This window comes from Hoplias malabaricus, chromosome 8 (assembly GCF_029633855.1).
Source record: "Hoplias malabaricus isolate fHopMal1 chromosome 8, fHopMal1.hap1, whole genome shotgun sequence".
Taxonomy (NCBI): Eukaryota; Metazoa; Chordata; class Actinopteri; order Characiformes; family Erythrinidae; genus Hoplias; species Hoplias malabaricus.
The window spans coordinates 30,875,869-31,002,927 of record NC_089807.1 but is presented as its reverse complement, the minus strand read 5'-3'; the positions used below and the strand labels follow the sequence as shown (position 1 = coordinate 31,002,927).

At 38.7% G+C, this 127,059-nt stretch overlaps 3 protein-coding genes across 3 annotated transcripts; 2 read left to right on the top strand and 1 right to left on the bottom strand.

Annotated features, from left to right (window-relative positions):
- Nucleotides 1–39,548: 39,548 nt before the first annotated feature.
- phf10 (PHD finger protein 10) lies at nt 39,549–47,283 on the bottom strand. Its single transcript, XM_066678920.1, has 12 exons — nt 47,088–47,283; nt 45,678–45,784; nt 45,451–45,581; nt 45,267–45,350; nt 44,972–45,114; nt 44,558–44,707; nt 44,138–44,247; nt 43,718–43,871; nt 43,479–43,607; nt 40,713–40,821; nt 39,942–40,130; nt 39,549–39,821 (listed from the first exon to the last, which is right to left on the bottom strand). Exons 1-12 carry the CDS (start codon nt 47,154–47,156, stop codon nt 39,736–39,738), a joined length of 1,461 nt encoding a protein of 486 aa, XP_066535017.1. The 5' UTR covers nt 47,157–47,283; the 3' UTR covers nt 39,549–39,735.
- Nucleotides 47,284–49,686: 2,403 nt separating this feature from the next.
- actr2b (actin related protein 2b) lies at nt 49,687–62,539 on the top strand. Its single transcript, XM_066678640.1, has 9 exons — nt 49,687–49,824; nt 52,241–52,351; nt 54,744–54,959; nt 56,943–57,015; nt 57,172–57,308; nt 57,465–57,614; nt 58,769–58,914; nt 59,360–59,492; nt 60,886–62,539. Exons 1-9 carry the CDS (start codon nt 49,777–49,779, stop codon nt 61,054–61,056), a joined length of 1,185 nt encoding a protein of 394 aa, XP_066534737.1. The 5' UTR covers nt 49,687–49,776; the 3' UTR covers nt 61,057–62,539.
- A 1,968-nt stretch (nt 62,540–64,507) lies between these two features.
- Nucleotides 64,508–102,450, top strand: spred2b (sprouty related EVH1 domain containing 2b). Its single transcript, XM_066679759.1, has 6 exons — nt 64,508–64,966; nt 85,790–85,967; nt 86,602–86,770; nt 88,312–88,376; nt 97,702–97,857; nt 98,574–102,450. Exons 1-6 carry the CDS (start codon nt 64,941–64,943, stop codon nt 99,246–99,248), a joined length of 1,269 nt encoding a protein of 422 aa, XP_066535856.1. The 5' UTR covers nt 64,508–64,940; the 3' UTR covers nt 99,249–102,450.
- Nucleotides 102,451–127,059: the final 24,609 nt, after the last annotated feature.

The following is a 127,059-nucleotide window of genomic DNA, read 5'->3' as shown; positions in this document are numbered from 1 at the left end:
AAAAAGTTAATGTTAAAAAAGTTCTTATCTAATTATAAATTCAATTTTTAATGCTAATCGTAAAGAGCTTTTAAAAAAGTACGTTTTAATCAGTCTGAGAACAGTCTGTTCGGTGGGAAAAACTGAAACTTCAGAAACTGGAGAGATTCCCAGGATCAAACCATGTAACAGTGGATTTGACCATATGGTAAAGACTACAAATCTAAAAATCTATTAACTATAAATATATCTATAAGTATCATGTGAATGTCAATAAGAATAACACCATATCTTAATCAAGGTCAACAGAGATTATTGTGCTGCTTCTGCAGATTTATACAGTCAAGCTGTGAATAAAAGCTTATTTTCCTCTGTTAGTAAATCTAGATCATGGTGCAGTAATTAAACCATCCCTGACTGTGTTGAGATATGCTGAGGAGAAATAATGATCTGAACTTGATACAGCTTGGTACAGCTAAAAGCACACAGTGGCTTCAGTTGGGTGCAGTGAAAAGTATTTGCTGGTATTACACAACTGGTGGACAGTTGTTTTCACATACCATGCTAAGCTTTTAACTTAACTTTTTTTTCACTCACACAATGGCTTTTCGCTGAGTTGGAAAATATCAGGAGACAGGCCTGAAGCAGTTCTTTTGTTTCTTCATTCAGTACAGGCTTGTGGCACTGCTCAGTAACCAATGCTGTATATCTTCTGTTTGATCTTTTTCAGTTATGTGTCAGTAACTGAACAATAGTAATTGGCAGTATGTCTATCTCTGTGTGCAAACCTCTCTGAAACAATCAAATCATTTGATGGGGATTCATTGCAAGCTGTTTGGTTTGTTACCCTATTTACAGAAAACAAATACAATATTATAGGCACTGTGCCAAAATCTCACTAACCTTTGCTAAATTTAAGTAAAACTGGTAGTATGGAACATGTATTTGAGAACAAGTCAAAAGTAAAAAAAGGGTTTACATATATAACATATTTATACTTAACATATTTCACACTAAAGTTAATGCTGTTCACTCACTTATTGACCCTGGTAATGCTCCTTGTACAAATGAACAAAGTTTTGGGCAGTTTCAATTTAAATGAAACATGCTTTCATGAAAAACAAATGTGTGAATGTTTTTTGGAGAACAGCAGACAAAATCCATCTGAAGGTCAAAGTTAAAAATGGAGTAAAATGCACTTTCCAAGCCTCAAAAATCAGGTCATTAATAACTGAAAAAGCAAAACAAAGTTCATGATATTCTCACTGATACTGATTTTTTTAAACTGTGATTATTTTAGTGTCAAATCTTAAAGTAGGCATGCCAACTGAAAACACAGTTCATACAGTATATTTTATGTGAACCTTGATTAGTTAACTTCATTCAACTCATTATTATCATCATCTTTTCTGCTTAATCCATTTCAGCATCGCAGTGGCTTCATACAACTGCAAAAGGAAATTATATTTACATTTTAGTGATCATTAAAATATCAACCAAGATCTACAGTTAAAATTTCAAATGTAACAGCTAAATTTAACATTTTAGACATAAATGCATTATATTTTACAGTTAATTTTTAACAGCACCACCATAAATTACATAATTTCAGATTAATTGATCACTGCCAAGTTCAATGCATACAGAGTTTTATGTGTACAAAAATAATTTAAATAGTATTTACAGTGAAAATTGACTAGCAATTCACTCCACAAAACCTCTGATGTCCTGAGGTATCTTACACCAAAATGTTATAACAGCAGATTCCAAAAGTCCTGTAAGTTGCAATGTGGAGCCTCCATGGATTAGCCTTGTTTTTCCAGCACATCCCACAGATACTCAATCGAACTCTGATCTGTGGAATTTAGAGGTGAATGGGGTGTGCCAGGAACCCAATATTCCCGACAAAATTTTACATGGAGCATCTGGCCGCCTTGGCCTGCTTGCCTTCTTCCCATATTGCATCCTTTTATTATCAGTTTCCCAGGCAAGCGATGCACCATCGCCAGGACCATGACATACTGTGATTTCATCAGACCAGGCTGCCTTCTTCCATTGCTCTGTGGTCCAGTTTTGATGGTCATGTACCCAGCATAGGCACTTTTGGCAATGGACAAAGGTCAGCCTGGGCATTCTGACTTGTCTATGAATATGCAGCCCCATACACAACAAACTGCAATGCATTGTGCAATTCTATGGCATATGACCAAATGGAGTATCCGTCACTACTAGGGATCTTTGTTGTTTCTCTGCCATGAGCAGACAGAGAGGAAACCTACACTGGGAACCCTTCAAAGTAATCAACTGAATTGAGTGATTCTAAATTAAAATATATACAGTATAAAAATTTAAACTATTACATTATTTTCAACAATTTCTTCTTTTTGAGTTTGTGAAACTGTAAAATTTAATGTAGCAGAGTTCTGTTGATTTAGCAGAGGCCAGTGCAGCAGTTTTCAACCAATATGGCAGATGGTCTGGCGTTCACAGCTTTTAGTGAATTTGGAGATGTTAGTGTGTTTATGTCCATGCAAGGGGTGGTGATGCAACAGGTGCAATCATTGTCACATAGCTCCAGAGTCCTGGGGTTATGGGTTCGAGACCCACATCGGGTCACTGCTCTGAAGAGTTTGGTGTGTTCCCCCACAGTGCAAAAACACACGAGGTGGACTGGCCATGCAAGTCCATAGGTGTGAGTGTTACAGATAATGAATTAATTTATTGTTAAATTAGTTAATAAAACTTAATAGTATTTTTTGAGTTGTAGAAAGCATTAAATAAAGTTGTAGACACTTAAAGTAAGTGTGTATGCATACTTCTGACATTTGAGTTTATGAGCTTAAAGAAGTTATGGCAACAGATTGCCTTAATGTATTTGAGTTCTGCTAACGTATTCAGGTTTACAGTGTAGCAAATTTGATAGAGCCCCTTTGTTTTTTTAGACACCAGAGATTCTTTAAAAAATTTAGACTGGTTTCTAGCATGCAAACAGACTGGAGAGCTAGCAAATGGTGAGACAACATCTTCAGAATTATTTATAATCGTGAACGTCACCTTTGAATTAAGGCTGTGCCATTAATAGTCCAGTGTAATAGTACCATGTAATAACTTAACTAGGAGATAAGATTGATAATAACCATATTTGTCAAGTTCAGGGAGTAAGTAAAGCTGTTTTGAAATATACCATAATTTAAAAAAACACACACACAGAAATTGTAACTGACTATTAAATATGAGTCAAATTTTGTGGAACAGAAACCTGATGGATTAAACTCAGGCATCCTCAGAAAGAGTGAGAATGATTTTCACATGGATGCTATAGGGACGCACCTGGCTCTGAGCCTGCATTCATTGGGGTAGATACAACTATTATCAATATGTTTTCTGAAATTACCTCTACTTTTTACCAGAGTTAGTTGCCTATATGGTCTGGTGCTTTTTGGAAACAGGTAGTTCCTAAGCTTAGTGCTGGACATGTGTCGGTAAGATATTCTGACTTCTGGGGAGATTTATCTGAGGTCTGATTATAGTAGCCTTTCCCTTTGTTCATCTTGTCTCTTTTAAGATAGAAGTGTTGAGTGGTGTGTTGCTCAGCTTGCTGCTGCTCTGTACGTTGACTCTTACTTCTGCTTGGATTAGCTCCTATAAAGCTGTTTTCTGCTGCCAAGGCTTTCAATGGCAAATTAAATTTTGACAGATTGCAGAGAGAGAGGAACATGAGCGAAAGAAAAGAAATCTGGCTCCAGCAATGACCCACCCTTTGTCCAGGCATAGTGGTCACCTGTCAGGCTATACAATGCAGAGCCACCCCCCTTTCAACTGCTGCAACCTGGGCCCTTAGATCTCATTAGCTGCTGTATGGAAGCGATTCAGATTCAACAAACAGAACTGTTTCATCCAAATCTGAGGGTGAAACAGCAAAAGTGTTGTTACAAACCAGTCCAACGGTACACACTACTTCGTTATGCATTACAGGAGAAACGTTCACACCCATTTAGGGTTTCGGTTTAACGCAGGTGTGTGTGAATAAACATGGATTTGACAAAAACAGATGCATTCCATAAGAAATGCAACCTGATGGTGGTAAAATGTAAGGAAAATAAATCCTCAGGAATGCATCTGCCTCAAACATGTGGATCTCTCGTTTACCACACAGTGAGATTCCTAGCCTCAACATATGACTTAACCATAGACACATTTTTCAGCCAAATGGACCACAGTCTTATGCTAGAGCAATCAGAAGCCTTCCATCTCAACCAGTTTCAGGTTTGCATACTAAACAGTGTTTTTGTTTGTTGTACATGCGAGTTATACAACAACTCAACAGTAAAATAAACAGAAGTGACAAATAAGACACAGGTAGGAGAAAGGACAGTGTGTGACCTTCTACATTATGTCCCACAAGTGCCCCTTGACACTGCTCCTAGGAGAGACCACCCAGCCAGAAGGTGTCAGTGCACCTCAGGACCTGGAGATCATCAATCACTTTCTCAGTCTTGGAGCATGACCTCAAGACCCCTGTGCTGAAGGAAGTCCTGTTCCAAAATAAACCCACAGACACGAGAGGGTGGCCGTTTTCCCCTTTGTTTTCTAAACACTCGTAAGGGCTGACACTTGCCACTCTTGGGTAAAAGAAAAAAGTATAACAGCACCCTTCAGTGAGGCTACTGCACTCAAAGGTCTATCCAATTGTTTGTCCTCACTCCCTAGTCTCAGAAAACTGACAGTAAATGCTTTCTGTCTGCCCAATGCTGCTGCCATGTTGGACAAGTTTGGCATGCACATTAATACTTTTCTAGCAGGGATTAAAGCCACATGCCAAACTGGTTATAAAAAAAAACAAAAAAAAACCAGACAAAATATGAAAGGGTAAAAAGTGTTACCGGACAAGACCTTTTGGGTCAATGAAAAAAATAGATTTTGAGAAAAAATAATAGATTTTGAGAATAAAGTCAGAATAATTCTGAGATAAAGTTTAAAATATATTGGACACAATGTGTCCAGCATCTGTATCGCAACCAAGGCTCCAGCACCTTGTGAATTTGTACAATAAACAAAAGCCATATGCATCGGAGTAACTAGTCAGTTGTTGCAATGATGGGTTTAGTTGTCATGGTTCGTAGGATACAATAAATAATTCTGTTCACTGACTCTTCACTTGACTGCTTCTTTCACAACTATAACTGTAAATTGGTGCATAGACTGGGAGTCTAATGCTCTCTAAATATTTAGGTTAATTTCATAATCCAAAACAGTGTTTCTTAAAATATTCTGACTTTAATCTCACAATCTTTCTTACTTTGCTCTCACAATTAAATTAAAAAAAAAGAAAAAATAGAAGGGTGCAATAAATGAAATTTACGGTGAATTATGTAATTCAAAATGATTAAAAAAAAAATTATAAGGAATGCTATACTTGAGTCTGGAGCTTTTCCTGAACCATAAGTAAGGAGGAGTGCCTTTAAATTGTTAATTAATTCTTGGGAGAGAATTTGTGCATAAATCTTATAGTTTTAACTTGTTAAATTTTCATACCATTCTCAGTCTTTACATCATGAAATATTATAAAGAATTTCAAACTTTGGAGGAACTTGTTTTTGTACAGACAACAATGCATTATTCTTTAAGACAAATTTTTCATCCTACCATAAGCCAGGTTTCACTGATATGCTGATTTTGGTTTACTGTATGTTTTTGTACAAAACAACAGGGAAACAACAACCAAAAAAGGATTTATGCCATGTTTCTTCCCCCTGCTGCCCACTGGATCACACAGAGTTGTATCAGAGAGCCAGAAGTAGGCCTTTCATTTCTGCTCACACCAAACAGAGGGTAAATCATGACCACTTTGTTTAAATTCACAGACCACAGCTTTACTGCAATGGCTCTATTTTATGACACCAAGAATTAAGACATGACATGTCATTTTAAATTTACAAAAATGTTTAGCTTCAGCATAATAAAATAAACTTTCTTTTATAGTATCCATGTATTTATTTCTGGAACATAAGTCCTAATTCCTTGGTTATCACTACCAGCTATTTTGTAAGCGCAACAAAAATAATCAACCTATATTTGTGGTTATTCTATATTGTGTTGCAGTTATTGTCCAGTGGTTTTATTTATATACTGCACTCTGCCAGCATTCTCTCACAGAGGGCCTAAAGGTAGAGGAGAAGAGAACAGTGGGTAGTTTATTATTAACAGCTGTTGTGGCTTCACTACCAACCCCATGGTGGGCTATTCTCCTATGACATTTTGGACATCGTCAAAGTATCTCACTAGTGTACAACTCCTTTTAAATTTACAGGGCTCTTCTGCTTCATGAAGCACTCAGCAAAGGGTTGAAAATCTAAGCTCAATATTGGGAATAAACTCAAATTTGAGGTACACATAACAGGTTTATATTGCTCTCAATGGAATTATGCATCATTGCATTATACTATTAAATGAAAACAGCTTACAAGAGCTCATTTACATAGCTCCACATTTATTAATGAATTCATCACTCTGTAAAAACAAAGATCATATTTAAGCGCTGTTTACACATTCCAAACCTATTTACACAAAGCTCACTCCTTATTCTGTCTTAGAACAGCTCACACAACGTTTCTGTAAAGCAACTGGCTCTTTAATAGAAGACGATCACCTCTGACAGATAGAAGAGTGTGGCAGCATGTCTCTAAGCATGGCAATAACTTCCTCTGCATCGTGGGAACTGCCTGTGGCAGACAATGATTGAATTCACAATGGCGCATACAAAGGCCACCTTTGGGAGAAACCATATCCCACAGCATGCTGGGAAAGGGGAGCAATAGCAGCAGATGTTGTGAAGACCATAAGCAACAGATGCCCCCAAAGCAAGTATTCAACCGCTTTGGGCCGAGAGCACATCTCCAAGTCCAGCTTGAAAGAGTAGCAGAATGTGGAGAAGAATGGGAGCATGCCCAGATAATAGCTGAGAACTTGTTACTTAAAAAGAAAGGGAGCAGTAAATTATGAGGAGATTGATGTTTCTGTACTTACAACAGTGTCCTATTGTGGACATTCTCTGTGAACATATCACAGCAAAGAACTTTGTTGGGCTTCTGCTGTTGCCACAATTGAGTTAAACACATATTTGTTGTTGGGTGTTATATAGAAGCTTAACACCTATATATATATATATATATATATATATATATATATATATATATATATATATATATTCACACATGATGTATAAACAAAGATGAACAAAAAACAATCTGTTAAAAAGTTAAACAAAGAAAAAAGCATTCAGACATAACATGTTAAATTTGCAATAAATGTCTAGATATTTACATAAAAAATAGTTTCTTTTGCAAATTGAACATTGTATCATTATAAAATCATACTGTCAAAGTGTCACACATCAATATATCTAGATTTATAACAACAAAAGTAAACTGTTATCAAAGGTAAAATTAGAAAGACAAATCAGTTGTACTTTGCAGGAAGGAAAGTCACACAGAAAACAATATGCAATAAACTGCACAGCAATCATCTGTGCTCATCAATCCATGCAGACCCCTACACTGTTAAAAAATAAGCACAGAGATGTGTCTGAAATTTGCACAAAATCAGATAAGATTTGATAATATTTAAGCTTATCACATTTAAAAAAGAAAGGCTGCTCTCTTAGAATATTATACCCAAGGTACATATGAAGTGTGGGGGTGGGAGCATCATTATATGAGGCTGCTGCTATGTAAATTACACTGGTGCATGTCATCAAAAGAAATATGCAAGATTTAGTAGATGGACATTTTAACAATATAAAAACTACTAACACATAGCAAAAACAACTCAAGACTAGTCCCTAAAAGAGAAATTTCTCTAAAAGAGAAAGTTCTTGGTGTGGCCATAGCCAATCTCAGTGAAACAGAGGATTGGGAAACTGTGCATAAAACAAGGAGACACCCATAACCTTGGGGACATAAGGCCATGAAGCCAAAGTCAAAAGATATTATGTGTAATAATTTGACAGGCCCACAGGCCTTGGAGTATATTAAATAATATACAAAAATTTCCTGTTATGATACTTGAATAGCAGGCACTTTCCCACAAAGCAATTAAGAAATTTTCTTCAATAGAAGGGTACTGGTGCCATCTAATATTAAAGAAACACCAGCTACAATTCAATCAATATCAATTCATTAAAAAAAATGTCCTGGGTCATATTCAATTGGTTTCCGTGACTTTTCTGTACAAATAATTAGTCATGGATTGAACAGAAATAGTACAGGGAAATTCACACAACAATGACATCAATGAAGACCACATCAATCAGCCCACCATTTCACAAAATGTAAATATGTGGACACTACGCTCGTTTACATTTTCAAAGGCTCTCAATTTACTCTCGGATGGCTATGAGGTACCCAAGAATAGTGCACGCTTTAAAAAAAGAACACTGTAAATGAAGTTGTCACACAGTGATAAATGCAGTTTATTGTTTCTAGGTTGTATTATGGTGGCCTGTGTGAACTAAGCTCACCCAGGGCACTGCATGCAGCTGCTGGCCGTAATGCGAGTGGTCGGTGTGGGTCACGCCCTGAATATGAAGGACCATTGGTGACCTGTGAAGGTCATAGCACAGAGCATGCAGATCTAAGAGTCCCAAATCAGAGCTGCACCCAAAACGACCCAATTCTATATAAATAGGTTGCTTGTGTGAACATATCCATAGATGTAAAGCACATGGACTCTTCCATAAAAAAAGGGGAAAGCCGGATGTCTTGCAATTGGCCACAGAGAGGGGAGTGGGGCGTGGGCCTTTTAAGACGGCATCTAGTGTGATGTGTGGGAATGAGCGAGTGGACTGACGCCTGATTAATGACCACAAACACTGAAAGCACCATTCTCTTCACATGATAATCATTTTCAATGGCAGACGGGAAAAAGTTGAGCTTTGCTGCTATCACTACAATGAACGGCAATCCTTCAGTGCTGAGGACAAAAGAAGGAAGCTTATAGCCTTGTGCTGAGTTTGGGAGAAACAGGGGTGATGCTAGCTAGTCTTTTATGTTTATAAAATGTCGAGCTGCTGTGATCCTCTTTACACAAACCACGCTGAATGTATTTCTTGAAAGCTGTGGGAGCTTTCCTTTGTTTTAATTCCTTTGTGCTTATGAATAAATATTTGAGTTGCATAAAGCCATAATAAGAGAAGTGTAACAAAGAGTCTGAACACTCCTTAAACAAGTTAAATCAGGAGTGGTACCACTTTACAATAAAAATGACTGCAAAATGCCATTTATGTGTTGTAAAAAATCAAATAACAAAAATAATACATTAAAAAAATTATAGGATGAGTACACAAATTTGATAATGCTGACAATTATATTGCAGGATGGGGAAGTAGACAGACAGAGCAGGCTGAGATTTTATAGTATAGATGAAAACAGGTTCACTATATGACAACAGGTCCTTGTTGCTCTTTATGTTTTATATATAGTGTTTGTTTATGTGTTTATTGCGTTCATGACCTAACTAACAACCATTAACAATTTCAATGTAAAGCTTTTAGATACATTCATGTGGGTGTTTATGGCAGAGTGGTGCCACAAGGATTTACCGTGTTATAGAACAGGAGGCATGCATTCAGTAGAGCTCACAGTACATGAAGCTCTATCAAAGAGAACTGATCATGGTGATGGTGCATCATCTTAGTCTCTAGATAATTTGTCACCCATCCCCCTTAGTGCAGTGTTTGTGACCAGGGCCAGAAGCTGTGGGGACCTCTGGCTCTGGCTCCAGACTGCCCGCTCTACAGAGAAACCCACAGGTCCACAGGCTGCTTCGCCACTGCAGTAGACAGATGGTGAGCACCGCCCATTAATGGGATGACTAGCATTGCTCCATACTTGCCCTGGTAACTGCTGGCCTGTGCTGGCATTCTCATCCGCATCCCCCAGCAGACATGGCAGTCCCTAGCCCAGCACTTCTCCAGTATGTAAATAACCAGACAGAGAAGGCCTGCTTTAATCTGAATATGAATAGAATGAGAGGAGGTGGCCCAGAGGGAAAGAAAAAGAGAAAAAAAGGAGGGGGCCATGGCCCAACCCTCACCCCTCCCAACAGACTTCATTATGAAAACAAAACTCAGACGAGACGCAATCAAACCCATTAAAACAATGTCATCTTTTCAATTGTTTCTCATGGACATTTTGTCTTATACCCTAATGTTATTACAATCATAAATATCTCAGTGACCAAACTCTCTACAATACACCTGGGAGGTTATGACATATGATACACTAAAAACCTAAATTAAAGTTCAACGATAAAGAAGCTAACTGTTTCATTCTAGGTCTACATATCAATGGTGTACAAGCAATCCCACCAGCAAAAATGATAATTTATTGTAGCATGTGCTTCTGCAACATCAGCCCACCCATACCCAGAGAATAACAAGGTCTTAGAAAAAAATATATTCAATATGCACTAGTAGGAAAAATGTGAAATATTAATTAAAAGAATTTCAGCTTTCTGGCTTTTTTTTTATCACTATTAGACAGATAATGGGGTATTAAATGATAACATATATAATATAATGCTTAGGCTGTGCTGGAGCTTACTGAGCTGGTTAGATCACATTTATTTTTTGTCTGTAATCCTATAGAAATTAATATATAACACTTATTAGGTGAATTTTTGACCCACAAATTCAGTCCATCTGATGCTGTACATACATTCCATTGCAGTTCTAGGGCAGTACTCAGTGCTTATATTGAAAACACCTTTAATTTTCAAGAGGTCCGTATCTTATTCAAGAAACAATTATTATCCTTGATCATGAGTCAAGGCTACTCTAACTATGGAAGCATCAGTACCAGCATTAAAATGAAAATATCATATGCAAAATGGCAATGTAATTCAACATTTGAATTTAAATTTTCCACAAATATATTCAAGCCTGAGCTCAAAATTCTAATTCAATAATTGAATTTTAATTTGCAGTTTAGCTTTTATTGATATTCCATTTAAAACTAGATTTAAATTTTTCATTTGTATCATTATTGGAATGAAAACTTACTTCCCAATTTGAATGAACATGTTTCAGATCATGCAACAATGTTGTTCACTTAATATGCATTTGCACTCAACTGACAATTTATATGAAATGTGTTTTTCAAAAACACAATGCTAGAAAAATGGCAAAATCCAAATGTTAAAGAGGATACATCACTTCTCTGATTTGCAATAACATTATCACCCCTACTGCGCTCTGAGTCTCTGTCAATATCTCTGTGAAAAATGCAGTCTTTTCAAACATTGATAAATTCATTAAACATTCATCCCCCACCTGTTAATAATTCCATCAGTGCATGATCAATGGCTCAGCTTCATTTCTGTCTTCTATTCTCAATATACTGAGCCAGAGTCTTGAGTGGCAAGTACAAAGACTAAATGAACATTTTGCTGAAATGATTTAGAAAAATCACAAAACAGAGGAGCCATATATAGATCAAGCAGATTGGTAATGTAAGTGGGAGTCTTGCAGGCAAGAGCTTCTTTAAAAAAACAGTCAAACCTTGTACGGGATCCCCTAATCTAGAAGAAGCCAAGGTTCCAGTACAAGATTTGACTGTTTTTTAAAGAAGCTCTAGATTGGGTAAGATTGGATCTCTTTTCATACCACAGTGAGCATGCAGCATGTTGAGCTATCTGCAGCAGTGTCTTGGAAGACAGACACTGATGCACTGAATTACTGTAATCCAAGCAAGAGGCAGATATAAACATATGATTCATTTTTTCCAATGGTTTGATTTCATGGATGACTCTAAAATGAAAGAAGCTGCTACTAAATTTGATTTGTATTAAATTACAGCTTAATATATAGGTTAACTGCAAATTTTACGTACAGAATTAGCTTGCAACCAACGTATAGAGACCATTTCTGCAATGTGTCATACTGGGCTGATCAAATAACAGCATCTTATTTACTGAATGACAAACAAGTCCCAAGAGTCACTGTGCCTCCATAAAGGGTTTTCTTGCTAGGATTCCAGGAGTGATAACTCCACAAATTGTTCCTGTGGAACTGATATAAGAAGTTAACTATTTAAGTAAGTGTTGGGCACTAATGAAAAGATTAAATGTTGAAATAATTTCTATATTACAGCATCAGACATAATTTATAGTAAAAATATTGTTGATATTGCTTCACTATTTCTAGCTCATCCAAAATTCTGCTTTCAATGTTTGGGACCCACCAAGAAATCTGCTTATATCACCCCATACTTCACCAAGAACACTGGCAACTATATGTCTCACAAAATCAGGTCTAGCTGTACCCTGATTCAGGCTGCCCACCATGAGTGGCAGGTCATTCAGTGTTGAGTGTTGCTGCCTCTTCTCTCTGGAATTCAGTCCTGTACATTTCATCCTTCAAAGATCAGCTCAAAACTATATTTTTACAGAATATTTCCACTCTCTCACAATTACCACTCTTGATCCGACCCACCTCCCCTCCCCCCCTTGTAGTAAAGCAACTTTGGGTATGTGAAAAATGCTATAAAATATCATGTTATTGTCATTATAATTATTATATAAAAATTAAAAATGTATGTCATGCCACGTGTTTATTCACAGATCCCGAAAGATTTACATGTACAAAACAAGCATTCCTTTTCTTTTTCTTTTTTTTTCTAATTTCTCCAAAATATTATGAATGGCATTTTATAACATTCTGCTTAAAGTAAAAAGTCTGCAGAATTATTTTCTGTGACACTCTCTTCAAATCCTTCCTTGAATCTGAATCATATTCAATCCAAAGCACATTGGATCATGTTGGGTGATGGAACAACCTTAAAGGCAAACAGCAACACTTCCTCTTGAGGTAGAATAACAGAGAGTTGCTGATTAAGATGGCTATGCTGAAGAGGGACTACAGCCTACCAATATTGCTCCAGCAGGAAACTCTGCCTGCTTCCTCCCCTGAGTCCCAGAAAGAAGTCCAAACAGAGACAGATTTGTATTTGGCTTAAAAGAAAACTTTCAGTAGTGTCGTTTGACATTCTAACACAGTATTTGATTTTTCTTCCATTAGTCACTTGACCTGGCAGGTGGTTGCTCACAACTTGAACTGGGAAATTGGCTTTTGTTTCATATACACATATACTTAAATAAAATCAAAACTTGGTTGTGTGAAAAAAGCCAAGCAAAAGCATCAAAACAACTCTCCCTAGTCGTGGAGAGGGCTTTAAGGCATTAATCAATCTCTCTGCACTGACATTCTCCATGGGGCCAAAAACAAACAGAGCGCACTTGCTCTAAGACCCGTTACAAAGCAACAGTGTCAGAGCAGATCAGGCAGCCACGTTCCCCGATGCAAGCATTTGTTCGCCTGGACCTCTACTCGCTGTCAAGAGGGATGAACATTAAAGCACTCCCAGGTCTAACGAGTGCCACTGAAAGGCCTTTCTGCCTGCCTAATGGGCACCATGGCTGGAGCAAGCGTGCTGCACAGGGAGTGCTGCATGCCCGGATTTGTCGTTTATGAGATTTAATTTGTCCAAGAATGAGCTGGAGTCAGAGGTCAGTCGGTTGGAGAGCCGACCTGCTGACAGGTTGACCATTCACGGGGGGCTAATGAGAGCGCTCGGCCAAGTGAACGGAACAAAGGCAGACGGATTACATGGACTCATTTGTTGACTGGAATCAATAACACCGGTCACTCTGACTCACATTTCCTCCTATGTGCTTGCAGAGGACTCTATTCACTAATCGTCTCGCCCATGCTTTTTCAGCGCACGTCAGACACACTCGCTTTTTTTTGTCTTTCCCCTCTGCACGCATGGCAGCTCACACTGCAGCAGGTGTCATCGATTTTGTGTCTCTTTCCACTCGGCTTGCAGCATTGTCAGTAGCGAGGTGAAGCAGGGTTCCACGTCGTGTTTTTTGGGAGGCCTGGAATTTCCACTTGTCTTCTCACAATTTCAGCTTGGCTCATTTTCTTTGGCAGCTTACCATAAAGAGTGAGGTGCAACATTAATGAAAACTAATGAAAAGTATCTCCTTTTTTTGTTGATTTTTACTTTACTACATCATTTGAACACAGCAGCTGTTCTTCACTTTATGTGAACATTTCACAATGAAGTGACCAATAGAAATGCTCCAAAATTACTTTGAATAAAATCATTTTACACTGACTTCCACGGATAGTTAAGGTTTTTCCATCTCCTGTAAAGCTGCTATTTTGCATGCCTGCATGCATGTCACTATCTGAGTGTATTTGTGTGTGTGTGTGTGTATGTGTGTGTGTGCTCACTCGTTCCAGTGGAATGCCTCTGATTTTGTTCACGTTGATGAGGTCTGGGCAAAAGTTTTACTGAGGAAGTGCATCAAGACCTAGAGGAAGCCCTTGCCAGTATCCGCCCTCTATCTAGTGAACAGGGAAGGGGAAAAAGAAACGCTAATGTAAACAGAGCCATTGCCATAAAGCGTCTGATTGAGCATGACACAATGTAGAGAGTGTTTATTTTCCTCTCCTGTATGCTGATTGATTGTTATTTTCTTTAATGACATCATATTGTTTTTGTCTACTGAGTGCTCTCTGCATGAAAAAGCATCTTGGATATATAAGCATCTTAGAGGTACAGTGTGTGAATAAGTACAAATTTATCAGGGCCTTTCAGCTCCCTTTTGCTGGTACTGTACCATACAGTTGGCAGATCCCCCTTTGGACCACAGCAGGGAGGGCTCCAGCCATGTGAGCAGTGTATGCCAGAAGTGTCAGCAATGAAAAAAGAATAGCTCTGTCAGGTCCAGTTGTATAGGCATTTTTCATTTCACCCTCTGGAAAGAAGTAAGGTTTTAAAAACAAGAGAAAAAATGATCAACACTCTTGAAAGGCATTGTGTTTTCACAGTAGATTAGATTTGAAACACTGGACATTTATAAATACTTTAAAACATCGATCAGCTTAACAGTCCCTAAAGCTAACTAAAGTAACAAAAGCTAAAGTAAACTGTAAACAGTCATCAGACACTTTACAGACAATCAACATGACAGTGGATATTACACAATTTACTTTCATATATCACTTGAAATTCCTCTTAAGGTATTAGTTTTACCATAACCTTTATACATACATACAATGCAAAACATGCTAAGTTTAGCCTGTTTAGCTGCATAGCTCTGTCAGAGATTTTTCAGCAGTCCCTGATGTCCAATGTTGTAATTAGGAACAGCCTGATGTACTTTTAGTGCAGTTATTTATCAAGAGAGCAGGCAGAGAGATACAAGGCTGGAACAGCTGGCCTGTTGGGGTTAGGCTTTAGCCAAAGATGGACATTAGCCTGTGTGCTGCACTTGTTTATCAATAGTTATAGATGTAACCATGACTTTGTAGGAGGCATATATATACATGTGCTTTGAGAAATTCAGACTTGTATTAATATTTACACACACACACAGAATTTATTTATATATTTTTAAAATCTCTTTTCACTTCAGTTGATAAATATGAGTCTTGTTGCTGAACTGCCAAGTGGGACAGAAAAAGAGAGCTGCTCTCTTTTTCTGAGTCACTGACAGAGTGACTGAAAAAAACAAAACAGCAGGTAGCACTATATATAATTTTCAACCTAATTTCTAATTAACATTACTAATATAAAGCTAAAATCTATTATGGAACAGCAAGAACCTTATTTACAAAAAAAGCCATGGAGCTTATGATAATGTGTAAAATAACACACAAAAAAAGTCTTTGCATTTCAATACCCATTTGTAATTCTTCCTTTATCCTGTCATTAAAGCAGCCTTATGTAGCTATTTTAACGATTCCAGGTGAGGATACAGTCAATAGCGTAAACAATAACAAACTCTCGTTATAATTAATACTTCACTGAAGAGGTAAATAAATGAGTCTTCAGGAATTCACTCAAGACATTCTTTGTAGGCACACAATATAAAAATTTTGAAATTATATATTACACAGATCCACAGAAAACAAAGATTATCTTGTTTTATCTCATAGAGATGCAAAAAAAAAACTCATTTCTATTAAAAATTTGGATTTAGTTGGATCGAGGAATGTCATATGATCTCCCTTTATTCAGCATGGGTTTCCTCACATAGTCCAGGTAGATTGTTCGACTAGTGTGAGTGTGTGTGTGTGTGTGTGTGTGTGTGTGTGTGTGTGTGTAACTGATTGTGGTGCCCTGTGACCGACTAGCACCCTGTCTAGGGTGTGTTCCTGCCTTGCATGCAATGATTCCAGGTGCACTCACCATGTCCCTGAACATGATGAAGCAGTTACAGAAGATGAACAAATTAATTTCCTTAAAATGGCACCTGTCAAATATCGAGATATATTAGCCAACATATGAACAGTCTGTTCTTGATGTGTTGGGGAAAAAAACCTGAGCCATTTTGACAAGAGCCAAATTTTGATGACTTCATAGATAAGTGCATCTTCTAGGGTGTTCATGGTTTTCAGTGGTAAATATCGACCAAAAGTGCTCTAAATGTTAATGCTGGCTATAGAAGAGTGTCAGAACGAACATACAGTTCATCATATCTTTCTGCATATGGGGTTCAGCCAAACAGTTTCAGACACCATCTGAAACTGTAAAAATATATTGATATCACCCACCTATGGATCAGGTGTAGAGCAACATCCTAAAGCCTTTTCATGCTCATTAACGAGGTATCTCTACCATCCACTATCCTAGCCACTTCCTACAGAGTGATCATTGAGAGCATCCTGAGCAGCTGCATTCATCACTGCCTGGTATTGGAACTGCACCGCCTCAAATTGCAATTACCTGCAGCAGATGAGGACAGCTGAGAAGATCTTCTGTGTTGTGCTCCCTTCCATCACTAACATTTATATCAGACGCTGCATCTGCAAAGCAACCAGCATTGTGGATGATCACGCACACCCCTCACACACTCTTCACTCTCCTACTGTCTGAAAAACAAGGTACGTGCACTTTATTTCCTCTTACATTATGCCCAACATGTACTATCTGGTCTACTTCATTGCCTCCCATCCCTAAAATGTAAGGTTTATTGTTATTGTATTGCATTTTGTTGTGTTACATGTCATGCTTTGTTTCACATTGTTTGCACTCATGCTCTTTAGTCCTATGTGAGTTGCTTATGTAGCATTTTGGTACTGTAGAAGAAGTGTTACATTTCACTGCATACTATGCACATGGTCTTTAGTTTAAATGTAATGCCAGAAAGAGAGAATGCCTCAACCATTACGGACTGAGATACTTGGTTTGCTTCTCATTTACTGAGCCAGGGCTGTGTACGAACACCTGACAGTTTTCCAGAGTGAAAACAAACAGGAGAGCTAACAAATGGTGAAGAAATATTCTCTGAAATTAAACAAAAATGTATAGAATTAAAAACACCATTAACTCAATCCTTGATGCAATGATACTTTATAGCCAGGCCCCTTTTGTAGATGAGAATATTATCGTGACCCCCTTTCACCCTCCAACTCTGGGAACCACTGCTTTAAAGCATATGGTTGCCTAGGACTGATATTAGGAGTCATCATATGCACTCTTGTTCCAAGATAAAGAGGATGTGTATAGTGATACGGGTGGTGAGACAGCCCAGGTGAGGGGCACCGGAAAAGTTCCATTCTTTTCAAACCCCAATGTTGACAGGTATATTTTGACACATACCACCTACCTAAACGGTGCTGCAGACTAAATATACTCCTTCATGGGAACAGTATCTCTTAATGGCAGATGCCTCTTTCAGCAGGACAATGCAACATGCTACACTACAAAAACTGTTCTGGAATGATTTGCGTGTTTTGTTTTGCACCCCAAACTCCCCAGATCTTAGTCTGATCAAGTATTTGTAGAATGTACTAGAAAAACAAGTGCGACCCATGGAGGCCCCACCTCACAGGTTACAGGACTTAAAGAATCTGCTGCTGACATCTTGGTGTAAAATTCTACAGGACACCTTCAAGGGCCTTGTGAAGTGCATGCCTCAACAGGTCAGAACTGTTTTGGCAACACAAAGTAGTCTAAATGTTTTGACTGATCAATGTACACCCATCAGCCATAGCATTATGACCACCACCTTGTTTTGACACTCACTGTCCATTCTCTCTCAGCTCCAATGACCATACAGGAGCACTTACAGACTGCAGTCTATCTGTTGCTCTGCATTCATTGTCCCCATTCCGTGGCCAGGACCACAACAGAGCAGGTACAATTTGGCTGACGGATCATTCTCATTGCTGTGGTGACACCGATGTGGTGTGTTAGTCTGTGTTGCCTTGATATGACACAGCATTGCTGCTGGAGATTTTAAACATTGTCCACATTTTAGACACACCTACCTTGTTGGTTCACCTTGTAGACAGAAAGTCAGAGACCGTAGCTCATCTGGGGCTGCGAAGTGTTTGTTGATCGTCCTTCATCAGTGGTCAACAAGATGTTGTTGGCTGAATATTTTTATTGTTGGTGGGCTATTCCCAGTTCAACTGTAACAACTGTAAATAATACCTACTGTCTGGTGGTTCTGTGGGGGTCTTGACCATTACAGAACAGGGTGAAAGGAGGCTAAAAATTTAAGCAGTGCAACAGATGGACTACAGTCTGCAAATGAACTGCAAAGTGTTCAGTGTCAGTGGAGCTGAGATAATGGACAGTGAATTTTGAAACAAGGAGGTGGTAATACAATTATGTATTACTGTGCTGTAAATTGTCTTTACTTCCCACTACAACCCACAATAAAAATCAATCCTGTTCATAAGTGTAATGAAAATACATCCTAAACCCTACATCACAATTTCACACTTCAGAAAAACAGGGGTGATTAAGAATGAGGAAAATGTTATTGTAAATGAATGCGGACAGAATAAATATATAAAATTTACTGTTCAACTGTAATTCTTCTTCTTCTTCAATTGTAGAATTGTAAAGTGTCCTTCGATATGTGAAAGGCAACATATAAATGTAACTATATATTCATAGCATTTATGATATATATTTCATTTGTTTTGTCTGTATCCACATTTACAATAAATCTGATGCGTGGTCTGGACGTAGGAGGTTACTGTAAATGGAAGACAAAATAAGTTCTAGCTGAATTTGCAACAGAAAAGAGGAACTGCCCTTTGCAATTTTCTTCCAAGAAGCACCATGAAAGATCTCTGAAAAACCAATGTACAAACCCCATTTTCAGAAAAGGTTGGGACATTTTGTAAAATCCAATAAAAACAAGAATCATTCATGTATAAATTCTACTGAAATTGTATTTAACTGATAAACATACAACAAAACATTTTTCACTGGCTAATATTTATTTTGTAAACAATATATAAACAATTTTGGAATGTAATGTCTGCAAAACACTCCAATAAAGTTGGTATGGGGCAAAATAAGAGACAAAATGTTTTAAAAACATCTTCAGATCATAGCTTATCTCATTTGGTCACCCACCAACTTAAGAAAACCTCAAAAAGAACAACATCACTAAAAATTTAGGTCAATGAAACAGTGACAAAGTGAAAGACTCTGGAAATGTGCTGTGGCCAGATGAATCAAGATGTGCCTTGAAAAACTATTTTTGAACAAAACTAAGGCAAAATGAGACACTCAAATTAGAGAAATCAAATTCAGGTTAGTCAAATATATATATATATATATATATATTAATCATTGTACTTCAGTAACAAGTTTTTATTCTGTTCATGTTTAGTAGGGGTGCAAGTACTGTGGAGAGCACTATATACATATATATGGTTTTCTTTTGTTAAAATCAAAAACTTTTGTGGTAAGGAATATAACATGTATGTCCATTGTATGTCTACATTTGTTCATGTTTTAGCAATGTCTTAAGATCTCAATTTGTCAAGTGTTATTGTCACTTTCTGTTGATGTTAAACAAAGGAATAATCTTTTACATATGATGAACTAGTGTTGGAGACTGCGTGTGTAGAAACATACATGCATAACTTTGGCCTTGTCTTCAGTATGTGGTGGCAGAAAGAATTAGGAAAAAAACACTGAAAACTTACTTTGGGGTCCTGGGTGGCTTCTGAATTGTGCTACAAGACTTGACCCCTTTTTTCATGAATGGGTTGAAGCTGACAGACAGAACTGAAGAACAGGGAGATGGGGTGGTGTTGGAGTGTGAAAACAAAAGGAAGAGATGGAAAATTTATAGAACATCAGATTGAAGGGTGAGGGGCTTTCATGGTTCATCTCCTCCAAACTTCATTTCATTTTAATATAAACGATAACCCAGAGGTTTTGTGGTTTAAAAACAGCTTGTATACATGTAACATGGCAGTTCCAATTTACCTTCTCAATGCCATTCTTCACAGGACTAAATTATAATTGTACATGCAGCAAATACAACATCTCATCCATGGCATTTGTACCAAATCTGATGACTTAAATCTATCCCAGTGACACAACACACATGATCAAATGATGCTGGTAAATAAACTTTGTTCTATAAATACGTTCAAGGACACACTCTCCTTTTAATACAAATGTATTGGACAGACAGACAGACAGCATAGTTGGAAATGAATTATTTGACCACAGGAGAGTCTGTGTAAATTATTAGTCAGGAACAAGACAGTTTCCTTGGAATCTGTGCCCATTTCCTATTTGACAGAGCAAAGAATGAGCCCTTCCTTACTCTGGCCATTTCCCTCCCATATCCTGAGCCCACCCTTTCCATAGGAGTGTATTATCAACTTAACTGTTTCAGCGCCCAAAAGGAAACAATGAGGAAACAGCAGCTTACTCACAAGAGTCCAATTGTCTCTGTCCACCTCTGAATTCTGTCCACTCATCACTTTTAAATCTTTGCAAACAATTAACTGCTAGCCAGTGATTACAGATTAATGTTTCTGCTGCTGTTTATAAATTAGCTACCCGACTTGTAAATCATCAAAAGTGTTAACACAAAAAATGTGTCTTTTTGGTTGGTTTTTGTTTTGTTTATTTGTTTTTACATTTCAAGCAGACGGTTCTATGCACCTTCATAATGTTGACAACAAAACAAAAAAACTTTGTATGTAGAAGAGAAAATTTTGAACAAAGAACTCAACAAAATATCCCAATTAACATGGTTTCATTCCATTATCCAAGTTGAAAATACAAGGCAATGTGTGGAAAAAAAAAGTGTATAGCTGGCAAAGTGGGGCACACTGGGGAAAGGGCTTTTGGAGTGTGTCCCACACCCTGGTCAGTGTGAGAGAGCCTGGTCAGTGTGAGAGAGCCAGCTCAGTGGGTTTATAAAGTGGAAAGTTTAATGAAGTAGCAAGCGAGGGAATGGTGGGGACAGTTCTCTGTGCACAGATGGCCCTTTGTAACTCCTGACACCTGCCAGCTGCCCAGCCTTCAAAATGATGGCGCTGGGGGGAGTGAGGACACCCTCTCTTCTAAGCTGCCTACAGTGGCTAAGGTTGACCCCTTGACCCCTGGTGTCAGACAAGGCCAGCGAATGTTTTCTCTCATCCCAGTGGGTCTCCAACTCTTGTCTATGGTCCTTTACAATCCCTGCAGTGGCCTGGGAGTCTGCCTCTATTGGCCATCCTTTCTAATTCTGCTGGAGATTAGATGGCCAACACTCCTCTGTTCACCATGAACTTGTTTAAAGACAAAAATAATATTAAGCATAGCTAATAATTCAGACATTGTATAGAAATCTTTAGACAACTGTCATATGGCAACCAAAAACCTGCCAAAACAACAAACAACAAAAATCCATAAATTAATGAACAAATGTGACATAAAACCTTAAGTGGAAAAAAACCCAGGTTGTATTATATATATATATATATATATATATATATATATATATATATATATTCCTCCATAACTCTAATGAGGAAAAATAATCCTACATGCTGCCTTTTAATGGTAGAGAAAGCAGTGTGTCCCATCACTCTAGGCATGCTGTGGTGAACAAACACAGAATGGAGCTCGGGCACAGTTTAAGGTGGAAGAGAAAATGCAAATAAAAGGTCAAATTCAGGCTTGTTCAGCTGCCTTCACTATTTGAGTCAATGCAAAGTTTCACTTTGAAGTTGAGAAGTGATGCATTACCTTCTATTTCAGTGCTCTGCTCTCTAAGTCTGCAATCAACCTCTCAAACATAGTATATGTCCAGTTGTCCAGGGTCAAACGTGTTCACCGATAGGCATAACTAAACAAAAACTCATCTGAGATCCACCATCAACCTTCCTGCCACCAGTGCAAGGCAACTGTTACATACACTGCTTTCTCTATGAATAATCAATTGTGTGTTTAGTAGCATACCAGAGGAACAAATGTAAAAATAAATAAATGCATAAATATATGTTTATTATATTTATATATTTTATTTACAGAATCATGGTTACACGTATTTATTCATTCATTTTTTACTCTTCATTATTCTCATTTGAGGAACATTTTAAATAATTAGATTTAAGATGCAATTGTATTTCACACTGCACATAGTGATTGTGTAAGCACACATTTTATCCAGATTTCTTACAGAAACAACTGTAGTTTGTTGATCTAAGCATTATGAAACAAAGTTATCATGATAAACGACAAAATGTAGAATTATAATCATATAAAATGTAACCACATAGGCTATTGGTTAAACTGTTAGGCTGCTACTGTATTGCAGAAAGAAGTTCTTTAGTAACTTACACAGCAGAACATATTAAGGATTTTGATAATAGCTAATGAATTGAACTAGGGTAGTGGCATACATGAAACTGTGCTGCGGCCCACTAAGCTTTAACTTGGTTATCTTGATATAGAAAAATGTATCTCTACAAAACCCTAGAGATGAAAAAGTAAGGAGTTGAGTTTCCCCATGTCTCACATGGTATAAAGCATGATATGATAACTAAATCCTTTGTTTGACAGCATTCCCCATAGTTTTCTTGAGGTTTCTAAATGTTTCCAAAATTCATGTTACATTTGTTTGGTTTCTCCCAACACACCAAATCAAAAACGTGATATCTCTTGAAAACCGAGACACAATTTATCAAGACTACGTTTGACATGTATAAGCTATGTCTGCCAACTGAGGCTGAAGAAGATGGATTGCTCTTTCTTCAGAAAATTGGATAATTGGAGGGGTAAAGTAACTGCTCTGCCAATGGCCACTTTTTTTCTTCTTCAGAAAATGAGCTGAGGGAAGCATTTAGTTAAATAAAGTGATTTTGAAGTGTTGAATTGAACTGCATACAAAAAGGAAAAGGTAGAAAGTGCAATGTTAAAGGCAAGAACAGCTTCTAAAGCTAGGCAATTCAGTGTACATAAATTATAAGCATACTTCAGGACTTTGCAGTAAGTTGTCTTGCTGAAGAGCAACATGTTTTTTTCATAAACTGAACAAGGCAACAAAAACAACATCCTGAACTTAACTGAATCTGAAATTAGCGCAAGTTTTAACAATGTTTAAACAATATAATTGTTTAAATTAAATTGTGGCTGAAACTGGAGTACAAAATTCTAAGAAACTGACCTATAAGATAAGGCTAGTTGGTTGTAAGGGTTTGTCATTCAGGTGTGGGTTTTCACCTGCCTCCCAGGAACAACAAAACAAACCCCACAAAATTTTGCTTACCAAACCTTTGCAATGCAATTCTCTGAAGTACAATATGATAACAAGGTAGCTGTGTCATAAGCTGCTTTTCCACTGCAAGCTACTGGGTTGGCTCAGCATGGCTCTACACACTTTTCCTATTTTGTGTAGGGCGGCACGGTGGCACAGCCAGTAGTGTCGCAGTCACACAGCTCCAGGGTGTGTTCCTGCCTTGCGCCCAGTGATTCCGGATAGGCTCCAACAGCGACCCTGAACTGGATAAGCGGTTACCGACAATGAATAAATGAATCAATGCATTTTGTTTTCAAATGTACTAGTTCAACCTGTATTAATGTCACAGTCAACACAGTCAATTAATGTCATAGTTCAACAAGAATTCATTCATTCAACCGTTTATCCGGTTCAGGGTCGTAGTGGGTCCCTGAATCACTGGGTGCAAGGCAGGAATACACCTTGGAGGGGAGCCAGTCCTTTGCAGGCGACACACTCGTACATTCACACCTTTGTACACCTGAGCGGCCAATCCAGCTACCAATGCATTTTTTAGACCATGGAAGAAAACCGGAGCACCTGGAGGAATACTTTCTAAATTTAAAATATTTTAAATTACCAATTCTGAGATTCCAGCTCCACAGTTTGCCAGTCAATTTCAGGTAAGAAGATTTGTATTTATTTAAACAAACAAACAAATAAACAAAAACAAGTTAACAGATAAATCTTTTGTTAAGAATTGATTTTGGCTGAATGGAATTTTAAATAAAAATGTTACTAACTGGCCAGAGGAAACTTAATATCTGTGCTTTTAAATGTTACTTGATGATCAGGAAATTCTCTCATCTAAGTTATGAAACAAATACAGAACAAATTCACACTCTTTCTGATTACATCAACTAAGTCCTTACTGTTCTTTAGTCAGTGTATTTGAACAATGACTGAGGAAATACCACTAGTACTAGACTTCAAGTCCTGTGCCTGTTTTAGGTAAATTGATAGAATTGATTAAATATCTTCATCATTTAACATATCTTCTATTTCCACCTGAAGCAAATTTCAGTTATTTATCCATAATTATAATCATACGCAAGATAAGATGTAAAATATCCTATGCCAATCCATTACATCTTCACATAGAGCCCACCCACCCACCCTCTTCCTACTGGCAGCCACATAATTTCTATTGTTCCAATACTACAGCTACACCCTAAGGTTGCCGTGGCCGTTTATGATCCGATCAGCAACCAGCTACCCTTAACATCTACGGTTACTCATTGAGACCATCACATGAGTGCCAAAATCACCCACTGCATCACTAGCTCTTCACAGGGGTCATCAGGCAGGCACCTCCCCTCATCAGTGTTTCGTTGAATTAAGCCAACAGAAGATGAAATTTGGTATCCCAGACCCACATCCCCTTCAAGCTAGATTTACAGCCCTACCTTACCCTTAACCATCAACAACCATAAATCCATACTTGCCTCCCAGGTGACTAAGGCTGTACCTAGCCCCACTGGCAGCATACTCATCGTTAACGCATACTCAGTGCCACCAGTTCCATGTGAACTTTACATGCTACGTCACCAACAATCCCAATATCACCTCTATAGTGCATTTCCCCAAATAATCTGTGCTCTCCTTATCCACAACCACCGACCAGACCTTTCAGCTGTTTCTGATAACTCCTTCACAGCTGCCCCTAATTTTTGGCCCCTAATGCCGAACTGCACAAGCAGGGATGTGGCAGACTTGGTTACAAACCCCCTAACACCCATCTCTATCAGTCTAACATGTGCCTGCCACCCATGTTCCCTCACCTCAGCTGCCAAGTTCACTTACTTCAGTTTCTTCCTTTCAAATTCCTCGTCTACTGCATCCTCAAATGGAACTGTTAACTATCCATTTACTTTCAGGGTACAGTTAATGCAATGCACTCTGGGACCTGCATTTTTTACTTATATCCACCAGCATTTCCAATCTTGTGCTTCACCCCATCTACCAGTATTTATAAGCTGTGCACGCTCTCAAATATGTTCATCCTCACGCACAAACCTAATCACTTTATTACTACAACCACTCATTAATGTTTATGTTAAGTGTTTGCTGTCCAACAAACATGCTTCAGCATGCCAACCCCTGTACATAATCTACAACTAGAGTCCTCATCTACGCACTGTCCAAGATTTTGTGGAGTTGGAAGGACATCATAAGTTGCTCCAATCAAAAACGACTTGCCTCCATCACCCAAAAAAAATTGCCAAGTTATCTTCCGCTTCTCTAGATTTTCCCAGCAAAGCCACTGGCCTTGTTTTGCTTATGATACTGCTGTTGCACACTGTGCCTCCTCTTCCTAATCATAAATAAACCTGGTCATCATTTGCCTTCTCTCTGGTGATGTGGCCTTACTAAACGCCTGCTCTTCCACATTGCACTTGGCAAATCACAACCCTTAGCTCTGATGAGCTCCTGGCTACCTGCACTGCCACTCGTGGGTTCCACTTCCTTTCTGCTTTTGAGACTGGCACTTCTGCTTTAACCACTGCATCCTCACATCCTGACAAAATCATCTTGCGACTCACCTTTGCACATTTGAATTCCTCAACTAAACTTGTGAGTGGAAGCTCCAGTACCCTTCTCCCATACTATGCCACACTACTTAAACACTGTGGCACCCCTAGCCACTTCCTTTTAGCCTTGTTTATAACCCTTTCGATCCTCTCTACATCTTTGATCAAAATGTCATAAACTGTCAACGGCCATCTAATACGAGGCAGTAAGCCAAACTATAGACACCACAATTTCAACTTCCCTGGCAGACTATATGGATCTATAACAATGCTATTAATAGCCTTCACAAATTCAGCCATTATTCCCACAGCTTGGTCAATAGCGCTGCACTATACCATCTACTTAAACTCTTCACTGGTCTCTCCAGTACTGTAGGAATCATTTCTTCTTCCATCCAAAAATTTTCCTGTAAATGTTTTCCTTTGAAAATTGACAGACTTCTAGACTTGCTCAGTTTAACTTTCAGTCTAGCCAACCTTAGATTATCATTTAACTTACCCAGCAACCACTGTGTGCAAGGCACAGTAGTGGTCAAGGTCATCACGTCGTCCATGTAAGCCCTGACTGGGGGAAGCAGAGTACCAACATCACCTACGACCCACTTAGAGGCCCACTTAGACCTCCCTCGCCATCGTAAATGCTAATAGTGCAATCGTACATCCAGCCATTATACCTATTTGTAACCACTGCTATCATGTAACAAATTCTCCTGTACAAAAGCAAAATTGAATGTCCTCAGAATATGTTTCAACAATCCTAGTAATCTGGAAAAATTCAAAGGCTTTCCACATGAGTTTGTGGCACTGAGCCAAATGCATTCGCTAAATCTAGAAAAACGACATGTAGATCTCTACCCTCTTTCTTTGCTGTCTGAATCTGATAACAGATAATGTTATGTTCCAAACATCCTGCAAATCCAGAAACCTCTGATACGTCTTATACTGACATATCAATTAATGTTTGCTTTCAAATAAGCCACAAATCTCCATGCTATCACACTAAAGAAAATCTTACCCTCCACATTTGCCACTCTATTTCACATAGTGGTGGAATATCTTGTGGCAACTCTAGCTCCTTTGCTTTATCCTTATCAGTGTACACGTTATTGAAACACTCCTCTAATACCCTCTTTCCAACTTTTAAACTCCCAGATTTCTCCTTACCAAATATGGTCTTCACAAAATGAAAAGGATTCCTAAAGAAAGCTGCCCTAGCATGTTCCTTCTTTTTCCTGAAGTTCTCTGCTCTTCTCAACACTGCCTTAAGCTCTTCCTGTAGTACCTTAATGCCCTCTCTTTCTATACTATATCCACACACACTGATGTTAACAGTTTGCTCAGTAAAATCACAAATATAAAAAGTATTATAGTACAAGATTAATAGTGGTTAGCTAGCATTAATTTTTATCATGTGATTTACAATAAATGGTTGTACAGTCTTATTAAATAATCATCAAAATATAAGGGTTAATTCATTTCCTTTCCAGTTTAAATTGAAGCCAATCAAATCATGATGCAGTTAAAGCAAAGGCACTGGGCATCACTGCTCTGTAGAGCCACAATATATCATCACCAAAAGCTGTATATTCAGGACTTAATATCTGTCATGTTAACAAATCACACAGGTTAGGATTCAAAATCCAAATTTGTGAACCCACCAGAAAACTGACTAAAGTCAAAGCAGAACAGATGAATATTATTATGAATAACATATAACAGAAAAATAAGGAGTTTACCCAGAATACCAATAAAACAAAGCTCCCTATAAAAACTGAAAATGAGTTCATAAAATAGTCACAGAGACCACAGAGTAAATTGAACCCAATTCCCCAATAGTCCCAAAAGTATCCAAGACACAAATAATAGGCTAAATCCCATGTCCAAGATCTTTCCGAAGAGCTGATTTAAACCTATCATTCTGTGACTTACAAGTACATATTCATTTGCAATTTATTAGTGCGACTAAACATACCAGAGTTCTGAAACACTTCGGCAAATGCAAGAAATTAACTGTCACATCTGACTTGCACAAACAAACTTTAGAACAAGTCAGAAATGATCAAAGCAGCACTACAACAGTCCCCAAGGAGACAGAACCATCTACAGAACCTATTTTGTAAAGCTGAGCAGCACAACTCTTTCAGCAGCTACAAAGGAGAAGTGCCAGGGCACAGACAAATGCAGGAAAGCAGCTGCCACACCTGATCAACACAACCTGATTTCAGAAAAATCTCACATCAAAGGCTTTCATGGCTGTACCATGAAGCTTCCTGGGAAGAAATAAGTCTGTGGAAATGACAGACTACAGTTTGAGGAAGTCAGAATAATGGATGCTCAGGAGTTTCAGGATCATGAAACATAAACATGGTTCAGCTTTAACACACAAACACACAGTGTTATCAGCTTTTTTTTTTTTAAATTCCGGAATACGTGGTTGCTTTGAAAAGACGCATGGTATGATTCACATTCTTAATTATTTGTGTCTAAAAGCTAAGTTTTAGTTTTCTGTGATTTTTTTACCCCCACGTGCTCATTTTTAGATTGGGTTTAAGACATTCTTCAATATTTTTCCAAAGTCAAACAAAGACATGAAGAATACATCTCCTATTTTGGTTTTCAAACAAGAAGACATATAAGGCTATGTCCAGGGGGAAGTATTCGAGGCATCGTGGCAATGGGTATATATTACAGCAGACAATTTTTTGGCATGTTTTCAGTGAAACATTATGTTCACTGAGTTTTACTTACCCCTGAAAACCAATGACCTCTCTTCTTTGGGGGAAAAAAGGAAATTCTGTATGGAGTATATAAAACGATGGATGACAAATAATTGTCTCATACCAAGTGAAAACAAATGTGAGGTCATTTTATTTGGCCCTGGAGAATCCATTGACTCTCCTTTAATTTATGCCATTTATATTCACTTGTAAAATCCCAGGTAAAAACCAGGGTTGCAATTTTCTATGCTGACATAAGATTCGATAAGCAGGTGAGTTCTGTTCCTAAAAGCAGTTTGTTCCAGCTAAGAGAAATTGGCAACACGAAACCACTCCTTTTTAAAAGCATTCATGCTAGTTTTTTTTTTTAGATTACTTTAACTCGCTCCTTGTTGAAGTGAACCGGTCCTCTCTGAGACGTATACAGCTTGCTCAAAATGTGGTTGCTAGGATCCTGACGAACACTAAAAAGAGAGAACATATCACCCCTATCGTAGCTTCCCTCCACTGACTCCCCATAGAACTCAATTCACTTCAAGGTCTTTTTATTTGTTTTTAAAGCTCTAAATGTTCTGGCCCCCTCTTGTTCTCCCTCTCTTCCAACAGATTAACAAATCAAATGTTCTTAGATGTTCCAAGGTCCCGGCTAAAGCTGATGAACACACCTTCATTGTTGCTTCCCAAAGACTGTGGAACCACCTTCCCTTCAAATTTACCACTATTTAATCCCAACATAAAAGCTACTGTTAGTCTTAAACTTTTGAAGGTACTTAAAATGTCTGTGACATTTTTCTTTCCTTGTTGACATTCTGTTTAACTCTATCACACACTAATTATACATATGTTGCTTTCCAGTTCATTGCTTAACTTATTCCTATGTTGAATTTAATTCTCTGTTGCTGGTTTGATTTTATCTTCTGAATAAAATTTCCACTTTATTATGTTGTAAACAATTATATGCTATTCTATTGCTAGTTTTTTCCCTCTTCCTTCCATTCCTAATTATATTTGTATTATCCTTCTTCACTATAAAACACTTTGGGTAAATGCAGCTGATTTTAAACATGCTCTATAAGTAAACATTACTTTTTAATTGAACATAAACTGATATTCTTTAACAGGACAGCTATCAAAAGCTTTTATCATCAGATAGTCTTATTCCTTCCATTCAGTGTTTGGTACTAAACAATAACAAGAACAAATCAAATGGCATACATCTTGTCCGTTCCAGACAGTTTAAGATCATTAAAAGCCTGTTAAAATAAAACGCTAAATCACTGTTATATTCAGCAAGTGTTTTACACCAGAAAACCCCTGTTCATCCAAAGGGGCGCAAAGTGAAGTGTGTCTCAATTAATTTCTCCAACTCCTTACAACTCCATATTCAACAGCGTGCACACTGTGAGGAAGGCCTAGGGATCTACAGCAAGATTCGGAACAGGTAACACTGCAGATAAACATTTTAAAAAACTTTTTGGTAAAGGATATTCTTTGACAATTTAGAAGTTTGTCGCTATTTGCTTATATTATGGATTCACTTGTATGACTGCATCACGACCGGACCGGGAGCAGACACGCGGAAAGCGATAAAGATGTGTATTCAAGCACAAGTCCATAAGACTAATCAAATACAAGCAGGAGTCAGTAACAGCGAGCAGAAACAGAACTAGGGGTACGTACAGAAACCAAGAATCAAAAACAGGTAGAGTCCAAAACAAGAGAAGCATAAATACCAAAGGGGCAAGGCGATAGACGGAAATAGGAAAGCAAGCTAAAGGTCGGCAACAGAATCAATAACTCAGACAAAGATGGAACGCGTTATATATGGGAATGAACCCACGGCAACGCTCGGCGAGGAATGAGACTGTGAACAGTGAATATATAGGGAGTAAACAGGTGTGTTAGAATTCAGGTGAATTAGACCGGGTAGTGTCATGTGAGCATTCTGGCATATGGAGTCCAGAGATGAGAGTCCTTCCTGTAGAGCAGAATTAGGCAAGGCCGTATTGATAGGAGTAGTGGGCGTGACAGGCTGTTAAACGCCTCCTGCCCCTCTTAAATTTCCTTAAGTTGATTTTGGCTAGGGCGGCATGGTGGTGCAGCAGGTAGTGTCGCAGTCACACAGCTCCAGGGACCTGGAGGTTGTGGGTTTGATTCCCGCTCTGGGTGACTGTCTGTGAGGAGTTGGTGTGTTCTCCCCGTGTCCCCACCCCGTGTGGGTTTCCTCCGGGTGCTCCGGTTTCCTCCCACAGTCCAAAAACACACGTTGGTAGGTGGATTGGCAACTCAAAAAGTGTCCGTAGGTGTGAATGTGTATGTGTTGCCCTGTGAAGGACTGGCGCCCCCTCCCCCTCCCCTGGCGGGTGTATTCCCGCCTTGCGCCCAATGATTCCAGGTAGGCTCTGGACCCACCGCGACCCTGAATTGGATAAGTGGTTACAGATAATGAATGAATGAATGAATGATTTCGGCTAGCAAATACATAAATAAAAAATGATTTCCCAGACAGTGAGCATATATCGGCCCACTGGCATAAAAAGGCTGGCACACCACAGAGCACTACTGGTCCATCATCGGACCACTCAGATTACTGTCCTGTACAGGATATAACTAATTTTTTATCTCCTCACAGATTTTAAATCCACAGAGACTTTTATTTTGAAAAACAAACTAATACAAAAATTACCAACAACTACGAGAGAAATAATCTGTATAATAATCTGAGTATAAGCCTGATATAAAATGATTATGCTAAAAATGTTAACACTGTGCTGGATTAAAATTATTTACTAATCATATTTATAAAGAATAACAAAAAAAAAACTAATGAAGGAAATAAAATGTAAATTGGACTGTGAATGGAAAAGTGCTAATATGTGGCATTTTGTCTAAAAATCTGTTTAATCACCAGTGGTCTGCCCAGAAAATGCTGTGCAAAACACTAGTGGACCTCCAACTTTGCCCTCAGTGGGCCAACAGTCGTCCGCCATCTCCTTGCTATCAGGGTTCAGAAATATATGTAAAAAATAAAAAGAGTTTATGACTTACTTTTATTATGGGTACTCATTTCAAAACGTCCAAAACCCCAAAATTTGTCCTATAAAAAATCTAACTTCCAGGAATCTAGCACAAGAGTCTCCATTCAGGGTGAAGATTTACCTCTCTGGTCACTCTGTAGCCCTGTCCAAACTGCTCAGTCACAGTCATGTGCATGTGAGGACAGCAAGTCTGTTTGGTGTAACATTTTTCATTTTGTCAACAAATCTATGCCCCCTTACTGGAGCCTTCGTTGAGGTCCAAAAGGATGAGCATTATTACCTAAAGTTCATTATACAGGTATGGGTGACGACCAATCACAATGGACAGATTTGTTTCTGGCTGTCTGACCATCATAGAAGAAAAAGGTAAAACCTTGTCCCAAATGGAACCCTAAACACTACAGTGCTCCTCAAAGTCTACACTTTCGTGACATCAACAACAGACATATAAAACAAAAAACCTCAAAGTGTGCTCAATCTCATGAATTTGGGTAAGACATGCAATTGGCGACTCAAAAGTGTCCATAGGGAGTGTGAGTGAATGTGTGTGTCACCCTGTGAAGGACTGGCGTCCCCTCCAGGCTGTGTTCCTGCGTTGAACCCAGTGATTCCCGGGTAGGCTGCAGAGACACCGTGACCCTGAACTGGATAAGCGGTTACAGACAATGAATGAATGAATGTTCCACCTTAAATGACACAGAAGTTAACATGACACATACAAGTTATTTTCTCAATGTTATCATGAATAATGAATCGAGTACACATTTACTGAGATCCATCACGGACGATGAAACTGATGTTACTCACTATCTTCTCATTAGAACTTTCTGTTCCATTTTAAATTAAGTAGCACTTATGTAAACTCCTTCATTTCCAAAGAAAAGAAATGTGAATCATATATAATTAAGGTGAAATGGAGAATTCAAAGAAGAAATTAACAAGAGAAATTATATCTTTTAAAAAAGAAAAAAGGATCTCTTTGTAGCTCAATTTGTAGCATTGTAGGTCTTTGTTCATAGCAAACTAGAAAAAAACTTTGTATTGAATTTGTATAAATTCACAAAAAAAAAAAAAAAAAAAGATGCATGACAATGCTAGGGGTGCTGCGGTAAGTTAGTATTTACATCCATCATTTTGGCATATACTCATGCTGGCCCTCTTTAAACTGGATAACTCAATCTAGGCCAACACACTTTTAACAAAGTGCATGCTGTAACCTGATAGGTGTGATTACACTCTTCTTTTGTTTGTAGTGGAGTAAAAAAGTAAGATATTTGACTTTGAAATGTAGAGGAGTTCATGTAAAAAGTCCCCCAAAATAAAAATAATCCAGTAAAGTACAGAAACACAAGCTACTTAAGTACCGTAACAAATTACATATAGTCTGTAACTGTCCACCACTGGATGTCAGTTCCAAACATTGACGGTATATATAAACTGTACCCACTGTTTTCAATGGGGAAACCTGAGGTCAATTGTGTCACTTCCTGATCGGCTTCTTGTGGAATGAATACCAGGAAAGTGAGAGACTGCGCAGGCGCCCACATGACACAAATCTGTACCGTACTGTCTGTAGGAATTTTTCTGTTCTGTATAAAATGCATTCTGAAACACTATAATTATATGCAAGAATGTACGTTATATTTTAAATCATAAATTATGATTCTCCTCACATAATTCGGACATATTCAATATTTTAATAATAATAATAATAATAATATTCAATAATTTCCTCATACTCACTACATTATACATTTCTTATATCGCATTCTTAAGCCAGACATTGTCCTCTTTTACAAATAAATAGTGGGTATGATCATTTAAAACAAGCATTAATCGAAATATTCATTACAATTTTATTATTAAAAAGAAAAACTTCAGTGAAGTACCAGATGGAGTTGTACATTTGAATGTCACACAAGAAGTCATGAATGCAAGTCAATCAAAGAAATCATAAAATGAAAAGCAGCAGATGTCATATAATCAATGTTATTTCTTCATGAACAGCTGTTTTACAGGTGTGAAATATATATATATATATATATATATATATATATATATATATATATATATATATACACTTTTCACCGAGATCAAGAGAATACACTTTTCATTGTCACAAGCCTGTCAAAAAGTTTTGAGACGCGCTGTGCAAATCTCAGTGCTTCTTCATTATACTGAGCATTGTCTTCAAACATTACAGCACCGTGGTTTGGGTCACAGCTTTATCACATCATCTTTAGCATTGTGTGAAAGTCTCTGTAGAAGAGAACCTGGGTTGTGTTGTACTCACTTACTGTGGCATGCTTTGGAAGGTAAATCCAGGGGGCCTGTTTCCCAATCAGTTCATTCTGGCATGAGTATGCAAAGTTAAATAAAATCTTGTTAAAAAGTAAAAGTGTTGTTGTGTCTGCTGACTCTAATTTCAGAACAATGCCACTCAGTGCTGATGGGTCATGTGACATAAATATGGACCAAAGCCTACAGAGACATTGGATCTCATAGATCTCATGTCAGTTTATGTGACTGAAGTAACGCAAACACGATGGGTAAATATTTTTATATAAATCTTTTGGTATATTTTGTTCCTAAAATGACTGTTCCCTTAAATTTTATTCCAGTGACAAATTGTTCAATTCTGGGAAAGTACCAATTTGTGTTACATAAAGAGATGCTTACCAGGAACTGTCAGTTTCTCTATAGTAGTAGTTTGTTGCAGTAAGATGGTGTTGTTTTTGTTACTCAGACAGAAATTTACCTATTTTTTTCACTGCAGACTAACTTTTAATTTATAGTTTTCAGAGTTTTATTTAATGAGATCTTCTTCAATAACGTAATGTTACTGAGTTAAGAAATTAATACTGAATACCGTACAGCCCTCTGTTGTACCTTGTTTGTTTTATTTAAAATAAGAAATGAAAACATATAAAAGAAAAATCCTTGAGCCTGTGCAGATTGGAACTCAATTTCCATTAACTATTAACTATTTTTTTTTCTTTTTGAGCCAAAGAGGTACATGCTGTAACAAAGTGATAAATCACATTGTATTTTACTTAACATGTGCTCTACCACATGTTGACACTGGTTTTAGGCCATCTGGCAGAGAATTTAGAAACAAATAGGATGCTAACTAGGCCTCATGAAGATCTTATAACAATATTACATCTCACTTGGGCGTTTAAATACTGGCTACTTGATTCACACATTGAGTGCCAGCTAAAGGTCTGGCAGCTTTTATGCATGAACAGAGGAGGTATGGGTTAACACATTTAAAGGTAAAATCTAAAACCTAAACTTTGAAGCATTTATTTCACAGACCATGTCATTGTATACTTCCAAACATGAACACACAGAGAAAAGAAAAGGAAGTAAATAATCAACTACCCTCTCAGGACCTTTGAGTCAAAGATGAGGTTATAAGCTACAAAACAAATGACCAAAATAATGAGCATCTTTAAAGATCCTCAGGCTTAAAACGATGGGAACCAATTGTGACCTCAGTGAGTAATGGTTGTAGCTGTCAGGCTGTTGTTGCTGTGCTTAAAAAGAGGGAGCCTTTCCTCATAGGTGTCCAGAGCACTGCAGCGTGTTGCCTGAGACAGCTGGCCGGCTGCATCCCTTCCTGCAGATCCCATCATCTTTTCACTGTGGGCCAGAGTAAATGAGTTCTCCCAGAGGTCAAAGGTAGCGCTCCTCTTCCCAGGAGTTCACCCTGCCAGAAAAACACTGCCTTGAAACAGGAAGCCAGGGCATTGTCCATATGTTGTCTTCACTCACAGGGGTGCGGTGAGTTTTACAGCAGACCCACGAGGCTACTGGCAAAACCAGGAACTGTGAAGAACCTCTGCACATCCATTCAAAGAGGCTGAAACAAGGTAAAATATACTCATCTAGGTCTCTGGATTGTCACATTTAAAAACTGCTAAAGCCACACAGCCTGTTGAGCTCCACCCAGGGCCCCTACATTTGGTACACCAGCAAAGCCAGTGGAACCAAAAACAGCCAAGACTGGGAGCTTGGGGAAGCTAGTCATGCAGGAATGAGCATCTGTGCACACTTTTTCCTGATGTAGTGAAGCATCTGCAGGTCATTTCTTTGGACCACAAGCCAGCTGTATAGCTCACACAGTTCCATGGCCCAGCAGCAGGGGCCTAACTAACAAAGTGTGTATGCATCCGTAGAAGAACTGCAGCCAGCTGTTAGCTTAAGCTGTGCCTGTTTACGCTGTGATTCATTTACCTCAGTTTGGATATTGAAGCTGGGAATGACGTCTCAACTGGGCTGACCACATTCCAGTTAAACTTTCAGAAAACCCTATGCCCTAGGTTTTCTTTGTTGGCGCTTCTCAGTTAGCATTTTTAGCAATACCAGTTGATATCAGTGCATCAAGTTGATATTTTACACATCCAATCTCCAAACATGTCCACATATAGCACTTGGACAGTGCTGTGTAGAGATATTCATACGCAAACAGATGTAATACTAAACTGTATAGAACTACACTCTTGATATGGAGGTGGCCATCTTGGATTCTGAACTCTGGGTTAGTGAATCTCCCTGTGACTTTTTGAGTAGGAAATCTTATTTGCATTCCAGTTGAAATGTCCTACTTGGAACTTCAACAACCGAGTACCAGTGGAAGACATACAGTTCCAATGTTGATGGTGAGTGATACAGATGTAAAATTATAGTGTTATAGTGCTATTGTTAATGCAGGGTTTTTAATTATTAATTTGACCAAATTTGGCCACAATGCCCTCCCATAATTCACTGTTTTTACAGTCTATTGATATAGAAGTTTTGCCTAGCAATAATCACATCATTGCCATTTTTGAATTTAGAAGGTAGAATATATTGTATTTATGCTGAAATATAAACATCCTAATCATTGTCTCTCTCTCTCTCCCCCTCTCACAGATGCAGACAAACACACACACACACACACACACACACACTTCCTGTTTTGTCTCCTATCTTGCTAATTCCTCCAGATTTGAGATACGAGCTGCGCTGTAGCATTTTCTTTATTAAAGTTTTTTTAATAAAGCTTCAGTGTCTGTGGCTAAAGCTCTCTACTCAGGAAATTAAGAGACCAAAACTCAAAATCACCAAAAATACGCAGAGATATTATATATTTATAATATATAATATTAAAATGTTAATAAAATAGTATTTTAACAAACGGCCACTAATAATATATAAAATAAATATAAATGTGATTCCATTGAGTGGATTTTGCATTAATATTCTATTAAACATTTAAATATCCAATATTAATAAAAGCTTTAAACCTAAAAAGGACAATGTATTTAATTAAGATTCGTTTCAACAAATTGAGTGATTAATTCGTTATTTGTTTTTAACTGATCGATAACACTAATACTTTATTCATAAATTCATTGTCTGTAATCGCTTATCCAATTCAGGGTCGCGGTGGGTCCGGAGCCTATTCAGAATCACTGGGCGCAAGGTGGGAACACACCCTGCAGGGGGCGCCAGTCCCACCAGGATGAAGCACTATTTCATTTTATAATTCAACTCTCATAATTTTGTCATGTCCATGTTCGCACCAGCTACCCAAGTCTAAGACTATCACACAGGGATGGTGAGATCTAGTTTCCTCCAAATCATGTGAACAGTTCAGTGTTCTTGGAGGGTATCCATCATGCTGATTTATCTTAGGCTTTCAATTAAGCTTCCTTGACTAATCAAACTCCACAAAGAAATGAGCATATTACAGCAAATATTCGGATGATAAATTAAATGTAAATATGAAGGGGGCAGCCTTGGCCTAATGGTTAGAGGCAGGCTTGGTACCGGAAGGTTGCCGGTTCGATCCTCAGGACTGGCAGGAACATCCATGGCTGAAATGCCCTTGAGCAAGGCACTGACCTCCCAAACACTCCCTGGGTGCCAGGGGTGGCTACCTCCCACTCTGGGTGTGTGTTCACAACTCCTAGTGCATTAGTGTGTGTGTGTGTTCACTGCCACAGATGGGTTAAATGCGGAAGACACATTTCGTCGTATGTTGCACCTATATAAGTGATTATATTAAATAAAAAAGTAACAACAAAAACCTTCATTTATATCAGTCTCAGGTCATGTTGTCTAAAATTATACATTCCTAACATCCTCAGAGAGCTGAATGCTTCATGTGCATCAATGAAATACATAAAAATTTATTAAAATTTGGAACAGTGATAAAATGTATTTAAACACATAAAGCATGTTCCATTATAATGTTGTTAGTGAAGAGGCTGGGGAATTCTCATTGTGTTGCAGCAACAGGTGTGAGGCAGGTGCCTGAGCATAGAACCCACTGCTCAAATATGCATGAGCGCCATCATTGCCTAACTGCTGTCTGCTGCCACATTTTTAACAGCATGAAAACAGAACAGAGGGGTGTGGGGGAGGTGGGTACCTGGGTGTTGGCTGTTATACAATCCTTCACTTGACATGCGGGGAAAAGGGAAACCTTTCATTTCAACCTTGAAATGGGCTTTTATATTCCCTGAACTTTACTGTTTAATAAATTATCTACAATGGAGCAGGTCACATTGCGCTCCAGGGACAGATACTTCTGGAGATTTTGGAAGAAGTTGATGAAATAGTTAAATCCAACATATAAAAATATTTGTTAACAGATGAAAATAGATCATGGCACTGGTTCTAATTGAGTTGCAAAATATTAGATATTAAAACGTTGCTAGCTTAAAAAGAAGTGGGTCGTAATTAAATATTTTTATCCTCTGATTTTTTTTAAAAATTTCCTTGTCATTTTTGTCATTGTTACATAGAAATAATTATTTTATCTGAATATGGGTTTAGGCTACTTCACCTGCATCTTTAATTTATTTTTTTTTCAAAATCTTACATTTACTGAAGCTCATAAACATTTACAATTATGGACTGTGTTTTGTAGTAATAATAATAATAATAATAATAATAATAAACTCCTTTGTAACATCTAAGGCAAGTTAATGTGAGCCTAGAAAAAATATTTTGGAAATGTAGTATTCATTCAGAAATGTTAATAAAAACATTTTACAAGTGATCTAGGCTGAGATCTAAACAAAAACGAGAACCCTCATTCGACAAGTGCTGTGTCTCCATCTAGTGGAATTTCAGTAAAACAAAGCTTATAAACACAAAACATAAGAATTGACAGAAAACAAATAATTATATTTCAGGGTACCACCAATAAAGTACATGTGCTTTGAGTGTTTTCACATGTGCAAGCCTTTTGCTTTTTCCAAATACAGGCTTTCAAATGTAATCTGTAGATGAGCATCTCAGGTTACACAACACAGACTGACAGGTGCGTGTATGGAGGTCACCCTTGACTTGAACGAGACAAACACCACCTGCAGAATGGAAAGCTGTGGACGATAGAAAGGATGAATAAAAGCATAGCTGTCCTAAGGAGCACTCTTTTGTGGCAATTACAGACTGGCTATCAAGTGGTAACAACAAGCAGACTTATGTTACCTTCTGTATCCTGCAGGCTTGTTACATGGCGTCTGTTCTATGGAATTGTGAAAAGGCATCATTCATAATTTGCAGGAGAATAGAGCATTGACTAGAGGGTGTCTATAGTTTTAGTTGACAGAAAATGCAGTGTAAAAAAAAAAAAAGACAAATTTATGGTGGTATTTTGCACTTTATTTTACAAAGAATAGAAAAACATTAACATAATTTTCATTACGGTTAACACCTGTACAGAAAAAGCTACAGTGAACAATAAAATTATTGGTTGATTGCATGTCTAACCTTTAAAAAGTAAATTATACAATTAAAATAGAGATAATTAAAAAAAAGTGTCACACTAACAGCACCGCTGAATAAGCAAAATTATTACTTATACATTTATTTAGATTTTTTGGGTGTTTTTGCTGTTCCTTTTTTCTTAGGTGAGGAGGAATCTTTGTTGCAGCAATCACAAACCCAGAGGCCTGTAACAAAAAAACACAAATAGCTTTAAGCAACATACATAACGACATTCAACCTTAAGCCCGTACTTCTGTAGGAAAGCACTGACAGAAGACAACGATGGCTGACAGAATTGGGTTTACCAAGAGGAATGGAGTCCATGCCCACGCAGAATGTGTGGAAGCCACGGTCACACTTGTCACAGAACATCATCTCCTCCTCATGGTGGGGCTGCTCACACACGGTGCACGTCTTACATTCCATGCACTGCCAGGGGTAAGTCTTTATCAGAGCCACCAGCTCAGCACTCATATCCAAGCAGGATGGATGACCTGAACACAAAATCAGGCCTCTCTCAACAACAAAAAGCAGCATAAACAAGATTCAGTGCTAGAATGACCATTTACAATGGACTGTAACTTAGCTACTGCATAAAAGAACAAGCAAAGAAGAAATAACATCATGAAGGCCAGTCTACTCACAATGTCATCTATGACTGACCTTAAGTGTGCATCTATGTTGTCATGTTTAAAGCCTGTTATTATTGTCAGAGTATAAAGGCAGGTGCAGAGGAGTTTATGCTGCATTACTATATTACAAGAGTTAATAGGATCAAAATTAGTCCACCAGGTGGTGATAGTAGCATTACAATTCTCTTAACAACAAGCCATTTCATATGTATAGGTACATAGCGCCGTCTTCGAAAAAACATATGTAGATCAATATGCATTAACTATATGCAATTGTGCATTAACTGGTCAGAAAATATGCTCTAGCACCACTTTCAGGAGAACTTGTGAATAACACTGACATCACCAACTAATGTAGAGGTGATACATAACTGCCCTCTGCTGGACAACTCTAAGCATTGAATAATAAACTTCAGTTTAAACGTTTCTGAGATGTTCACTTACCGCTGTTTTGGCACTGGGAGCAGTGGATGAGTGTCTCTGGTTTTCCCTTCTTGTTGGACTCCTTACCCTTCTGGCATATGCCACATATAGCATTGGGAATGACCTTAGGCTGCAAGGGCAAAGCAATGCTATAAAAGCCATGGCAACCAAAGGTCATACAATACCCAGACAACTGTGTTCACAAATTAATTAATGCTCAAAATGCAGAGGAACCTTAGCAAGAAAAATATAAATCACCCTACTAATCAGAGGTTTCATTAAAGCACATTTCAGTCAGTTACCTATGAGTTTATAAGAGTTCATGCCTGCAGGAGAAAAGAAAGCTTTCTAGAACCTTGACAGTTAATTACAACTACAAGAACTTAAAACATATTACTTTTCAGGCAGCAATACACTCTCCACTCATTAGGTGGAATTCAGTGAATGAACAAGTTTATAACAAAATCATCTCACAGCATTGTTCTACACAAACTCTCATGGAGATCTGTTGTAGAACATCCACAAATAAACATTACTGTTTATATACCATGCTATAGGAGCATATGGCATGAAACACACTTTACCTGAAAACAGGTTGAATACTTTCATTCAGTGCTCACACCAATAAAAAAAACAATTGATATTCAATCTAATTTCATTAAAACCTTTTTATTCAAATTCTTAACTGTGATATTGGCTCTATATACTGACATGTCAAAGGGCTCTACTATAAAACTGCTTGAAATGGTAGTGATATCATTTTGATAAACAAAGAGTAAATGGAAAGTGGGGTACAAGCTATGGGTCAGACAAATTATGGTTAAGTCAATAAGATAATGTAAGCATTCATTTTATCACAGTAAGAGGAGTTCTAACTAAATCAACGCCCATACAATTGCATTTAAAAAAGGGGAACTAATATATATATATATATATATATATATATATATATTTTAGTGTGTGTGTGCGTGTGTGTGTTTATATGCAAATAACATTATAGTTACACTATAACAACACATTTAACAAGACAAGAAATTCTCAATATCCTCTATGGAAAATGGATCAACAGAAGCTGTACCTACTGTGTTTCAAACAAGCACATTGTAACATATATTTATGGTAATGAAGTGTTTTAATACATGCAAGACTAAACTGCAAACATTCACTAGCAATTCTTAAGACTTCAAAGATTACACTACAAAATCTCCTTGTGGCAAACTGCAGAACTGCTGTGGCATATTTAAAAAGGGCCAAAATCCAATGTTCCACAACATTTTGATTTTTATCAAACAGAAATAACTGGCTTTGAAAAAAAGATGAAATAACAAATACCCCCAATTGCGTCTGTGCAGCCTAAACCACAAGCTGTTTTGATGTTATTGTTACAGGGACATTTATTCAGTACTAACATTCTGGTAATAAACAGGTATGTGTAAAATGGGGTAAATATGATTTCCAAATAGAACAGTTTTTAAGTATAGTTCTTTATCCTATGGTTTCTTCCTAGAGGTAGACAAATAAAAAAAGGACCTAAAAAAGAGCACTCCTAAACAGTACAAATATGTTCCATCTGAATTTGGAACAAGGTTTCTACTTAAGAACTAAGCTTTTGAAATTATACACTGTACTCTTTCAATTTGTAGATATAAGCAGATTCATACTGTTAACCAACAAAGTAAAATGGATAATTATTGCAATATGCAAAGCATATTTGTGAGACACCTATGTTACTTTTGTAAAGCTGTAGTCTACTTTTTAAAAATAGTGTTCTTCTAGATAATGTTTGTAAAGGTATACCTTTTGTTGATCCAAAGTGCATAAACAACAAAAAAATAACACAAAGAATCTATCCATAAACAACTAAAACAGTCAAGCATGAACTGCCCAACTGCCCAAATGCTCAAAAAGTTAAAAATCGCTGGCAGTTTAATAACAATTGCATGCTAGAACAAGTTATTTTACTAAAGGTAAATTCCACCCAACACCATTTTACATCATTCCAAGATGTTTGTGGCCTACAGTCAAGGAAATAAAGTGCTTTCTACTACTGCAACGTCTTCCAAGGCAGAAGTTCAGTTACTGGACTTGTCTATCCAATCACAAAACAAAAAAAAAACAAAAACTTATTTCAAAACAAAGTAATAAAAGAAAAGCTTGAAAATGTATTCTGTTTTAAGATAAAAAAAAAATATGATTAAAAAAACCCCCAAAAAAACAAGCAACTAAAGCAAAGGTGGAAATACATTTCTTGGGTGGAATTCCCTTTTAAAAGTAAAAACCTATTCAAATACATAACTTTGTTTTCAATGGTTTAGCATTTTACATCTATAAATTAGCAGCCTAACATATCTGCACATTTGCCTTTTAGCTTATCTGACAGGCAGGCAGTCAAGAGGTATTTTTTTTATCTGTGTAATGTTCATATGGTAAAGATAAATTAAAAAACTGTGCAACTCAGCAATAAAGCCTTAAAGTAATGGCAGTGCCACGCAAAAACATTATTGCTCCAGAACGTTTGAAAACATGAACCTTCAAAAGGGTTGAGTAGCACTGGACAGTACCAGAATCAAAAAATAAAAACAAAGTTCCGCCGATGAGTGCAGTCCCAGCACAGAGCTGTAACCTTTAGAAGTGTGTGCACATACCATGTGTGTGTTGGCTGTGGAGGAGTACAATCAGGTCAGATGAAAAGAGGGTTTCTCTGGCAAAAGTGCTGGAAAAAACTGAGAGGGCAAAACAGGGGGAAAGGGGAAGAAAAAAAATATATCAGGGGCTTTTCTCTTCTACCTTGTACCCAGGGACAGATTTGTGTTGGAGGGGGCGAGGAATGGCGTCTTTGCGGTCCTTATTCTTGCCTTTAGATTGCAACCCACTGTCCTGGCTGTCTCCATCCGAGGTGTTTCCAGATGAGCTGTCCTACATGAGAAATGTGACAGCTGTCAGTTGAAAGTAAAATATGAATGATAATATTCAATATAAATTCAGATCGTAATAAGACAGCCTTCAGTTAGGTGTTGAAACCTTACAGAGGAGCCTTTGTTTTTTTTGCCATCTTCTCCCTTGCCGTCATCTGCATCATCTGAGTCCCCATCACTGTCTAGGGCAGGCAGCTCAGGGTCCAGTGGGGGCTCATAAAGGGCTGTGTTCAAAGGAAGGTAGCGCAGTTCATTTGGAGAGTACCTGCAACACAGCCAAAAAACACACTTAGAAGCTTATGATAATGTAAATCAACTCTGTCTCCTGAACGTGTCCAAACACATCACATTAGAAATTTAATGCACACAAAATCTTACTTAATCAGTTTTTAGAATTATTTGTTTAAAGTTTTAATCAATTAGTACAAATTATACAAAATATTAATTACTAATTTTAATATCTAAAAGATTGGCTGAACCAAGTTAAAATATGTCCATAAAAGTATTTAAAAAAATAGTGCACATGCATACCTTTTGTAATATTCCTGGAATTGGCCTGGGATGAGGGCAACAGGGTATGGCCCTGTCTTGGTCCTTTCTGGTGGGAGTACTTTGTATTTTCCTTGAGGTACCTGAATTATCTGCAAAAAATATGGGAAGGTTTTATGGGTAGCACACACACTTAGAAATCTAACATCCAGTTGTAAAAATAAATAAATAAATAATATAAAACTACAGCAACATTAGACTGATTTTGCATTGTGATACAAACTAATCAAAATGTGTTTCTACATATGGCTCATTTCCAAAAATTCAAAAAGCAATAAATGCATCTAATTAGGTCATTTATTTTTTATTTTTTTTTATTTAACTTCTGACCAACAGTGAAGCACATTCTCTAAGTTTGTGTCTAAATGAAACGAATATGTTAAGAGCTTCTCGGGTTATTACATGTGTTTGAAGATCAAAATAGGCTCTTCTTTCCTCCATGCGCTCTCTGTTGAAATTGCTGTTAAACTCAGCTGCCTTTTTAGCAGCTTTCTTGATATACTCTGGTACTTTGCTGGCATCAACCTTCTGAGGATTTTGCTGCTGCATATGCTGAAGTAAAAAATTAAATTAAAAATTAGCATACTATAACATACTATATTATGAATACATAATAATCATCAAAAAAAATAAAATTAAAACAGGTGACATGATTAAAATGACAATAACCAATAACAGAGGTTCTTACAGTGGTTTACCTAAAAAATAAAATGAGCACATTTTTTCAGTTGTTTTTTTCCTGAATAAATTATTAGTTTAATTTATTTAGGGCATAATTTTAGATTTTCAAAATCATACAGAAAGCGTGTTACTTACAGCGCTCATAGTGCTCACTGAATATTCTTTAGTTATCCTTTGCCGCTCCCGCTCTTGAAGGATAACTGAGTACTCTGCATGTTTAGCTGGGTACTCCTTAATCATCAAATCAATAACCTCATCACTACGCAAAGCAGTAAGTCCTTGAGGAGGGAAAGACAAGCATTTAACTGAAGGTAAATGATACATTTTTAAAATATACAAAGTATAAATAAAAATACATATACGTAATTATTTTGCTTAAAGGATGCTATACAAAAATACCTTTTTGATATTTATGCTAATCAAAGCTTACCTAAAGTACACTGTGTCTCTGTGATAACATTTTGTTCCCTCAAGTAAAGTTTCTCTTTGTGAGACAGATCTCTTCTTTCCAAATCTTGGAATAAAACACAAAAATGAGACATAATGCAATTTACTTCATTAATTTCTTAACAGATTTAAAATATCTGTATTATCTTCATTAATGGTGGTAGTACCAGGATATTTCCGCTTGAATGAGGTAACTCCTAAGTACTCGCTGACTTGCTCTTGTAACATATAATACTCCCCAGTATCATCTGGGGGCCATTTGTACTCTGTCAGGTTTTCAGCAGGGAAATATGTTGCTCTGTAACAGTAAACATGAATTTCACATAATTTAGGCTGTTCCATCATAACATCTTCTAAGTGATTAGATTCAGGGTAATGAGTTTAAAGATCCTACCCAGGCTCCTGTGTGCTTGTATCACAACTCCTGGAGCTGTCCCCTGAACCCATTCGGCGTCTCTTGGGTGCTTGGCTGCCATCACTGGAATTCTCTTCAATGTCATCCTTAAACATCATGACCACAATCAAATCAACACACTTGACAAAGACGTTCAAAGACAAGACCTTGTGAGCTGTTTCGCAAACAGGGATAAACCATAGTCCTGTCATATTCAAGGTACTTTATACAGTGTGTTATAAATAATATTTTAATAACAACTATATACAAATCATAACATACAGACACTTGAGGGAATTAGTTTAGTCTTTATATCCTCAGAAAGCATTAATATTTAAAAAAAAATGAGGCTGTAATGAGGATGAAGTCATCTTATAATGTATATCACCAAAGCCTGACACAGTCCTAAACCATTGTTTAACTGTAAGCATTGTTCAAATAAAATAAGCATATAAACTATAGCATGTCAACTTAATGAAACAAGCCAACATTTGACACAATACTAAAGTAAACCATAAATTATTCATCAATTTATCTATTAATAAAGCGGAATTTAGCATAGGATATAGAGAATTTACTATCGTGCCCAGTGGTTAACTTTTTCCCATTTTCCATCGTGAGACTTTCTACTGTAAACCTTCACACAAAAGAATCTTACCATTTCATCAATGAAAGGAAGCGAAAGAAAATATGCTTCAAGTAACCTGCTACAGGACAGCCCTTGTCAAATAATACCTTAAAAATGGAAGCGAAACCAAACTCTCCACCGTTTTACATCATCTGTCAGAGAGCCCGAAGAGCGCCTGTAAATACACAGTGCTCCTACACGGGGAGTGGAGCTGATCAAATACCGTTACAATGAGCGCTGAACAGTGGTGTGTGCGACGCTGTGTTTTGGTCAGGCAGTGTATCCCTCTGCCAAAGTGTTTTCTGTTTAAGGTCATTGTTTTAGGAACAGGTGAATACAACCACATAAATAATATTTAATTAAGTCAATATGTAGAAAATAAGTGGAAAAATACATTATATTAGACAATGTTATCACATATAATATCAGGGAGAGGGATTCTATCGTTAACCCTTCGGGAGTTTCACCGCTGCGGTTTTTTTTCCAGACTCCTCTCATTTAAAGAGGAGCTTCAGAAGTTTCGAAGTTGGTTGTATTTTCTGCTTTTCGCTTTAGTAACCCTGATTCATAATGCTCTACACTTTAATCCCTGGATCATTTCTTTCTGTTTCAGAGTAAATTGTACGGTTTATAGGCTGAGCTAACAGGGATAGTTAGCCTATCCTAGCTTGAGGAGCAAAATACAAACAGAGACGCGGGAACTCGCGCTCATCCTAGAACTCTCTTTTAACGATCGAAGTGTTTATTTACTAAAGGTTTAAAAGAAGACGGTGTGTATTCACCTTTAAAGACTGAGTTCCGGGAGTTGCAGGATTACTGTCGCACTGTCGCGGTGATAAAACAGCTGCCATTTTCTGATGATCACAATAATACCACCCAGAGTCCGACAGAGAACTACAAAACCCACGAAGAGTTCCGCCCTTGTCCCCAGAGTTTACCGTTGGAGCAAGGGGCTGGAGCAACTCTTCCTTCTCACTCTGCAGAGCGCTACACGCTTCAGCAAATAACGGCTTCTATACACACATTCTACATTATAAGCAATTTCTATTCCTCCACATGCTAAAGTCTTACGAGCTACCATAATTTGGGAGTGAAGGCCTACGTTCCCGACCTCCTCAGTGCACTATGTAGGGAGTAGAGAGTGAGTTGGGATCACACCAAATGTTAGGATCGCTGCGCTCATTATTTCAGTCATAATAAAAAATTAGTTGTATTTTAGCGTCAGTAACTAAAACATACATTTTAAATAATATATTCTATATTTCTTATAATTCAGATTTTTAAGAAAGCAGACCCCACGTAAAACTTAATGATAAACAGATAATAAGAATACAATGCAAAATGTTTTTCAAGTTATTTACTATAATACGTACTTATTTATATTGGATTTCTTTTTTCAAATATGAAATTAACGTGGGTGGTACGTTGTCACAACAGGTAGTGTCGTAGGGTCCTGGAGTTGTCGGTTCATGCCACACTGTGAGGGGTTTTGTGTGCTCTTCCTGTGACTGCATGGGTTTCCTCCCACAACCCAAAACTCGAGGTGTGCGAGTGTGTAGTGCTCTGTGATGGACTATAAATATCCAGCAGTTATATATTCTAGTGTACATGACCACAAGCTCTCTGGGTTGTTACTAGCCACATGACGGAATAATATAAACATAATTAAGTGATGAAAGCACCGTTTACAAACCTATGGGTAGCGATTTGTTAAACTGAGGGCACAGTTTACAAATCTGAGAATCTATAACTTGCGCTAATTTACTACAACCTGCTGGGACGGTCTGAACTGTGATGGTGGCTCTGTGATGTAATGAGCCTTTTTTCCCCCCAAAGGCCCTCGACAACTTGTTCAGATACATGGCACTGACATCAAGCACCAGTTGAAATTAGATCAAAACCTGACTGCCTGAACTTGGAAGCATAAATAGGGCCATCGATGAATCTTCCAGCAGGATAATGTAGCAAAAGCATATCTCAAAATCAAGACATATGGTTCACAGACAACATGATGATTTGCCAAACTCGTCCCAGTCCTCTGACTAAAACCTGAAAACTGTTTGGGAGCTTAAGTGTACCTTGGAATCTGAAGTGTGTAAAGAGATTCTGAATATGGCAAGCCCGAAATTCACACTGATACAAATCCTAACTCAGATTTACTAGTAAAAACTCTCATTTCAGATACCATTAATTTTATTAGTAACAATGTAAATCAACAGATATATAAAGCTATTCTGATTAAACACACACTGAACTCATGTGGGGAAGCACGGCAGGTAGTGTCGCACTCACACAGCTCCAGGGACCTGGAGGTTGTGGGTTCGAGTCCCACTCCGGGTGACTGTCTGTGAAAAGTTTGGTATGTTCTCCCCGTGTCCACGTAGGTTTCCTCCAGGTGCTCTAGTTTTCTCCCACGGTCCAAAAACATACAGTGGTAGGTGGATTGGCGACTCGAAAGTGTCTGTAGGGTGAATGTGTGTGTGTGTTGCCCTGTGAAGGACTGGCGCCCCCTCCAGGGTGTATTCCTGCCTTGCACTCAATGATTCTGGGTAGGCTCCGGACCCACCGCGACCCTGAACTGGTTACAGATAATGAATGATGATCTCATGTGGAGACTCCACACATGCTGGCTGAGGTGAGAGAGGCAACAATAAGGATGGAGGTAGAGAAGGATTTCTATCAAAAAACAGGCAGGATGAAGCCACAGTGAAAATCTGATTAAACATCAGTGTAGCTGTTGAGTGTTTTCTTACATGTGAAATAGACCTGAAGTAAATGAATAATGTTTAAACAAAATGCATTGGGTGCATCTTCTCATAGCTTGATCACTCTCTTTGTCATCTTTATCAAGCCTGTTACTGTGTTTAAGTAGCATGGCTTTAGGAGTGTGAAAGTAGGATGTGTGAGTTTTCACCAGTTGCTCCAGTTTCCTCCCACAGTCCAAAAACAAAGGTGAATCAATTATTAAGATGTATCCATAGGTGTGAGTGAATCTGTGAGTGTGTGGTGCCCTGCCTTGTGTTCAGTGATTCCAGGTAGGCTCCAGATAAGCAAATAGACAATGATTGAATGCATAAATGAAAAGCCAAATTAAAGATAACTTGAATTAGTCAGACTGTCAGTATGTATATGTGGACCTTCAGTTTAAATAGTCAGAATTAGTCAGAATTTAATTTTAAAAACCTGCATTACAGAGATTCTGTATTTGATATTGTATTGAGATATATGTATCAGTATGTTCCAGTGAGGAAAGTGTTTTACACTGGAGGCTGAACTGTTTATAAGAAATGTGTGTATTAATTGTTTGTTCTCTCTCTCTCTGTTTCTCTCTCTCTCTCTCTCTCTCTCTCTCTGTTTCTCTCTCTCTCTCTCTCTCTCTCTCTCTCTGCAGGAAGTCTGCTGAGTGGAGGTTGAACTCGGCTCTGAGAGAAAGTTGATTGGGGCTCTGTCGGCTGCTGGGTTTAGAAGAAAATGGACAGCCAAGGACGGAAAGTGGTGGTGTGTGATAACGGAACCGGGGTAAGTCTGCAAATCTTTAAATCCCACACATTCCTGTTGGGCCTGAAGGTTTAAATTGAGCTGTAGAAGAAAGTAAAAGACAAGGGGAGACTGAGAGGAAGTGGACGCTCTGCTGAGAGACTGCTGTCAGAGCGGCTAGCGTCAAGCTAAAGACAAACACACAGGGGAAAGATGTGTGCTCTTAAACATTGAGTGTGCCTTAATATGTTTATTACGCCGCGAAATATAGATATTGCGGAGCTGTGTCATTTCTTCTTGTGTGTCCGTCGTTTGTACGTTTCTTATTTTCCACATTATTAGAAAAACCCGGTCTGAGCTAACGCTAACGCTCACTTCCTCCACCCTTTACTGAGATCGTGGAAATAATGACTATTCGCGTTACTAAACTGGGTACACAAACACAGCTTTTTAAAGTGCTGCAAGAACTCAGAGGGAAGAAATAAAGCTGATAATTTGTTTTCTGACTCTTTAACTAAGCTAATTTTAACAGTTAGCGCTAACTAAAGGTACCAGTGCGATGGCTAATGTGTCAGCTAGGGGAAAGAAACCCCATTATTTATATAGAGGATTGGACACGGATTTTGTGTTTTATAATAGTGATATTATACCACACATCCGCAGAATGTAATAATATCTCACAGCCAGTCCATTAAACTCGAAAGACATCGTTTAATTTTGCACATCGACACCGACATCTTTACTTCCTTAGCCGCCTCCTTCAGTAGCAGCTATCGCCCCGTTCTAAGCTCCTCAGACAGTCACTCCGTCCACTGGGTTAATTAAAAATCTTTCAGTGTTCACTCTTAGGCAAACTATTACAGTGTTTTTGTGAGATACCCTAATTGTCAGACGTTTTTATTTATTTATTTTATTTGGATAATTAATTAATTTTTTTTAAACATGTCTGTTATATATAGCCATGGTCCATATATATATATATATATATATATATATATATATATATATATAATAATCCTCTGGTCATTGAATAAATGACCCCACTTCACAAGTTAATGGGATTGGTTCCTTGGGTTTATGACATAAGACTCTGAGTCTTAGATGCATTGAAATTTCAGAGTGAAAATTCCCAGCCATGGTCTTGAATGATTATTTTGCAATAGCTTTATTTTTAAATAAGCAAAAACAGTACAGAGAACACACTTCCACACTTTTGAATGTTCATTAACTCTTGGTATATGTTTGGTATATTTTTATATTATATTAAAATATGTGACACTTACAAAATATGTAATTTAACTTGAAAAAAAAACACTTTTGCTAAGATTATTTTGCCTAAACATTTAGACAGACCATAAAAAAATGATGAACATGTAGAACCTATAGTCTGATACTTTATTGATAAATTCATTCACTGGAAGTCTGTACAGTTTTAAGTCTTACATTTTGTGAAACCTTGACATTTTTTTCATGTTACCCATTGTTGACACTTAATATTATAATTGAATGGAAAAAAGGTTTCCATGTCATTATCCAGAGGTTATTTCTGCTTCTTTTTTGTGCAGTTTCATGAAAGTGGGACTTAACGTATACAATAACAGATGATTTATAAACACAAACATTTATTTTTAGTATTTGTATATCAATGACCATTTTGAAAAGCTATGTTGTCATATAAAGTGAAACAGAATGATATTAGTATTAATTTCCTTATACTTTGCAGGCCTGCTTCTTAATTTGTTCTCCTTGTAAAACATGGTTTGCTATTCTTTAGAGGAAGTGCAGTGTTAGACTGAAGGCAGTTATCAGCTGGTGAATCAGGAGGAAGTGAGATCAGCCTTAAAAGCCACAGAGTGCTGTAGAATATATATGCCCCATCTCAAATGACCATGTAAGGCAGCCCATTTTATCACTGACAAATCCAGAAGAATATTAAGGCTCAATTATCACTGCTATCTTTGATGTTGCTCAGAGAAGTTCTAAATGAATGAGCAGAACTCAGATCCAACAATCCATGCCACATGGTTAGATTCAGAGGTGGGGGATAAACAGTATCTCAGTACTTCAATACAATACTATACATTATAGTATGTGATACTAACTGGTATTAAGATCTGGTATTTTGGAACAAATGGAAGCCCTAGTAATGCCACATTTTAAAAGCAGTGATTTTGTTCAGTCTTTCACACTGGACACGCCACTAATGCTCTTTAATAGTGTCTTGTTCCTTTCTAGTAAGATATACCTAGGCAGTGGTATTAATTCAGCTTACTGTATTACTCATTCCCAGATGTTTTTTAAGATTCAGCTTGAAAATTAAGGTACTGTCAAAGCCAGTATAGGTTCATAATAGTTATCTACCAACCCAGTCTGCTTATGTAAATGGGCATGCTGACCTCTTTTTCCTATTGTTTTTGTTCCTTTCCCATTCCTTCCCTGCCCTTGTCTTCATGTGTAGTTTGTGAAGTGTGGCTATGCAGGTTCCAACTTTCCAGAGCACATCTTCCCTGCCCTGGTGGGCAGACCCATCATCCGCTCCACAGCTAAAGTTGGCAACATTGAGATTAAGGTGAGTTCCAGATGTTCCACACAACACCCTAGGCATTACCCTCACTTTGCTATTGTGCAGTTTTCAGTCCATTTATCTTTGTTATGATAAAGCTTAAGGATAGAAAGTCTAAATGTTAAAGATAAATTATATTACAGCAGCATGTCATACAGTATTTATAACAACAGATGTTTATTTTTTTGTGCTGATTTTAAAAATCTCTTGTTTGAGTGCATACATGAGTGTGTGATTGATGTAGGTATTGTATTTGGATGATTCAGTTTGCCCATTAGCCAGGGCTTTGTACAAATGTTAATTTAGTCATCCCTTTCACTATCCCGTACTTTGATTTTCTTCTTGACTCTTTTCTGTATACTCTTTCTCTCCTGTGTTCCTCGCATGTTGAGGTAGAATAACAAAAAGATGGTAAGTGCAGACCAATGTGTGCATTTGCTCCAATCGCCTGTCAAGGAAAGTGTGATGTGCCTTGCACTTTATGCAAAAAGGGGACCCTCAGATCTTTGATGTTTTTTTTCTAATTCTTTTGCATTTTTTTATTATTGTTAACTTCATCTCACCATGTAGTTTAACTCACATATACCATGTTTGTTTGTATTCTTTTTTTTTTCTCAGTGAGTGAGTGTTTCTAACATTTTTTTTCCCCTTGCAGTTCACTCAACCAAAAATATCCCCCTTCTTACAACAGTATTTCTGTCTGCATATTAACAAAAGTAAATCTTCCATAAAATTATGGCTGCAGCTTTAAGGCTGCAAAGTTGCAAATGTCTTTTACAGAACATGGCAGTGCTTCAAAGTCACACTAAACCTCATAGCCTAAGTTCCTTTTTTCTGTTCTGAAATAGGTTTAGCAGAAGTTGAGCTCAAGATGGAAGGATCTTTGTAAATGTCTGCATTTTATAACTGAATATTCTTCTGGTTTTTTTTATCTCTACTGTTGAGTGGTGAAGGCTTGACTAGTGCTGAAATTTCTTTTCTGTATGAGTTACAAATATGTATTCAGAATGTTAGGCAATGGAGGTTTATTCAGTAGCTTTGTATCTCTGTTAACTAGATAAATATTCCGACCACTGTGTTATTACACAATTCCTCAGCTAAGACTTAAATACTGTAAGTACAATATATTTTTTCATTGTAGCTTTAGTTCTGGCAGCTCAGATTTGACCACGCAGTACCCAGGAAGCTAGTCAGACAAATGAATTTAAAAAAGGGAGCTATTGAAAACACATGGTGTCCCGGGACTGGTGCTCCACGGTGCCTAAACAAGTGCAGGCTATGTGGTCCTGTACTTTTTAGAATAGATTCATAAAAATCACATTAAAGCAGGATCAGGGAACCCCACAATTGGTGGGTCAAATTTCTGCCCTGTTTGGTCCTTGCTTTCCTTCTCCTGATTCAAGGCAAGCAAAGAACTTTGGTTAGAACATATTGTCCAAAGCCATTACTACCCATTGCAGTAGGCTCTGTCATTAGAAATGATCAAGGCATCTTGTAAAGTGACTAGATGAAGCTTAATATAACGTTCAAACTCCAGGGACTTACTTAGATATTTAGTGTAATATATAACTGTTAAGTGAATGTTTCTCAGAATGGAAGCACTACTGTTGCAGTGAAGCTTTAAATTTTATAAATATTTTGTGGCAGGTTTTTGACTTTTTCTTTTCAGTGAGTGAACAAGGCTTGTATGTAAATGAGAACATACACGAGATGGGGTTTAGACATGAGAACAAATACTGTTTAATGTTACAATATGGTGGTGGAGTCTGATAACATTTATTTCAAACCTGGACATGAGGGCATTCACAAGTTAGCATAACTAACATGCTTATGAGACAGGCAAGGGGTTACCAAGCTTGAAAGTATGCTAAAAATAATAGGCATTAGTTCATGGTTTCACTTGAAGTATAAAAGAAGAGTTAAAAATAAGAGTAGAGAATGATCAGAATAATCTGTGGGTGGTTTGTGAAAATGACTAACAAAGTTCAGTGCATGAGAAGTTTGTGTTCTCTGCATGCTGTAATTGCCAATGTTGGTAAATGGCTTTGAGGAGGTGTCTTTTCTGTCTGTGTCCATCCATCCCATCTCAGTGGCTGCGCGCACTTTGCTCGTGCTCGCTCTGAGCCACTTAGGAACCTCTGCTGGTTCATAAGTCACCAAGAATGTGAATGATGGAAGATATCAGCAGGTTTGTAATGCAGAATCCCCAGTGCAATGTGCATCTTTCCTGGAAATGCTGGATATGCTAATCCATAGTGACATCTGTCACATGAACATCCTGTAAGTGCAGGATGAATTCTGGTGTGTGATTTTTCTTCTTTTATTAATTTAATTTTTCTTTTAGATTCTCAACACTGAGGTGATTATCAATTGTTGCCTCTCATTTGTGACTTTTTAGGACCTAATGGTAGGGGATGAGGCAAGTGAACTGCGCTCAATGCTGGAGGTAAACTACCCCATGGAGAACGGCATTGTCCGGAACTGGGATGACATGAAGCACCTATGGGACTATACCTTTGGCCCAGAGAAACTCAACATAGACTCACGTAACTGCAAGATTCTCCTCACAGAACCCCCAATGAACCCCACCAAAAATCGTGAGAAGATCATTGAGGTGTGTACTTTTTGGAGTCTTGTGGGATTTGGTGATGTGATGACATGGTATTATAAGTATTAATTACACACAGTGAACATTTTGTGACTTTTATTTTCTTTGTTAATTACCAAATGAAGCTTTTGTATTTCAAACAGTTTACTGCACTTGTTTAAATACTCCCAGTTTTGTTAATATCAGTGTACACATAAATGTAGGTACAACACTTTTAAATACATTTATTACTGATAATATTGGTAATTTTGATTAAAGGAAAATTAAACATTTTGTTCAGGCTGGAAAAATATTATGCAGAATTTAGCCAAGCATTATTCATTGTAGATATTCACCAATTAATGAATAACAAAACCATGAAAGATGTTCTCTCTGTTTCCAACCAGATTAGAGAACTGGCAAATATACTGTAATGTTTTTTCACCATTTTACTTGCATCAATATTTAGCATTTTTTCAGAATGGGTTTTATATATAAATAAAGATCAGGGTATGTAATGTAGTAAATTCTTATTTGTTTATTAAGTGTGTGTGGTTGGGGGGGTTTGCGTCCTGTTTCTGAATTGTATGGGCATTTTATGGGAACATTTGCTGGCATTTGGTACTCGTCTGTTCACAGAACCCTAAAAATTCTTATGATTAAATATTAGATTTTATTCTATTTTATTAGACTTTTTATGATTCATAGATCTCACAAGTTGTCAATGTGCATCCCTATTATATATTCTGAAATAGAGAGATAATTGTGACACATATATTCACATATATTTGTGAGTGTTGAGCTCCTCCAGTATTTTTCATCTAATATTCATGAACAAAAGTATGAAATGTTAATCATGTCTAAGCAAGGGTAGGACAGTATATTATGTCATACAGTCATACCATTTCCATACATGGCTCCGGTAGCCTGTATGGTTATTGTCTGAGGGAGCTTGCTATGATGCTATGGGAGTGAACATAGCCAGTTGAAATTAGCCCAAGGGGCTCTTGTAACTGACTGAGTGAGGTATTGTGTTGTTCAGCCGGAATAGCAAGTAATTTGGTGAAATTTGCTAGCAAGATTTTGCTAGCATTTTTGTTTCTTTCTGCTCTTCCTGACAGTGTGTGATGTAATCAAACTCTTGAGGACAGAATGTTTGCTGTAGGCAGTTTTGATTTTTCGTTGTTCATGATGGAATATTTCTTTCAAACTGGAACAGAATAAAGGGACACTATTTTTACCTTATAATTACTGCTTTAGAAACACTGTGATGTTTCGCTAACCTGTAAAAGGAGGACTAGAGCCTCTGTTGTTGCTGTTCAGAGTTCAGCACTGCTGAAACTGCGCTATGTAACATTTGGAAGAGAGTCTGTCTGTCTGTGTCTCTCTCTCTCTCTCCCTCTTTGTCTCTTACTCTCTCACACAAAGAACTCAAAACATATTTGTCCCAAATCTTTTGGGATTGTTTAGAGACAATCAAATTGTTATATCACCCAAGCTAATTATAGTACTGTAAGTCAACGTAAAAGACGGGGGCGGTTCTGTTAGGATGTTCTTGTCTTGTGGGTGCACCCATCACTTCAGTTCACTAGATAGGCATGGAGCAGACATTTGTAGTGTTATCAGTTTTGTATGCCATCATCATTAGTATTGGCTACATATTTCCAATACTGAGGTGTACATAATTCCGAACAAGTTACATGTAACTCGGAGGAAGTTGTGTGTCAGTATTACATGTTGAATAAATTGGTTAAGAGTTCCTGTAAACCGTTGGTCCTGCTACTTGCTTAAGTGTGAATGAGTGTGAAAATGTATGAACTCTTCTAAATCCAAAATTTGAAGGATTTCTCAATACAGAAAGCAGGATACGTAAGAGCTGCTTAGAATCTATGATGAATTTCATATGCATTATTTATACATTATAAGTATTTATACATTATTTTTAAAGCATATTTATATGTTTTGTGTTTGTATATAATGTATTCATTAATTAACTTTTTTTTCTTCTAGGTTATGTTTGAGACATACCAGTTCTCAGGAGTTTATATTGCCATTCAGGCTGTCCTCACATTGTATGCCCAAGGTATTTTAATAACATTTCAACATTTTGCTCTTGATGATACTTTTTGTGTCAGTTAGACATGTAAACACTTACCTTTATGTAAGCACCAATGCTTCTGTATTCCTCTTGATGTCATTTATTTTGCCATTGTTTAACTCTGTGTGTTGTGATGTCCAGGTCTTTTGACAGGAGTAGTGGTGGACTCTGGTGATGGTGTCACTCATATTTGCCCTGTGTATGAGGGCTTCTCTCTTCCTCATCTCACTCGCAGGCTGGACATAGCTGGCAGAGATATCACTCGATATCTTATAAAGGTACAGGTGTTTTGATATATATTCTTATTTTGTTCAGGTAACAGTCCTAATATTCATAGTTGATACATCAGTGATTTATAAGCTATGCAGTAATTCAGTTTGTGGAGTACCATGCTTTGTTTTAAATTTTATTTATTTATATTTACTCTTCACTAGTTGCTACTTCTTCGAGGTTATGCTTTCAACCATTCAGCAGATTTTGAGACTGTGCGTATGATGAAGGAAAAGCTGTGCTACGTGGGCTACAACATTGAGCAGGAACAGAAGCTCGCACTTGAGACCACTGTACTTGTGGAGTCCTACACGGTCAGTCTGCATATCTTCTCACAAAAGATTGGTTCAAATTTAAGGTCCGTAAAATTTCTGTAGAAATTTTAAGGTCCGTAAAAAACCACAAATGCTATGAATAAGGGAAAGTATGATAAGGAAATAATGCATTATTAAATTATGGAGTATGGAGCCCTTTAATGTCAGGAAGAAAACACAAAAATTAATGTGGTTAACTTCAGTGATGCCAGCATAAATATATATAAAAATATAACCAATTTACAAAAAAATTTAATATTTGTTTCTACTGGAGCCAAAAAGGCTACCTTCAATGTCAGCTTTACAGTCATTAGATGTCTACATTGATATTGCAAACCTTCCCAAACCCCAAAGTGCAAAATTCTATACCTGGGGAAAAAAATCCAGTGACATATACACATTTTGTTTTGTCTGGTGCATGGCTTTTTGCTACTGCTTTCTGATTGGCTGCTATTCAACAGGACAAGTGGCACGTGCTCAGAGGTGTAGGGTGGGGATAAGTTACTTAGAAATGGGACAGTTGCAGGCCAACTATTTCTTTCTTTCCTGTGACTGTGTAAAGTATAGGGGTAGAATTTTCCACAGGAGGTCTTGCTTTTCTTTCCAGCGTGTTTCCATAAGAGGGGAATGAGTGGGGGAAAAAAAAGAAAAAAAAAAGTTATGGTGAAACAAGGAGGCAGTGTGGAGTTGAAGGTACCTACTAGCATGTAACATCATTTCCTGCGTGGCCACAGTCCTTCCACAGCTGGACTGCTGGGTGTTTCCACCTCTGGATACCCCTCAATGGGCTCTTTATGAGCCCACACACCCCTCCGCCATTTTCTCATTATGCATCACCACCAGACTCTGGGATACCACTCAGACCCACCACTCTACTCCAGCTGACCAGTCATCAAAGAGAATTTGATTATTCTAGCAGGTCTCTGGACAGCGTGGGGTCAAACATCATATAAAATGTATGTGTGGAACAGAAAATGGCAGATGTGGTATTAAGGCAATAGTTTGTCCAGAAATTTAATTAACATATTTTCCCTTGTATCTGAGATATAGTCACTGAGCCAAGACATGTTTAATGTATATAGTCTAAGAGAGGATTATTGATTATGGTCAACAGTAGAATTTAAATTCTAATTCAGGTCTTTTTATCCCTTTAGCTCCCCGATGGTAGAGTGATAAAGGTTGGAGGGGAGAGGTTTGAGGCACCAGAGGCTCTGTTCCAGCCCCACTTAATTAACGTGGAAGGGGTTGGAGTGGCTGAGCTGCTTTTCAACACCATTCAGGCAGCAGACATAGACACCAGGTGATGGCAGATTTCACTTCGATTGTAACTCTCTTAACTGTCCAAAATGTGATACATCTTACTTTATTATGCTGTTGTGAAATACTACTATATTTGTAATGTTGTGACATTCTATTTTTGTTGGTTTGTCTTTGGTCCACAGCAGAAGAATTGCTATATAAGTGAAAATATTACGTTAAAATTTTTAGAGTTATCATGGAGTTACTACCAAAAACCATTTGCTCCATTGAAGAAGGGGGTAAAATGGTATTTTGCTAATTTGAAATTAATATGGAAGACATGGAAAAGTGCCCCCCCCACACTTTGCCTTACAGTTTAAGGGCCTAATACAGGCCATTTCTTTCATTACATGCCTATGTTCTTTTTAAATATATGGAAAATGTGTCCTTGTATTAGGATTTTTTATCAACATTTTTTTTCTCATTTGTTTCTTTTTCCCTCTCAGGGCTGAGTTTTATAAACACATTGTTCTCTCAGGAGGATCCACCATGTACCCTGGCCTGCCCTCTCGACTGGAGAGGGAACTCAAGCAACTGTATCTAGAACGTGTGCTTAAAGGCGATGTTGACAAGCTCTCAGTAAGTATGCTCAGTCCATAAGCATGTGTTGTAGCAGCTCCAACTTTACTGAGAAGTCTTGCTACAAGATTTTGGAGTGTGTCTTTGTGAATTTTTGCCCATTTATCAAATACATGTTGAACAAGGGGACCTGGCTTGCAATTTCCATTCTAATTCATCCCAAAGATTGTTTGATAGGGTTGAAGTCAAGGCTCTATGTGGGCCATTTAAGTTCTTACACACAAGACTCATCCAACCATGCTTTTATGGACCTTGCTTTGTGCACTGGAGCACGGTTGTGGTGGAACAGAAAACAACTTTATGTTCCCATAAACTTTGAAGCATACATTTGTCTTGCTATGCTAATGCCCTCACAGTTCATAGTGGAATATCTAGGAGGCAAAAAAAAAACTCCAAACTTTTCTGTTGCAACAGTGGAATCCTACGGTAAAACAGCCTAATACAGTGAGCTCTTTAGAATGACCCATTTTTTCATGTTTGGTTTTATACATCTGTGGCAACGATTGCCTAAAATCAGTGATCATGTTTTTTTTTTTTTTTTTTTTTATTACTGTTATGTTACAGATTTCCTTTATAGCAAATGCAAACAGCTTGGCACAGAAAGCTTCAATATGAATAATAAATTAACACATTTGAAAACAAATTGTCCTAAAGTTATGATCAGTAGATAATGAGAGTGGGCTTTGACTATTTATTTTAATTTTGAGGAACATTCTTATGCTATATAATGGTTCTGATGGGTGTTTTATGTCATCCCTTGACTTTTGTCCAGTTGTACCAGACTGGGCATTTCCTTTCATATTAAAGTGGTAAATCTGTCGAAATACCTTATATTGACCAGCAGGTGGAACTGAATGTCCTAGTGCTGCCTGACCCTGGCAGACTGTGTAAAATCCAGGGGTATAGCACAGACCCAGGTTATATTGCCTGACCATAGTCTGTCTTTAAAATCTGTCCAATGGGTGGATAAAGCATATTGGGGTGGTGTGATTTGTATGTTTGTCAATCACCTTAGCAATGTGTGTCTGTCTGTCCAAGTGCAATGGTCATGGAAAATTAAAAACTTTTTGAATTCTCTGTGGCTTCTTTGAGCTCCTTTTTAAGCCATCTCATTCCAATCCGTTTATAGTTTCAGTGACTGGACTCAAAGCCACACAGAATGAAATGTATGTATACAGATGTATCAATTTATTACCTAGCTGAGACATTGTCTTGTAGATGTAAGTATTCTAAACAGAAAGACAAAATCTAGACTGCCAGGGCATTTTATGCAAGTTCAAAATTATTTTAGACAAACTGTGGATCCTCCTCTCAATTTATTCTGTTTTTATGCAATTTGCATTTATTTGTGCACTGCATTTTCCTCACATCATGTCTATTTATCACCCTGCAGAAATTCAAGATCCGTATAGAGGATCCTCCACGGCGCAAGCACATGGTGTTCCTGGGTGGGGCTGTGCTGGCCGACATCATGAAAGACAAGGACAACTTCTGGCTCACCCGGGAGGAGTATCAGGAGAAGGGTGTGCGCGTGCTTGAGAAGCTTGGCGTCACAGTCAGATAAACTTCGATACAGTCTCCTAAGCCCTCCGTATCCTCTCCTCTGTCCCATATACAGGATATCCACAGCATCTGTCCATGTGTGTGTTGTTCTACCTCCCACCTCCTGCGTTCTGCTTCTCGTGCCACTAAATCATGAGATCACTTTAGGAAGGAGATGAGGGAAGGAGGGGGTGTATTGTATGAGGGATACTGGGGAGGGAAGTTTGGGAGTTCAGCATCCAATTTCTTGGGACTTCAGTTATTAATCCTGATACACCATTGGCAGAAAATGCTCACTAGAATGTCACCAGCTGTCTTTTCAACTTACATCAGTCATTGTTGTTTATGTTGCACAAAAGTATGTCCTCTGAGGTACTGCTCTGAAGATAGAACGTAACCTGTATCTAAAGAAACTTCTACAATATAACACCAAAGCTAATGATAAAACCATACAAAGCAAGGACCAACACAATCTCTTGCCTACATTAATTTAACTGATGTAAGTTGTAAAAGATCCTCATGACCTCTTTTAGCACTGTCAGCCTAACAAGGAATGATCCATATCCTCTTTGTGGTCTGCGTTAAAGCAGATACAAATTCAGACTAAATGAAAGACACAATTTTAATGACTCTTATTGGATTTCTCTACTGTGTACCAGTAATTGGTCTCTGAACAAGGGGATGCAGCTCTATTCCTCTATTTCTCTCACACACTCTGTCCACTCTCCTTATCCATGTGTCAAGTGCTTGTTCTTAATAAGTTCTTGTGCTCAGGGTTTTGGTGTGTTGGGCTAAAATGGTTTCTGTCTTTTTCTACCTTTCAGCTTAACATGATATTCCGATTGCTCTTTTTTCTGTACTTCAGCATTGAGTCAACAATCCCTTTAAAATGGGCATTGGTCAGTTCTTTCCAGCCCCCCGCTACTCCAGAAGGTGATCAGTTGTTATTGTTATTAGAGAAAGAGACGGGAGAGTTATTTTGCTTTTCTTCTTTTGAATGTTCACTTTTTCCAGTTATTATTTTTCCATTTGCAGTGCATTATTGACATTACATTAATTGTGTCTGGCATAGAATACACAAATGTGTAGTGATGTAAAGTAGATGGTTTGGTGTTCTGAAAATGACTCCCTTTTTTTATTCAGATTAAATGATGATTATATGGGACTCAGTTTGTAACTGAGGTTTAAGGTGTAAATAAAAGGGTTGCTGATGACCATATTGAACAAAAAAAGATGGGTGACAGACAAAAACATACCATGGGAACCCCCCCCCCCCCACACACACACACACACACACGCTTTTTTGTTGTTGTTTTTTTTTTTTTTTTGGTCCCTTTTGGAGTTTTGGAGCCTCATATATAATTAGGGGCACCTCATACTCTTTGTATGTTTCCATAAATGCTCATCCAGTGCCAAGGGCAGTTGATCTGACTGGATCTCCTAAGTTCTTTTTTATTATTATTATTATTATAATAGCATAACTGCCTAACGCTGATTTAAATAAAGAAACTTGATTTATAAACTGACTGGCTCTTATTTATATTGATTTTTAAATTAATGTGTGTGTGTATATATATATATATATATATATATTTAAATATATGCTTCAACTTGACCTAGTAGATAGTTTTGTATGCTTATTAAGGTTATATTATTTTGTTTATATTTGTAAAAATTAATGAAATGGAAATATCTGCTTCAGGTTTCTTGGGAAAGTATCTAATATGTATTTATAAATTATTAAAAAAACAAGACCACGTTTGACCAGTTGGTGGCATCCAAATAACATTCTCACCCAGAAACCAAACTGACTTCCATTCACAACTATATATTTACTCCAGTGCATTAAATAAAAAAAAACTCAACTCCATTTACCCTGTATTCAGCAATAGTTTGTTGTAGCTGTGTTTATTGGTCAAGAACACAAGAAAAATAGCAGTCTGCTTATGTATCTACTAACAATGATCTTGTGATTAATCATTAAGGGAAATCTCTTATTTAAAGTGATCAGTGAGGAATTTGGACAGATGCGAAAATGTCTTTTCTGGCCTGATCAAAGCTACCCTTATCCTCAGCTTTTTCTCACTGTCAGGAGAGAGACAGATAAAGAACTTGTGTTGTCCACCTTTGCTCCTGATTACACGTCTTGCAGGAAATGGCCCACTAAAGTACCACTTCATAAACCGTTTCGCTGTTGTGTAATAGATGTGATTACTACAGTGGTGTTACCAACACACCCATAATTCATCAAAACGTTATTTTATAGTGTGACAGTAAACTACATTATTTTCATAAATAATTAAAAATATACAATAGTTACTTTCTTTTAAAGAGGATTTCCAAATATGTGTTTCTATATGTTTAATGTTGAGATACAAAATTGTGGTGATATAAACCAGGAAGAGTCCGTGCACCTAGACCTGTCTTCTGATCTATTATATGGGATTAAGGAAATGTGAAATATAACAAATATGAAAAAATATATTTTCTTTAATATGACATTTGGGATCTATTGTGTCCCACACGTAAAATAAAAGCAAAAGTTACTTAATCATAAGCAAATTATATTTAACAAAAACAAGTGTGCATAACTGATATATTAATAAAGTAAATAAAATGAAATGCTTTATTGAAACAAGTAAAATGATTACTTTCATGTTTTTAAATGCTAAAAAATAAGAGCCAAATGTCACCTCAGTATGGGAATCACACACAAAATGGTAATAACCATGTAATAGAGATGCTAAATTGAAATACAGCCATGTGCAAACGTTTAAAATGTAAAGGTTTACCCCTGGTAAACTTTCTTCTACAGTAAACAAAGCGTATTTTTCATTAAATATATGTTTGTCATAATTTGTAGCATAATTTAATTTACAATGTAAAGCATACCGTTTTTATGTCCCTCTCTGGTCATTACTTAATTACTTCGAACTGTGTGCAGTACTGTTAATATGCAATTTGTCCTAACCCCTATGTTCACATATACCTCTTCATCTCACCAGCATCTTGATATACCTGTCAAATAAGTTTATTGGATTGGTTTCTTAGATTTGTGATGTCAGAAACTGTGGCTGTCTGAAACCACCCATTAGAGTCTGTGTTTGGAAACACTGCTGTTTCAGTGGGGAAATGCTCTTGTAACATAAACACCACAGAAAAATTTAACATTTGATTTTGACTGGAAAGTGTTTTAAAAATGTTTTTTTCCTGTATGTTAAATTTAGCAAGTAGACAGAAATTATGCATTGAAACGAGCAGCATGTTTCCTGTGATTTTTCACTCAGAAAAATAACAAAACAAGTTGATTTGACCAGAGAAGTTCAGACTTGTGTCTGTAACTGTATAATTTGTGGGCTAGTTGTGTAGTTAACGAAGCTGACGTCATCGTTTCCGCCCTGCCCCCCCACCCCCGTGTGTGTGTGCGTGTGTGTGTGTGTGTGTGTGTGTGTGTGCTGCTGCTGCTGCAGAATCCAACATGGAGTAAAGAGAGATGGGGCTCGGACGGGGCCCTCAGCAACATCAGCGCTTAGAGAAACACGCCTCACACACCACAACAAACCCGCGCTAGAGACGGAAAATCACAGGCAACTTTCCACACGGACGCTCGCGCCCACGCACACTACTCCGGGAGAATCGGCGAGTCTTGGTTAAAACTCGTTTTTTCGGGAAGGTTTTTCACCAGCAAACCGCTTCTGAGCTCTAGAGGGAAAGAAGAAAAGGAACGAAAAGACCGACAAGTCGGAGGGAAGAGGAGGAGGACGAGCCAAACGACGGAGAAGAGGAGAAGGCAGAGGGAGAAGGGCCGAGAGACGAGATGTGAAGAAGGGATTATTTTCGGCGAGAAAAATGACGAACGCAAAGAGAGCACCCGCGGTGGGATATTTTTCGAGGTGAAACGAGAAGATGATTGAAGAAACACGCCCAAACGAGTAAGCAGAGCTTCTCGGGATAATCTTTCTCTCTGTCTGTCTTTGTGCGAATTTTCTTCGCTCTTCGTGTGAACGTGACCACTTCATGTGCAGGAGAGAGAGAGAGAGAGAGAGAGAGAGAGAGAGAGTTGGGGGGGGGGGTACACTGGTGTTTTTGGAAGTCCTGGGTTTTAAGTGTTGACAGAGGGAGATGAAATAACCCAGATGACTCAGAATCTACTCCTCGTTCTTATTTAGATAAGAAAGTGAACATTTCACACAGAGAGACAGAGGGAGGGAGCGAGAGGGACAGAGAGGATCACTGTTGAAAACCTTCTTATGGAAATGTTAAAGAGTGTTCCGCGGCTCCTAAGGCCACTCCGAAGAGCTGAGGCACCTTTCTCTAAAGGCCTCCCACTTTCTTTGTAGATAACTGAGCCTGTTCAGCAGAGCTGAATGATCTTAGTTCATCCGCCATTTGTTTCCCCTCTCTGAATCGCACTCATTTGCATACAGAGCTTCATTCATAAAAACAAAACAGCGCGGCCCTGTGTAGACTCCGCGCCGCACTGCAGAGTGAGTCGAGTGTGAGAATGTGGAGTGTGTGTGAGAGAGAGGGGGAGTGAGAGACTTGGTCTCGACTGTGAGCTTTTTGTCAGAGGTTACTAAGCAGGCTGTTTTTGGCCTGTTTTGAGGAGGAGGCTAAATGCGCGGAGGGCCAGGAATTTACTCTTTAAATCCACTTCACTTTTATTTCACAGGATACAGCGACAGCCGGAGGACTCCCTCCTCCACTGTAAACACCCAGGGGCTAATAATCTGTCATGAAGCTCAAACGGCCTTCTCGTTCGCCAGCGTCTTCTTCGAAATTTCCTGTTCATCTTAAATTGTGCAGCGGTGAACGGGCACCAGAATGTAACTTCTGCACAGTTTGAAGTTGGACCGCGTGATAATGTCGCTCAGTTGTGTACCGCTCGTACGGCTAGCTATAGTTTTATATAGCTGCTGCATGTCTCGCTCTTTCAGACCCTTCAGAACTCACACACAGCTGTAATGGCGACTCATGAGGAGACCGCGGTCTCGGTGTTTTTTACAATTAAATGAAGAGTGGTCAGTTAATGGCCGTGAAGACGGCCAGTGTGACTGAGTGGAGCTCGAGCGCGCGCCACAGTGTCGCGTGACGCTGCCGTTCCATTCATAAAAGCGGGAACGCGCGGGCCGTTCCATTCAGCACGGCGCTCGCCCTCCGCTGAAACCATGGCGACGAGGAGCAGGTCGAAATCGACCTTTTTTCACCCCCTTCATTAAAAACAAAACAAAAGGCGACTTTAGCTTTAAAAATAACACAGTGTCTGCCTTAGCCCGTTTAACACAATAAATTCGATAATAAATACCACATTTCGACGGTGTATGTTTAGAACTGTAGCGGACCATAGGTTCCTGATGTTTGTGAGCCGCCATATCTGTCGGTGTTAAACGTCTCGGTTGTGGACAGCGCTGTCCACAGCTGTCTTAATAAACAAGCGCTCCTACCATTCGGTTTAACTATTTAATGTCTGATTTCACAATCCTAAGAAGAATTCCATATATTTTAAAAGCTAACTTTACTAAACGTGGTGTAAATATGTTATAGGCTTGAGTCGTAAAATTAGCTAATACACAAAATATAGTTCAATTGCATCCATGCTAATAATAATAAACATGAGAGACAAAGAAGTCCTAAATATTTATTGATATTTGTTAAATTAATACTTTACGTTAATTCTATAGTTTGGCTAAAGGGTTTCAAAAAGATGTAATCAATAAAGACTTCAATATCATTTGTAATTTTAAAATTGTAATAAAAATAGGACCTATTTTACATCATATGATATGTAGGAAATTTGGATAACAAATATGTGGCTTTCTGATAGTTCATAGATGTGAATCTGATATATAAAAATGTCATTTGTGTGGCATATATGGCACCCCAATCTGTGGAGTCATATGTATAAAAAAAGGTCACTTGGCTGTATACAAGTCTGCATGGAAGATTCCACATACAAAAGCCAGCTATGTCAATTGTATTGATCATTGCAGGGTTTACTGACTCACATATGTAAGAGAGCCTGTAATGGTACAGGAGACAACAACAAAAAATGACATTCATAAAAGGTCACTGCAGTCATTCCCAATCAGACACAGGAAGAATCAATTTCAGATCCTCAATTTCACTCAAGAGGGGCAGTCTCAACTTTGACTGTATGAAAACAGTCAGTGTCTCTCTGTGTCTGTACATATAATTTGAATGTCCATGTAGAACAGTGAAATTGTTGTAGATGCATTTTACAGCTATACAAGCTTTGTACAAGTAACATTGAAAAATACATTTACATCTTTGTTATAGTCTTTATTCATCAGCTGTCATTGTAAGCCAAATAGTAGTGAGGTGCCCAAAAAAAAAATATCTGTTTGTTTATTCGATTTTAGAAAGGATTTTGATGTCTTAGGCTTGTTATTTTCTTCCCATTTATTTACTAAGCATGTGAGTGTTTTAGGTATCTAACATGAGTCTTGTATACTGTCTCACAATAATTAAAAGTATTAGATAGTCAGCTGTGGAATTATAAACTCTGCACATTTTTTATCATTATGTCTTTCTCCCAGTGTCTAAGACCTGTAATGGCGACCATTTATTTTTCTGTAAGAGGATATACAGCTTTATGTAGGCCTGTAGCTTTATTGGCTCCCAGTTTAACAGTAATAGCTTTACCCAAATCAGCTTATGTTCTAAATGAGAACATAATGTGTTTTTTGTTAACTATTAAAGATGGCATTGCTCAGAGTAAGTTATTTTGCTTGCTATGCTCATTGTATGATGAAAAACGTTTTGAACAACGACACTAACTGTGAGGTGTAATGACAGATAGATATTCTTTGCTGTGGTTCAGTACAGACATTAGCCTGTCCCTCATTTTTTTTTTCATTTCATTGATAGTGACAAGCTAATGCAGAGAAAGGAAGGTCATATTTAGAAACCTCTGGAAAATTTCAGAATTCTTACTCTGTTTAGGGTCAAATGCAGTTAAAACTAATAAATATTAATTTAATGAAAATGAAATAGTGTTTTAAAATTAATCATAGAAATATGTAAGTATTACACAGAATTGATTTATGATAGTCTCTGTCAAACAGCTCCAGTGTCCTTCCAGCGTTGTGACTATCTGTGAGGAGTTTGGTGTGTTCTCCTCATGTCTGCTTGGTTTTTCTCCAGGTGCTCCCCTGGCTTTTCTCCCACGGTCCAACAATACACGGTGGTGGGTGTATTGGCCACTTTAAAGTGTGCATAGGTGTGAATGTGTGTCACCCTGTGAAGGACAGGTGCCCCCTCCAGGGTGTGTTCCAGTTTTGTGCCCAGTGATTCTGTGTAGGCTCTGGACCCACTGTGACTCTGAAATGAATAAGCACTTACAGACAATGAATGACCTAAGATCATTTTATCAGTTGTTCAGACAATTGTGAACAGGCATTATTTTATAAAGTTGCATTTCTTTTCAGACATGCTATGAATAACTCTGTTTTGTTTTGCACTCTGCCAAACTTTAGGTTATAGAGCTAATATTTGGATTATTGGTTAACTGACTTTTGATTGTACTGTATTTCTGTAAAAAAAAAAAAAAATCATTTGTTTACTGCTGAAGACAGCTTACATTGGATTCCTGCTAATTCACCCCTGTGCCAACACTGCAAAGTGTATGTGTTTTGGATCTTGACTTCCGTAGGCTGTGCACAGTGTGCTTTACCTACAGAGATTAGGATAATTTTTCCACCCACGTGGAAATGCAGAGAATGAATCACATTGTAAGACATGTTAGGGCATTTGTGATCTGACAGATGTCCATTTTTGAGCTTAATGGCCACTCTTCCTCATTAGTGGGCTGTCATGATCTTGCTTTCTTTATGTGTGTACATATCATCTGCATTCACTACAGCCCAGTGGAAATGACCAAATGCTTTTCCCCAACCAGCCAGACTGTTAATTTTTAATTTGATTGTTTCCTAGAACTTTATTGGTCAAGCCAAGTAGTAAAATGGGATGGTTTATTTGTGTAGGCCATTCTCCTGCTGTAAAACTGGCCTGTCCAAACAGGGCTCTCAGTCTTGTGGAGAATGACTGCCTTGTCACCCCCCTCCCTTGCCACTGTCCCTGCTGGGAGGGAGCACTGATAGTCCTTCAGTCATGTCTCAGACAGGAAACCATTATCTGCGCTTTATTGAACCTGTTGTTCCTTTTTCATTCACAAATGCCCTTCTTTTAAAGGGTTGCTGGAGCAAACGAGGCCCTTTTAATTTCAATGCTCTCATATGGTAATGTGTATGTGGCCTCTGGAAGCCAAGTCAGCTGTGCAGAGCCTCCTGCTCTGTCCACTTCTATAACTGGCCATTCAAAAATAAGTTGAGGGACAGCAAGGGCAGTTTTGTTAACACCTTCCAAAGACAATGGACAGGGATAGTATTTAAGCCACGAGAAATGCTGTAGTTTGTGTTGGCCAGCTAACACTGGCTGCGATGAATCTGTAATCTCTAAATAATAATGTTAAGTTTAAATATTAAATGCCTTAAAATGAGCAGTATTCAATAGCTGCTCTGATACCAATTTAATATTTTCTGTGTAGTAAAGGGAAAAACAGATTAGTTGTTTTCTTCGAGTGAGGAAATGTGATTGCTTTGTAGAAAGGAGAACTAGTACAATGTCACTCCATATGCCGAGTGTTGCATGTTACATTTTGTCGACACCCTTGCAATGACATAGTATTTTTTCTTTATAAGTGAAAAACCTTTGTTTTTTTAATATATTAATTAACACTGACTCAAACACACTAACATGGTTAAATGAAGTGTAATCAGTGTTTTACCAATGTGCTAAACTACAAGAAACCCACATACCAACATTTCTATGAATGACATGCCATTGTCAGTAAAGATTTTGGTTTATTGCTGATTTTGGGTTAAAGATGCTCAGAGTCTGATCTGTTCCCTGAAATATTCTGCACTCACATATTTATTTTGGAAACTACAATAAGGCTCTAAAAGTTATTATCCATCTGTAATGTGACGCAAAATGGAACATAACCCTTTAGAATGGAAGACAGTATCACTGGTGTAACATAGTTCTGAAACCAGGAAATAATGGCAGATAGACAGAGCTCTAAAGAAATACTGTAGATTGTTTTGTGTATGTGTGTGCGCTGCTGGATCAGCATTGTGAGTGGGCCAGGCGGGGTTAGCACAGCCTTATCTAAGGAAGTAACAGTCTGCCCTTATCGGGTTTGGTACAACTGTTCAACCCACCTGCCAAGAAGGGCGGAAGCCACTACGCCCGAAACATTTTTCCCCTTTGGCTGTGGTTTTAGTGTTTCTTTTCATGTGTGCGTACAGTGTGGTGATGATGGAGAGCGTTGAGTCAAATCAGCATCTGTCTGTGTCTAAAAGCAAAAAGTTCATAAGCCTAATTTAATGTTACACTGCAAGAATGGCACAACCAAGACAAGTCATACCATTAGGATGATGTAAATAAGATTTTTGGTTTGTGTCTGTTAATTTAGTAAAAGTATTTTTATGATTGTCACCTTTCTGTTTTGTGTCTTGAGAAATTAATGTCAGTGTATCAGAAGGCCATTCCAAACTATGGTTTTACAATTGTATAAAGGGTTAACAAAGTTATGATGACTAACCCTAACACTCAACAGACTTGTGAACTGTGGTCACTAACCCTGCTGATGCAGTGGGTTCAAACACAGTATAAAATTTACAGTCGCAGCAATGTATCAGCAGAATTACAGGCAAAAATTACACATACGCCTAGATTTTAGCCAGCTTTTCACAACTCCATACATTTCATTCCACTATGTATTTTGTTTTGGTTACATTAGGGTAGGCATCATCTTTACAATAAATCATTTCAAAGTAACAGTTAAGAGACTAATCTGTTTTATTATAGGTTTTATTAACTAGATCCGATTTTCAATGGTTCAGTTTACATATACAGTACTTTTGTATTTGGTTGTTAGGCCTATTACTTGCTTCACTTTAATTGAAATCTCCAGATGGCCTTGCACACGCACATACAGTACATTTCTGTAATTTTAGCTCAGTCCTTCTGACAGAGCTGTTGTAAGTCAGTGAAGTTTTTGCCTCCTTTTCTCAAAAATGATGTTTGAGTTCAGCAAGAAATTTTCTATTTGATTTAAGGTAGGAACACGTGACAGCCACTCCAGTTTCATTGGATCCTTTAAAACCAAAATCCATTAAGCGCTGGGAAATTGCACCTTCTTCGTGTTTGTGCTGTCCTCAGTTTTATTACGTTTGCATGCAGTTCTTTGTACAGTGGCTTGTTTTAGGTAACTTTAGTTGTTTAGAAATTGTTCTTAAGGAAGAATTGGGTTTGTGTTGGTCCACTTTTTTTTCTGAGGTCTTAGCTGAGTTGGTTAATTTTTCCATCGTATCAGTAACAGCAACCGCCACAAAAAAGGACTGGCTGTAAAGGCAGGCCCTTAAATAGGGGCAAAGGTGTATTAATTAACTCCTAAACAGAGGTACAAAAGTCATTAAATACACGTCTGAAATCTCATTGTGTTTGAAGAGACTTGGTCGACTTGGTGTATGTAAACATTGGACCAACTGAAAAGCTGATACAGTAAATTGCATATGAAATAAATCTCTGACCAGTAGATATAAAATGGCCTCCGATGTGTAGTAGAAATGGATGTGTAGTTTAAGAAAGTGCCTTTCTTAAATATGAAATTATTTTAAATGATTAATTAATAAAAAGCTGTTGTATATTATCATATTGAAAAGGAGCTTTAATAATTTAATAATTGAACATATTGCTTTCCTGAAGAATTGTTTTGTGTCTGCATTCCTCTAAAATGGAAACTTGTGCATTATTTTAGTGACATTGTTAAGTAACTTAGTGCCAATAACAACTGCAGTAATATCACTGAATATCAATAGTTTTCCTTTTTTGTATTTTATGTTATACTTGTCTTTATTTTTACACATGTCTTGATAAAAAAAGCAACAGAGTTTAAACAATAAATAAACTGAACTGCCTTCAAAATCTTACCTTGTGGACCATGCTACAAATTTCGGTTTCAAACATCAACATAATTCAAGGCATGGTTTACAAACTGTGTGAAATGAGTGGTTAGTCTGAAACCTGCACTAATCTATGACATATTTGAGGCCCCTACATTATGAATGCCTTAACACAGTGACGTCAAACACCCTGAAACCATTCTGAAAATGGATGTTGAAGAACGATGTATATGTGCACGGGGCTCTTGTGTTGTAGTTTTGCAATCCATTGTAGCCTATGTTGATTGCAGCAGCCAGTGCTTGCACCCTGAATAAAATGCAAGACTGAATCAGCCCCTCTGTGTAAGACCGGGCCTGTGTTTTGTGACCACAAATTATATGAGAGACTCTAAGCTGTTTCCTCTCTCTCTGTCTACAGTTTGCTAGTCACTTTTTGAAGAGTGTTAAGTTGCCAGTTAAGGTCTTGTGTAGTCTAATATAATTGCACTGGTTATAGGTGGTTCACTGATGACTTGTAATTACAAGCACTTGTAATGTGTTAAGGACAAAGTGTGTTTCAGGGTTTTTTGTCGATACTTGAAAATCTGAAAAATTATGATTCAGTTAGTTAAATTATGTGTCTTAACTTTATTCAAGATATATCCAGCAAGTGATGATCTGATAGGCAATTCAATGTGAAAAGGTATGAGTTAGTGAAGGTAGACTAAGAAGTTGAGAAAGCTGACAGGGTGTATGACATATGAGCATATTGGCATATCTCGATATGATAGGGATGTTCCATCATGGGAATTTTAGCTAAATATTTATATCTCATATTTTTCTGTTTCCAGTCACCAGTACTGATACATGAAAATATAGATTGGGTCTATGGGTCTGGATTAGCACTGTGAAGAAAAACTGCCTGTTGGCCCTTACTCAAAAGTCACAGTAAGGGGTGACTGAAACACTTGGATATTAAAGTTATTTCATGCAACCTAAAAGAAGACACTAGTTTTTTTTTTTCAAAATTAAACTTAATTGAACATTTATATATGTTGAATGAACTATTATAGAATAATACCACATATTTTTACCAAAAACTGATTGTTTAGTAAATGCTTTTGAGCTGCACACTTTGACCAAGCTGAGTTCTGTCATACTTCTTTCATATTTCTTTATAGTAAGGTGTATAAATTTCAGTCATCCCCATACCAGACATCAGAAAATACAACACAGGGTCACGGATCCTGAAAAAACATAGACGTGAAATCATGTCATCTCTTATACATCTGGTGAAATGGGCCCTTTAAACGGCACTAAAAATGTGCAGTTCTGTTCTTTATTAATTTGTGGACAAATTTAAGACAATGTGCTAAACGTCCAATCTTTATTGAATTGCATTTTGATTAAAATTCACATTTATTGTTCTTTTTGGGCCTGTCAAAATTTCAGCATATTTTTAATATTGTTATTATTTAAATATTATTTTACAATTGTCAGATCATTGTTTGTGGGATGGAAAAAGGACTGTTTACTGTGGTTGTTTTACATATGATTATCAGACTAAGAGCACTCAGCCCAAGAATAAATGTGATAAAATGGATCAAATGTGTACAGAAATGTAGACACAGTTTTTTACAGTACCCAGTGGTCACCTATATGCTTGGTGATGCCTGACCTATTTTAAGCAATTGTCTGCTAATTGTATACCAGTCTGAATGAAGTATCATTTGGCATTTGTAATATTTATGTTTAAAAATGTTTTTGAATGAAAAAGACATGCATTGGATTTATAAAGTGGACATGGTATACATTTTCTCTGTTGAAATCTTAAGTGTACTAGTCATTTAAACTTTAATTATACACACTACTTCATTAAAATAAATAATTGGAATTTGGCCCTGCACTTTTTCACACGAATAGAAAATAATTCAAGACTGCAATAACCAAATTTGTTTGTATAGAAATCTTGCTGGGCACTTAAATAGATAAAATCTAGTTTTAGCTTTCACTTTGAATGGACTGAGAACACGTTTCAGCAAAGTCATCCTGTGTGCAGATCCAGTGATTACAAGAACATTTTACTGGTTGTGTAACATAGCATAGAAACAATGGTCATGTGCTGAGTAGCTGTTCACTGGCATACAGCAAACGCTACAGCACGTTAGTGGCAGTAGCCTTCTAATGAGTCACCAGCTAAATGATTATTCATCTGAGGAATATGATCTTTGCACAGAAGTTCACCATCAACACTCACAGGTGTGAAAGGGGACACAGCAGAACAGGGTTGTGTCTCAATCCTCAAACTCTACATGTTTGCACTAAAGTGAGACAGAGTGAGAAGAAATGATTATCTTCTTGCTTAACCCATGTGATCACTGTCATGTTTTCCCATGCCTACTAAATATATGTGCTTCACTTTTGGTTAAATAGTGAAACCCACTAATAACTCTATTTAAATTTAAAACCTCTTGAAGCAGATGAGTGGTGATGTGTTATTTTGGCTGAAGGAGTGAATGATACACTTTGTAAATGTAAGTGTTTACATTCTGCAGAAAACTTTGTTTTGTTGCATCAAATGGGCCCTTTCATTTTAACCAGCACTTATTTATTTATGCACCCTTTTTCTGTAATCAACATGCTTGTTCGTCCATGGCCGTGTTCAAAGCTAGTCTTAAAGCTCATCTTTTCCAGCTGGCTTATGGCTGAGCCTGAACTGTGTTTCTATTTCTTTTTTATTTCTATTTCTGTGCATTTTATTGTTATTGACTGCTATTTTTATTTTTACTTTTTCCCATTTTACTTTTACTGCACAGTGTCCTTGGGTGTCTTGAAAGGCGTTATTATTATATTATAGATCAATAATTTGTGATTAATTGCTTATAGTTAACAACGTAGTGGCCCTATTTTTTCACTACTTATAGGTAGTCATGACCTTGGCTATCAAGAAAATCTCCTTTGTCCAGGCTGTCTCAAACCCTGTTTTTTTTTTTTTTTTTCGGATGTTTTGTTGTATATGTCTCCTGATTTTATGCTTGAGCACACAGATAAAGGCACATAAAAGGCTTTGCAGGTATCACATTTACAGTCTCCTGGGTCACGTGTGTGTGTGGAAGCTAAGAGCTCATGGACTGTGCAGGAATTCCAGTGTGGGTGTAGTACAGTACTGAGAGATATAGCTGCAATTCTTGTACTTCATATGGAGACAGAGTAAGACAGTCGTTATGTGTATCTTGAATACTACACACATTTACTTTAGCAGTGCTATTCTATAAGCTCTCCTTTTCTAAGCAGATGTTAGGAATATTCAAGATGTAGGTGTTTGTATAGGCTCCAGAAACCTTTTTTGGCGTGCATATAGAGTGTGTAGGTGGATTGTTTGATGTGGAGGTGCACAGTAACTACACTGTTTCATGCTAGGTTGATCTCCCTAGCTTTGCTCACATATCCACACATGCACCACCCTCCCACAGCATGTGTGGGTGTCGTTGGCTGTAGCTCTAGCTTAAGGTGTAGGTGTGTTGGAGCCAGTCTGTTTGGAGACCACATTCTCTTCCTCTGCACAAGAGACTGAGAGTGGAAGAAAGCGTGTGAGATAGAGAGAGAGAGAGAGAGAAAGGGAGAGCACAAGAGAGGAAAAGAGGGATAGAAAGCAAGAGAGGATTGGGCTGTAGGCCGGCGGCTGAAGGCAGAATGGCTGCCTGCCGATGACTCATCCTCCACCGCTCCATGTGTTTGTCAAGGAGACTGAATCATCCGTCGTTTGTAGGGATAGCTGAAGCTTCGCTGCGCACTCCATGCAGAGCCAGTGCCCATGGCCGAGCCCAGTCTCCGTCCTTCGCGCACTGGGGACAAACCAGCACCGCTGATACCCTGAGCAACGCCACTGGATGCACAGAGATGTGTGAGAGTAGCCGGTAAGCCCAAGATGTGGCTGGTTTATCCAGATTGTTCTGTGATCGAGTAGAAGTGGTTGGCATTTCATCTTCCTCCTCCTCCTCCTCAACTGCCTCTGTCTTTCTCCATTTCTGCCTCCTCCCCATTCTGCAGCATTTGCGGCTGCCAGTTGTGTTTTTTGAGGACAGGGAAGACTGTCTTAGTGGATGCTGTTTCAAATCACAAGGTTTTCGTGTGTGGGTATGCGGGGGCGTATGCACGTGTGGGTGATGGAGGATTGTGTCATGGTTTGTGACAGGCCAAAAAAGGCAGCACTGTAGGCACCGAAGACAGCCTAGTGCCAACAAGGACATAGGACACCAGGATTAGATGAAGCATGTGAGGTTATCTGCATTGAATATCAGTCCATGTACTTGTTTAATGGATCATGCATATTCCAACCTATAGTCTTCAGGCTGGGGATAAACCCCAATATTGGGGCATCCAGTTTCAATCTAGTGTACAGGTGCCCTGCACAATGTGCTGTTTTCTCTTCTGAAACACCTTGTTCAACTCCTCTATTAGCTGTTGTGTTCACTAAATGAGCAGGGAGATTCTTGTACCATAGTGGACTAAGGCCTTCTAAGAGCAGTGCTAGACATTCTTGTCCTGCAAGTATCAAAGCCAAAGGATCTCAACCATTAAATTGTCATGCATTTACTAACAATCTAACTTCTCCCCAGTCATAGAGAAAGTAAATGGAACTGTGGGGTCTATCAGACCTCAGTGCAAGCCTTACCTATCAGCACCCTGCTTTCATGGCCTCCCCACAAAGGACTGACCACACACAGTCCACTACACAGGTGGTCAGTGCAAGAAATAGAAAAAACATTTGCTGAATTCCTATGTAACCAACTACCACCTTCTGCCTAATCCACAAATGCAGCACACTCTTACTGTCTCTTACTGAGGCCAGCAGGACCAGAAGCACGCTAGGCTTTGGGGTTTCAGGTGTATGAACAAGGCATTCTGTGTGCTTTTCATTAAGTATGTAGGACAAAATCATATTAGCAACATTTTTTTAAATATGCTTAAAAATGGTCTGCATTATACAGATGTTATGATCGATCTGACTGTTTCACATACCTTTAATGATGTATTTGTTGTATGCTCTAAGAGCAGAACTTTTAAACAGCTCTGTGTTAAAAATTCTGTATTCTGTATTCTGTATATGTCTGTATTATATTTATTTTACCGTAGCTAAAGCGCTAAAATTAAATGATATATGCCGCCATAATGCTGTCAGGAATATTAAGATCCAATTTCCCAATGTTATCAATGTATTGATTGTGCATTGACACATCCTATGTGCTGAAAAATTACACTAGATATTGGTGTGGGCCTAAAAGTCTTTTTGTTCATGTTAGAGTAGGGATGTACAGATCAACATTTGAATATCAAAATGACATTATGTACAGTAAGTATGTCCCTTGTCACATTCTGAAAAGTAAGCAGTTCTTTGAACTCTTAATCAGATTTAAACAGGCACACCAAGATTCTGTGATTCTTGCTTGTGGTAATTTCTTAATTTTGGAAACAGAAACTGTAGACATAGTTTTAAAACAGTCTGATTTCCTCCAAGTATTCCTCCAGCTCTACAGTCATAATCTGTCATAATAAATAATAGGAAAGGTCTAGGAAATGGTTTGTATTTCTGATTCAGCTCATTGAGTTTTGACAAAAGATGATTGGATTTGTCCCTCCATGCCAACATGATGTGCTTCATTGTGGAAATCACCAAGACTTGGGGAGGAGGTGGCGACATATTATTTGGGACTGTGAGAACGGGCACAATTGTGCCTTGTATAGCTGCTATTGTCACTATTGTTACAGGGGTGTCCCCTGATCATAATCAAATAGACTAAACTATGAAGAGAAAATTCTGACCATTTCCATCCTGTGATCTGCTGAGTTCACTCCACTTCTCTCTTCTCCAATCCCCTGCTGGGTTGCACGTACACGGGGGATCCTGTAATACTCACTGTTGTTTTTCACTTCAGTTAAATGGCCCTTGTAGTATACCTGGTCGCTGAGGGTAAATCCAGCCAAAGAGCAAGTATATACACACGGGCAATCAGAAGGAACAAACATGTTGTCCCGCTGGACCTATTCCTGTGACTACTCTGAAAAGTCTTATACTTACTGTCAGTGGTCAGTGGTTAACAGTAACTTTTTATGTGAAGTGAACAGCTGGACTTGGTGATTTCCCATTAAAGGTATACTTGGCAAAATAGTGAAAGCCTTCCAGTAAATCTATGTGTAATGCCATACTGATCATATGGGAGTTTCTGTAACCTTTAGTTATTGTCTGTGTTTGTGTTTGCATGTGTGAGTGTGTGTGTAAGTGCATATATCTTTAATAGCAGTACTTCTCTAATGACTGATATAGCAACACATAGACATTACAAGAATGTTCTTTAAGGACACTTTTCAAGAGTGTATTATGGGTCTTCTGAATATTTAAATTTCAGTAAATTCAACACCTTACATTTGGCTAGGGATGCAGAGATACAAGAATTGTAGGACAATTCAACCTAAGATATAAGTTATATATGTATATATACAGTATTTTATAGCATACACAAGTCAGCCACATCATTAAGATGTCTGCTAGTTTATACACTCCATTTTATCAGTTCCACTGACCATACAGGTGTACTTTGTGGTTACACCCACAAAGTTACACCCACCCTGTATATGCATTGATATGGAGAGTGAGTGCAGAAACAAGGAGGTCATCTTAATAATATGACTGACTGATGCATATAGGATATTTTTCTCCTAAAGGGACAACAGAGTCATTTGGCTAGATTCAAGATTTTCATAGATCATAGTCATGGGTCCTCTTTATTTTTTGTATTCTTCAAAACTCTTAGCTGAATCAGTGTCACAAACTCCCCCACTGCCTTTCCAATATAGATTCAGAAAGCACCTGCTTGTAGAGCTTCACCTCTGGTGTAAGTCATTAGAATTCCCCATGAGGTTATCTGGGTAATTTCTGACCTTGTCATTGCTACTTTTTGAAGAAGGAATATTCTTTCCCTCTTGCCATCTTTGGAACTCTCAGAGAATTTCATTGTTAAAGTGTTTAGAATGCAGAACCCTTATACATATATAAAAAATATTTAAAATTCATCATTGATAAACTCATCATTAGACAAAACCCTACTGTCCTGTTATGAGGCAACGTTGCAATATATTTAAGTAATATATAAGCTGTTGATATACTGTATGCATATATGGGAAATGTACATCTAATATTTATACACTAAAGCTTGTCATTTGTTCTAGTGTGATGGGAAATACTACTTACCCACATATGGTAGACCACGGGTTTGATTAATACTCAGGAGAAAAGTTCTGTGATATGTGTCCTAATGTTAGCTAATAGCCCTGATATCAGGAGACACTGATTTAGGGTGTAGTGTCAAAAAACCTCAAATGAACTTCAATGAGATTTGGCCAGTCTTATGCCCAGTGCACTGGACTATGATTAAATGTTACTGTTAATTAGGGGTGGGCAATAATGCCCTAAAATTATATCACGATATTTCAGGTTAATTTGGAGATAACGATATTCTTGACGATATGAAAAAACACTGAAAAATTTATTTATTTATTTATAATATATTTTATTAATTTCCAGAACACACTTTATTATATATACACAAAGTATTATATATAACATTATGTTATATATATGCATGGTGGCGCAGCAGGTAGTGTCGCAGTCACACAGCTCCAGGGACCTGGAGGTTGTGGGTTCGATTCCCGCTCCGGGTGACTGTCTGTGAGGAGTTGGTGTCTGCGTGGGTTTCCTCCGGGTGCTCCAGTTTCCTCCCACAGTCCAAAAACACACGTTGGTAGGTGGATTGGCGACTCAAAAGTGTCCGTAGGTTTGAGTGTGTGTGTGTGTGTGTGTGTTGCCCTGTGAAGGACTGGCACCCCCTCCAGGGTGTATTCCCGCCTTGCGCCCAATGATTCTCTGGACCCACCGCGACCCTGAATTGGATAAGCAGTTACAGATAATGAATGAATGAATGAATATATAACATTATATTTTCATACAAATCAAACTATTTCAAACAATCAGAATGAAAAACAAATAAATGTGTAAGTGTTTGCTTATTTTGTAAACAACCGTAATTCACCAAGGTTCTGACATTGTTAAAAATATATATCGAATATTGATATTTTATTTCCAAGCCACCTTCACATGGCTGGAGTCAATTTCCACCATACCTGACGCTGTGCCTAAATGACTCACATAATAAATGTATGCTCTATTACGTGTAACTGCATGATGTCATTACGTAAACAAGTCAGAATATCAACATTATCATGATATTGATTTTTTTTTTTGTTTTTGTGAAAACATTTTGTGATATTACTGCGCAAAATACGATATTGCAGAGCCCTGCTGTTAATGCTGCAGAAGTTTCATATTCTGTATTGGTGCATTTTTGTGTGTCACCTCACTTTGTGTCAATCTTAAGGAGAACATTGCTTTGCTTTTTAATATGAATAGGAGGGGGATAACTGAATGAAATTTGGAAATGCTACTGGGTGATCCGGATGTGCATGCTGTGAACTGAAGCCTCCAACACACAGTGCTTTAGCAAGTTGTTGTGATGGTGTTTGAGATGTTGCTTGGCTTTGATGGCTGAGGTGTGACGCTGGCTCTAGGCCTGCTTCTGTGCACACGGTTCTGAGCACAGATGGGAGAGAGGACGCAGTGAGACACCTTACAGCCTGGGATAGCAACAAGCAGGGAGAGTCATGGCTTCAGACGCCTTCGTACATTCTGTTATTTCAGCGTGTGTGTGTGTGTGTGAGAGAGAGAGAGAGAGAGAGAGAAAGAGTGTGTGTTAGTTCTACTTTTTGTCCATTGAAGACATGTAACATTATAACCCTTATTTTTCACCCCAAATGCCAGATGGTAGGTGTCCTATAATGCTACATGGGAGGTGCAATACAAATTAAGATCAATTACTAGCATCACTGTAAGGAGAGTAATAATTCTGTTCTAAGGTCAGAATAGTATTCGTTTTTAATGAAATTGCAGGACTTTTAGGGATTATACATTGGTATTAATACATGCATGACATGAACTGACCATGACTTACATTCTTCTTACGTTCTTTCATTTATTGTCTGTAACTGCTTCTCCAATTCAGGGTTGCGGTGGGTCCGGAGCCTATCCGGAATCATTGGGTGCAGGGCAGGGACACACCCTGGAGGGGACACTACCTGCTGCCTCACCGTGCCGCCCACCATGACTTACAGCTCTTACTGTAAAAAAAATATATATATATAACAAAAGCTGCAAGTTTTTTTTTTATATCCTGCTTTCTCCACAGTTTAGTCACTGGCAATTCCAACTCCCCTATTCTCATGAAATGCCCTGAAACTGGGAAGCTGAGGGCAGGAACATGCTTCCTCAGAGACTTTGAGGCGAATGCTAACTTCCCAGATCTGCTATATTATGTAACAGATGCTCATTCTGTCTAGGCAAACTGTTTATATATCTTTAGATTTTAGGATTGGAGTTGTTTTTGTATAGATTTATTGACTGAAGCCTTTAAGTGACTTTGCCCAACATCTAGGACATAACTAAACGTGAATTTTTGTAACAGATTTACAAATTAAGTTTCAGTGTTACTTATTATGTACACTGATTAAGGGATGTGTGGTCATATCAACATCAGCAGAAAAATGTTGTTTTTTTTTGCAGATGCATAGATTCAGCTAATTTTTCAAACCAACAATTAATTATGTGTGTATTGTACTCACAAGGTCTGACAATGTTTGTAACCTGGAAAGAAAATGTGTAAAATGTCAACTAGGGCTGGCCTTGAATATTTATATTTGGATATTAGTTTCTTGGGTAGGTATTCGTTTTTAATTTTGAGATTCAGGATTTTTTTTTTGATAAATGTGGCTATTGATAAAGGCAGTTCTCCACTCCACCCATATTCGGGCTCTACACCGGTAAAATAATAATAAAAAAAAACTCAGCAGTCCACCCTACAAGGGAGGTTTGATCCACAGCAGTGAAAAAAAAGATTTAGAGAATAAAGTCAGAATTCTGAGAACAATCTCAGAATAATTAGCTGCACGATTAATAGGGCAGACACAACCGCAGTGAATCCGGTGTGTTGCTGAAGTCATACTATGAAACATACTATGGTACAGTTTAGTCGTCATGTTGTGTGGATTTATTTAATAATTCTGTTAATTTCACTGCTACTTTTACAACTTTCTCTATAGTGCACAGACTGTGAGTCTGTCTGTCTACATATTATAGTAAATAATAACAGTGTTTCTCTAAATATTCTGACTTTATTCTCGGAATTATACTGACCTTTTTTTCTCAGAATTATTTAAAGATTATTCTCAGAACATTGACTTTACTTTCTGAATCTTATTTATATTTTTTTCAATGCCGTTGCCCTAAAACTCTGTCATACCACACTTTTTCAGTTCTGGTTAACTCATGTACTCTGTGCCTTTAGCTGCACTGTGTACTTGTGAGTTAGAGAGAGAGAGTTAGTGGGAGCTGCAGCAGGATTTTAAAGCAGGCGTCAGACACAGATTTTCTGAACGACAAACATGTGTCATGGTGTTTTGAAGCCTCTCTTTAAGAGGTACTGTGGACTCCTATTGGATTGGCAAGATAATGGAGCTGTTTTTGTCTAGAGGGGACATTTTCAAAAAAGAGAAAAGAAAAAGGGATCCATGTGGACGGGCCTAAATCACACCCACTTCAGCTTTGGAAGGGGTTGTTAATTAGCTCATCATGTGCATCAGGTGTGGTGGGAGCACATGTGAAGGGCAAAAATAGATTTAATTGTAATAGGTTCTGTTTCTGTAACAGAATGCAGGTTTATACCATTACAATATAAAAAGATGTGATTTTTAGTATCCTTTTGATTTTGCTTTTTAGTGGAACATGTAGGATACCTACAAACTCTGGGACATCATTTATTGTTTGAACAATATATCTGTTGGGTCCTAATAACAGACAGGAACTCAGCGCCATCGCCTCATCCTCAGTGTAAACTCTGTGCTAAAATTCAGCTCTCAGTGACCCTCGCCATACACCCTAAACAGTAGGTGATGGCCTCAAAATAGATAAAGGGAGTGAATTTCAACATCACAGATGGCTATAATGACTCACAACCACCCCCCAACACACACATACACATGTATGTGACATTTTCTCTCTCCTGCCTGCATTAGCGACGAGTGCTCACAGCTCAGTTCTGCGTCTATTTCAGTAAGGATTTATTTATTAGCGTTCATCTCAAACTGTCGTTTTCACACATTATTCATTGAAATGTTATTTACAAGTAAATACTAATAGTTTTTCTAACTTTGACTCACCAGAGATATGCACTCAGTACTAGAGAGTTACACAGATATGCATTGTTCTGCTGAGTGCTTCCTATGTGCCCTTCAGCAAGGTATTTAGATCTCAGCTGCTCCAAATGAGCTTCAGCATGTAAGGGCCATAGCCAGGATGTGGTCATTGGCTTTAACCATAGCCCTTAGAAAAATGATTATTTTAAATGTCATATTTAAGTATTGCTGACAAATAATGAGTAAAATCAACACTCTAATTCTAAACAGACACAAAGAAATAAAAAAGGCAGAATTTATCAAACATTCGTTTTTATGCTGGCTATTTTTGCTGGTATGTTTACAGTATATGCTATAGGCAGGTTTCATGATTTAGGCTACAAACTGTTTGTTCCATGAATGGTTTAAGCTATTTTAAAGTTTAGCTCATTGGCTTCAGGAAAATGTATATATTTAAATATATATGTAATTGGCGCAATAGAATGGAATTTATTTTCTGCTTTTGTTCTACATATTAAACAGGTGTAGGGAATGAAGTGGTGTAGAATTGTGAATAGAAGTTCTTGATTGTTGCAGTACATCTACATACTTGAGATGAACAGATTATTAATTGATCTGTAATGATCCAGAGAAACTGAAATAGAGGTGCTGTTATTTAAACACATTTGCTTAGAGCAAAGTAGGAGAGTGACGAAAAACAAATGTTTTGTAATCAACATTTCTCATTTTAATAAACATTCAAATTATATGTAAATGTTTAGATTTTGGCAGCACAGTGGTGCAGCAGGTAGTGTCGCAGTCACACAGCTCCAGGGACCTGGAGGGTGTGGGTTCGAGTCCCGCTCCTGGTGACTATCTGTGAGGAGTTTGGTGTGTTCTCCATGTGTCCACGTGGGTTTCCTACAGGTGCTCCGCTTTCTTCCCACAGTCCAAAAACACACGTTGGTAGGTGGATTGGTGACTCAAAAGTGTCCGTAGGTGCGAGTGTGTGAGTGGATGTGTGTGTGTCTGTGTTGCCCTGTGAAGGACTGGCGCCCCCTCCAGGGTGTAATCTCGCTATGAATGAATGAATGAATGATATTGAACTTCTTTATATTAGTTCATGACAAGTGCTAGGTTGCAGTACTGAAAATGCACAGCACTAGGCTAAAATTTTGTGTTTTTAAAATTCAGCTGGACTGAGGACTCCTCAAACTCTCCACAATGCCTCTGCACACAAGGCTGCAGGACCACGAAACCTACTTCAGTTCTGAATGCCTGCACTCCTCCATTCGATTATGAGGAACACCTTGTTTTAGTGGGCTTGATTTGATTTTAATTACAGATTGATATCCGATGACTCTGGCATGTGGAGGCTCCCTGGTTTCACTCTCTCTCAGCACCAGTACATTAGACTGGTCTTCTCCCTCTGGACTTCCCCAATCATTAATTCTAATCCCACAGCCTTTATTATACATACACACATATCCTCTGTCTGTCTGTTTCTCTCTCTCTCTCTCTCTCTCTCTTTCCACAGGTATAGCCACAGTGTGTCCAGAATGGTCCAGCATGGCATAGGCTTTGAGTATATTAATTACCAATGTCATGAAATTGCAGAGCAGTCTTAAAACATGCTGAAGGATCAGACATGGCCTACTGCCAAGATTACAAAACTTGGGCCTTTTTTCAGTGTGTCCTCTCATCTGATCCCTCTCTTTCAGAGGCCAGTCTCTACATGTTGTACTGTCACTTTTCAGTGTGCCAACACTTATATTGATATCAGTGAACCCAAAGATACCCTAACCTTAACTGTGTGCATACACATTTGTTTGAGAAAGAGAGAAAGGCCTTTAATGCCTTCCTCTTGTGCTTGAAGTGTATTGATTTACTGGCTTCACCTCCTTATCCCTCTCTCTCTCTCTCTCTCTCTCTCTCTCTCTCTCTCTCTCTTTCCTTGCCTTTGCTTTCTCACTCTCTCGTTCTCATTCTCTCCTCCCTAGTTAATTATTGAACACACACAGACTCAGGTTACCATATAAGGCTGACTCCTGGCTTGCTAAGCATTACAGAGGAAGAATGGAAGAGAAGACTTGCTGAGCTGTTTGCATTGCCAAGTCAAGTGAATGTGAAAGTAAACTGTGCCCAAGCTTTTGACTAGTTCCTGATACTTTAAGAGGAGCATTTTGTGCATTTGAATTTATTTATTTATTTATTATTATTATTATATTTTAACCTTGATCCTTCTATGTTTATGTCTTCTGGGCATGAGTAACATAGCCTACCAAAACGTTTACTGTAGGAGTCACACATTGACATTGCCTGTGTTATGCTTGAGTTGCTGATGCTTAATTGCCTCATTGGAATGTGTGACGTAATGTATACTCTGTTTTGTTTTGTGCAAAGTCCTGGATGAATGGAAAACATGTGGAGTTTGCCCTGATATAATGTTTAAGAAGACAAATGTCCCAAACAATTTTCCTTTTCTCTCTCTCCCCTTATTCTCTCTTGCAGTGACAGTTATATTGTGCGCGTCAAAGCGGTGGTTATGACCCGGGATGACTCGAGTGGGGGTTGGCTAGCACAGGAGGGCGGGGGGCTCAGCAGAGTGGGAGTTTGCAAGGTGACGCCTGTGGAGTTGAGTGGTCACAGCGACTTCCTCATCCATGGAGAACGCCTCAAAGACAAGCAGGTAATACTGACAGGCCACCTGGACACCTGGTCTTTGTCCACTTCACATGGTTCTGCACAAATGCAACACACCACATGATACTGTTAACTGCTATTTACCTTTTAACATTGTTCACTGTAATGTAATTGTACTACATCTCAAAGCCAAAGGTAGGATGTCTGTAGCAATGGGAGCTTACTGGTCATTCCAATGAAACAGTCTAGTCCAGTGAAGCTAAAACAAAGCCAAAAACATCTGATCTCCAGATTCTACATTTACTATTTTGTGTTCTGTGTGGTATAGACGAAACAAACTGTGTTAACTGTGGGCAGTGAAGGATACATGTCTTACAGCCACCTATTTTCTCAACAGTGTCAGCTACATTTCCTTGCTGTTTTCTGATGATTGGAAAAGACTTCAGTGATGTTATGACCGAGAAATGCATCTGACCTCTGCTGCAGATTATTCTTTGGACTACCCTGTCCTGCATATTCTTGTTTTCTTTCTGCTTTTCTGAACACTTTATCGTAGATGTTAGTTTATTAACAAGTTAGAGAGCAGGAATTCTGCAAGACCAGCCCTGGAAACCGATGCTTTAAATGGTGCCAAAGCGTCTGGTTGCTTGTTTCTGACAGACAGTTGTTTTGACTGGCAGGTGATTCTGGAATGTTTTGTTCGGAAAGACTTGATCTACACCAAGGCCACGCCCACATTTCACCACTGGAAGGTTGACAACAAGAAGTGTGGTCTCACGTTCCAGAGTCCTGCCGATGCCCGCGCCTTTGACCGAGGGGTACGGAAAGCTTTGGAGGACATTACGGAAGGTAAGTGCAGCTAAAAGCACAGAGTATATGAATGCGTCCGAGGTTATGGTCTATTTCTGTGCTTTATCTTATGGCCCTAAAATGCAATTTTTCTTTTCCTGAGCACCATCAGTTTATTTGCAGGTCTAGACCAGACCTCTCAGAGGGGTGTGTCCTCAAAGCTACTGAGAATTTGTGATGTTTCATTTTCTGAAAAATGATGGAAGTCTCTTTCTCTCTCTCTCTCAATCTTACCATCTTTATTTTTGTGGTAGGGATGGACAGATATGCTTGCTAGGGATGCAAACATGAGGATTAAAACAGGATTGATGTGAAGAGAAAAGTTTTAATTGTCAAATTAATTGTAAATATTTGGGCGGGAAATAGCACACAAAAGTGGTCTAATGCATGTTGTTAGCTGTGGGGTAGTTGGGGGGGGGGGTAGTGGAGTTTTTGTGCTGATAGCTCACTTTTAGATGCTCATCTTAGGTGAGAAACTTAGAAAAATGGCTGGCACCAAGTTGTTTGATTAGAGAAGGGAGGGGGCCATTCCATCCACCCAGAGAGAGAGAAACATATTGTAGTCTCTGAGAACTCTTGGCCTCCTGAAGATAGAGCCAACACTTAGGCCACTGGACCCCTTGGTAGCCTGTGGGTTTTGAAAATATAATGGAAGTAATAAAGAGTTAATATTGGCAGATTCTAAAAGTTATCATATCAGCAACATCATTTCTAGATTACATTCGATAAACCTGAATGTGACACACTAGATTATCCGTTGAGTTGCAAGAGCAAAAATCAATGGCAGTGAGTCTTGCAGGTGATTCTAGAGAACCTGTAAAAGCCTCCTGTCTGTGCACAATGGTTTCATCACATAGTCAAAACAACATGACAGCAAAGAGATAGAGCAAAGCAGAATGTTTGTTTTTACAGCTGAGTTTAATTTGCAGTTTGAGTTATTTGATCACGCTCATTATATTCTGACCAACTCACTGGGAATATCATGCTAAGCATGAAGGTGTGCTTCCCTGTTTTTTTACAATTCAGGAGCTGCATATTGTAGTTAAAAGAAACGTTTAGCTCACACTTGGTGCTGTTTTGCTTTCATTGTTAAAAGTACATTTTCTTTTCCGCAAAGTACACTGCTGAGGCATGCCGCAGACTTATCTGAAGAATACATACAGGCCTGTGAGGGATCTAAAAGCGGCTAGCTGTATAACCAGCTTCAGAGACTATACACTAGTCTCATGTTGACAGTGTGAATGTGATACAGATCTTGGCGATTGACTCTGGAATGGCTGCTCGGAGTTGGGTTTCATCCTCTAGTCAGCAGCCACATGTGACCAGTTATGTGTGTTTCACTCTTGTTTGTCTCTCCTTCCCACTCCCCCTCTCTCTCTCCCTCTCTCTCTCTCTCTCAGCTTTTCATTCTTTTGTCTGTTTGCCCCTTTCTTTGTGCATGGTATCTCACTCTTCCTCTTACTTTCCGCTTCCCCAACCTGTAACAGACAGGATATGTGAGGTTCTGTCTGCTCATGTCTTCTTTGTGTATTTTATTTTAGGTTCCACAACTTCCTCTTCAACACTCCAGAATGAGGCAGAGCTGGGCGACGATGATGTATTCACAGTAAGCTCCTTTTTATCTCTCAGAGGAAACACTTGCCACTTTGCCACTTTGCCAGTTGCAGTTTGTGAGGACATTGTTTGTCCTTTGCATATCGAACATAATTCAGTAAAACCGTGAATGCAGATGGCATTTTGATTTATTTATATAAAGAGTCGTATTTTAGTTTGGGCCATAGGATGATGTTTATTGTTATTGTGAGAAATTATACCACATTACTTGCACATGCTTTTACCAGCCTATTTAGGAACCTACTCATTAGTACTGTGACACATTTCCTTTTCACAAAATGTTGGTTATTCAAAGCTGTTCAGATTTGCTGCTCAATCCTTCATCAGTTTGTTCAAACACACCATCTCTGGAGTTACCAGACTCCATAATTTCTCAGTCATCACAGATATTAGACAGGACTGTGTAAAATACATGAAAGTTCATATATCACAAGTGGTAGGTTTGTGTTAGTAGCTGTTTCAACAGAAACCTAAACACTGGAATTAACTGGCATCTTCTGAGCAGACTGAGCCATATTCAGGCATCATTACAGTAAGTTGGACATACAGTTAAATTAACAGACTCCAGTAATATTTAGACCAGAACATCTCAGTAGGTGGAATCCGGTCTGGACCTAAATGCAATTAATAATGGACCAATACAAAATCTTCTTTCAATTTTTCAAATTTGCTTAGCAAATTGAAACAGGGATAGTATCATGTCTTTATGCTAAAATGCTGCCTTCATATGCTTTGTACAAGAAAGTTTGACAGTGAAAACTGTTTGTTAAACAGTGAATGGACTGAAAGATGCATTTTCACATATGAACTTGATCTTATACTATGGAGAATCAGGTCCAGGCATTTTTCAGAGGTGCCCTGAAACATGTAAAGTACAGCCAGAGATTTTCTGAGTCAGACAAATTCTCACAAAGTGAAATGTTCAGCATGGTTTAGGCATGGAGCTGCGTATGTGTAGTGTGTGCAGGAGGCACAGCATGAATTCACTGAAATTTCTCCAGAAAGTTACCTGCTTCACAATAAGGGAAAAATAGTTCATGATTTTTAAGACAGTAATAAACCTTAAAGTAAATGTAATGTCATAAAAAATCATTAAGTAAAGATAATAAACATGAACTAGCGTTAAAGGAACACTGTGTTATATTTGGTATTTTAGTTCTACTTGTTCATTCTTCATTCATTCATTGTCTGTAACCGCTTATCCAGTTCAGGGTCTCAGTGGGTCCTCTGGGGGGAGGGAGAGGGTTGTTTCCTACCCTCCTGCAAAAGTTACATAGTGCAGTGTCTGCAGTGCTGAGCCTGGAGGAGCAACATCAGAGGCTCTATTCTCTGTATTATCACTCAGTGAAACATCACAGAGATTTTGAAGCTGTAATGTTAAGGTAAAAATATTACATAGCATTCCTTTAGGATTTTATACAACCCAAAAAGGAGCTAGTTCTTGTTTCTGTCATTAATTAATGATTTTTTACCTTTTATTGTCTAGTCATTTAACACTTCCTTAAGTACCATCGATTAATGTACTCTTATCGTAAAATGCTACCTCCAGAGTTTGTACTAGGGGGCTAGCAGAATAAAGTATATAATGTCTGTTACAAATGATCAGACATTTGCGTTCCACGTACAGCTCATCTGGGTAATGTCTACAACGTGTTAAGTAGCAGTCGTAATTGAACACTTCACCTCTGCAGAATGCCTATACCTCATTTGTTGTTTTTGTAGCTTTACTCCACTCTTTTTTTACACTCTTCACAGTTGTCTTCATATGTTTCAAACACATTAAAATGTCTTCTTTAGGTGAAATGGAGAGATTGAAAAGCCTTGACAGGCCTAAATGTCTTTAAACATATATCACACGATTTCCTTATCCCAGCTGTTTTTCCTGTGTTTTATTTTCTGTGTGTGTGTGTGTGTGTGTGTGTATGTGTGTGTGTCTGTGTGCGCGTAAAGCATCCCAGAGAAGGCCGGGTCCTTGTGATATTTTTACCCTGCAGAGGCTGCAGTCAGAGAGACGGCCCTTTGTTTCATTGGAGATGGTGGAAGTGATAACGGGATACAGGGCAGTTTTCCTGTAGCCTTCTGACGTCCTCCACTCTCTTTCTCTCTCTCCCTCTCTCGGTCTCTCTCTCTCTCCCTCCCTCTCTTTTCCGTTCTCTTTTTCGGTTCTAGTCACGGGAGACGAGGAGCAGCAGGCAGGGTCAGGAGGTGACTTCCTGCACCCCTCAGTAAAACTATCATTAGCAGCTGCTTCCTAGCTAACTGCCATCCTGATTTACTGCTGCCCAGGGCAGGGGGATGGGCAGGGTTGGTGAGGGGGTGGGGGGTGGGGGGTTATGTGTGCGTGGCTGTGTGTGTGTTGAGGGGGGAGGGGTGATGTGCAGGGGAAACCTCATGGCTCCTCTTCCCCTTGCTGTCTGTCTCACTTTCTGGCCAAAAAGCATCGCATGCTAATCCAGGCATCCTGAGATCCACAGGAAACTCAAGTCAGTGTCTTGTTTTTTTGTTTTTTTATTACTGAATTTATGTGCTCTTGAATCAGTCTTGATTCAAACAGTTAGTTTATATATATATATATATATATATATATATATATATATATATATATATATATATATATTCACTTGATTTTCAGTTTTGTATCACTTTTATTAAGTCACAGTTATTAAGTCCCAGTGTTGACATATCACATGCTTTTGCAGCACAAATAAGCCATGCAGAACCCCCATGTCGATCTGCAACCAGTGCAGTTGATGGAGGCCCAGGGCTGCCATTGATGACCTTTCCAAATATTGCTTGTGGGAGGCAAGTGGCCGTAGACAGCAGAATTGCTGTTCCGGATTTACAGCTTCAGAAGATTCTGCAGGAGGGGGGTGAGCTGTTGCTGCTGCTCTGCTGCTGCTGCTGCTACAGCTACAGCCTGGGTGTACATTCCTCCCAAATTATTCCTCCTGAACTAACCTATACTTAACCCTAGACTATTTTAGTCCATTCAGAACAGGGCAGAGGAGTCATTCAGAGACTGCTGCTGAACCACGTCCATTTAACTGGGTGTGTCACTTAAATATACTTACACACACACACACACACACACACACACACATAGAAATAGTAAGAAGACAGGCCTCATGCTAGAACAAGAATGGCCTCAAGAACTGGCCATGTACTATAGTTCCTGGAAAAGAAAAAGGTAAAAAAAACATTTCTTTTCCAGTTAAGAAGTAAATAAGAGTACCATTGCATTATGAAATACAGCTTTTAATTGAAAATGTGTCCCTTTCTTCTCTACAGTACCCTGTAACCTGTCCTAGGCTTAGCTTGGGCAGGGCTCTGCACACATGACTCTGAAGGATCTGTTTCATCAGCCATAGTATTGTGCTGTCATGCAGATGAGAGACAGAGAAAGAAAAAGAAGCTCAGCTCTAAATGAGTCACTATCAATGCATTCAGTGGTAGAGCAGGCCAATCCACCTCACATACTGTTTACAATCTTTACCTCCCTCCTTTAAATATGTGTGATAGTTCAGCCCTGTAGATTTAACACTCTACACTTACAGCCGGTACTCATAGATGTTTGTAGCATGGTGGATTAGACATTGTTTTGAGTGATCTTGTGTCATTAGATGCTGGCTGGGGGCATGTTTTGAACTGAAGACATGATAAAAATACTTCTTCATAAACAGTTCCTGATAATTTTGCAAACACCATTTTCTCCTTATTCCAAATACAGTTATGTAGCCAAGAAATGTTTGGTTCATGATTTTATTTATGTGTGAGGTTAGTATGTTGTAAATAATATATTCTATCATTTTCCTTTCTTTCATTTTTTTTCTGTTTTTCTTTTCTTTTTCTTGTTATATTTTTAGATTTGTTATTATCTTAGCTGGAACAGCAGAATGCATATTTCACTGTTCAGTGGTGCAGTGAGTTACTGCACATATAACACTAAGTTTAATGAATCTTGAATCTTAACTCTTCTAACCATATATGGATTTGTTTGGGCCCCTAATGGTGCCACTGTCTACAAATTGTCCCTATCACAGAGAATTATGTGTTCAGTCTCTGGTGATGCCACAGCCATCATTGATTGGGAAGCTTAGAGAGCACAATTGACCTTGGATTCTCCTGGTAGGTTGGATGACCCTCTCTCATTCAGTTTAGTGCCAGTTTCTGTTACCTGATGAAGCAGAATTGGCAGTTATTGTTATCCTATAAGTGTGTTAAGCTATCCAGTTACACTGGGAGCAGTTTGAGAAGAGTTTCACATGTTTCAGAAATATAGATAGAATGTCATCTTCCCATTGGTATCAATGTATACTGGAGGGAAGGCAAGCTAATATTTAACAGTGTTTAACATTGGAGTAAATTAAAATTCTACAGAAAGTAAAAACTAATTCTGCAAAACGTTTTGCAATTTTTGCAACTTCAGTAGTGCTTAAGAACCTGTAAATGTTGAATCAAATTGTGTGTGGGCCATATATTTGAGTTCCACGGCTGCACACACTGAGCGATTCAGGTTGAGCCGGTAAACACACTTGACTGTTTGAGAAAAAGGCTGTACCTCTCAGTCTGGCTGCCTGTCAACTGGGGAAAGAGGAGGGAGGGGGTGATTGACAACTTCCTGTGCTGCAGCAGAGCCCAAGTGAAGGAAAGGCCTCACTGTATATGAAGCTCATGGCCAGGGCCCTGGAGGACACGTAGAGGAAGTGGGATAGGAAGGACTAACAGTGCTGAGGAGAGGGAGAAAAAAGAGAGTAGGAAGGGGAAAAAAGGAAAACGAATAAGTGCTTCTTTATGTGTGTTCCTTCATTTCTTATATCTTGCTTGTTGGGTACATTTGGTCGTTTGTGTTTCGGGCGCCAGCTGCAGGACAGATCTCAGGGCCTATTTATGAACTTTTCTTGTGTTATTGCATATTATTGTCATGTGTATTGCTAGACTTATCATTGAACCCTTTGTAAGGGGTGTTATGTTAACAAGAAATGGGAATTTTCTCTCTCTCTCTCTCTCTCTCTCTCTCTCTCTCTCTCTCTCTCTCTGTCATTAGCATAAAATGATAAAGTACGATATCTACAAATGAGTGGGTGTGTGTACATATATATACATAGAGTACTGCAGAAGTATGCAGAGGTCTTAGTCACCTAAGATAAATATATATTTAAACTAATGCCTTCTCAGTAAGTGTGTTGCTTGTATAAAGTTATATATAATCACAGTAAATTCAAAAACTATAATAATAATAATAATAATATAAAACAAAAAATAAATATTAGATTTCTTTTCTATAAAGTAGTAGGTGTGAGTGATTTTGAAGAACAATGTTTTGTTCAGATTCTCCTTGATCGCATGAATTTGTTTAATCAACAGCACACATTATTTAAAATAATTATTTATTAAATGCTAAAACTAGGTATTGGATGATAGCCTCAAACAATACGGACTGCCACGAGGAGAGATTTGGAAAAAGTTAAACTGATACATTCACACAGAATATCACACACTGGAATAATGTTATTTCATTTTATTCTAATGTTGGGCATTATTTGTTGTTTGTTTGTATTTTTTAGCAAAAAAACACTTACTGCTCAGATAAATAGCTTTTTAAATCTCATAATCTCATAAAGCTTTAGCCACATAGCATAAAAAGGCATACGCTTTCATTTTATGCTATGTGGCTAAGGCTTTTCATAAGGTCTGCTTTTGCCACACTCAGTCCAACCCCCCCCTCATACACACACACACACACCTCCCCATGTCTTTTGGGGTCATGTAATGTCCCATGAAGTTTAACCCAGTTTGATGTGGTATTGTTCAGGCTGGTCTGATTTGGATTGGTCTGGTATGGTTTGGTGCCTGGGGGGTGACTGGGCCAGTCTAACTTAATAAAGGGGACCCATTTGTGAAATTGCCCAAAAGACTCCAGTTCCCCTTAAAAACGTCAATGCACTAGCTGCTCTCTCTCTCTCTCTCTCTCTCTCTCTCTCTCTCTCTCTCCCCCCCCACTCATTATCTCTGCCCTCCCCCAGTGTGCCACTGATTGTGAGTCATTAAGCAGGCTGTATTTGCTGGGCTTGCTATGAAGGTATGCCTTTGAATCAGAGTCAGGCCACATGTGCCTTTCAAGTCTCTCTTTATCTCTACCACACAACTAAGTTTAGAGCCCTTTGATAAGATGACTGATTTTAAGAGTGTTGGTGCTTTTTGTAAAATTTGCTGCGTTTGCTTGCTCTCTCTCTCTCTCTCTCTCTCTCCCCCCTCTATTTCCCTTCTTTTCATTCCCACTCAGTTCTCCTTACTATTCTCTCCCTCTTGGGCCAGCACACTTGGCCCCAGCGCTTTGGGCCTGCCGTGTAAACATTCAAAACGGGTCTGTGTTTTTAATTATCTCCAGCAGGCCTGGTCCAGCTTTCCTCCTAAACATATTTTTAAATCATGTTGGCTTGGGCTCTTGGCAGCACTGTGAGGGACGCCTGTATTATTTTTGGCTGACAGTTCTGAGGGTTTTGTATGAACACGAAGTGTAAGTGCCCGACCTGCCCGGGTCGCACCATGCTGGGGTTGGAGCCTGCAGAGAGTGAGCCTAGCTTGGGCCACTGTCCTGGGACTACTCTTCAGCCTGCCCTGCTGCTGCTCAGCCTCAACTCACACATGGGAAGCTGTAAAAGCTCAGTTTGACGGGCACTTTCTCCCCCATTTTGGGAGGTGCATTAATTGGTCTATGAAGTCGGTGACAGTGACATTGCAAATATTCTGACTTAGATTTTTGCTGATGTATTATTTGCTTTAATGCTAAACATTCTCTAGTCCTCTGCTATGTTCATAGGGATCTGTCGCATGTGGTAGGGGCATAATGGCTTCTGTTGTTTCTCTGCAATGTAAGAAATCACTTGTTGAACAGGTAGAACTTTGAATGATGGTGGCAAATAATCGAAAATTGGCAGGCATTTATTGGTTAGTGGAATCTCTGAGTGGATTTGAAATGGGCAACATTTACACGTCAATGAATGGCAGCTCATAAATATGTTCAGGGCTTTCGAAATCTTTGTGTCTAACAATTCTTTGATTAATCACATTTACTCAAATCACAGGCACATTCTGAAGATGCTGAAGCCTGTGTAATATTTCCATGTAAAGCACATCACTCTGCAAGCACTAAATCATTATTGAAATATAAAGTAAATGTGTGACATTTGAGCATGTTAAGGGTCTTTTCTTAGGTTTGAAGTATGTGTTGAGGCAGCTCTACTCGTTTGATCTACTCGTTGTAGGCTTTTGCCTAATGATGTGAACACTGAATGAAGGTCAAGTGTACACTGTCATACATTGCTAATTATATACAGAGCTATATGTGTCATTAAAATGTTAGATAAAACATGGGATGTAAATATGTATTCAGTTATATATTATATTAGAAAGAAATTGCATTTTCACTAGCGGTGTCAAACCTTTGGACCCCAGTCAATGTATTGTGTGTGTATGTGTGTCTAGCTGTACACTCCACCTGGCAGGTGGTGGCTTAAGAGGGAAGCAGTGCAGCCAAAAGGAAGCAGCACTTTCAGCCACTAATCACTGAAGCCATGTCCTATCCGGCCAGGCTGTCTGTCCGCTCAGCCCACCTCCACAGGGAGCTGGCTGTCTGCACGGCTCTTATGTTTTGTGTCTAGCAAGTGCGCCAAAGTTTTCATTGGAGTGCAGCCTGGGAGAGAAAGGCTGCGTTTTCTGCTCACATGAACGAGAGAGAGAGAGAGAGAGAGAGAGAGAGAGAGAATGAATGAAAGTGCCAGAAAGCACGGCCCATCTCCATTGACTCTCAGACAGGCTGAAACAGAACAGTTTTCAGGGTCGCTGCTCGACTCCTACCTGGCAGAGAAAATGGCTGGCACAGAGCTGTGAAAAAGACTTATTTCCCTTCTGCCTGATTATACATCAGAAAAAAGAGATAAAGCATAATAAAAACAGATTAACAGAATATTTTACAAAAGCCTCAATAACTATTATGTTTTTAACAGTAGATGCTGTTTCCACTCTTCGACTTCCATTTTCTTTGGAAGAGTTGCTTTCAGTTTACCAAAGAAACTTAGACAGTGACTATTATCACTGCCTAAGTTCACTCTTAGAAGTTGGCTGTGTGTTCTGACTCGTACCAGCTCTGGTAGGTTTAGGGTCATCTGAAAAGTGGCTGATGGACTATACAGTACCATACTGAAAACTCTAGTTCATTCATTCATTATCTGTAACCGCTTATCCAGTTCAGGGTCGTGGTAGTTCCGGAGCCTAACTGGAATCATTGGGCACAAAGCAGAAACACACGCAGTCCTTTGCAGGACGATACACACTCACACATTCACTCACACACTTACACCTATAGAGTCACCTATCCACTTACAAACATGTGTTTTTGGACCGTGGGAGGAAACCAGAGCACCCGGAGGAAACCCATGCAGACACAGGGAAAACACACCAAACTCCTCACAGACACTCACCCAGAGCAGGGTTCGAACACATGACCCCATGTCCCTGGAGCTGTGTGAGAGCGATACTACCTGCTGCACCGCCATGTGACCCAACTCTGTATGTTAATTATGTAGACAAATTCAGAGTAATGCCAGTGTCAATGCCAATACTGACCCAGGGTATTATTATGGTTTTATTGCTATTAGATGGACATAGAATACTAGAACAATTTTTGTAACTTGACCAATGAAACTTTACCAAAATATGCCTGTTTAGTAACTTTTTACTTTATGATACACATTTTTTAATTATCATTACTTGAATTAGTGTTAAAGGCACTTCTTTTATTTCTATAGGAACAGAATGGCCTATAGTGAGTTCATGCATTTTAACCAAGGAGTTACTCCATCGCTCTCTGCTGAATGATGATGTCATGGATGAGTGCTTTGGGTTTTCTGTGTGATGGCCAAGAAACTGGTTTCATTTAGAGGCTCTCTAATAACAGGGAAACTTCAGAGAGGTTTTTACAAATCCTGTAGCCTGGGGGCTTTTTTTTCAATTTCATACTGAAGTTTCACTACACTGATGTGTGTGTGTGTGTGTGTGTGTGTGTGTGTGTGTGTGTGTGTAGCTACAAATCAGTGCCAGTAGCCCATGAGATCATGGAAAGCTGCACTTACTCAGCAGAGCACCTGTTTGCTGAGTCTTTTTATCTTGTCTTGAACACTGGACCACACATCATACATCTTCACCTTCCTTTCCTTTTCTTTTCCTCTGACAGCAGATCTTTTGCTTTGATTGTAGACCCTTATATTATAGTTATGGATTTGATTGGGTTTGATTTTTCTTTCTCTTTTTTGTCACAGACCGCCACTGATAGCTCATCCAATTCCTCTCAGAAGAAGGAGCAGGTCATACAGCCTCTGGCCACCACCACATTCTATGAGCCACACCGCCATCACTGCATCCTGGGGCACTTTCACGAGCCATACAGGACATCAGAACGCTACTTTCTGGACCAGGTGTGTAACATATGACTCAGAGAACATATACAAACAACCCCAATTCCAATGAAGTTGTGTAAAACATAAAGAAAACAAAATACGATTGCAAATTCTTTTCAACCTATATTCAGTTGAATACACTACAAAGACAAGATATTTCATGTTCAAACAGATAAACTTTATTGTTATTCACTAATTTTGAATTTGAGGCCTGCAACACGTTCCAGAAACGTTGGGATAGAGGCATGTTTACAATCACCTTTCCTTTTAACAACACTCAAATTTTTCTTGTGACAATTGCAAGGTAATATTCTTACATAGCAGTTAAAACTGACAATTATGAACCGAACAGAATATCCAGGAGAGAAGCATATACAAAATTACAGTTATTTATATTACTATTATCATATATACACACAGTAACACAACACAAAGCACTTAAGAATTTTCTCATCAGTGCTTCATTAAGAAAGATAGATGACTTGATACGAAGGCATGCCTCTAGCACAAAAGAGGACAGCCCTGTGCTGATGGAAACAGAGAGTTTTCTTAATGGAAGCCAAAGACATGTGTAACACATGAAAGGGATCATTCAGAATATCATTTACAATTTTAATAGTCTGTCTGTGTTTATTTCAATATCCAGCTTATCAACAAAACACTATGTACCATGTTCTTTCATAACACAAGTAACTCCTGATGTTCACCCTCATTGCTTGTCGTTTCTTGTCCAGGCTGTGCCCAAGTTCCCGCGCCATGTCAGTTTCCTGGATGAGGAAGAGGAGATTGTGCGTATTAACCCTCGCGAGCGCGCCTGGCTGACAGGCTATGAGGACTACCGGCACGCGGCTGCTCGCGACCGTTTCATCCAGGCCGAGGATACGGACTCATACGTGCATTTTGCCAAGAGTGAGCCGCCGTCCAAACACGACTACAATTACCCATACACACCCAGCAACACAGACCCGGCCCACAAAAGCTTGAGAGGAGGCTCAGAGGGCACAGTGGTGGCCACACAGCCAGTTTCCTTCAAACCCAAGGGCAAGCGGCGGAAAGAGGATGGTGAGCGCTCACGCTGTGTCTACTGCCGGGACATGTTCAATCACGAAGAGAACCGGCGCGGCCAGTGCCATGACGCTCCTGACCCCATTCGGACCTGTGTTCACCGGGTCAGCTTCATGTGGTGCGCCGATAGTCTGCTCTACCATTGCATGTCGGACCCTGAGGGTGACTACTCAGACCCCTGCTCGTGTGACACGGGCGACGAGCGCTTCTGCCTGCGCTGGCTGGCCCTGCTGGGCCTCTCGCTACTGGCGCCGTGCCTCTGCTGCTACCCACCACTGCATGCCTGCCACCGCTGCGGAGTGGCCTGCGGCTGCTGCGGTGGCAAGCACAAGGCTGTAGGGTAGCCCCCCTGCCTACAACAAAACCCCAAAAATTATGTGTGAGACACGCAGGCATATGTATATGCTATGGATGGACATTCCAACCACTTTTGCTGTTTGAACATTCGGATTTTTAAATTAATAGTCAGGGACATTGGAGTTGGGGGTGCTGAAAATCTAAGCAACCTATATGTTTTATTTTTTTACACATGAAAAGTTGATGGTCCATTATTAAGTCCTCTTTCATTTCGATCAGATAAAAAAATGATCTGGCCTGGAACATCACTGACAGACTTCACAGGCCACTGGAGAATATAAACTATCAAAATAAGACATAAAATATAATTCCAAACTGCACTCTACACCTATGTACAAAATACTTTCTCTTATTTTCTCATAGTAAAACAAACCTAAGGTCTGGGTGCATCCTCTCAGCACCCTTACTTCCCATGTACCTGTGAATAGTTTTTGAATATTCTATTGAAAATACGCTTTATATTATTACAAATAAAAACAACACGTATTATATTAGTACTGAAAGAAACATGCCCATCCTTAGTACATACATCCTATGGGACATCGGTATGGAGGGAGCCGGAGGAGGAAACATATGTGTAGGGGCTTCTTGGGGCTTTTTCGATTCTTCTTTTAAATTCAGTCTAAGCCCTATTACAGATTGACTATAAGAAGAAAATATGGTGCATTAAACTGGCTTGAAAATTGGTTTCATGACACACACAAGTGTGTGTGTGTGTGTGTTTGTGTGTATGATTGTCTGTGAGAGTGGGTTTGTATGTGTGATTTTGTGTATGTCCCCTTCTTTTCTCTTCTGGTTAATTGTCTTCAATTTCTTGTGAAAGAAATGGCTCTTTTTCAGGTGGCCCTTTGGAGCCCACTTGTCATGCATTACTTATGCAGGTACTTTATATTTTTACACTGATTACTTGTTTTGAGAACTTGAATTGTTTGTAATGTTCTGTGTGCTTGGACTTGAGAATCAGTTCATTTCTGGGGTTTGTTCTAGGTTTTGCCATGGCCAGCAAAGTGAGGAGTCTCTAGATGGAAGAGTGTAATCTGTCTGATGCCCTCTAAACATACAGAACAATAACATTGAGATTAGCCTGAGACACTAAACCTGTAGTGAGGTTAACAGTGTGCTTGAGTGGTCTGTGTGTGTGCCTGTGTGTGTGTGTATGTGTGTGTGTGTGTGTGTGTGCGTGTGTGCGTGTGTGCATGTGTGTGAGCTCGCTGAAGCTTGCGTGTGCATTGTAAAGGAACAAGAACATTGTATCACAGCATAGTATTGTTATTGTATTTAAGCCAAATTTCCATAAGCTGCATTGTGAGTATATGTAAATACTGTATACTCATGTATATGTTTTAAATTGATTATATCCACAGCAACATTTGTTCTTCAGACAATGGACATTTTCCTTTCTGTTGTTGATAGATGAGGAGCTCTTTTGAATCTTCATGATTGATATCCAAAGATTTTTTTTTCTGTTATATTTATTTTCTCAGTCAATCGAATCACCAGCCAAAGGGAGTAGGAAATGAAGATGCATAATTTGGCCTTTGCTGTAGAAACCTGAGTCATATGAGAGAGGAGAAGGACCTCCAGCTGGAACCATGTATATTTCCGTCAAAATACATTTAGTGGGGAAAGCGCAAAATTAGTGTATGCTTTCCCTTCTCTAACAGGTGACATATAACACTTAAAGGAGTGGAAGACATTTTCTGTTTTCTCCTCAAATTATCAGAGCTGGTCCTGTTCTTTAGGAAACCAAAAAAAAATATATATATATATACATATATATTTGGTTTTTTTTTTTTTTAAAGAGAGCAAGAGAGAGAATCTGTTGGAAACTAAAATAAGAATTTTGCCTGTAAGGTGCTTAATAGAGGGCCGTTTGCCAAAACTGATCTCCAGTTTCTTCATCACTATAATATTACTCAAAGCCTTAATTTTGATGGGAATGAACAGACAGAAAGTCTCCAGTAAATGCTTCTGCGTGCAGCATGGAGTTCGTGAACACATAGTATTCACTCATAAGTCAAACGCATGTCCCTCTGCGTTTCTTTTAAATAATAAAGAGAAAGTGATGAATATTTTTCTAATTTATTATAAATGAAGACTCCCGTTAAGATGAGCCTTTTTTTAATCAAGAGAATGTGTTTAAAACATAGAAGGAGATAGTAGGGGAAAAACAGCATCGTACAATCGGTAAGGCAGCTGTGGTACGTGTGTGTAGTCTGTCTCTGACACTCGGACCCCTCTGCCCCATTAGTGACACTGCAGTCATCCAGTAAGCTTCCCTACCACTGGGCTAGGTTTATGTCAGGTTATGTCAATCACCCAACCATAAAATACTTCTTGGTTAGCTAGTAGAGTTATGTGCATGATTCCCTGTCCATGAATGTACAGTACATGGGTGTAACATCTGTGCTTAATACATAGTGTTCAGCCTGCACATTGGAACCCAAATCCACTTCAGAAATGTGCTGACAGAGATTTCTTTACAGCGCTGTTTTAAAGACATGGCCACAAATTTATACTACATAAAGCCAAACAACCTGCCCATCAAAAAATTTTAGTACAAATGTGATCCCGTTTTGTTTGATAATAGTATTAGCTCCACATAACTCAAACTGTTTTTTTCAGGAGCACAGTGTTAGTGTCTGTGACAGTGTGAATTAATTACAAAAAAAACTACATATCTTATCCCCTTGTAATGATCTCAGGACCAGGAGCGTCACTAGGCCTGTTTTAGGGCCCCCCTAAAAATATATGCTTCATTTAAATCATCAATTATTTTCTCATTATTCTTCATTTTGGTGCCGCCAGGTATCCAAACTCATGCTAAATTAATAGAAGGGCACAAAAACCTGGAGTAGGCTTTGGGCTGCACCTGAATGCTGCCATTGCCTCATCAGGTGCTGTTCTACCACAGCAAGTTACACTCATCCCCGAGGGAGAGAGATAAACTCCAGCAAAACTGTTAGAACATATTGTCACTGTCCAATTAAAAGCATGTATCTCCCAAAATAGCAACTTTACAGGAGAAGGGAAAAAGCTTTTTAACATTTAATGGAGGTAAATGTAAAATGGTCCATTCTTCATACAAATTTCCCACAGTGTGAAGGACAACTGTTTTCAAAAGTTGTAATAGACTAAAAATCCACAAAAATGGAGATACGTGTTTTTAATTGTGCAGCAAAGTGGAGATACGTGTTTTTAATTGTGCAGCAAAGTCAGGCTACTTGAATGTGTGATAGGCTTGAAAAAAATCTCATCTTCATGCTAGATTATCATTAGATTAGCACAGGATACTAACGTTACCTAGAAAGCAAATGAAACGTGGTTTCTGCATTCAACAATGCTAATGAGCATTATTAATTAGCCAGTGGTGAAGACCTGAAGTTAACAAAATGTTTTAAACACAGTTTGCAGAGTCATATATTAAAGATGGCAGTGTTTATGGCCGGTGTAAGTTGGCGACTTTTTAAGTCAATTATATGCCAGTTTTTACCATTTTCATCATTTATAAAAGCCAATTATATAAAGACAACTTTTACCCAAGACCCTCAATGCAAACGTACTGCCCGCATTCATAAACTGCTAGTGACGCCCCTGTTCAGCACTCATCAGCACATCGACTTTTCAGGGGTTTCAACTACCTTTACTGCCAAATCAATTTCAACGTGTATTTAACTGTACTGTGGACATGAAAACTGCTTTTTATTTAGATTATTGAAAACTGCTTATCTTACCAAGGAAGACACTTGAATCAGAACAGAAACATGAAGTTAAATACTGCAGAATGTGCAGTTTTTAAAATATCATTGTAACATTTGTCCTTCACATTTTGTGGAACTTTGACCATGAATGGGTCAGTGCAAATGCTCCTGATTTACACTGAAATCGTGTATAGGAATTTAAAGAGGTTTCTTTTTTCTCCTGTAAAATTAATGTTATGGAGGTACAAAGAGTTGTTCCAACCATGACAATAGGTATTAGTAAATATCTGTTTGATGTAAACACAACAATTTGCAGGTATTTTAAAAATTAACATTAAAACTATTACGATTATTTTTTATGTGGGACATTTCAGCACAAGACAGGATGTCCTCACATTTTGATGGGCAGTGTGTGCATGCTCTGCTGTGTTTGAGCACAGAAGATAAAGGGTCTCTGTTAGTGTGTGTCTGAGGTGATGGAGGAGATTTGCCCGCAGTACTTTGCAGAGGTGTCACCTGTCAATGCGCCATTCGTTCACCACACGTCCTTCCTGTCCCTGTCAGCTTCTGCAATAACGGCATCACCCTCTTCACCAAGAGCCCGGTTTACCTGTGCTTAGAAAACAACAAAAAAGTGGAAAGTTAACCAAAAGCATTCTGTCTGTATGTCTGTCTTGGTGCAGCATCTTGCTACTACACACATATTACCTGTTTAAAAAAGTGCCTGAAGCATATTGTTAATCTATCTCCTTGTATACTAAATACAAACAAACAAAAAAATTAAATAAACCCTACTGTATTGATTAGTTTTGTTTTTTACAATAAGAATTTTTACCTCTGTAAAAAGAAAAAAATCTATATCAAGTGTATGATGTACATTTTTATTTCTATTTTTTTTAATCGTTTCTAACATGTATGATCGATGTAGCTCTTGCTTTGAAGAAAGGATGGTAAGAAAGTACTTTGTAAATACTGGTAGATCATATCAGAACTACCAGAATTGTGGCCTGGCCAGTAAGTAGTTCTACATGTGTGTCCTAGCTCCCAATAAAATACAAAAAACTAAAAACAGGAGAAACCCAAGCGGGCCTGAGTTCATGCTGTGTCCTTAGAGTTGTTTGTAGATTTATTTACATGCAAACTGGCGATATGTCTTCATATAAACTGAATTTGGTGACATGTTGAAGAACATTAAAGGAGTAATTTGGTCCCAAAAAAAGTTGGAATAAAATTACATTTTAAAGAAATAATCCAACAGAGTTTCACCTTTAACCCAAATGTACTTTATCGGGCTGAAAATGTTTGGTGTCTAGTCCTGAATTTGATCATTACATTGGGCAAAATACTTAAGGCAGCTTATACCTCACTTGTTAGCATTATACAAACCACAAGCATAAGTCATAACTCGGAGTGTCATGTTAAATCATCTCAGTCTTGCTCATGTGGTTTCTGGCAATGTATGACATTCTGTTATCTGCACAAACTGACAGAAGCACAGACGAAATTCAGTGTTCAAGGCTGCTTCCTTCTGTCCATTGTCCCAGTACACAACTGAAAAAAACCCCGCCAAACACGACTGATCCACATGTAGGCTGGTCGGGTAGGACTACTCTTGGAGCAAAGGGGAAACTCTGTAACTTTAGTTATCCGCCAGATCATTCCTTTACCTCACTTTAACACCTTCAATAAAGTGTTAATCAATAAGTGGGTGGTGGGCATTGGGTGCTCTTGCCCTAAATGGGCCTCCTTACCTCAACCCAGCCATGTGAAAACCATAGAGGACGTTAAGCTGTTTCTTTCAGGATGTTTCTGGAAAAGCATATGGACGATCATGAGGGAAGGGGGAAAGTAACAAATGGGTGGGAGGGGGTTTGGGGGTCTGAATGGGGAGGAATGTCCCCAAAGGCTTGGCCTGCACTGCTGCTCAGTGACTGCAAATAGCATCAGACTCCACATGTGCAAACATTTAAGACGTATTTTCTCGTAATGAGGTCACTTTTTTCCTCCTTCTTCTCTTTCTTTAAAGGAAGGAAGCGATTCCTTACTTTTCTGAAAGCCTTTTTGCTTCCATCTCAGAAGAGTAAAGATATTTTTATACATTTGGGGGGCCATTTTCATTCAGCCGTTTACATGACACCTCTAAAATGGAGGCGCAAAAAAAGCATTTGTTAGAGCAGCGGTCTTCAAACTACGGCCCACTGCTTTAATTTGATCGGCCTCTGTAACTACATCAGCAAAGTATGCGGCCTGGCCAAGGGCATAGATTTGGGTAGAGACAGAATGGACATGTCTCTATACCAATCCAGCGACTACTGTCCCTCGCAATTGGGTGAAAATCACAATACAAAGGCCCCGTCGGTGTCTAGTCAATGTACTCCGTACAAACAGTTATAATTTCATTCTGTAGTCCGGGTCCCGCCTCCCGAACCCACTCCACTATCAGGATTGGCGTTTCTCCCTGACGTGTGAGAGGCTGTGGCTGAAAGGAGACAAAGTGCTGTAAACACGCCATTGATTGGGAGACGCCGTCCACATCGTGTCACGTATTAATTAAGGGACAGTGCCACCATCTACGAATAGTCCCAATATCTGCGCTTGTCAGCAAGAGGTTTTCCTGGTGCGCTCACACACGTGTACCGTAAAACTAAATTGCGATGCTACACAGTTACTTTACATTTTCGAAATAAACACCTTTAACTTTAAATCGTTTATGACATGGTATATAGTGTTTTCTTCTCTGGCTGCAGCCCTGCCCTCCGAAAGACTGAAAAGATTAATCAAAAGTTGTGAGGGCCCCTGTGTTTGAGCAAGTTTCCTGTTTGTATTTTTTTTATTTCCATGTACAATACTTTAAAGAAGCACATGTGAATGTGCCTTTTTACATTTTAAAGAACTACAGAAATTTCAAAATTTAAGGATCTACTTAGCTTTTGCTTTGAGTCCTGCAGCCAAAGCAAGAAACATGAGCCTGTCTTAGAACCTTATTTTTCCTGTTTATCAAAACCTTCAAATTACTCAAGCAGCTGATGAATGTTAAAAAAATGGTCAGACAGCCCAGTAACTCACCACGTTTTTTCCTTCTCTCTGACTACAATGCTTTGGAAAGACGCACATCAAGGCAAAGCTAAAGATGTTGCTTTGGCCCCAGATTTCCTGTCTAGTGGGTGTATGAGACAGCTGTCTGAGCTGCCTTCCTGTTTGCCTGTTTTGGCTGCTTCTCCACCTGTTGTTTACGTCCTGCAGCCGGTGCTGTGTTGATGGGAGGGGGGCGAGTGTCCTGCTGCACTGTCCGACTCCTTCAGGTCAGAGTTCACAGGCCATTGACTGAGCACATGGACCTCTTAACCTGCTGTGCTTCTCTCTGTTATGCAGAAGTTTCAACTTACAGCATCTGTGATATAGGCTCTAAAGCCCTTTATCTCTTTACTCAGTAACATCTTCAAAGCTGAGTTAATGGACTCCTAGAGTGAGACTCCAGTACCAGCTCTGTAGGTAAGTGCTTGAAGGAAACTTAGAAACTGCAGTCATTGGCAGCAATAAATACAAGAAGTCCACCACAACTAAATTTTTTAAAAAACTATGTAACTATTAACAATAAATGTAAACTGATCATTCTTATCATAATCCTTTGAGTTCCATTCTTATATTTCAATATATATTTTAATTAATGAAGGATATCGAAATATTTCTTGCATTTTTTAACCAGTTTGGCCAATTTATTATTATATTGATTATTATTATTATTATTATAAAATATTTATATTATCGAGATGAATGAGAATGTAGTAGTACAATTGCAGGTCCTCAGACTATAAAGGGTTAACTGTAAGACTTAATCCAGTGTTTTGATACTCTTTACACAATAGGTCCGATTCAGTGGGATGTGCTTGCTTAGACCTTCACCAGAGAACACACAGTGTCCCTGAAGGAACATCTGATGTCTGTGTTCTCCTCCGGTTGACCCCCATGCCTCCTCCTTCACGCTGCTGTTGCTTGTGTCCTGCTGCCCTGTGAGGGAACACTGTAGTACACAACACGTAGCAGGATGTTATTGCACAAAGATAACAGTCCCGGGCCCCCACATCCTCTGACTGGACAGGGAGGAGCCGCCACTTTCCCACAGTGGTCAGTCGAGGCCACCACACCCCCGCCTGTCTTATCAGCCCATCACTGTCCGCCTGCGGGTACGGTGGCACGCACTGGATGGATACACTTAGAGAGAGAGAGAGAGCAAGAGGGGCTCTGAGGCTTTGACTGTTGTCCCAGTCTGGCTGGATGTCCGTGACTGAACATGCCACACAAAACATCCTCTATTCAGCCCTCCGCCGTACAATGGGCGCTTTGGTTTCCCCCCAGAAGCCGCTTCCAGAAACTGGAACAACGTCCGGTTTGATCTGTGCTGCGTATTCCGTCACTGTGCGTGAAGCAGCAAAATTGAGCCGTTGACAAAGCTCCTGACGGCCGGGTTCATTTCATGTACACTTGTTTCTCTGGACTTAATTGCTCAGACCTGCTCCAGTTTGTTTGCAGTGGCCTCAGTTTGTAGTAAAAGAGGCTAAGATCCTCGCAGCTTAGCGTAGGTCGGCCCACAGGGAGAAGAGCTGGAATCTATGCACTCTTTAATTTAATAAATGCCTCCTCACCATGTATGCCAAGAACCACTCACTTTCTTTAATCTTTGTCTCTCAGCTCTATTGACTTGAAGCAATATTTCTGCTCTTTAACCTTTTAATCTTGGAGACTGTGGATCTCATAACCACAGCCTTTTCATTGTATTCAAATAATTCACAGTAGACACGGAACCTTGGGTCTCAAGATAAACCACTTCGAATTGCAACTTGTGACATGATTGTCCCAGCATTGGCCCAGTCATTAGCAGTTTATGGGTTTGATACCCAGTGATGCCACTGCCATCCCTGGTAGGGATCCTTTCTGGAAGGTGTCCCTTCTTCTCCCTGCCAATCAGCACAATGCTAGCAAGCAGAGGAATACTTGACATGAAAGAATAGGCAGGTAGTGGTCTTCTCCAAGTGAGTTAAGCTGTTGTATATAATGGGTTTTGGATTTGGACAAATAGAGGTAAGAATATTAAAATAAGAAACTGAACTTATTACTCTCTGTACAAAAGCAATGCAGTGGCTCTGGAAAAGGAGGCTCAGGACCGGAAGGTCTCAGTTTGATCCTGCTGGTTAATACAGTGATGTCTCCTCCCTCACCATCTCTGGCTGAGTTGCCTTTAAGCAAGGCACCTAACCCCCCACTGCCCTCATACACACCTGGACCTGCCTGCTGCTCCAGGTGTGTGTATGCTCACTGGCTCTAATTCACCATTGTGTGTGTGTGTTCACTGCCTTGGTTGCAGATGCATAGTTTTGATGTTGTGCAATGACAATAAAAGCATGCATACATTTTTAGATTCTCTACTTTTATTCAATCCAATGTGACTGAGTAGAAGACATGATAATTTATTATAATTTTGATATTGTTTTAAATCTTTTAGCTTGTTAAGCTATATCATTTATTGCCATTATATCAAGCTGGGGTCTCTCAAGGGGCCCAGTGAACTAAGCATTGGCTCTTATCGTTTGGATATCTCTGGTTCAAATCTCGATGATGATGCGGTATGTCCTAAAGAAGCACAAACAGGGAATCTCCCCGCTGATGTGATTGACTTGGCCAACTAGAATTCTCCTCCGGAACGTTGGACTGTCCAGTGACTTTGAATTAGCAGCAGAGCAAGAGGAGTATGTTCTTGTCTCAAAGGAAGTATGTGCTTGTCCTCACTCTCCCAGTGTTGGGGACATAATGTGTAATGGTGTAATTTGGCTTATGTGGTAGAACTGGAGATTATTTAATGAAAACTTGGAATGAGGGGGGGCTCAACCCAAAAAAATCAAATCGGTTGTATATGAAGTTTCTTACAGAATAGTGGTTAATGATTTATTATTTGGTTTTATTTCAATAGTAAAATAAACTCTCAATATGAACTAAACCTAATAATAAAGTTACAGTAGGACAATAATGAGCTTTGGAGTTAGTTTAGTTTATTTAATTCAAAATTGAAGCACAAATGCTGGTGCATGCTGCATTCAGCCAGTCTGGAGCCTAAAGAAATGAGAAGAGGAAGATGCAGTTGCTCTCCAGTTCTCTCTTCCCATGCTCTGCGCTTTCTCCCACACACGCCCTAAGACGGATGATATCATTTTTGGGCGCAAAAAAGCCTAATGTGGAAGCGGTGCTTCATCCCCTCCTCCAGCATATGTGTGTTCTATTCTGTCCTTCCAGTCCCACCAAAGCCCCACCATGTCTTCCAGCTCAAACCAGGAAATAATTATAAAAACAAAAATAATTGTCAGAGATCAAACCCGGAGCCTGTCAAAGGCCTGCTTTTGATTGGATTTAAGCTTTTGCGAATGGGGGGTAGAGGTTGGGGTGGATTTGACAGATCTTATTGGGGCCTAATTTAAACGGGCCCCGGCGTGTCTGCCTGCCTTCCTTTGTTTACATGGCTGAAATCTGAAACAAATGTGAACATGATACCCCTCTGTCCCCTGCACAGCTCCATACACTACCTCCCTGTTAGGACTTAGCCTGCGCCTGTGTGTGTGCACGTGCACACTCTCTCCCCCTCCTATTTGCAGCACTCTCCTCATCAAAAGCAACCAACAAACACATCACCACCAACAACTCCAAACACACTCTTCCTAAAGCTTTGCATAACATGCCACTGACTCTCTTTCACCCTGACCCTATTCCCCACTCTATATACAGAAAACAGTGCCTGGAAAGCTAAAACCATCTTGTACTGTCTAGACCCTCTCAGGGTGAAAAGCTATGTCCATGTGTCTTTTTAAAGGAGTGCCTATCTGGAAACAGATTAGCCATTCCTTTGGGGCCTCTTTTAACCTAAGCACCACCCTACAGCCTCCACGTTTGGTTTGTCCCTGAGTTATGTTCAGTTTTTAATGGCAAGCAAGGTTTGCTGGTAAGACATAGAATTAACCTAATTCCAGTTGTACAGAGTATAAACTGACTTCAGTGTCGTTCAAGGATCATTTATCATCAATATTATTATTTACCTGTTACTCCAAGCCAGCCTGAAATTATAATGGGCTATTTATGCTGTGCTAACTCATGTATTTCACCATACAATACAATAAAACTGGTGCAACAGGCATGGGTGTAACTTTGCTTTGAAAAAGTGCTGTGGACAGGAATGCAGACAGGGTGCTGCATTCAATTCAGCTGACCCTCAAATTTGTGTTCCCTTTAAGAAATCATGTCCTTGGGCACGTGTTCACCAAGAGATCAGACATGAAGACAGAAATGAAGAGGATCCAGGATCAAGAGTATCCTGAAAAGGAAGCGAAAATGAATTATGAAAAATGAATGAAGGAATACCATAAAATATATAAATGTATTCTATGTTTTGATCACATTGCTGAGCAGCAAAGGGCAAGCATATCAACCAGTAATATCATTTTTCAATTTCCCTTTATTTTACCGGAACTAAAATAATGCTCATTGGGTTCATTTAATTTTAGGTTTTGTGTTTCCGGTGGTTTTAAAAGGGAAATTAAAAATTAAAAGGGAAAATGTGGTCATAATGAATTCACATGGTATGGTTCTGATATTGTAAGAACATATAAACCACGGACATGTCATTTTTTAATTTCCCATTTGCAAGTCGTTTCTGTACCCCACCCCCTGCTCACCAGTCCCAGACCATTAACGTTTTAATATTAACTATATGTTTTTGAAGTAGCCAAAACAGGAATATTGTACATGTAACATTCCTGCACATTTAAATACCATCATAGAAATGGCAAAAAACCAAAACATTCCAAAACAAGTGGTTTGGGCAGCAGAAGTGGACGCTTGACTAAGTGCTGTGCAGAGTAGTTCTGAAGATAGTTACATTAGTAGCATTACTTTTATAAAACTTTGTAAGGTCAGTTAAATGTGCAGGATGGATAGCATGCTTGTAGTTTGTATGCAGCAATATTTATATTTTAATTCAGATATATTTGAGATATTTGAGTTTTATGATTTACAAAAGTTTGAAAGAGTATTTTTTTTCTTCAAAACAATCTTTATCACAGAGTTGAACCTATCAAATGCTGAGTATTGCAAAGTCCCTTGAGTGTCCAGTGTTCATACCAAAAGGTAAAAGTTGTGCTATGAAACTGATCATTTATACCTTCTAATACAGCTCAAATAACGCATTTAGCAATGATATATTTAATAATGAAAGCCTTCAACAAGAAAGAGAGCAACTGGAACTTGTAGTTTATCATGAACATTGTGCCTTCAACCCTAAATGAGGAGTAGAACGAGAAGGTGTTGTTGGACAACAGGAAGTGTACCATGCTAACTTAGTCTGGTTCACCTTCTGTGGCTCTGGTATGAAGACGGTCATGGTTGAGGGCCAGGCAGACATTGTGTGACAAGCTTCTGTAATACTCTTCCTCCTCATCTTCCTTGCCACTCTTCCGGAAACGGTCTCTTCCTCTGATGGTTCCACTCTACCATGCCACATTTACATTTCCTTATTCTTTGTCCATTTGCCTTTGATATTTTTCCCTCCTAAACTCCTTCTCTTTTTTCTTCTTTTTTTTCTTCCTGGGGCTTTCTCTGTTTATGCTCCAAAAATGACTTCCTTCCTTCCTTTACAAGCAGTCCCCTGGAGGCCTGGGGGAGGTGTGGTTGACAGTGTAGCATGTAATTACGCCCCCCGCCGCCCCTGCTCTAACTTCATCCACATTCGCTGCAGTCTGCATGCCACCTCCTTCTTTTCCTCCAGAAGTTACAAAAGGACTGCTTTCTTGACTGCTTGTCTAAACTGTAGATCTAAAACTGGCACTGAATTGGATCTAAGACGGATGTAAGCTTGGTAGTATTTTCTGTTCTATTATTGGCTTCTACAAATATGTTTTACATTTTGGTGTTGAAGTTTAAGGATCACAAAAACTATTGACTATGATACATTTTGCGAATGTGAGAATTCATATTTAATTTCCACACAGTTTCAGGCTTATATTTTTCCACATATAACATGAGGAGAATAAACAAAGTTTAAGGCCCCTCTGAAGCCTGTTTAAAAAACTATTTTACAAATGTATTCTCTCCCCTTTCAGTAATTATTGCAGTATGACGTTGTAAAGCGACGGGTTCTAGTCAACTCTTCGCACGGTGTCAGGAATATTTCGGGGCTTCAGCGACCAAACTACCCTCCCCTCACCTGCTTTATTTATGCTCTGTTTATCAAAGCGCACTTCAATGAGGACTCTAACGAACAACACTACTGAAACAGCATGAATTTTAATACTGCACGATACCATGAGTGTTTTAGTGACGCCTTTATCATTCTTTGCGCCACTTTTCCAAAATGGAGTTTCCACAAATACAATCCCGTATATATATCGCCATCTAGCGGATGAATGAGTATATGACAAAAAACAGCCGTTACGGTGTCATTTCATTTGTATCACACACACAAAAGTGTCAACAAATTAGGCTATATATGTTTATCAGCTGTTTAGATAAAGACTGGTAAACAGGAATTATGCAGTACAACAATAAAATACATTTATGTGAAAATTGAAAAAAAATGTATTAAAATATTTCACAACTGTAATAAAAGCACAATAAGTGAGAAGTGAAAAAAACACAAATACAAAAATAGAGACCAATAAAAAACAAATCACTATTAATTTTATTTGTATTCATGTTCATGTTCTTGTTTTAGACCCATAAAACCTAATATCTATTCATCAATATTATAGGCTATTTCCATGCAAATAAATGCTTTCAGAGTGTCTTAGATGTAACTCTACATCTTTGGCTTTATTTACTAAACAGATATCAATGAATATGCAATTAAACTTCTCCTCTGTCTTCTCCCACACCTCTATCAGTTACTTGCAGCTCAAAAATCCTCACCCCTCACACTGACAGGATTGATTCCTTTGGGTTATTATGTGCAAAACCCTGGCTGTGTGAATTCACCCATTTAAGACTCTCTTCAGTACAGTGCAAAAGTTGAAATGTTCAGCCATAGTGTTGTTTATTTATTTATTTAATCTAATGTTGTTCTATGAGGTTGTCTAATATATATAACACAGTTTTAGGTGAATTTTGAGCTATTGATTATAAGCTGTTTAAAGCCACATAGCGAGATATGAGAAACTACAGTATCTCAGACAGGATAATGTTTAAAGAAGAGATGAGAATTGAGAACAAGGGGTTAAATAAAAGGAGCATGTGGAGAATGAGAGCTGGAATAGCTGCGAGGCCGAGGCTGTTATATGAGGACTGGGGGCAGGCCGTGTGTCTGATGTATAATTACACTCAGCTCTGCCCTCGGGTTACACAGAGTGGGCGGAAATATGTAGTTTGACTGGTCCCATGGTAACAGCTGGGTCAGGGAGGACACATTTTTGTTTAGGCCTTTTGACTGCACCAAAAGAAAGCTGCTTTGAGTGTGGAGTAGCCAGAAGTCCTAGCGTGTTCTCACATGGACGAGGACTTCATTATACAAGAGTAATGGCTTGAACAGTAACAGTAACCTTTAAAACTAACTTGAACCTTCCCAGTTTCTCCCGCACACACACACTGCTCTTTCTTCCTCAAAGAGCAGGAGAACACAGCATTATTCGGCACAAAAAAAATTATCTTGGCAAAAGAAATGCTCCTAAACCTATTCAGTCAGTTTACAATTTCTCATTTTGAGAATGTGGTAAAGACATTGTAAGATTATTATATACATGTCCATAGATATTTATTACTTTATTTGAACTGGTCTTATTTCACTGACAGAAAGGTTTGTTTTTTTTCAAGAAGAATTGTTTCTTTATGCACTTAAAATTCAGAATGGTCCTTTTTTCCTTTGGCCTAGAGAGCCAAAGATTAATTCCATAAATCTCAAAGGCTACTAAGCTGCAGTATTCCATAGTGCATCTATCTATTTCAGATGAGTGATAGAAGGTCATGGGCATTTTGGCCTTTTCCTGCTTTATTTTCCTCCAGATTCCTTAAATCTTTTGCTGATTATGCACCATATAGGGTGACATTTTGTAACATTTTTCAACATTTTACGGTTCCCTCTCTGTTTATTTGGAACATGTCAGTGATCACCTCTCAACTAGCTTATAACTACACTAATGTTTAGAAGTTAAAACATGAATACAGGCCAAAGTGTCTTTAAATCAATGCTTTCAGATTTGCCCTAACTGTCCTGTTTGTACCAAATGTGTGTAAACGCTGGTTTGTTTACCTTATAAGATTCTTACAATCTCACAGAAACAATGCACTAGATTTCACCAAAGTTTTCAAAATGTCAATTTTTTATTTTGCGCCGCACCATGCTTATTTGTGCCTTTTGATGTCAAAGTCAAAGTCAACTTTATTGTCATTTCCTCTGACCTCAGATATGTTCAGAAGATAATGTTTTGTTTTGTTTTGTGAGGGGCCCGTAGCTTCCTCCATCACTCAAACATACTTGCAGGACAAAAGGGAATGCTTATAAAATGTGTCCATTTGTATCAATGTAGATAAAGACCCCATCTATTGCTATCAGTGAGCTGAAATGAACAAGTTCAAAGGTCACTTAAACAACTGAAAGAGCATGGGGTGAACGAGGTGATTCTGGGCCTTATCTTTGTTTATGGAGACTGTATTTCAGTGACAAGGCAAACAAATCCTTGAGAAAGCAAGATCCTGACTAAAGACTATTCAGGAAAATACTGGTAAACGTATAGAGTGCCAATAGATAAGGGATGTTTGATCTCTGAAATTATCACCAGAGCTCAGTCAGAATAGCATCAAATGGATGGATCACTGAAATCTGTTAAGATCTTTGCAAATTTGAATACAAAGCATATCTGTTGATTCCAAAAGTAAACATAAAGCAGAAAAAGGAAGGGCTGATCAAGTAGGTGTTTTAAGAAAGAGCAGAATGCATGAGGACTGCAACAGAGATGTCACCTTGACTGTGCTGAAATGTATGTGACAATTACAAGGTGCCACTCTCAGCCATGGGAGGTTCCATTGAAATGCGCATAAATTGGCCCAGATGCTCTGGGCTGTTGTTTATGGACTTGGCGGGGAGTAGTGGGGGTGGCGTGGAAATTCAATTTGGTCCTCAGTGCATGCGATTCATGTACTGGAAAAGGATGACTGCAGGATCAAGGCAAAGGGAGCCTTGACCTTGTTTACAGTTGACAGCCACTAACCGCATAAGGGCCTAGTAGAGTTTAATATACTGTGGTAGGCCTCTCGTACACAGTGTAGGCTGTATATAAAAACACTCTATGGGTGACTGCTATTCAGTAACGTAATTTGGACAGTGTAAACATTCAGGTTTATAGGTTTGTACTTTTCCTGTTTAATTGTTAAACTTTTGTGAAAATTCCCAAAATTTGTTGACACCTGCCCATTCACAATTTCTTCTGAAATCAAGGGAAATACTAGGAGTCCGTCCACTCTATGGTATTGTAAAGGCTTCCATCTGGATGTAATCAAGTCCTCACTGCAATGTTCTGATTTTGGAGGATTAGTCTGAGATCACAAATACTGCTCAGCTCAAGGTTTTCAATGGTATTCAGTCAGTTTTACTTCTCTACTGCTCCATTGTCCAGTGCTGGGGGGACTTTTATTAAAATGACACTTTAGGATCATGTTTAGTCCATCCCATTTTATCTCTAGTTCTATAAAGATTGACTGGCCTGAATTATGCTAGTGTTGTCAGTAAGATACTACAGATAAAATTTATATTTTTTACTGACATCACAAAAATGTTTTGCATTTGTATGAGTGGATCAGACACAGCAGTGCTGCTGGAGTTTTTAAACAGACACTCACTGTCTGCTCTGTTACAATGAGAATCAGAATCAACCATTATTGGCCACGTACGCTCACATATGCAAGGAATTCGGTTTAGGTTACAGTAACTTAAATAGAAAAGAATTCTATGACATTAGGGTTGGACGGTATGGCGATAATACAGTATACCACGGTATTTAAAAATGTGGACGGTATCTTAAAATGAGGGCTGTATACATGACGTGTGTGTGGTGTGTCAAATTTCGGTTCTGTGTTTTTAAAGTCGGCTAAAATGTTCATGTGCATTTAAGAGAGCCACATGGAGGGGGCGCTGTGGGAGCTCAATGACTTCTGATGGCACGATCTGAAAAGCACAAGCCCAGTAGCCCACCACAGTTGTAAATTTAGCGGTGAGTTTGGGTTAAAAGAGAACGGAATTAAGCTGTAAACAGATAAAATTCTCAGAAAGTCCTTCACTCGACTTTGTACTCACAGGTATATGGCTTTATCCTCTAAATATGTGTATTTTGAGCCTCAATTTGCAGAAAAATCTGCTGTGATGTGCTAAACCACAAGTTCCTGTTAGCGCCAGCTGTGCTTCTAAACACTGTACACCGTCTTATTTCACTTATTTTCAAACTTTTCTGTTCCTTCAGCACCAGTTGTTGAAATTTGCTCTCCCAGAAACGGGTTTTTATCGTCAACACGTGTCGGTGTGCACTGTCGGGCTGTGTTTAGCTAAATTCACTCAACTTAGGGCTCAAAGATAAAAGGATCAGCGCGGCCTGACAGAGCACCCCGTCCCCAACGGTAATAACGTATGCTGAAATATTTTGAGACGGTATTATGGTATGAAAAATGTGGATACCGCCCATCCCAACATCACATGCTATAACATACTCACACACAATCATATCTGTAAACATTACCTTGTGTATATTTTATATTAAAGTGCTGGGTGCAGCTGTTTTGTGCCGTAGTGGCAAAGTGACAAGGGCAGGTGAGAGAAGATCCTGAAGGTACATTAGTAGGAGAGTTTAAATACAGAGGATGTTTAGTTTGTATTATACAGCAAGAATTTTAAAGTGCAGAAGAAAGAGAGATGAGAAGATAGTGTTTTGTGTAAGTGTAATGTCAACTGTTCAGAAGTGTGATGGCATGTGGGAAGAAGCTTCTCTGTAGCCTGGTTGCCCTGATCCTCGTGTGGCTAAAGCGCCAATCGGACTGGAGGTGCTGAAATAGGTAGTGTCTCAGGTGTGATGGATGAGAGGTGATTCTCTGCACGCTTCCTGGATCTAGAGCTACACAGATCCAGCAGTGTTGGCAGCTTAACACCAACATCATCTTCGCAGACCTGATGATGCGCTGCAGTCTGTGAATGTCCTTCTTGGTGGCTGAGCTGCCCCACACTGTGATGGACGTGGTGATAACAGACTGTATGATGGCTGTGTAAAACTGCACCATCCCCTCCTGGGGCAGGTTGAACTTCCTCAGCTGATGCAGGAAGTACATCTTCTGCTGAACTCATATGCCGATGGAGCTGATGTTGTTGTCCTACTTCAGGTCCCTAGTGATTGTTGCGTCCAGGACATGTGTACAGTCATCACAGATCTGTCAAGGATGGTGAGTGCTGGCATGGTTGAGGGTCTTCTCCTGAAGTCCACCAACTTCTCCACTGTTTTAGTTGTGTTCAGCTCAAGATTGTTGTGGCTGCTCACTTCTGTCAGCAACTTCAGAATTTTCAGGTACAGTCATTGCTATACATGGAGAAGAGCAGTGAGGAGAGTACACAAACCTGTGGAGCACCTGTACTGGTGATCTGAGTTCCAGAGGTGAACTATCCCAACCTCATTGCTGCTATGTGCCAGTAAGAAAGCTGGTGATTCATTGGCAGGTGGGGGCTGGCACTCTGAGCTGGGTCAGTTCGCTGTGTATTCTTCCTGGGATAATGGTATTGAAGTCCAAGAACAGAATCCTTGTTCTTGGGTAATCATGAAGATGGAGTCCCATGTTCACTGCATAATATACAAACTGCAGTGGGTCTACCAGTGGGTTTATGATGTCCTTCAGATGAGCAAGGACCAGTCTCTCAAAGGATTCAAATTCTCTGAATGACTACGGGTCTGTAGTCATTCAGTCCTGTGATGGTTGACTTCATGGGAATGGGTATTATAGTTGAGCGTTTGAAGCAGGATGGGTACAACATAGCTCCAGTGATGTGTTGAACATCTTAGTCAAGACTGTTGCTTGCTGTTCTGCACAGGCCCTCAGACATGAGGGTGAGAGTCCATCAGGGCCTGGTGCCTTCCTCACGTTTTGTCTCTTGAAGAGTTGTTGCACGTCTTCCACACAGATCTTCAAGGCAGGTTGAACTGGTGTCTGGGTGGATGGCTGAGCATTAGGAGGGTGTGAACTGCTGCTGAATTGTGCTGGGCTTTTCGAAATTACAGTAGAAAGATGTTAAGTTCATCAGCCACCTTACAATGCTCCATTTGACTGTGGGGGTGATCTAGAGACACCTACCTTGTTGGTTCACCTTGTAGATGAAAAACCAGATACAGTAGCTCACCTGTTGCTGCAGTTTGTGTTGGTCGTTTTCTAGTCCTTCAGCAGTGGACACCAGACACTGTCGGCTGGATATTTTTGGCTTGTACCAACACAACACACACTAATACACAACTTCCATGTTAGTGTCATTGCAGCACTGAGAACGATCCATCAACCAAATCATACCTACTTGGTGGTGGTCCTGTGGGGGTCCTGCACATTGATGCACCAGGTGAAAGAAGTCAAATTAAGTATGCAGGGCAACTGATGGACTGTAATTGCAGAACTTCGAAGTGTCCCTGTATGGTCACGGAGCTGAGCATATGGACAGTGAATGTAGAAGAAACAAGGAGGTGGTCATAATGTTATGGCTGGTGAGTGTGTAGGTATAGTTACGATTTGACACAAGGTGGCGCCACTCAATCATCCATGCATGAGTGTGTGTGTGTGTGTGTGTGGTTTGTATTCAGCATCTGCGTCTCTTCCTGCTAACGTCTGCAAACAGACCCCATTCAGTTGCTACACTAACACACTCAAACAGAGCTTTTCTGTGGCTTCCTGTGGCGGTGTGAACCCACCTCGGAGCTGCTGTGGAGCCGCAATGTGGGCTGCTATGGGGGACGTAATCACTGTGGTAAACACACACACACACACACACACACACACACACACAGACCCAAACTAGACCTTAATCAGGATGTAATCAAAGCCCCCTGCCTCCAACATACCACCACTGAGCCCAGTCAGCCCACTCAGCCAGGTGATTAATGATCCGCTGTCTGATAGAGGCGTCAACACACCTTCAAGTCTGGCCTCCCATAGGAAAAAGAAATTTAAAAAAGGGAGATATCCTTTATACCTCTGTAGAGCACAAGAATATCTCATGACTCATCTTGAGTTTGGTTCAAATCTCATTAAAGTCTCACATGATGCTCAGATTTGTGAAGAAGGACTTAAATTCTCTGCTTTGTCTTATGTCTCCTCTTTGCCTAATGTCACTGTGATAACTGCTGTAGTTAGTTCATGCTGTGTCCAAAAACTACTCAGTACCTTCTTTAAATACAACTCATTCTATCCATAAGAGGGAGACAAAGACTAGTGCATTATAAGTTCTCAGTTATTTTCCATTTAGTCACCAATTCCAGGCAGGTAGCTAAGACAAATATACATGTGTTTTATTTTAGTATTTAAATAATATTAGAAAGTTTGAGAAAGGTTAAGCATCATAAATATTATATCAGTTTATGTTGAAATCACAATTTTATTTTAAATGTAATTGCTCCCTCACAACCCAGCATGCAGTACACAAATATTATCTGGGGTGCCATCCAGACTGAGCTATAGGGTTATAAATGTCTTGCTAGCATTAGCCTAATTCTCTACTGTCAAAAAAATTGTAAAAATAAACTGCAGTTTTCGCCCTGTGAAGGACTGGTGCCCCCTCCAGGGCGTGTTCCCGTCTTTGCCCAGTGATTCAGGGTGGGCTCTGGACCCGCCATGACCCTGAACTGGATACGCGGTTACAGACAATGAATGAATGAACAGCAGTTCTATTTCCAATCAAAACCAAATAGACACCTACATTTTTTTTTATTCGTGCAGACACAGAAAAGAAACCAAAGTGGCTGCCTAATAGTTGATTTGCTAACTTTTATCATTTAGCTGACTGTCTTCCTCATCTGATATAGTATTTCTGTTATATGAATAATCCCCACTACATCAGTATTTGATGACTGATTTTTAAAGTAAATTCATGCGATAAGCAGACTATAAGTTACCATTCTAGACACACTGGCTAAAGCTAGAGAAATAAATGCAACATACAGTCAATACAATATTATCAAGATCTATTATTTCAAGATATCTGATATAATTATGCATTCAGCACAGCTATGACAAAATTTATAAAGAATTTTCATCACATTTTTCCCTATTTCAGACAGCAAAAGAAAAAAATCCTGGAGAAGTATCTTGGTTACAGACTAGGTTTAATTTTATCAGTCTTTACTGTGTCTATATGTGTTCTTAAAACATGCACAGCTAATCCCTGCAGCTACTTAATTGTTCTCAAGGAGCGATGACCTTTCAATTCATCACACACTAGCTTATTGATCTGAGCGCAATGAAGCGGTCTCTTGTTAGCTTGCTTATCAATAAGCCTTTCATCATGAGAAAGAGTATTATCACTGTTTCCCCTGTTCAACAACACAGCGGCTTAATTTTGCTTTGCTTGAATGATCGGGGTAATTTGGGCTTTGTGGATTCTTGCAAGTCTATTTTAGAGTTTGAAGCCTAAGGTGAATTCCCTTACTAAACTTTGTGAACCCTAATTCCAAAAATCTAAAATATGGGCTAATGCCCTTTCAATTATTTGTTTAAATATATTTTTATCTTTTTAGCAATGTTGGTCAAGTCTTTAAATACATGCCAGTGCACATATGAAAAAGCTAGCTATCTTGTAGAAACCCTTGCTGGAATGTTTCTGTAAGGATCTGAAATCATTCAGACACAGAAGCATTAGTGAGTTCAGGTACCAATACTGGGTGATTAGTTCTTATTCACAAATATTGTATGGTGATCTATAAATCCAGACAACACAGTTAAACTGCTTCAGAACCAACTGATAGGGTGTTTTGCCCATCTAGTCAATGCCTGGCCTTGAGCATGCTGACCTTAAGCTTGTTTAAAGCTGTTCCAGAGCTCCATTTTCTGTAGGATTACAGTTAAATGTCTGTGCCCATAAAGGGTGTAAATTCAGAAGCTGAATATACAGAATATAAGAGTTGTCCAATCTCTTTGGCCATATAGTGTAACTTGGTTAATGGACACAGCTTATGTGGGGAGGAAAGGCTGCCGTATTCATACACACTGACTGCTGTATGAAGATTTATAGCAAATAATAATTTAAACACTTAACTCTACTTTTACTGACAAAATATTAATTGACAACAAAACCAGCTTGAACCCAAAGAAGCTCTGATTACCATCTGGCATCTTCAGTTGCAGCTGAGACTACGTACTAAACTAATCTGATGCACAAAAAAGAGACAAGGTGTTATTAAAACGAGACATACCATGGACATTAGATTTTCTTTCTTTCTTTTTGAAAATGGAAATCTCTGTGCACTTTGACTGTATTTAATCATGCTTATGTAAATGAAGCTGACAACTGACTGTAAAACTGAAATAGAAGGCAGTAATAAATGACAATATGAATTAGAACAGGTCCAAATGAATGGCTAATATATGATATATTACAGAATATCAACTCTACTAAATTAATGAGCCAGAATAAATATACTTAAATACAGAGAACCATATTTAGCATATTGTAGGCCAGGATCTGCTGGATATTTGTCTGTTCCTACATGTCTCTGGATGGTCAACAGAGGGATGGGAAAAGTCTCTCTCCAGTGCTGGCAGCTGATCAGCACCTCAGGATAATTGCTGAAGTAAGAAAGCTCTCTGTACGGATGCATCACAGCTTTCAGAAAGTTAACAAATCCATGTCTGCAATGCCATCAGAATTAATCCCAAAACATTGGACCATTGTAAAAAGAAGTCACTCGAGACGATGTGCTTTAAAATCCTATTTAAAGGGGAGTTTGGAAGGATTAAAGGGTGTTTCTCTCGTTTTTATCTAGTGTTTGAGCACTTGATCACAGAGGCGTGCCCTAATCCGAACATCAATGCAGCCCCATCAGCGCAGTGGCTTGGAGCCGGCGGGTGAAAAGGGCCTCTAGCTTGTTTAGGGTGGCTTGTGCCGCAGCTATTAAAGCCACAGGGCTGCTCGCTTTGATGGTTCATGCCCAATGTCTAATCTGATAAAATTCACCCTCCCCCTTGTGCTCTGGAGTGTTTTTCAACATTGCATCAATAAGAGCTTCATAAGGAGGCCCCTCTGATTTTGTTTTTGAAAATGATAGCTCAGGTTGGTCAGAGTCTAAAAAGGAACATATAGTTTATTTTGTTTATTTAAATTTATCAGTGATGATTCATCAGTCAAAGCAGATATTGGATCAGAAATTGTGATTAGGCAATATGTATGTCACATGATTAATGAAGTACCACTTCAGATTTGATCCACCTTGCAAAGTGTCTGGATAACGGAGGCAAAACTGTCTAGATTAGGGATGAATGATATAGTGATAGCAAAAAAGAATTCACATCACATTATTGTGGAGGAGCTGTGGGCCTGGTGGTCAATTAAGAAGATATGAGGGCATGGGCATGCAGAAGAGTTCCAATCTTGTCCATGCCCTTAGAGCTAAAAGCCTCCTATCTATGTTGTTTATCGATATTTATAGTTGGTGTTGAGTAGTTTGCTTTTGTGGTGAGTTCAGTTTAGTTTTTGTGTTGTTTTATGTTCAAAGTCCGAGGTTTGGGGACTTAGGTGCCTCATACTCAATCAGAAATAATGAAACTAAAATTTCTGAAATTAAATTTGTACTAGGTCAGCACTCTTTAAAGGTGTAATGAATAATTTTCTCCAGTGGTTCTTCTTCTGCTTAAGATGTCTAATCTAATCTGTTTTTGAAACTAGCACCTAGTGTCCTGGAAATATCAGAAATCCTGTACAAAACATATTTTTTAAATGGCTTCGCCTTATGTGGGAGCGATTCTGCGGAGCATTACCTGGTGCACTCAGTGACCACAATACAATTTTTGATTCTTCAACACTTTCCAAAATATTGTTTGTTACTTTGCTACCTGGTGGTAAAAGATGTCTCCTTTAAAGTGAACTTCTACAATTTTGGCTAAGCGCAGTTCTCTGTTGTTGTTTACATTTATGTGGAACAGTATGTTTGAGGGGTTTGGAGAGTTATCAAATCGTGAGGAAAAAAAAGGGTTTTTTGATTACAATCATGAACTATGCCTTTAAGTACTAAAGTTAATATTCACAATAGAATGCTTACAAACACAATTTGTTTTTCATATAATATGAGAACTATAACTACTGTCATTTCACCTCTTGTTTAGATGCTGTATTAAGGACTTTTCAACAAACCTGGGCTGTGTGTGTTGTGTGAGGATAGGCAGTGAGAATCAGCATATAGAAAATAAATCTCAACAATGACACACAGTGTCTTTAGTGTGAATTTCTGAATGGCACCCCCTTGTGCTGTACATTCAGCAGTTCCTGAATATGAGTGAGTATGTGCTAGTTCCCCTTGTGAAGCAGTTCCTAAATGTTACTGAGTATGTATGAGTCACAAGCTAGTTCCATGGGTTGCTTTGCATCAAAAAAAAAAAAAAACCTGAATCCACGAGTTTATCCAATTGCTTCAGGAAAATGGGGAATCACAGGCAGAAACTTTGGGTTTGTTTTTTCAACAGCTTGCACTCAACATGGCAGGCGTGAGAATCTGCGTTTGACAAAAAGCAGACCCTGCTAATCTGTCCCTGTGGGAGAGGAGTAGGTGTTTCTAGTGGTCTTCTGTGGTTTGAACTTTGAGGATCAGATCTAGCTTGGGGTTAACAGAGTAAAGAATGAATCTGTGATGGCTGTATAATCTCTGCACATATGGGTCTTTGATGATAAAATATATATAAACATTTGCAAACGTACGCAAAGGTTTGAATGGCCCAGGTCAAATGACCAAGTGTTCAGTTTTAAGGCAAAATAAGTACAGATCTTCTACAGAAAATACACTTCTGCACATTTTAATGCATAATTACTGTTCATTTGATACATATCTGTGTTAAAATTTGAATAATTTAAACAAATATTGTGCTCCAAAATCTGCAAAAGAATGCCATATTTAAGGATGTCCTCTGTACATGATTTGGTCACTTGTTTTGACTTAGATCATCAACAGAACTTGAACTTGACCAGGAGCGTTTAAACATTTGCATACAACTGTGAACAGAAAATATGCTTCTGCTTGCGCATATGAACCTGTGATTGTGACAGTGTACTTTACTGCAAGGCAAGGCTTTCTTTTGATAGGTGGGACCAGGAATGTTTTGCTTTAATTGCACGAGTAGTCATCACTTTAGATCTGCTCCCTGAATCTTATGACACTATGTGCAGAAAGTGGCCTGCATAAAAGGAAATTTAACATATATTTATCAGAGCAACAGGAATGACGGGAATGGTTTAATGTCCTTAAAATATTGCTTAAAGACACTTTTACATCTAATATATCTTTTAAATCTAATTAAGACATACATTTAGGGCATGTAGTGGGTGGCACGATGGTGCAGCAGGTAGTGTCGCAGTCACACAGCTCCAGGGACCGATTCCCGCTCCGGGTGAGTGTCTGTGAGGAGTTTGGTGTGTTCTCCCCGTGTCCATGTGGGTTTCCTCCGGGTGCTCTGGTTTCCTCCCACAGTCCAAAAACACACATTGGTAGGTGGATTGGTGACTCAAAAGTGTCCGTGTGTGTGTGTGTGTGTGTGTGTGTGTGTGTCTGTGTGTCTGTGTTGCCCTGTGAAGGACTGGCGCTCCCTCCAGGGTGCATTCCCGCCTTGTGCCCAATGATTCCAGGTGGACTCTGGACCCACCGTGACCCTGAACTGGATAAGCGGTTACAGATAATGAATGAATGAATGAATTTAGGGCATGTAGAAGAGAAGTGTATTTAGAATGTAACAAAATGCCATGAAAACATATGTTTTTATGGCAACTTATATGTTTATCTAATATAATTTGTTACAATCAGCCTAACATGTAAAACCTCTGATAGCACCATGCATGTTCACTGATATTTGAATAAGAAATACATGTTAAATTCCCATTTAAAATCCGATCTAATTAATCATTAAGAAATGTTTAATGATTCTTGGTATGGTGGTTTTAAACTAGGAAAAAACTCTGCTAAATTGGTGTGCGGATCGTGATTGGTTCACTATGGCGACCCCGGATGGGAGCAGCTGAAAAACGAAGAAAAAGTGTGGTTTTTAGTGTAGATCCATGTAGCAAAAAAAGTGTATTTAATTTTATGCTTTACATTGGTAGATTAATATCTATGATTTAATTCAGTATTGCAATATAAATAAGCTAGAGAGCAATAAGCTCACAGCAGATAGGTAACTCAGCTGTAGATCAACCCCTTGTGTCCATGTAGACAGTGTTGTGCAGGGGCTTGGCTGCAGAGACCAGGGGCTGTCTTTTGAGTTCATTACCAGGGTGGGTTTGACTGGTGGGGTCTGGTGGGGCCACAGAGGTAACAGCGCCATGGCGACTGGCCAGGTCAGGGAAAGGGTCAGCCTTGTTTAGTCTGAGCACTCCTTTAGAGGAGAGGAGACTCCAGCTTTCCGCTTTCAAATGGCCTGCCTTTACATAAATGGCTGCTGATATGCAGAATCATGGGAAATCTGGGACTCTGACTTATACATCAGAACTGTTCACTTAAAAACTGGGGCCTGCCTCTACCCTCCACCACCCCTTACCCAAGAATTGCCTGTATGGGAATTTTACTTATTTGTTATTCCAGATTCAGACTGCCGTGCCTGTACTTAAACACTGACCTTTGATGGTCTACTGGGGACTGGGCAGGATCACACGCAAAAACAGAGTACCATTCTGGAACAGACATTTCTCAAAGATGAATATACAGGCTGGAATCAATAAGTAAACATATTATATATTACTCCTCTAGTGGTGTACATTACTTTCTAACATTCTTTTTTGTGTGTTTTACTTTATAATTTGACCTGGGTGGTGTGTGTCTTTCTACAATAATGAAGAACTAGATTCTACTCCGTATGTCTACTCCTTAGTCATACTAATGGACACTGTTAATTAGTTTAGTAATTTATGCATCCAGCTATTAAAATACCTGTTGGTCAGATTTTAAGACGGCGCCAAACACTGACATTTAAAACGGCAGCTGGAACAATAGGAGTACACAAGATAAAAACACACAGGTTCAGTAAGTGTGTTTACCTGAGTCCTACAAAGTCCACAATAATGTCATACCTTTCTGTGATGTTAGTGTATCTATGCAGTAAGTAGGCTGTTTATTAAGTATTGCTAGCTACCTAACATTAGCTTGTCTAGTTACAACAATGTATGTAGCTAGTTACAAATAATGTATAATATCACTGTTACCTTTTGACCTTTTGTCATCTTTTGCATTAGTTCTGTACAGAACCAATGATGTTGGCAATAATAGCCGTTGTGCCATTTTTCTTAATTGTGTTTGTGTGTTACAGTATGAAGAGAGAGAAATAAGCCAAAATAAAATTGCGAGCAGAAATGGGGTGAGTGAGAAATTGCAAATTAAAATAATATCAAAACATCATATTTGGTAATTACTAATACATTTACAATACAATCAGGCATTCATTTATTCATTGTCTGTAACCGCTTATCCAGGTCAGGGCTGGGTGGGTCCAGAGCTTACCTGGAATCAATGGGCTCAAGGCAGGTAAGGCGCCAGTCCTTCATATGGTGACACATACGCACACATTCATTCACACCTATTGACACTTTTGACACGCCAGTCCACCTACCAATGTGTGTTTTTGGACTGAGGGAGGAAACTGGAGCACCCAGTGGAAACCCATACAGACACAGGGAGAACACACCAAACTCCTCACAGTCCCTGGAGCTGTGTGACTGTGACACTACCTGCTGCACCACCGTGCTGCCCCAAGAGTGAAAACAGTAAAACATTTTTTAGGATTTTATAAAATAGAGAGAAGAAAGTGAAAAATGACTAATTTGTAATTCATTGTTCAACAATAGACTGGTGAAGTTATATGACTGTATTATCGGCAA

What these genes read in the sequence shown, in the direction of transcription:
- spred2b (XM_066679759.1), top strand. Translation starts at nt 64,941, where the DNA reads ATGATTGAAGAAACACGCCCAAACGA. An exon ending in GAAGAAACACGCCCAAACGA is followed by an intron (nt 64,967 to 85,789) that starts GTAAGCAGAGCT and finishes TCTCTCTTGCAG; the next exon opens with TGACAGTTATATTGTGCGCG. An exon ending in AACGCTACTTTCTGGACCAG is followed by an intron (nt 97,858 to 98,573) that starts GTGTGTAACATA and finishes TTTCTTGTCCAG; the next exon opens with GCTGTGCCCAAGTTCCCGCG.
- phf10 (XM_066678920.1), bottom strand. Translation starts at nt 47,156, where the DNA reads ATGGCAGCTGTTTTATCACCGCGACAGTGCGACAGTAATCCTGCAACT. An exon ending in TTCCAGGAATATTACAAAAG is followed by an intron (nt 43,872 to 44,137) that starts GTATGCATGTGC and finishes GCTGTGTTGCAG; the next exon opens with GTACTCTCCAAATGAACTGC. An exon ending in AATCTGTCCCTGGGTACAAG is followed by an intron (nt 40,822 to 43,478) that starts GTAGAAGAGAAA and finishes TTGCCCTTGCAG; the next exon opens with CCTAAGGTCATTCCCAATGC.
- actr2b (XM_066678640.1), top strand. Translation starts at nt 49,777, where the DNA reads ATGGACAGCCAAGGACGGAAAGTGGTGGTGTGTGATAACGGAACCGGG. An exon ending in TGTGTGATAACGGAACCGGG is followed by an intron (nt 49,825 to 52,240) that starts GTAAGTCTGCAA and finishes CTTCATGTGTAG; the next exon opens with TTTGTGAAGTGTGGCTATGC. An exon ending in ATCGTGAGAAGATCATTGAG is followed by an intron (nt 54,960 to 56,942) that starts GTGTGTACTTTT and finishes TTTTTCTTCTAG; the next exon opens with GTTATGTTTGAGACATACCA.